Source organism: Pristiophorus japonicus, chromosome 6, assembly GCF_044704955.1.
Source record: "Pristiophorus japonicus isolate sPriJap1 chromosome 6, sPriJap1.hap1, whole genome shotgun sequence".
Classification (NCBI taxonomy): domain Eukaryota; kingdom Metazoa; phylum Chordata; class Chondrichthyes; family Pristiophoridae; genus Pristiophorus; species Pristiophorus japonicus.
In genome coordinates, this window is record NC_091982.1 from 75,987,601 (window position 1) to 76,131,779 (window position 144,179).

General features: G+C 43.9%; 1 protein-coding gene across 1 annotated transcript; it reads left to right on the top strand.

Moving 5' to 3' along the window:
* The first annotated feature begins 18,543 nt into the window (after positions 1-18,543).
* klf5l (Kruppel like factor 5 like) lies at positions 18,544-85,300 on the top strand. Its single transcript, XM_070882944.1, has 5 exons — positions 18,544-18,859; positions 32,657-32,755; positions 41,595-42,468; positions 44,094-44,153; positions 80,557-85,300. The coding sequence occupies exons 1-5, from the start codon at positions 18,692-18,694 to the stop codon at positions 80,733-80,735; spliced, it is 1,380 nt and encodes a 459-aa protein (XP_070739045.1). The 5' UTR covers positions 18,544-18,691; the 3' UTR covers positions 80,736-85,300.
* The last annotated feature ends 58,879 nt before the right edge of the window (positions 85,301-144,179 follow it).

The window sequence follows — 144,179 nt, forward strand, 5'->3', positions numbered from 1 at the left end:
TTCAGCACTGGTGAAGCACGGCCCATTGTCTCTGACAAGGAAATCAGGCAGGCCGTGTGTGGCGAACATGGTTCATAGGCTTTCGATGGTGGCAGTGGACGTGCTTACAGACATTATTACACACTCAATCCATTTTGAATAAGCATCCACAACAACCAAAAACATTTTGCCTAGAAACGGGCCTGCAAAGTCAACGTGGATCCTAGATGACGGTGTGGAGATCCATGACCACAAACTTAGCGGTGCCTCTCTGGGTGCATTGCAAGTGTTGCATTGGCACACGCATGACTCCAAATCTGAGTCGATGCCGGGCTACCACACATGGGATCTGGCTATGGCTTTCATCATTACTATGCCTGGGTGGGTATTGTGTAGGTCGAGTACGAACGTTTCCCTGCCTTTCTTAGGCAAAACCATGCGATTGCCACACAAAAGACAGTCCGCCTGTATGGGCATTTCGTCTTTGCACCGCTGGAATGGCTTGATCTCTTTATGCATCTTCGCTGGGACGCTGGACCAGCTCCCATGGAGGACACAGTTTTTTATAAAGGACAGTAAAGGATCCTGGCTGGTCCAGGTCCTGATCTGGTGGGCCATAACAGGTGACTTTTCGTTTTCAAATGCATCCACCACCAAGAGCAAGTCTGTAGGCTGTGCCATTTCCATCCCGGTGGTGGGCAATGGTAGCCGACTGAGAGCATCAGCAGAGTTCTTTGTGCCTGTTCTGTGATGGTCCATCTTTGGATGCGGGCAGAGGCATTGGTATTAATCCATTTGCTCTCTGAGAATAGCGATATGAGTGGCTTATGGTCAGTTTCTAACTCAAACTTGAGACCAAACAGATACTGGTGCATTTATTTCACCCCATAAAACACATGCCAGAGCTTCTTTTTCAATCATGCTGTAGGCCCTTTCGGCCTTGGACAAATTTCTGAAGGCATAGGCAACTGGTTGCAATGTTCCCGATTCATTTGCTTGTTGTAACACACACCTGACCCCATACAAAGACGCATCGCAAGCACTAAACGTTTACATGGGTTATACAGAACAAGCAATTTGTTGGAACATAACAGATTTCTGGCTTTCTCAAAAGCAGCCTCTTGTGATTTCCCCCATACCCAGTTATCTCCCCTTGCGTAGCAGCACATGTAGGGGTTCTAGTAAGGCGCTTAACCAGGGTAGGAAATTACCGAAATAGTTGAGGAGTCCCAGGAATGACCGCAGCTCCGTCACGTTCTGTGGTCTCGGCGCGTTCTTGATGGCCTCCGTCTTGGCGTCGGTGGGTCTGATGCCATCTGCCACGATTCTTCTCCCTAAGAACTCGACCTCTGGCACCAGAAAAACCCACGTGATCTAGCCGACTTAGAACCTCTTCCAGGTTCTTCAAGTGTTCGATGGTGTCCCGACCTGTGACCAGTATGTCATCCTGGAAAACCACGGTGCGCGGAACCGACTTTAGCAGGCTCTCCATGTTCCTTTGAAACATTGCTGTGGCCGTTCGAATCCCAAATGGGCATCTATTGTAGATGAACAGAACTTTGCGTGTGTTGGTGCAGGTGAGGTCTTTCGAAGATTCCTCCAGCTCCTGCGTCATGTCGGCCGAGGTCAGGTCCAACTTGGTGAACGTCTTTCCTCCAGCCAGGGTGGCAAATAGGTCGTCTGTCTTGGGTAGCAGGTACTGGTCCTGTAGCGAAAAACAGTTCATCGTTACTTTATAGTTCCCCAAATTCTGACCGTGCCATCGCATTTGAGAACCGGACTGGCCCACTCCACCGGCGCGATGATACCTTCTCGCTGCAGCCTGTCCAGCTCAATTTCCACTTTCTCGCATCATATATGGCACCGCCCGTGCCTTGTGGTGGATGGGTCGTGTACCGGGAACCAAGTGGATCTGCACCTTCGCCCCTGAGAAACTTCTGATTCCTGGCTCAAACAACGACAGGAACTTGCTCAGAACCTGGGCACATGAGGCGTCGTCGATGGACGAAAGCACTCGGATGTCGTCCCAGTTTAAGCAGATTTTTCCCAGTCAGCTTCTGCCGAACACTGTGGGGCCATCTCCTAGTACAATCCATAGTGGGAGTTCGTGCACTGCTCCATCATAGGAGACTTTTACTGCTGCGCTGCCAATAACTGGGATCAGCTCTTTAGTATAAGTTCTTAGCTTGGCATGAATGGGGCTAAGCTTGGGCCTGTGTGCCTTGTTGCACCACAGTCTGTCGAAGGCCTTTTTGCTCATGATAGACTGACTCGCACCCATGTCCAGTTCCATGGATACTGGATTTCCGTCCAATTCGACTTTTAGCATGATCGGTGGAAATTTCGTGGTGAAGGTATGTACCCCGTACACTTCTGCCTCCTCGGTTCAAGTCTCTAGTTCAGCCTGATCCACCATGGATCGATCCTCCTCTGCAACATGGTGGTTTGCAGGGTTTGCAGCTTGTCTGCACATTCACTGGAAGTGTCCCATTGTTCCACAGCCTTTGCATGCATAGTGTTTGAAGTGGCTTTGATGGGCTCGATGATCACCTCCACAGCGCCAACAAGGTGTTAACTGCCTCGCATTAATGTTTGATGGCAGAATCTGGGTCATCTGAGGTCATGCAGCTGCAGGCGTGTACGTTCTGCCATATGCATTCCTGCCTGAAAATGACATTACTTTGTGTACTGTACTTGCCGAAACCTTTTGTGCTGCAAAATTTGTTTGGTGTTATCGCTGGTGGACATAAATGCCTGGGCTATCATTATAGCTTTGCTCAGGTTCGGTGTTTCAAAAGTCAATAGTTTGCGAAGGATAACCTCATGGCCAATGCCAAGCACAAAGAAGTCTCTTAGCATTTGCTCAAGGAATCCATCGAATTCACAATGTCCTGCAAGGCGCCTGAGTTCAGCGAAGTAGCTCGCCACTTCCTGGCCTTCAGACCGCTGACACGTGTAGAATCAATACCTTCCCATCAAAACACTTTCCTTCGGATTTAGGTGCTCCCGGACCAGCGTACACAGTTCTTCAGATGATTTGGTTGTTGTTTTCACCGGAGCTAGAAGATTCTTCATGAGGCCATAGCTTGTTGCCCCACAGAGAGTAAGGAGGATCGCCCTTCGTTTGTCAGAGTTCTCGTCCCCTTCCAGCTCGTTGGCCATGAAGTATTGGTCGAGTTGCTCCATGAAGGCCTCCCAATCATCCCCTTCTGAGAATTTCTCCAGGATACCAACAGTTCTCTACATTTTCGCGTGATTGTTCGTTATCTTGTTGCCAGTTGTTAAGCTCACAATAAAGTAATGTAACTGAGTACTGTGGACACGAGTAAGTGTTACCTTAGCTCCTTTATTGAAACTCCAGAATGTTGGTACAGCATGGGAGGCCTGCTTACATGCAGTGCTCCCAAGGGATGCTGGGATCCCTTGGGACTCCAACAGGTATATCCTCTGGTGGCGGTATGATACAGGTTACCTAGAGTTGCATACATAACACTAAATACTCATGGTTTTGGGCCCTCTGCTGATGCTTACATTCAATCAACAGCATGGCTAGCGCTGGCTGCATACTGCAGTCATGGAAGTGAGCAGACAGCACAAAGTTGGTGTGCTGCCGGCATCACATTGAATAGGCGAGTGTTAATCACGTATTGTGATCCCCGTGCCCATTTTCAGGGGCTATCCAATTTAGCCCCTTTTGTATTTACTTTTCTGTCGCACAGCTTGTGGGAGAATGTTATTTTCCCATTGTTACATTGAGGCTGGGGCGTTGGTCTCCATAAGCTTGTTAGTCTCTATTTTTATCGGGAACCATCACTACAAGCAAATGCATAGAACCAGCCCCTATGTATATACATAGAAATACATAGAAGTTACAACACAGAATCAGGCCTTTCAACTCAACAATTCCATGTTGGCATTTAACTTCCACACAAGAAAATAGTTCTAATCACATTTACAAATCTTGTTCCCCTATCTCTTCCCTTCATCCACCTATCCAATCTAATCTTGAATGTTGACACAGTTTCAGCCTCAACCCCAAACTGTGGAAGTTAATTCCAAAGCCTCACAACTCTCTGTGTGAAGTGTTTTCTCCTGCCCACTGTTCTAAATCTCTTACATTTAATCTTGTATCGATGGTCTTGATAAATGTGAGGTTATCCACTTTGGTGGTAAAAACAGAGAGACAGACTATTATCTGAATGGTGACAGATTAGGAAAAGGGGAGGTGCAAAGAGACCTGGGTGTCATGGTACATCAGTCATTGAAGGTTGGCATGCAGGTGCAGCAGGCGGTTAAGAAAGCAAATGGCATGTTGGCCTTCATAGCAAGGGGATTTGAGTACAGGGGCAGGGAGGTGTTGCTACAGTTGTACAGGGCATTGGTGAGGCCACACCTGGAGTATTGTGTACAGTTTTGGTCTCCTAACCTGAGGAAGGACATTCTTGCTATTGAGGGAGTGCAGCGAAGGTTCACCAGACTGATTCCCGGGATGGCGGGACTGACCTATCAAGAAAGACTGGATCAACTGGGCTTGTATTCACTGGAGTTCAGAAGAATGAGAGGGGACCTCATAGAAACATTTAAAATTCTGACGGGGTTAGACAGGCTAGATGCAGGAAGAATGTTCCCAATGTTGGGGAAGTCCAGAACCAGAGGTCACAGTCTAAGGATAAGGGGTAAGCCATTTAGGACCGAGATGCGGAGGAACTTCTTCACCCAGAGAGTGGTGAACCTGTGGAATTCTCTACCACAGAAAGTTGTTGAGGCCAATTCACTAAATATATTCAAAAAGGAGTTAGATGAGGTCCTTACTACTAGGGGGATCAAGAGGTATGGCGAGAAAGCAGGAATGGGGTACTGAAGTTGAATGTTCAGCCATGAACTCATTGAATGGCGGTGCAGGCTAGAAGGGCCGAATGGCCTACTCCTGCACCTATTTTCTATGTTTCTATGTTTCTATGATCCCTTAACTATTGGAAACAGTCTGCTGCTATCTAGCCTATCTCATCCTGTCATCATTTTAAACACACCTCTTACATTGCCCCATAATCTGCATTGGCCTAATGAAAAAATGACCCAATTTTCAAGTCGTTCTTCATACTTGCATTTTCTCATACCAGACAGCATCTTAGTGAATCTGCATAAGATGATCTGTAAAGCCTCAATATCCTTCCTATAATATGGAACTCAATATGGCACACAGCACTCTAACTGAGGCTGATTAAGGTTTTATATCTTCTCCTTCTGAGGCAGTCCCTCGGAGTCGAGGATGACTTGCTTCCACACTAATAGGAGTTCTCAGGTGATTAAGAGGCCAATGTGGGATCTACAGTCTCTGTCACAGGTGGGGCAGATGGTGGTTGGAGGGACAGGTGAATGGGGTGCTTGGGTTGTTGTACGCTCCTTCCGCTGTTTGCGCTTGGCTTCCGCATGCTCCTGGCGAAGAGACTCGAGGTGTTCCGTGCCTTCCCAGATGTATCTCCTCCATTTTGAGCGGTTTTATATAGGCTCTTCGGAACCTCTTGGCTTTTATATTCTACACCTTTCGAGATAAAACCTAGAATTCTATTAGCTTTTTGTACATCCTTATCAACTTGAACTGAACCTTGAAGGATGCCACTGTCAACTTCTTACCACTAAAAAGCTGCCCCAAACTCCTACTCTCCAAATTTCTCCTTTCTAACCAATTTTTAATCGAGTTTGCTATCTTCCCACTATCCATACCCCTTAACCTTCGAGTAATCTCCCATGTGGTACCTTGTCAAAGGATTTTAAAGTCCACGTAAACTACTTTTACTGCATTTCCTTCATCTACCATACCTGTTGTCTCCTCAAAGAATTCGATGAGGTTTGTCAAGCATGATCGTCCCTTTTGAAATTTGTGCTGGCAACTTCTAACTATTTTCTTTTTATCTAGAAATGTGGAAATTTCATCCTTAACCAAAGACCCTAAAATTTTCCTTATCACAGATGTTTAACTAAATAGCATGTAATTACCCAGATTATCTTTGTTTCCCTCTTTAAACATGGATGCTACATTGGCCACTCTCCAGTCCTCCAGCATACAACCACACTCATAGAGCCTTGAAATATAGGCCCCAAGTTTCCACATGATATGATCCTGATTTTTAGGAGCAACTGGTGTAGAACGGAGTATCTTAGAAATCGGAATTCTCGTCATTTAGTTTGCTCCAGTTCTAGTCAGTTAGAACAGTTTCACTTTGGAACAGAAATTTTTTTTCAAAAGGGGGCGTGTCCGGCCACTTACGCCTGTTTTCAAAGTTTCGTCAGTGAAAACTTACTCCAAACTAACTTAGAATGGAGTAAGTGAAGATTTTTGTATGCTCGAAAAAACCTTGTCTACACTTTAGAAAATCAGGCGTAGGTTACAAATCAGGCGTAGGGAATGGTGGGGGGGGGGGTTTAAAGGGAAGTTTACAAACATTAAACACTTCAGTTTTACGAATAAAGACCTATCATCAATAATAAATAATAAATACATCAATAAATCAACCAATAAATCAATCAAAAAAAATTAATAAGAAATAATTTTTTTTTTTAATCAATAAATAAAACATTTTCTACTTACTGACTGCAGCACCAGGAATCCCCCAACAGCGTGCTGGGATGTCCCCCCCCCCCCCCCCCCAGTGTGTCTCTGTCAGTGTCTCTATCTCTCATTCTCTGTCTGTCAGTGTTTGTGTTTCTGACAGCGAGGGGAGGGGGAGGAGGGGGGTAGAGGGAGAGAGGGGGGGAGCAGAGGGAGGGAAGGGGGAGGGATGAGTGAGAAGGGGGAGTGATGGGGGAGAAGGGGAGGGGGGAGAAGGGGGAAGGGAGGAGAAGGGGATAAAGGGGAGAAGGGAGGGAAAGGAGATGGGGAAAGGAGATGGGGGGAAGGAGATGGGGGGGAAGGAGATGGGGGGGAAGGAGATGGGGGAAAGGAGATGGGGGAAGGAGATGGGGGGAAGGAGATGGGGGGAAGGAGATGGGGGGAAGAAGATGGGGGGGGGAAGGAGATGGGGGGGGAAGGAGATGAGGAGGGGAAGGAGATTGGGGGGGTGGGGGGGAAAGGAGAAGGGGGAGGGAGGCTGAACGGGCCGGGCCCGAGACTTCGGGCAGGGCCCGTCCCCAGCACCAGATTTACAGGTAGGTGGCGTTGGGTCGGGTTGGGGGGGTGGTGGGAGGGAGGTCGGTTTCGGTTCGGTTCGGGTCAGGGGGAGGGAGGGAGGGAGAGGGAGGTCAGGTCGGGGAGAGGGAGGTCAGGTCGGATCCAGTCCGGGGGCGGGGGGGAGCGGGAGTCGGGTCAGGTCCAGTCGGGGGAGGGGGGGAGCAGGAGCGGGAGTCGGGTCGGGTCGGGTCGAGTCTGGGGGGGAGGGGGAGTGGGAATCAGGTCGGGTCCAGTCGGGGGGAGGGGGGGGGCGGGAATCAGGTCGGGTCCAGTCGGGGGGGGGGGGGGGGCGGGAATCAGGTCGGGTCCAGTCGGGGGGGGGGGGGGAGTGGGAATCAGGTCGGGTCCAGTCGGGGGGGGGGGGGGGGGCGGGAATCGGGTCGGGTCCAGTCGGGGGGGGTGGGGGGGGGAGCGGGAGCGGGAGCGGGAGTCGGAGCGGGAGTCGGGTCGGGTCCAGTTGGGGGGGGCGTGTGGTGAGCGTGAGTCAGGTCGGTGTCGGGTCCGGTCCGGAGGCGGGAAGCAGGAGTCGAGTCGAGTCGGAAGGAAGCAGGAGCTGGGCGTGGGAGGAGCCTTATTCACGCAGCCCCTGTGAGGCCATTCGTCCAGGGCTAGGGGCTGCGTGCTTCGGCCCCTCCCACACAGTTTCGGGCGCCTGGAGCTACTGCACTTGTGCGCCCACTGTAGCGGCACTGTTTTCAGCGCAGGGACCTGGCTCCGCCCCCTACAGTTCCTGCTGCGCTGCGCCGAGGACCAGAGGACCTGCAGGAATGTGGAGAATATGGAGGTTTTTTTTAGGCGCACTTTGTGGCGCGAAAAACGGGCGTCCAGGTCGGGACTGCGCCGTTCTAGGCATGGCTCGAAACTTGGGCCCATAATACCTAGGGCCTATGCAACTTCCTACCTCATCTCCTTCAGGATCCTAGATTGCATCCTGTCTTCTCTTACCTTAACGAACTTATCTAAAATTTTTCTTTTGTCCATAATAATACTGTTCATCTTGCTCTCAACCACTTTAGTAGAATTATTCTCCTCTCCGATATCCTTCTCTTTAATAAAGAGTGATGCAAAGAACTTATTGAATACTTTTGCCATTTTTTGATCATTATCTACAAGTTGACAACTCTCTTCTCTCAGTCACACCCTGCTTTTTACTGATATATTTGTAAAATACCTTACTATTTCTTTTGAGTTTTTAAAAATTCCTGATATTCCCTCTGAGCTTTCCTTATCCCACTTTTAATGTATTTTCTTAAATCCTCCTTTAATTTTATCATTATTATTACACTGATAGTCCTCATAGGCCCTCTTATTCAATTTTAATTAGTTTCTAACCTCTTTATTTATCCATGACATCTGAAAAATAATTGTAGTTTCCATCTATTAAATGGTATATGTTTTTTTCTGAACATTTGTGATCTCTTTATAAAAATATCTATAGTCCTGTGTGTCAATTTCTCCTTGCTAGGTCACTCTTCATCTATCTACAATCTGTCCTAATCCAATCTGATGTTCGAGTTTTTGTATTAACATGTTACCTTCTTGTTGGATCATAAATCTCATCATATTGTGATCCCTACACCCAAAGTGCTCATCCACAATTAGCTTATCTACCTGATCAATTTCATTACTCATAACCAGATCAAGCAACGCCTTTTACCCTTGTAGGTCTGCTAACTACCAACATTGTTAAATCTGTTTCCATTATCCTTTATCCTTTATGAATGATAGTATCATGTGGCCACATGTTAATATGTCTGTGATGCCATCAGGATAAGGGAGTTGAAATTGTATGCTCTATGGCATGTAGCCAGGTCTCCCTCTGCCAGCAGCATTCCTATTGTGTAAAATTGCCACTTGCCTAAATTTACTACAATTTATTTTGATGTGAAACTGAAACTACTTTATATTTATGCAAAATGTGCAACATGACTGGTCTGAAAAGCAAATCATTCAAAAATGTGGTCTATAGCTTTATTACAAACTGTTACTAGCAGAAACATTTCTGGGACTTGAATAATAACTGAGTATATTTGAGCTTAACTGTAATCTTGATAACTCAAAAAAGCCCCAAGAGTTAGGTGATGATATTTCCAATATAATTCATATAGTATTAAATAAATAAATTAAACAGTGACCAGTATCTAGAGCAACAGATTTTTGAGTAATTTAGATCAATCATTCAAGTAAAACGCCTGAGGAAAAGAGGGTTTGAAGACCAGGCCCTCAAATCTGCCACCAGGCTCATGGTCTACAGGGCTGTAGTAATACCCGCCCTCCTGTATGGCTCAGAGAAATGGACCATGTACAGCAGACATCTCAAGTCGCTGGAGAAATACCACCAACGATGTCTCCGGAGGATCCTGCATATCCCCTGGGAGGACAAGTGCACCAACATTAGCGTCCTCGACCAGGCCAGCATCCCCAGCATTGAAGCACTGACCACACTTGATCAGCTCCGCTGGGCAGGCCACATCGTTCGCATGCCAAACACGAGATTCCCAAAGCAAGCGCTCTACTCGGAACTCCTTCACGGCAAATGAGCCAAAGATGGGCAGAGGAAACGTTACAGGGACACCCTCAAAGCCTCCCTGATAAAGTGCAACATCCCCGCTGACACCTGGGAGTCCCTGGCCAAAGACACCTGGGAGTCCCTGGCCGAAGTGGAGGAAGTGCATCTGGGAGGGCGCTGAGCACCACGAATCTCATCGCCGAGAGCATGCAGAAATCAAGTGCAGGCAGCGGAAAGAGCATGCAGCAAACCTGTCCCACCCACCCTTTCCCTCAACGACAAATGTCCCACCTGTGACAGGGACTGTGGTTCTCGTATTGGATTGTTCAGCCACCTAAGGACTCATTTTTAGAGTGGAAGCAAGTCTTCCTCGATTCCGAGGGACTGCCTATGATGATGATGATGATTTGGGGCTGAAATTACTCAGTGAACCCCTAGCAGCAAATAGTGGAGACCTGGTTGCATTAGGTGTCCAACATTTCCAGGAGTTTCCGACTTACCTCGCATGGGAAGGAAATTCCATTCACCCCTTACAAGGCAAATGTTGTCAGGGGATGAAGTCAGGGGCGGAGACACCCTACATGTCTCTGATTATTGCTGTAGCAACAGAACTATTAGCAATTAGATGGATGTGTAACAAATAAGGGTCCATTATCTCTAATGGTGTAATTTTCATTTAAACTTAGTAAATTAGCAATATAAAACTATAAAGAAAAATATTGGGTTTGCTAACTTGTACGTGAACATATTGTGAACATTTTAGGTTCCCACTCATCATCATCAGCAGCATTACTGCTTTGATGACTGTCTAGATTGTACCATAGAGGCAAAGCAGTCTTTGATTGCATAATATGGTAGCTTGGTTGAACTTTAAGTTCAAAAAGGAAAGGATTCATCTGAGCAAATTTCTCACATACCATTGATCTAAATGTACAGTAAGATTAATCTTTACTTGTACTAATTATAGCAAGCTGTTTTTATTTACATTTACAAATGAGCTAACCAAACATAAAAAGAGCAGAAAATGCTGGAACTGCAACTCAGTTAGTATCTGAAAGAGACACAAGTTAATGTATTGTATGAAACTATTTATTAAAACTGCCAGTCAAACTGGATACGGCTCTTTATTTAACCATCTAAAATAAAAAGAGAAGGGGAGAATAGCAAGTGGCAATTAAGAAGTTAGATATGCTAAATACCTGTTGCTCTCCCTTCCCCTCTAAGTTTTGTTCACGTTCTATAAAGAAAGAATGGATGTGTACTTATATAGCACCTGTCACATCACAGGGCATCCCAAAGCACTTCACAGCTAACAAATTCCTTTTGAAGTGCAGTCACTGTTGTTTTCTAGGTAAATGTGACAGCCAATTATACACAGGAAGGTTCTATAAACTGTAATGAGATAAATGATCAGTTAATCTGTTTTGATGATATTGCTTGAATGGTGAATGTTGGCTAGGAGACCAAAATAACTGCCACTCTCTCCCCAAAGAGTGATCCAAAACGCCTGACAAGAGATTTCAGACAGAGATGATAGGTCTCTGCAACAACCAGAGGACTTGGCTGCAAATGTGGAACACGGCAAACATGAGAAAAGAAGCCAACCCAGTACTTTCCTATAGCAAGTATCTGGCCAAGTATGCATGCTATGAAGTGTGTTCCCAGAACTGTAATGGTTTTTAATGCTTGCCCCTCTAAAATTTCAATCAAAAGAGGACTCTGAATGCCTTTCATGCAAGAGCACACAGCAGAATGGCTAAAATAAGGGCTGCAAGTTACAATGGAAGTTGTTCTGGCATTTAAATCTTCAGAATGTTCACACAGCAAATCCTTCCAACATGTCCCAGTTGCATAAGGCATATTAATTTACTGATACACAGGATAGGCTACATTGCCTTCTGCAGGGTGACTGTGATATCCGCAGAGAGCAATTTGTGGAGGAGGCCCTCGTGGCCGATTCCGATAACAAATAAGTCCCTTAGTGCTGCGTTAAGGTGGTCGCCAAAATCACATGGTGCAGCCAATCTTCTTAAATGTGCAGCACGCTTAGCAATCTCTTGGCCTTCGGGTTGCCGGTGAGTGTAGAACCGGTGCCTGGCTGTGTGGATGCTTTCTTTTGGTTTTAGTTGCTCTTGCATTAGTGTTCCTCATAGCTCTTACTGGTTGTATTCTCTGGGGCTAGCAAGTCCCTGACGGGATAATGGATAGTGGGCCCACAACTGCTAAGCAGGATGGCCCTGTGCTTGTTCGATAGTGTAGCCGGTGTGTCCCCATCCAGGTCGTTGGCTATGAAGACATGTTCCAATCTTTCCATGAAAGCATCCCAATTTTCCCCATTGGTGAATTGTTGAAAGTTGCTGAGATTCGACATGTTGTGCGTGTAGTTCGTGACCTCGTCGCCAGTTATTATATAAGTGGGCACCTTGTTAATGACTCCACGAGACAGCGGTATAGTACTTAAACTGTGAAAACTGTAGTCCTTTATTTGCAGCTCCTAGAGTGAGAACACCAAGAGGTGACTCCCTTTTATACTGGGTAATCTGCAGTGTGCAAGGTCTCCACAGCAGCACCCTCTGGTGTACAGGTAAGGTGTGTACAGGGTGAAGGTACATTTAGTGTGACAGACATCACAACAATACAAGCATGCATACATAACAATAACAACTTGCATTTATATAGTGCATTTAACGTAGTATAATGTCCCACGAAGCTTTACAGGGGCGTTATCAAACAAAATTTGACACTGAGTCACATAAGGAGATATTAGGGCAGATAACCAAAAGCTTGGTTAAAAGGTAGATTTTAAGAACATAAGAACATAAGAAATAAGAGTTGGAGTAGGCTATTTGGCCCTTTGAGTCTGCTCCGCCGTTCAACAAGATCATGGCTGATCTTGTACTTCAACTCCACCTTCCCGCTTTATCCCCATATCCCTTGATTCCCTTAGTTCCCAAAAAATTATCGACCTCTGTCTTGAATATAATCAACAACTGAGCATCCGCAGTTCTCTGGGATAGCGAATTCCAAAGATTCACAACCCTTTGAGTGAAGAAGTTTCTCCTCATCTCAGTTCTAAACGGCCGACCCCTTATTCTGAGACTGGGTGGCCCCATGTTCTAGATTTCCCAGCCAGAGGAAATATTTTCTCAGCATTAACCCTGTCAAGCCCTGTAAGAATTTGATATGTTTCAATTAGATCATCTCTCATTCTTCTAAATTCTAGGGAATATAAGCTACTCAACCTCTCCTCATAGGGCAATCCCCTCATCCCAGGAACCCGTCTAGTGAACCTTCGTTGCACTCCCTCTGAGGCAAGTAAGTCTTTCCTTAGGTAAGGGGATCAGAGTGTCTCCTTAGGAGGAGCATCTTAAAGGAGGAAAGAGAGGTGGAGAGGCATAGGGGTTTAGGGAGGGAATTCCAGAGTTTAGGGCCTTGGCAGCTGAAGGCACAGCTGCCAATGATGGAGCAATTAAAATCAGTGATGCTCAAGAAGCCAGAATTGGAGGAGTGCAATTATCTTGGAGTGTTTAGGGCTGAAAAAGATTACAGGGATAGGGAGGGGCAAGGCCATGGAGGGATTTGAAAACAAAGATGAGAATTTGAAAATCGAGGCGTTGATTAACCAGGAGCCAATGTAGGTCAGCGAGCAGAGGGGTGATGGTTGAATGGGACTTGATGCGAATTAGGACATGGGCAGCAGAGTTTTGGATGACCTCAAGTTTTCGGAGGGTCGAATGTGGGAAGCTGGCCAGGTTGGACAGATGCCTGTCACTGTATGTGTTCCCTCAAATTACATCTTAAGACAACTTCTCTGCTTGCGGGACAAGTTGGCACATAAAAAGAACTGGAGAAATATGCAGAAATTCAAGCATTTGTCTGTTTTTGAGGAGGCCGCTCTGCATATCCTTGCCTATAAAAGCATCACGAGGGTAGAAGAAGATGAAGTTAGAAAGCTCCCCCAAGCTTAGGGCTAGTTCCAACCTTTTCTTGTTGTGCCTTGTTCCCCTTTTCAGTCACTCACACACAGACATTGCACAACTACATCACATACAGTATATATTAATGAAGGTATCTTTGGTTTGACAGCATCTCTAGGAGGCAGCATTGTTATTGTAGGCTTGAAAAAGTAACACTGCCAGGGCCTTGAGCAGGCCGGTAGCTCACTGCACTCTGTTCCACTCTCACCTACATTTGGAAGCACCAGAGCACCTACACAGGCCCTGAAGGATTTAGGTAGTGAGCTTAAGGAGACTGCGCCAGGAAAGTCACGGCGCAAAGATGAGACGAAGCAAATGATGGTGCCAGAGGAGAAGCAAGAATCTGCTAATCAGATGGTCATATAGATGCCATCAATGATCCCCTGTACCTTAGGAAATCTAGCAGTATGGTCAAATTGGGCAGGTGGGTAATGCTCCTGTTACTTTTCAGTGAGCAAGGTGAAAATATAAGCCTTGCTCATTAATGTGTCAGTCATCGGTTTAATACACCTGTGGCTAGATACTGCATATCTTCCCTAACCTAGCCTGGAAGGAGGCAGAGACATAAAAGTTGAGGGCAGAGGTGACCTTGATTGTGACTGGCAGTGCACTCCCTATGTTGGAGGTTAGCTGCAGAACTCATTGCAGTAGATGGCAAATGCTTCCCTGCTGAACCAGAAACTGTGTAGGCAGTTCTCATCTATCATTGTCAGGTAGGTGTGCCTGGGTACATAGACATTATTTGTGGTAGAATGGTGGGTACAGGCAGTTTATCTCTGATGCTAACAATGCTCAGTGGCATGCCTTATTTGCCCTCTTGCATGAAATCCTGTGAGGGTGTATATCTTGCAATGGAATGGCGAAGAAAAGAATGAATGGATCTGTCCCCAACAGCTGATAACCTTGCAGGCTTAATGTTGGCTGGGATGAAGGCAAGAAACCAGGAAAATCAAGAGCTGTATCATTAATGCCCTCTTTTGGATAGTATTTCAGTCTGTGATGACCAGTGAGTTCATAAACTTACTACTTTCTGGCATCCATTGACACAGTTCCTACCAATAGGAATTTGTACTATCTGGTGAGGAAGAATAGCTACCATCTTAATTCAAACTTTTGTTTTAAATTGTATGAAAAAGAGACAGAAATCTCCCTATTGTCACAGAGACATTGACCAGTATTATAGATGTTTATAGGTTACTGCACGGTGTTATAAATCAAATTATTTATATCTAATTTATTCTAAGAATCCATGCTATGTTTGCTCTTTAATATAAAAAAGTAAATTCCTGAAATAAGCAATATTTTGCATTGCGGATTGAACTTGCGTAACAAGAGTTAACTGCATGTATGTTGTGATGCAGGGTGTGCTACCAAAGCAGTGATTCTTCTTCTATCCAGAGTTAGCTGCAGATAATCACTCAATCACACCAGTCAAACCTGTTTTGTAAGTGATATCACTTCTAAAATAAAATCAACAAAATTATTCGGATATTTTGTGACCAATTCGGAACCACCTATTCAGACTACATTATTCCAGGGACCTGATGATGTTATTTTACATGTAACACACTGACAAATTTATTTCTAGCACAAAACTGCCATTAACTTTACTGACAGCTAGTTTGCACTCCAAAAGTGCTGACTTTGTTACCTTTGCCATATCACCTTTTTAAGCGACCCTTCAGTTTCTCTGCCACTGCAGAGGCGGTGATCAATTTGAAAGAGATATGGCCGCTGCCAACTGAGGGGCGGAAGCGCTCCTGTTTGTCCCTTTAAATGGAGGGTTGTCACTGTTACCATTGGCAAGGGTTGAACAGGAGGCAGGATAACAACAACAACAACAACTTGCATTTATATAGCATCTTTAACGTAGAGAAATGTCCCAAGGCTCTAAGGGGTGAGGAGATCATAGCCTGAATTCTGAAATTTGCTTTGTTGGTGATGATGTAAATCCATTAAATTAATACGCTCTCCTCTGAATCAGAAGATAATGGAGGAGAAATTCGGGAGCAACCCATTTGGGGTGTTAACTATTAAAAGTTGAAAAAATTAGCGCCAGACGCTAATGATTTTCAACTTTTTAAATATTTGGTGTTTGCCATCAAGCACTCCACTTCTGTCCTGGAGCACTGCAGGATACAGGCGGGGTGGTAATTGTGCAGCTCTGCCGCCATCCGAGGCTCCTTCCCTCCCGGTGGACACTGTATTGGGACCAGTGAGCTGATCCCAACGGCAGCTGCGATCCGGCCTGATCAGCCCGATGCACTGCAGCAGAGTGCCGGGCTGATCGGTCGCGGCCGAAGAGGAATGTAAAAAAATGAGAAATACCATTTTTGAAATTTTTGTGCTTACCTCGGCCACCTCGCCTCTAACTTCCTCCCCACTGCCCCCGAAGCACCTGGCCTCCCGATCAGCGCTTCCTGCAGCTGTCGGTGCTTTCGCCCGACGATGCTGCAGGGGGCGGAACCGAAGTTTGGGTCCGGGACGCTACCGGGGCGATGTACATGGCAATGATGTCACGATCTCCGGGCGAAGGTGATCAGGGCGCAACGTCCTACCGCCGCTGCAAACCTCCTGCCGAAGTTAGCGGGAGTCATTCATCTCGCCACGTCTGGCCAGTAAATGGTTAGCCCCCCGTTATCGCCGCTTGGAGGCGATAACAGGAGGTGCTAGGGAGGCCAATTTCTAGGCCACTCCAAGACTTGAGCACATAACTGAGGCTGACAATTCAGTGCAATAATGAAGATGTCATTACTCAGATGATTAACCAAAACTCCATCTGGCTATTCAGGTGAAAGTAATAGATTACATGGCACTATTCAAAGGAAAGTAAAAAGTTCTCCTGGTGTCTTGGCCAATATTCATCCTTCAACCAACACCACCAAGAACAGATTAACTGATCACTTACCCTTGCTTTATGTGGCAACTTGCTGTCCAAATCGAAAAAGTAATCTTTGGCTGTGGAGAGTTTTGAGAATGTGAAAGGCACTATGTAAGTGCAAGTTCTTTCTTCCCTCTTATATGCTCTATTACTAATAACTTAGCCCACTGGGCAATGAATGTCGTCTCATAGTTTTCACTGCAAACCTTCTATTGTTTTCTTGATGTTTACTTCTATTCCTCCTACCATCGTCAAACCTCCAAATTGATAGTGGCAGCACCGATGAACAAGTAACATTTTATTAAAAAGTATAAGAAAAGATAAAGAAAGCCTGCTGTTTTCTTCTGACCTGCTGCTGAACATTTACATGCAGCTGCCTAATCTATAAGCTTCCTTCAGCAACAAAAATTAGCCACAAATTGACCTCAGGATTACCTAGTTACAGTAGACAATGTGAACTTAAAGGGTCAGGGCAGGTTATAACTCTGCTTTAGCAGCAGAATAGTACATAATGCTCTCTTGGGCGGCCTCCCATCTTCCACTCTCCATAAACTAAAACTCATCCAAAACTCTGCTGCCCATATCCTATCTCACACCAAGTCTCCTTCACCAACACCCCTGTGCTCGCTGACCTACATTGGCTCCCGCTGTATCAACGCCTCAATTTTAAAATTCTCATCCTAGTGTTCAAATCCTTCCATGCCTCGGCCTTACTTATCTCTGTAACCTCCTCCAGCTCTACAACCCTCCAAGTACTCTGCATTCTTCCAAGTCTGGCCTCTTGTGTATCCTGCACTTCCTTCGCCCATCATTGGTAGCCATGCCTTCAGCCATTTAGGCCCTAAGCTCTGGAATTCTCTCCCTAAACCTCGGCCTCTTCACCTCTCTTTCCTCCTTTAAAGACACTCCTTTGGTCACCTGTCCTAATGTTTCCTTCTTTGGATGGGTGTCAATTTTTGTCTGATTACCTTGTGACATTTTACTACATGGAAGGCGCCATGTAAATGCAAGTTATTATTAGAAACCACAGCACTGTAAAAGACTCAGCAGTCTTTTGACCAGACCCAAAAAACAAACTCTTCAATTGCCTACTCTCTTAGCTATGCAATTCTCTCAATTTTTTCACGCTATCCTCTCTCCACTGCTTTCCTGTATAGTTCACCAAATGAACCTAATCTGTGCAACTTCCATCTTCCAAGCTTGAGTTCAAGTTCCCTATTTTTTTCTGCGTTAGATGCTATAACATTCCTGTCATTATGAAGCAGCATACTCTTCAATTCACAGTAAGCAACGCCAAAGGAAATTTGCTAGCCTATATATATCTATATATATATAGATATATATAGGTACAGATCCAGGCATACATCAAACATATCATCATTGAGTGAAGTGCATAGGATAAAATCTTCAGACACTTCCAGTACAATAATTATTTGAAGTACCACTTCCCCTTTCATGAGTGCCTGTTTGTTTTTTGTTAAAACAGTCAATAAACAGATGAATAAACCTGTTGGCTCCAATGACAATTAGACACAATCACCTTTTTTCATGTTTTCGATCTCTTTAAGGAGTTGAGGAGCCTGACCCTACACTGGCACTTACATTTAGACAATTTCTCCAAATTGATTGCATTTTAAACTGATTTTGTGGCTGTGGTAATAAATTGTTGTTGAGGTTTCACAGTACGGTACTACGCGTGTTAGATTTATGTACAGAGTGATTTTTCTTGTCATTGTTTTACTATTTCCAGAAGAAAGCAACGCATGACTTACATTTATGCCGAAAAGAAAACTTCCTTAACAAAAAAAACTATTTCGCAATCGCCGGAATTGCTTAATGCGGGGGTGTCGCATTGAGGCAGATCACCTCGATCCTCCCGAACCAGCTCGGGCTCCGCCCCCTGACCGGACCCCGCCCACTCGCCCAGTCCGTGTGATTGACAGCCCGGCCCGAGCCGCTATTGGTCGCTGCGCTGTCAATCACACGACCTGTGTGCAGGTATAGTTCAGGTGAGTGACAGATGAGAACAGATCAGAGCCAGGCGAGCACCGCGCAGTGTGCGATTGCTGCGGGGAAATTTGGATTTCATTTGATTTAATTTGTCTTTCACTCATTCTTTTCATTTGTATACATATATTAGAAAAAGGTAAAAGTGCAGGAGATCAGAAAAGCAAGTGATGTCGAGCAGCGGGCTGGCGATCAGTGTCCCCAACACTGAAGAAAACGCTGTTTTTACTCAACTCAAACCAGTGACCATGGCTGACGGCGCTTCAGAGGAGCAGTCGGTGTTTGAAGACATCAAACCGGCTGTGAGGATGTTGGAGAATTTCAGCGAGTTGGCTCAGGTAAGTGCCAAAGGAGTTCCTCCTATTTTTATTATAACATTGTATAGCTTGGAGTCTGGTGTGTGATAAATAGTAACTGCGCCAAAGTCCAAAAATAATGTTTTCTCTGGTTGGGAAAAAAAAATTGCTGCACTTTTCGTCAGCTGCTGAGTTGGGATGTTTGGGGAAATTGAGGGAGTTGTCGACGCGTGTGAAGGGCCAGGGTGATAATCCAAGGGACTCAGGTTGTGGAAGCTTTTAATCTGCAGGAAAAACTGTTTAACATCGGACCAAATCGGGAGGCGGCCTTCCGCAGGTGGGATAGACCCAGAACATTTGAGACCATGACAGTGTTTCTGGCGCCAAGTGTGTGGCGAAGTAAAACCAATGGATTTTGATTTGTTTTAAATCGAAGTGTTGTACTCAGTGAATTCGTGCGATTTTTAAAATTCGTTTCCTTGGTAAAGTTGTGTAACTGTGTCTGTGTACCCATGAGAAGGAAACCGTGTTTTTATTGCAACTCTTCTGAAAAAATTCAATCGAGCAAATTCAGTCGGAAAGAGTTTTCTCACTTTTTCTGTTGAATGAGATTTGATACTTAGATCGTGTACTGTCAAAGGTAGGAAGCTACTGAAAGTAGGTCAGGGAGACATAAACAGATTATTGAAGGAGTCTGCTTATTCTGATGTGAATTATCAATGGATAATGCATCTTAATAATTTATTATCATTGCTTAAAGTTGAAATGCATCAACCCCAAATAGCACATATACAAATCCGTTACAAACCTCTCGGGAAGTCCTCCCTAAAAATAGTAGGAAATGGCCAAACTTGAACGGAATTTTATTCAATAAAAGAAAAACAAAACAAAGAACGACGTTTTGAGGAATGTACCCATACAGAAAGTTTAAGTCCCTGACTCTGTGTCTAGACTCCTTATCTCTGTGCTGCAGGCATTCAGGTGGGAAGCATTAATGACTTCAAAAGTTTGTGTCAACTCTTGAAGTCCGTTGAGCATTTCATGTAATTAGCATAGGATCGGGGAGGTTTGAGACTATGAAAGCCATTTTAATTAAAATGTGATCCTTATCCTCCTCTCTCTCTCCCCCACCCCATTGGTGTTCAGAATAGTAAATAGATATTTGTTTCAGTGGGGCAATATTTTCAGATTTTTAGACAAGCTGAGTATCAAATATTGGGCCGAATGTCGCTGGGAAAATAATGCCCACTGTTCTTGACTATTGTGGTAAATTGAATCAGGTACATCCTGTGACTTGTTCTGTCGCCTACTTATAGTCCATTTTAAATTTGTTAAAACCAATTCACAAAGGTTGTTGTTATATTCAAAAATTCAAATCTTGATGTAACATATCCGATTTTTAGTGTTAGCTCCTGCCTTCACAGGTTCGGATCTGAGTTCTTGCCACGATGTTAAATTCCTTTTACTTTTTAAATTGTAGGTGCTGTGCACAGAGACAGGTACTGTATCTGACTGGGGTAAAACATAAATTAACAAAGAGCTCTGTGACTCAAATTGCACAGCAGCCACAATAGAAGCCATAGAACCAGTTGTTGTAATTTATCATTTCAGGAACAAACATTGGCAGTGATCAGATCCATGATCATGACCAGGGACCAATCTTTCAATGTTCCATTTGGTCTCGCGCCTTTTATTGAATTTTTAATGATAGAATATAGATGTAAAGTAGTCTTAAATAAATGTTAAAACAAGAACCAAAATCATGTGTCTTTTATGGTCTTTGTTTAGCAAGAATAATTTTAGCACTCCTGCCACATTCACTAAGAGTTATGATATATGTTTGTTTTGTATTATTGTATCATTAGGGTACCAAGAATATCCAGGACCATTGCATTTTAATCTTTGTAGCTGTTGTATAGAAATGTAAGAGTTGTGCAAAGTAAATAATGTCAGGTCAAGATGAGAGCTATGGATTGTAAACTGAACAGGTCCTGTGTTGTGTGTGTTTACATATTTAGCAAATAATTTGCAAATATCTTAATTGAAACAATCATGTTTTGAAAAGGAATTGATTCCCTTAAGACAATATCAGGAGTATATTACAACTTACAATATATTTTTTATATAACATTTTTCATTATTATACTTTGAGATCTATGCGCACATGCACCTGTGTGTACATTATATGTGTGATATATACACATGCATTCTGTACATAAACACTGGTGTAAATTGAAGATAATAAACCAGTCACCTTGAAGTTATTCAAAATAACTGAAGTTTGATTAAATGAAGCTTTATATTAGGTAGGAAGTTAAATGATAGCTTAGAGTCTCTCTCTTAAGGGTGTGTTCTTTAACTTTTATCTTTGTTTATGCTCAGGTGCACTATTTATCTACTGTTAATGTTGCTGTGGTTTTAAAAAGTAGCTTTTATAAATAAATCTCAGTTAATTTAATAAGTTTTTAAAATTAGGTTAATGCTTTTGGGAGTTATATTTAACCTGTTGCCAAAATTGCCCTGTTTTGTGACTCCCGTTAGCGCCTCTAAGGGCGAGAAACTGTTTTCGGCAACGGGGGTAGGGGGCGCTACCGGCTCCCACGAGATTGCGTGAGTGTTAGCGGAGGCGCTACCATGGTAGCGCGGCATCCCGCCGGTAGCGCCCCAGACCATTGCGCATCCGGTGATGAACATCACTGTGTGCGGCAACACCTTAGTGCTGCCCTGTGGCAGAAATTGGCCAGTGCCCCACGAGGCTGCCACAAGCAGTGTCAGCTCCAGCCTTGCGGGTTGCAGGGTGGAAGTTAAAGGGGAGTGAGGAGTGCCCTGCGCTGCCATTTTGCAGGTTTGGTAGACTTACTGGTCGGCCCGACTTCATCCTCCCTTGTATAGTCTGGGCCACCATCGTGCACCCTGGCATTCCGATTGGGTGCCGGGCTGTGGCCCCAGCACCACGCTACCCTCGTGGCCCAGTGGAGGTCATCAGAGTGTGCAGCGGCAGCTCCCCTTTAACGGAAGGGGAGGGGCATTGAAACGCGTTAGCGCTACACGGGGCAGCCACGTAGCGCTATGAACGCGCCAGAATAGTGCCCTGGAACTCACCCCGACAGGAAGTGGAGCATGCGACTTTGTGCTTCACTTCCCGTGAGGGACGATAACCGCAATTTCATGGCCGGGGTGGAACTTCCACACCGGGCGCAGGAAGTCCCGCCCCGAGATGGTTACTGCCCCCAATCGGGGCGCTGGGGAATTTCGTCCCCCAAATGTATTAAATTCCAATAAATTGCACACAAACAATAATATTTATTTATACATGTCATCGACATGCTAGTGCTTATTCATATTGAAATAGTCAAGGCAAATATGCCAGTTATGATTTGAAATCAAAATTAATAATATAATTTTTGCTAAAATCTAGTTAAGCCTTCTTTTTACATTATGTAGAAAAGCATTGTCAACAATAAATGTTTAAACTGAATATTCAGTGGAAACACAGCTAGAAAAAGAATCCCAGGATGGAACATACCATAATTATGGTCTGTTATGGATTTTAACGAGGGCAATTCGGAACTATAGTTGTTTTGTATTATCAACACATGATGGAGCAGTTATTGTATGTGCTGACAGATTAGAATGTCCTGAGATGTTGAGGTATGGACTAACTTTTAAACTTTGTCCAGAACATTCTTTGAAATATATTTTGTTCATCAATGTAAACATTGGACTTCAGGCCTTTGGGATGGGAAAGGTTATGTTCTTAAATCTTTCTGATTGAATGTTTACAAGTTTGAAGTTTGATACATGAGAAACTCTGAACAAAAAATGGTGATATCTTCCAATACCCGTATTTCTAGAAATACCTCTTATTTTTAGGCTTGAATAGTAATGTGCTCACAAAAACAAGCTGCATTGAGAGGTCACAACTAGGTACGATTTATATCTTTTTGCTTCACTGTACAGTGCAGTGGTAAACTGCAATTTATTATTCACAGCAGTTTAAAAAAAATGTAAACATTGTAAATCAAAATATGTATTTTTAAACATGTTTTAACATGAATTTGTAGAATATGAATTTAGCACATTCAATTATTTAAAAAAAATCTTAATCTTAATTGAAGTTTATTTCTTGGGAGGGGTTTGGTTACATCTGTAAAAATATAATTTTTACACTTTCTGCATTATTTTGTGCTTTTAAGTCTTAAATGATGGAATTCACGTAGAACGTCATTCATTGTAAGTTATCAGGGAAATTTTTTATTTCTCCAGTTAAAAATTGTTCATAGGTTTTGAATGTAAATAACTGTGCTTCCTCCCTCCGTTGCACCCCCTCCCCCCCCCACGCCCCCACCCCCAAACCCGCTATACAGGTTACAATAATATTTCAGCCGATTCTCTCTCTGCTAGACATTTATTAGGCCTTTTATTCTGTTCCTGTTAATGTCCAGCAAATATTAACACTGCTGTGATTTTAAGAGATAACATTTGACAAAAAGTTTTAAGCTAATTGTTAATAAATAGTAATCAGATATAAAATATAGATTAAACAAAATTGGGGTTCAATTTCTTTGGACCAGTGTTAATATCCAACAAATGGTACCTGCACATAAAAAAATGTATTTTAAGAGAGAAATGCTGATGTTTTGCCCCATTTTCCTGTAAATTATTCATTTACAATCATGTGGCTTTTTTTGTAACTACCTGACATTCCTTAATTTAATTATTTTTATGATTTCTGGCTTCAGTTACTGTTGCTGCTAATGATGTTTTACACTGAAACTAGTTTTAATCAAAAAATTTGAACATTCAGATGAGAGTTTCAAATCATTGTAAATATGCACTGACCAGCGAAAGCTGGTAACGAGAAAGAGATGTCTGCCTCTGTAAATGTAACTAATTAGCATTGTCCACCAAAAACAACTTCAACAACAACAACGTATTTATATAGCACCTTTAATGTAGTAAAATATCCCGAGGTGCTTCACAGGAGTGTTATAAGACAAAAAGTAAAATTGAATAGCATCTGTTTCATGGTTTGAGATAAAAGATGTTTTGGTGCACGTACTTCAAAAGTTACTTCACTGACTTCATAAATGGAAAGCTTAACTGCATTTGCTTTTAAGTAAAATTAGCAACACTAGCAGAGACTATGCCCTGCACTTGAGTAATTAGTGGTCATTTTGTTCAAAGGAGGAGGCTAATTTACATTAAATAAACCATTCGATGTTGTGTGCACCTGAGTTCATATATAACTGCTTTGCCACTGGACCCGCTTTTATAACCAATCATAAATTTGCTGGGTTAAATCATAGTATACAATGTAACTCATCTTGAGCAAGTTAAACTTTGGCCACATGTAACCAACGTGCACGGTTATTGACCCAAGTGAAGCATTTTTAAAGGCTCTGAATGGCAACAAATAAACTCATGCATGTTAAAACTGATTATTTAATAGATTCATTTGTTATGGCATTTCTGTGCTGGAGTTAACTGAAAGTCTCAAAAGGCTTATTCCATACAAACTTATAAACGTTCTACATTTGAAAGAGGCAACATCATTCTTATCTAGTTACCTGACTTAATCTCTAGAGGTTGTCTGGTTTCTGCCATTGCAACACATTCTAATAGTTACTACTGTTTCTTAGCAAGATTGTAAATTTTACAGTACTGTTCATATTTTATTGTTAGCAGCCAATTCTATCTCTACACATTGATTGCTTTTAGCCTTTATATTTTGTTCATGAATTTACTCCCCGTCTCTCCAGGTGATGCTTGCTTGTGTCAGATGCCCTCTGGTATCTTGCCCAGATTATGCATGATACTAGACATTGAATATGAACAACATATTCAACCACTGGAACTGCCACAGCCAAGCCCAATCTTGTCTTCACCCAATGTCCACACATCTACTTTCCAGCAGTAGACTGTGGTCAGGAGCAAGAAGTCTGATGATTTTTCCCCCTTCATAAACATGAACAATTGGTTGCTGGTCCCAACTAAAAGATTGGCTAGCTCGGCACAATCTGAATGGTTCAGCATCAATTGCATCTACAAACGTAGCCATTGGGAGAGCTCTATGTGTTACATTTATGTTAAAATATTGTACATATATTGAAAGAATAGCTGTGTATCTTGAACACTGATTGATAGCTGTGTTAAAATATTAATAAAACATGTATTTAGGACGTAACAGCACAAAATCATTAAAATATTTTGTTTTAAAGTATCATCTTGGATCTTCCTGATGCTGATGCAAGTGCTGACTTTACTGGTTTTTGTCTGTTATTTAAGAAATAGTCCACTTATGTTGTTTTTAAAGTACTTAGTACCCAAATACTATAAATCATTTCTCCTGGAAAAAATAAAGTGATTTCATTGATTTTTGATTTGACTTTGAGACCAACCAGATGGACTGCACCAATCTCTTCTATTTGTGCATATACCTGTCTTTCTATGATTGTAAGTGCCTCTTGAACCTGGGAAGTGGTTTTTTAAAATGCTATTACCAGATCTTTAAACACAATTATTTTCTGAAATGGACATTGTTGCTTTTGAAGAGTTAAAAGTAATAAGGACTTTAAAGAATTTTTAGAAATGAAACCTACACAACCTTTTCTGTAGCAAGTTACATGCTTACACTAAATCCTGAGGACAGAATAAAACAAGTGAGATAAAATGGCCACCATCTTGTCCATTTTGTAATTCTATCCACAATAATGTTCAATTGAGACCCGAGGTGCATGAGCTGTGAGCAACCTGTATTAGCACAAGTAACCCCCAACATCCAAATACATGATACTACCCCATCAATAGCCTCTTTTATTCTTTGTGAAGCAACTCAGTCGGTGAGTTGCTTCTTATTAACACATACATCTTCTTATTGGCTCATTGTTGCCAGTTGCAGCAAGATACTGTAGATATAGCACGCATGTTACAAACAGTGCAGCTGTAACTATGGCTCGAGATGAATGTATCTTAGTGACTCTTCCCTCTATCTGAAGGAGAGACTGTTGTTCAAGACCTTTTTATCGAATCATGATTAAATTTAGTTCTGAATTATTTGAAGTCACTTTAAATGATATTCAGGGTTTCTTAATTCTTATTTTAATTCTTTTAGGTCTCTGAGTAAGGATCCTTACTCAATAATCTTTTAACAGAGATGAGAGTTGTAATAGAACAGTAATACACATTTAAGATTAATGTCTAATACATACCAAGCTTAAAGTTATTTAAATTTACCTTTGTATATGTTTCATTTTTGCATTACAGTTCCTTAAATTCTAGCAGTCATAATTTAAACTAATTTATGCTGAGCTTACCCTTTGCACAGGTGGTTAGAACTTACAGAACAGTGGAGGTGATAAAGATGGACTGTAGGTGGTAAAAGTCAGGGGTTGGAAAGAAAAAGTCACAAGATTTTCAGGATGGATATGTCCTGTAATCTGATCAGTAACTCTTATAAAGCTATTGTCTTTTTTTTGTCCCTCCAACTTTCTCCCTTCCCGTCACTGACTCATGCTGGGGTATGACTGGCACCATCTCTTCTTTGGTACCTCACCCAAGTGGTCATTCTTCTTGTGTTGGCAAGTTGCTGGTCTGTGGGGGCCATCACAACTAAGCCTGATCCTGTCTTCACCAGTCATGCATGTTGTAACATCAATATGCTCCTTCCTAGCCCAGGATCACTGAGGGCAGTTGTCGTGCCCATACTGCCACCTTGACTGAGATCAGCTAACTCAGCACAAATTGGAGACTGACCCTGGAATCTTCCTGCCCTGCACTGTTCAATTCCTCACAGGAATTAAAATGATTGTAAACTTGAACACCTTTGCCCTCTACTAATCAACTTCAGAGAGCATGGAGAGATAGAACAGCATCGCCTGACTTGGAGTTATTATTTGTTAACATTTTAGAGAGACGGTGAATGAAGATGGTGACTGATTTGTGGCAGCACACTGCTGTATTGTAGAGTTACTGTGTTGTATCAGGATGGAAATCAGTTATAAAGGCACAGCTGCACTTGGGACAGATACTAGAAAATAATCACTTGCCCAATTAAATTCTATCTGTTCCAGATGCCCGTTGAAATGATTAACAAAAAAACAATTTAACAGGAGGTTGAATTGTTGCTGTTTCAAATCACGATAGAGAAAATACAGTAGAAGTTTTTTATTATATGACCATATGTCAAATAACATTGGACTGACATAGTTGTGCCAAGAGGCAGTTAGCAGTGTATTTCTAATGGTCCCACTGTTTTCTCAGTTGGTAAAATGCAAGTGGGGGGTAGAGAGAGCAGTTATTTCCTGCTCTGTTAGGGAATAGAAGCAGAATCGAAATATGGGTAACCAAATTAAGGTCTACGAGACCTGTAGGTCCTGGACAACTAAACCCCTCCCCTCCACCTTCCACATACATCTTGGGTTTCCACCTGTCCAACGTTGGTTTTGATCATCTAGTTTTTCCAGTGAATTGTGTGGAAATTACAGAAATAGAAAACTGTGGCTTCTCATGATCTAGAAACAATAATTAAGAGTTTGAATTAATTTTCATTATTGGCAAAGCAAACAACAGAATTGAAGGAATGATTGTATCACACTTTTGCAACCACAACCTATCCCATGTCAAATTTTGGACTAGGCAAAGAGTGAAAACCTTGCACATATCACATTATATATAAAGGAGAGGTATAAGCGGGCTGGACCTTCCCTACCCCTCAATCCACTGAGCCTGAGAATTTGGTCCAACTCATGTTAGGATCTCTTAGTTCAGTATTGTGTAGATTTGATTTTCCTTTTTTAATGAAATCTATATTGGTCATTTAAAAACCAAATGCAGTTTTGTTAATAAAATTTGCAAAACAGAAATTTTCAAACACATGGTGGATTTATGTAATCCTAAAAGTGTCTTATCCTACGTTGGTGTAACAAACACACGGGTCAATCCTTACAATGATAGCAAGTGAAATAGGTGATCTGACCACATGAATTTGCACTTTAAGTACATGAGCGTTGCTGGGAACATTGCCACCAGCAGCGACTATTTACTGTCATAAAGCGATGAATTCTATAGAAAGTTGGTTCTAAGGACTAACAATTGCTTGAAACTGATTGCCACTACCCGCTGATCAAGATAATGTTGTTTTTATCAGTCATGAGTTTCAAAAACACACGTTGATATGAAAGACTGAATAGAAGGAAGTCGGATCTGATGGAGTAGCCTATATTATCTGTGAAATGGCAGTGCTGTATATCCCTCTATTTTCCATCAAACATTGGAGAATTATGAACATTGGTTTTGAATAATTTATGAATTATTTGCTAATATTTGCTTAAATACATCAATAAAAAGAAAATTATGTTTCTCTAATGTTGATGTTTGTCAAATTACTCGATAGGGGGTGCTATTTAGTACAGAATTAGTGCTGAACTCTTTAATATGCCCTATAGACATTTCCGGGAGTATAGCAAAGTGTTTTGTATCAGTTGTCTCATTTGTAACCAACTTGTGTTGCAGTAAAGCTTCAATAAAACAATTGGCACAAGTAAGTGAGAAAATAGGAAGAAAAAGTAGAAATAATGATTTATCAAATAAATATGACAATAGCTTATATGGTTTTTGTGCAAATATCCATTGATTAAAGTTTTTACAAGAGTTAAGAACAGTATAGCAGTTAGGGCATTTGGGTCATGACAGTGCCCTTCTCTCACTGGACGAAAGGCCTTTAACTCATACTATTTGTCCAGTTGCCAGACACAACCATGTTCACCATATTTGAATTGCCAATTCTCCCTCCTTTGTTTAAATTAAAGTATTTTGCCAACATGAGCAATATTTTAGATGGGTAAATGGTCCAGTAAGTGCCAAAAGCTTGAGTTATTGTAACATTTGCAGGGATTTTGAAACCTGCGTTAGGCTTCCAGTATCTTTGGGTTGTTACAACCCTTCACTTATTTTGTTTGATACAAAATATGCAAATAAATTAAATAATGAGAAGATATGTGTGCTAAGAAAGGTTGTTCTGAAAGAAGGAGATGAGTTAGAAGGTTTGATCCAGTCCACAATGCCTGAGTAAGCTTGTCCGCAGGCTATTTCCGAAAGCACTGTTGAAGCAGCCAGCTGAAGATGCATGAGAGCACCCCAAGTTATCGTACTCTGCTTCTCCCTCAGAGGAAGCACCTTGCTTCCATCTAGTGTCTCTCTTCCATCACTTCATGCAAAATCGATGAACTCATCGCATGCACATTCATAGGGGAAATACTTTCCCATCTTATAAATTTAGCCCTCAACATGCTCCTAAACCTGGTGTGAAGTCTTAGTTTCCAATTCTCTGGGATTATTTAGTAGTACACTTGTAGTGAAGCATATTCAGAAGAATTCAGAACTGCCGTATATTGGGCAAGTTGTTTCTATTCCTACATTTACACAAGGTTCCACAGTGAGACGTGGCTAGTGTTCGTAGCTGAGATTTTATGCTTTAGTGGAAACCTGACATGGAGTCAGAGCAGTCAGCCTCATTTGAATAATTTTGGCATGCTCCCGGTGGGATTCCCACCTGCACTGCGGAGCAGACCTTGGAAGAGGGAGGAACATCACCGGTGCAGGCTTCAGACACTGCGGACTGTGTATGAATGCTCCCAGGGCAGCTAAAGATATGTTTTTTTTAAATATATTTCCTGGGCAAAGGAATTGTAATCAATTGCACTACATTTATCACAGCAACACGATACAACACAATTCCGACTATCCAGTGTTGCCATGGTGTTAATGATAGGCAATACATTAAATGTAATTTTCCAATCACTAGCATGTAATCTGAATACAGCCACCCTCAATTAAGCAGAGATATTCAACACTCTATGAATTCTGGCAGAAAATCCCAGAAGTGCTGCCGCCCATCGAGACAACAGAATACCTACATTGGAAAATAAGCATAACTCCAGTGGGTAATCTCCCCCAGTGTGACACCATAGCTCCATTGGTAGCACACTCATATCTACATTAGAATGTTGTGGCTTCAAACTTTCCAACAAGTTTTGCATGCATAATCTAGGCACACACTAAAGTCCTGTCTCCCTCGTTAAGTGGTTATTAAATCTGCAATGAGAAGTAGATAGTTATGATCTTCTGGAAGAATGAAATCAAATGGATCTTCTTCATCCAAACCTCTGTTGTGAGATCTAGCACTAAACAATTGAAATGGCTTGCATGATGTCTACAGTAAATAAAGAACAAAAGGTGAGGGAAATTCAAATGTCCATCTTTCTAATAATCATTACTAACATGGTAAATTAAAAAAGTTGACCTCGATGCGAAGCCACTGAGTGCAGGATGGAGGCTTCCTTTCGCCATATGGAAGGAAGGAAAGGTCGAGGCTGGTCTCTTCTTGTAACTCTACTGTATCTCCTAGTGGCTGGCAACAGAGCAGTCTTTGTGGGGCCCTCCAAACAGGTCTATAGTCTGAGTTTGCTGGGAATGTGTGTTGTGCAAAGAAAGGATACAAGGCAAAATGGGATATGTTACTAAATGGACTAATGGACTTTCCTAGAAATTCAAAATATCCCATTTACCAGTGAAATGAATTAATGTTAAAGCTACAGAAGAGCAAGGATTAGAGCACTAACACTCAGAGCCATGGAGTGAAGGATAAATATAGATTGGAGTCCTGCCTAGCCTAGCTCCCAATCTTCCAATTGAAGGCTGTGGAATCTTCCCATGGGAGGAAGGGGGGTGAGTGCCATGCCCAAACCATCTCTATTGCCTCCTGCAAGTCAGGTACAGAGACAATTAATGGCAACCTGAGAGTAAGCCAAGCACCTCCACAGGGCCGGATTAAAGGCCTGATGGGCCTGGGGCAAACTGATCCAAATGGGTCTATAGTTATGTTTGTTCATGTTCATTACATTACCGATATGGTTTTGATTCTGAGTATGAAAACACAGGCTAGTATATTCAACAATGAAAGCATATATTCTGTATCAAGTAGGTATTTATTCTGGTTCTGCTAAACATTGCCATACTAAATTCCTATGCATAATTCCTCTCTTATTGTCTATTCTATTTTGGGAGGTCTTATATTGTTTCCTACATTTATTTGGTGGGCCTATGTTCTTTTATGGGCCTGAGGCTGCAGTCCCATCCACCCCTGCACCTGCATGTTTAGCAGCAGAGTTGATTAGGCCAGGAGGGTCAAAGACAAGGGATCATTTACAAAGAATGAAAATTAGAGAGAAAATATTAAAAACAAAGCTGCAGGAGTGTTCTGCTGCATATTAATAGTTGTGTAAATAATTTTGGATTTTATAAATTGGGCAAAGAGGTAATGATAAATGAGGCCACAGTTAGGAGCGGTGTGTTGAGTTTTGGGTACCCCATTTTAGAAAGGGCAATAAAGCCATAGATTCACCAAGAAAATAAACTATTGTTACGAGAAGCAAATTGAGATATGGGATTGTTACAAACCTTGGGTCTTTTGTAGATACTGTCACACATTCAGTGGCACTGCTCCCACCTATAAGCAGACCCCATGTCCCTTATACTCTGGCATTCACCTGCCCTGTCTAATATCTAGGTATATGATATCATAACCCGGGAACCGTAAACAATGCATTCCATACCTGCCTCCTTTCTGTAGCGATGTAGACATGATTGAGGCTTTTGATTCCTCATTCAGTGGGCATTCCAGGCACTGGCACAGTGGTGGCCTCTAACCTTGCAGCATTGCTTACAGGTGGGAAAAGGACATCAATTTGACACTTCTCCAGTGTCACTCTACTGGTCCACTCCAAAATAATCTTGACTCCTTCTTTGATTGAATGTTGGCCATAGAGCCACTAATTAATCATTCTACAACCCCTCTGCACCCACCCACAGCTGTGGGTACCTTACTGACTAACTCCCATTGTTTTCAGAATGATTGGTGCTAACCCAACACAATGAACCTGCATTGTTCCAGTTCATCAGTGATTGGCTCATCTGGCTTGAATACAGGTCTCCTTTTCTCTCCAGCTCAGCTGCAAACTGGATTTTACCACTTTGTGGGCTAAAGCAACCTTTCTTTATAAATCATACCCCAAAAAATCCATATCATGGAAAAATGGTCATCAATCCTGAAATCTAATAGGGACTACTACCATTGGGCAGAGAAAATAGGAGATTTTAATAGAGGTTTTTTAAATTATGAAGGATTTTGATTGGGTGAATAGGAAAATAATATTTAGTCAGGATGGGGTGAGTTGAGGCACAAACCATTGCCTATTTTAAGGAAAAAGTGGATACATATTTGAAGCAGAGTAAAATATAGAGCTAGGGCTAGGAGGAAGGGAGCAGACCAGTGGGATTAGCTTTGCATTGCTGGAGCCGAGAGCCAGCACAGGCGCAATGGGCCGATTGCCTCTTTCTGTGCTGTAAACGTCTATAGTTCTATAATTGGAACTGTCTAGGTTTCACAGCAGGATGTTGGAAGCATTGCATTACCTTTGTGGGTCAGATCATTGGCATGCATGGTGAGGGCCTCAGCACATTAGATGTTCTCCTTAATTCCTGGCCTGATGTATGCAGTACTGGGAGGGAAGTCAGGGGCTTGCAAAATCAGAGAGAAGAGAAGATGTCCTCACTGAACCTCAGTCCTGTGTCTCCTAGCCAGAGAGGATTGGTTATGGATCCGAAGTAGCCTGTTTCTAGCATGTGGCCCTGAGAGATCAATGATTGGATTGCAACAGCAAAACTCCTGAGCAATTGTGTCTTTCAATGGAGGATAAAACCCTCAGACATAAACTTGTAGTAATATTATCGAGGAAAAAAACTTATTTTTAAGTGTTCTTCACTTTCATTTCTGTCTAGGCCAACCTATTTCTAGGAGAAGATACCATTAAATCGTCAGGATTACTGAAATCACATTTATTGCAATTGCTACAAACAACTACATCTTCTCCAAGTCAAGTAAGTTCAAGCTTTTTATTTTATATACATTCTAATTACATTCATTTAGAAAATGCTTACAATGCAAAAAAGGTGGCTCAATTTAACAAACTGACATTCATTACCTTTATATAACGTATAATTCCACAGACTGTGACCTTGTGGTCCAACAATAATTCATAGACAATGGTATACAAGTGCGAGAGGGACCCAAATTGGAAATGATTACATTTGAGGAGGGGATAGAACCAAAGCCACAGTGTTCATTTGTGTTATTGTTGAAAAATACAGTTACCAAAAGAATGCAACTTCAGTGTTTAGTATATTTTAATAAAGAAAACATTCAGAAATTATAATTGATGTAACTCCAGTTCCGGAATTAAATACTGCAAGTTATGCTTGGATTTTTGTAGTTTATATTTGTTAAAAAGGAAATAACCTTTTAAATACTTAGAGATGAGAAATGTATATGTCAATAGTGATAAAGGCTTGTTGACTGTGTGCATATCTCTGCAGTTCCTGTGTTATTTTCCATTACATACCAACAGGAGCCATGTTCATGAACAGATGTCTGGTTGTTAAGCTGTGTCATTATGTACTTAATGCTTTTTGTGACATGTTCTTAAGTACAGTCAGTGATTGTTGACTGCAGAAAAACACAATTGCCCATTCATTATTCTTGCTCTGGGAGGACAGTAACAGACTGGTACTTACAGATAGTTTATAAATTCTCCATTTATTGCTTCCTTCATGAGTAGGTTAAAAGTAAAAGAAAAATAAATTATTTGATCAGATTTCTCCCTCGCCCTAACATCTCAGAAAATCTACCGGCATGAATGGGCACTTCACTATGACACACATTTAACATTTTGAATCTTGTGGGAACAGAGTCCAATAAATATGAGATATATTTTATGATGCTGTGCTAATCTACTGTGTCCTATACCAGTCATTGCAAGGCCAGTTCTCATTCAATCCTCCCAGAACAGGTTTTTGCTGAACACAATGCAGTTTTTTCCTCTCCATTTTTCCATGTGCATGATCATTGTGTCGAGTGAGTGAATCTGCTCCAATGCAGTTTTACTAAATAATACAGAAACAATGTTAAATGTCCCCGAAACACTTTGTCAGCCCGAGATCTAATTTGATTGATGCAAGTCTCTTATGTCTCGACATTGTAAATACTGGAAATATTAGGCAGTTAGAAAAGTGGTCCAGAACTAAGAAGATATATCAGAAGATTCACTATATTTTTCTGCAAAGCTCCAATCCATGACACATAGAAAGCTGTAATCTGGTCTATACTATGTAGAGGGTAATGCTCCCATCTATAATGCAGAGAGCTGTGATCTGATCCATGACAGAGGGCTGTGATCGGGTCTGTAATGCTCCATTGTATGATACACAGAGGTCTTTTATCCAGTCTATAAAGCAGAGTATGATCCAATCTATAACACAGAGGATGAATGGAGCAGGCCTTTGGCCTAATGGTACCTTTCCCATCTCTCGAGTCAGAAGGTGCAGGTTTGAAGTCCCAATCCAGACAGTCCTGGCGAGTGGAGACGAGAGCTCTAGATCTAAATTCTGGGTTGACATCTAGCACCCCCGCCTTATTGTATGACTGGTAGGAGCCCATAATGTCTCTTGCTGAACAGGACTAACCACCCTATTGGCTGGTATAAAGATGGAGAGAGCACTCACATCACAGCCTGCCAGACTGTTAATCAGCTTGAAAATCCTTCCACTGCTTCACACTATTCTCTCCAAGGGAAGTGTGTGAAGATACAAAAACAACAATCTTGATGGGCACAAAATTAGCACAACAAAGTTAAGAAAACAATGTGAACCTGGGAGTGAATTATAAGCCAGTAGAGCAAATCTTATATGCTTTATGAATATCATCCTAATCTTCTACCGAGATGGTATCACCGGCAGATATTTATTTGATAGTGACTGACAACTTTACTGCAGTTTTTTTTTGTAGAGTGGTGGAAGGGGTGAGTAAAGCTGTACAAGGGAGATCAGTGTGTGATTAAAACAGAAAATGCTGGAAATCCCAGCGGGTCAGGCAGCATCTGTGGAGAGAGAAACAGAGTTAATGTTTCAGGTCGATGATCCTTCGTCAGGGATTGTGATGAAGGGTCATCAACCTGAAACACTAACTCTGTTTCTCTCTCGACAGATGCTGCCTGACCCACTGAGATTTCCAGCATTTTCTGTTTTATTTCAGATTCCAGCATCCGTAGTGCAGGGAATATTGCTTTTACATGAGTGTGAAAGCTTGATTGTATTTATGTTCTGACAGTCGGTAGTAGAACAGAGCTTTTAAAAACAAAGATATTTATTGGAACCTCAAGGCTTTTAGCCATTTCTAAAGATAGTGTCAATATTTTTCTGGCAAAACAATGTTTAATAGCCAGTTATTGTCCATATTCGGAAACTTTAAAAATAAATAATTTGTATTTATATAGCACCTTTCATGACTTCAGGATGTTCGAAAGCATTTTCGAGCCAATGAAGTACTTTTGAAGTGTAGAAACATGACAGCTAATTTGGGCACAGACAGCAATGAGATAATGATCAGATAATCTGTTTTAATGATGCTATTTGAGGAATAAACATTGGCTAGGACACCAGGGAGAACTCCCTGCTCTTTTTTGAAATAATACCATGGGATCTTTTATATACGGACGAGAGGGCAGACAGGGCCCTCGGTTTAACGTCTCATCTGAAAGACGGCACCTCTGACAGTGCAGCACTCCCTCAGTTCTCACGCAGGTTGGGGCTTCCATGCTGCTCTTGGGCCACCACACCTCCGCTCCTTTTATGGCCCCGACCTGCCGCTGGTGTTCTCACGCAGGTCGGGGCTATAAAAGGAGTGGAGGTGCGGCAGCCCGGGAATAGTGTGGTGGTCACTTCAGGGAGCAGCGCGAGCTGGTGCAGGAGGGCGATGGCAGTGAAGAGTGACATCATCAAGGTCCAGGACGATGATTCAAGTGTGGGCAGATACAGCAGGAGCGGCGAGAGATTGTGGAGGGATGTGATCGGGGCCCAGGGAAGGCGTGAGTTCGGGGCCAGAGGCCCAGGGGCAGCACGGGCCAGCCCACACTGTGAAATTTGTGCGCACTAGGCTCATGCAGCAGAGCAGGTCTCCAGTTGTCTTGGATAACCCTTGCCACTGGAACAAGAGCTAGCTCTGTCAAGTCCGTGTGGTGGCTGGTGTGCAATGGCCACCACACGTAAAAAAAATCCACGTACAGGCATCTTCCACCCTTCAGCATGTAGTTCAAGACCTGGAATAGTAGGTCCTTCATTTAAACTCATCCTTTTTTGGTGTGGAAGCAAGTCATCCTTGATTCTAGGGACTGCCTTTGATGATGATGACTTCCTCAGTACTGCACTGGTGCTTCAGCCTAGATTTTGTGCTCACGTCTTTTTAGTGGCACTTGAACGCACAACCTTCTGACTTCAGTGTTGCCATTGAGCTACAGCTGATACCCAAGATCAGGCAGTGAAGGTCAGGGCTGTATGATACCAGTATAAGGATAGGACAAACATGAAATATTACTTTCACCAGGTTACTGTGAATAGCACACAATAGAAATTGAAAAATAATTGAAATACTACACACTTCACCCAATAACATTAAGCTGCGGAACTCAATTGAACAGCACTGAACCACGCAATAGTAATAAGACTGCTGCTAGTCTTTTATACTAGCTTTGCACTTCTTGAGTTCTTTGCCAATTTTATTGTGTGGCCCAGGCTGGAGTGTGAATGCAAACCACATTGGGAAGATTACTTAAAAAGGAGCAATTATTCCCTTCCCAGGAAAAGAAAGGAGCAAAGCCGAAGGAGTGTTAATGAGTGTTAAGAGATATGGACACAGTTTGTTGGAAAACGTACAGCTTTCAATTGCTTTTATTCAATAGAGTGAGCTCATTATTTACAGAGGTATTTGTGGTATGGCAGTGTAGCTGTGGACTCCTGGTACGACCACCAGATGACCTTAAACTCCCTTCCATGGGGTTGTTACTTAAGGCAGGAAAAACTGAATGAGTTCCAAGAAATATTACGCTGAAATCCTTGAATTACTCCCATTGTACAGAAGCTATTAAAAAAAGGCACAGAAGATCTAGTCTTGACAGCTATGCTTTTGAAATATGAGGTAGTTCTGATTAAGAGAATATCTAATATTTTCCTACTGGAACCACAATCTTGAATCAGTCAAGCAATACACAGACTAAAGTCAGTAAACACCCCCACAATAGGTTTTGGCTGCTCTAGTTAAAAGCAATCTATATATGAATAATACTGTCATAGTACATGTCAGTGTCCTTTAGACTGGGAAAGGGAGGAAGTTTTTTTAAATCTGGAAGTGGGGTTTTCACCAAAAATAAATAAATTAATGCATTGGAGTGACCACTTTAATGGTTGACTTTTGAATCATTAGGAAAATGCCTATTTTATGGAGTTTACCTACAGTGCCTCCCTGTTGTAGTGTAACTCCAGTGCACCAGTGGAATAATGCATTCTGTAAACTTGCAAATAATAACCCGCTCCTCTGACTAGGGGACCCTCAGTTGCCTAGCACTGCTTTAAATTGCCTTAAGAAAGTATGTATTTAAAATAGGGACGAGGTACTGGTGTGTGCAGGAAGTGTATCCACCTCCAGCTCCTGACGGTCCGCGTTGCGGAGTTGGAGCTGAGGGTGGATTCACTCTGGAGCATCCACGATGCTGAGAATGACGTGAGTATCACGTGTAGCGAGTTGGTCGTACCGCAGGGAAAGGGTCCACAGCCAGATAGGGAATGGAAGACCAACAGGAAGAGCAGTGCAAGGAAGGTAGTGCAGGAGTTCCCTGTGGTCATCCCCCTGCAAAACAGATACACTGCTTTGGGTACTGTTGAGGGGGATGACTCATCAGGGGAGGGCAGCAGCAGCCAAGTTCATGGCACTGTGGCTGGCTCTGCTGCACAGGAGGGCAGGAAAAAGAGTGGGAGAGCAATAGTGATTGGGAATTCAATGGTGAGGGGAATAGATAGGCGTTTCTGCGGCCGCAACCGAGACTCCAGGATGGTATGTTGCCTCCCTGGTGCAAGGGTGAAGGATGTCTCGGAGCGGGTTCAGGACATTCTAAAAAGGGAGGGAGATCAGCCAGTTGTCGTGGTGCACATTGGTACCAACGACATAGGTAAAAAAAGGGATGAGGTCCTACGAAACGAATTTAAGGAGCTAGGAGCTAAATTAAAATGTAGGACCTCAAAAGTAGTAATCTCGGGATTGCTACCAGTGCCACGTGCTGGTCAGAGTAGGAATCGCAGGATAGCGCAGATGAATACGTGGCTTGAGCAGTGGTGCAGCAGGGAGGGATTCAAATTCCTGGGGCATTGGAACCGGTTCTGGGGGAGGTGGGACCAGTACAAACCGGATGGTCTGCACCTGGGCAGGACCGGAACCAATGTCCTAGGGGGAGTGTTTGCTAGTGCTGTTGGGGAGAATTTAAACTAATATGGTAGGGGGATGGGAACCAATGCAGGGAGACAGAGGGAAACAAAAAGGAGGCAAAAGCAAAAGACAGAAAGGAGATGAGGAAAAGTGGAGGGCAGAGAAACCCAAGGCAAAGAACAAAAAGGGCCACTGTACAGCAAAATTCTAAAAGGACAAAGGATGTTAAAAAAACAAGCCTGAAGGCTTTGTGTCTTAATGCAAGGAGTATCCGTAATAAGGTGGATGAATTAACTGTGCAAATAGATGTTAACAAATATGATGTGATTGGGATTACGGAGACATGGCTCCAGGGTGATCAGGGCTGGGAACTCAACATCCAGGGGTATTCAACATTCAGGAAAGATAGAATAAAAGAAAAAGGAGGTGGGGTAGCATTGCTGGTTAAGGAGCAAATTAAAGCAATAGTTCGGAAGGACATTAGCTTGGATGATGTGGAATCTATATGGGTAGAGCTGCAGAATACCAAAGGGCAAAAAACGTTAGTGGGTGTTGTGTACAGACCTCCAAACAGTAGTAGTGATGTTGGGGAGGGCATCAAACATGAAATTAGGGGTGCGTGCAATAAAGGTGCAGCAGTTATAATGGGTGACTTTAATATGCCCATAGATTGGGTTAACCAAACTGGAAGCAATACGGTGGAGGAGGATTTCCTGGAGTGCATAAGGGATGGTTTTTTAGACCAATATGTCGAGGAATCAACTAGGGGGGAGGCCATCTTAGACTGGATGTTGTGTAATGAGAGAGGATTAATTAGCAATCTCGTTGTGCGAGGCCCCTTGGGGAAGAGTGACCATAATACGGTGGAATTCTGCATTAGGATGGAGAATGAAACAGTTAATTCAGAGACCATGATCCAGAACTTAAAGAAGGGTAACTTTGAAGGTATGAGGCGTGAATTGGCTAGGATAGATTGGCGAATGATACTGAAGGGGTTGACTGTGGATGGGCAATGGCAGACATTTAGAGACCGCATGGATGAACTACAACAATTGTACATTCCTGTCTGGCGTAAAAATAAAAAAGGGAAGGTGGCTCAACCGTGGCTATCAAGGGAAATCAGGGATAGTATTAAAGCCAAGGAAGTGGCATACAAATTGGCCAGAAATAGCAGTGAACCTGGGGACTGGGAGAAATTTAGAACTCAGCAGAGGAGGACAAAGGGTTTGATTAGGGCAGGGAAAATGGAGTACGAGAAGAAGCTTGCAGGGAACATTAAGACGGATTGCAAAAGTTTCTATCGATATGTAAAGAGAAAAAGGTTAGTAAAGACAAACGTAGGTCCCCTGCAGTCAGAATCAGGGGAAGTCATAACGGGGAACAAAGAAATAGCGGACCAATTGCACAAGTACTTTGGTTCGGTATTCACTGAGGAGGACACAAACAACCTTCCGGATGTAAAAGGGGTCGGAGGGTCTAGTAAGGAGGAGGAACTGAGGGAAATCCTTATTAGTCGGGAAATTGTGTTGGGGAAATTGATGGGATTGAAGGCCGATAAATCCCCAGGGCCTGATGGACTGCATCCCAGAGTATTTAAGGAGGTGGCCTTGGAAATAGTGGATGCATTGACAGTCATTTTCCAACATTCCATTGACTCTGGATCAGTTCCTATGGAGTGGAGGGTAGCCAATGTAACCCCACTTTTTAAAAAAGGAGGGAGAGAGAAAACAGGGAATTATAGACCGGTCAGCCTGATATTGGTAGTGGGTAAAATGATGGAATCAATTATTAAGGATGTCATAGCAGTGCATTTGGAAAGAGGTGATATGATAGGTCCAAGTCAGCATGGATTTGTGAAAGGGAAATCATATATGCTTGACAAATCTTCTGGAATTTTTTGAGGATGTTTCCAGTAGAGTGGACAAGGGAGAACCAGTTGATGTGGTATATTTGGACTTTCAGAAGGCTTTCGACAAGGTCCCACACAAGAGATTAATGTGCAAAGTTAAAGCACATGGGATTGGGGGTAGTGTGCTGACATGGATTGAGAACTGGTTGTCAGACAGGAAGCAAAGAGTAGGAGTAAATGGGGACTTTTCAGACAGTGACTAGTGGGGTACCGCAAGGTTCTGTGCTGGGGCCCCAGCTGTTTACACTGTGCATTAATGATTTAGACGAGGGGATTAAATGTAGTATCTGCAAATTTGCGGATGACACTAAGTTGGGTGGCAGTGTGAGCTGCGAGGAGGATGCTATGAGGCTGCAGAGCGACTTGGATAGGTTAGGTGAGTGGGCAAATGCATGGCAGATGAAGTATAATGTGGATAAATGTGAGGTTATCCACTTTGGTGGTAAAAACAGAGAGACAGACTATTATCTGAATGGTGACAGATTAGGAAAAGGGGAGGTGCAAAGAGACCTGGGTGTCATGGTACATCAGTCATTGAAGGTTGGCATGCAGGTATAGCAGGCGGTTAAGAAAGCAAATGGCATGTTGGCCTTCATAGCGAGGGGATTTGAGTACAGGGGCAGGGAGGTGTTGCTACAGTTGTACAGGGCATTGGTGAGGCCACACCTGGAGTATTGTGTACAGTTTTGGTCTCCTAACCTGAGGAAGGACATTCTTGCTATTGAGGGAGTGCAGCGAAGGTTCACGAGACTGATTCCCGGGATGGCGGGACTGACCTATCAAGAAAGACTGGATCAACTGGGCTTGTATTCACTGGAGTTCAGAAGAATGAGAGGGGACCTCATAGAAACATTTAAAATTCTGACGGGGTTAGACAGGTTAGATGCAGGAAGAATGTTCCCAATGTTGGGGAAGTCCAGAACCAGGGGTCACAGTCTAAGGATAAGGGGGAAGCCATTTAGGACCGAGATGAGGAGGGATTTCTTCACCCAGAGAGTGGTGAACCTGTGGAATTGTCTACCACAGAAAGTTGTTGAGGCCAATTCACTAAATATATTCAAAAAGGATTTAGATGAAGTCCTTACTACTAGGGGAATCAAGGGGTATGGTGAGAAAGCAGGAATGGGGTACTGAAGTTGCATGTTCAGCCATGAACTCATTGAATGGCGGTGCAGGCTAGAAGGGCCGAATGGCCTACTCCTGCACCTATTTTCTATGTTTCTATGTGTCTCTATGTTTCTAATCTATCAAAGGGAGACAATTTGGGTGCATTATTACAAAAGGGAATAAAGGAATGTTTTTCTCTTTTAGGCCAGCTTTTAACATCTTTAAAGCTCATCAGCATTAATGTCTGCTAAATAGCCAACTGAAAATCAAATACAAAAATACTTAACAGTTTGTTGCTATGCCATCATAGAATTAAAAACCTTAGCACAGTTGGCATCTTTAATTATTTGACAATGTGCTCAAAACAAATGCATGTATTCATTTTATTTTAAAAGGTAAGATCAGAAATGGACAAGTATCTGACCCCACTCATTCCGCCAGCTCCAACAATTCTGGACCAGAAGAAGTACCGAAGAGAGAGTGCCTCAGTGGTAGATGAGTTTTTTGAGGAGCAGATAACATCACCATACAGCTTGAATATCAATCTGATCCTGCCTGACATCACCCACTTGAGAACAGGCCTTTACAGACCAAAGCAAGCTCTCCCACAAGTCAAGACAGAGCCGGTCACTAACTTCACCCAGTCATGCACGTCCACCGCAACGCATGCCCTGCCTGAGTTCACCAGTGTGTTCAATGTGCCACAGTCAGTACCTGTGAATAATATCTTCATCAAGCAAGAAGCCCCTTCCCCTGAGCTACAACTGCCTGTCAGTTCGCATCAATCCCAGCTGTACCAGATGCCAATCAATACAAATGTTGTCAACATGCCTTTGAGCTCTGCCCAGTCACTTGGCAACACTACAGTCATTCATAGTCGTAACAGTGTTACCATGTCAACTGGCATGGCTGGAGCAACCAGCATGTCTACCCAGTCTGCAATTAAACAATTCCAGCCTGTTGTATCCACACCAAACGGTTTTGTTGTGCCAGCTCAGTTTTATCAGCAGCAGCAGACCTCATACCTGCCACCCTCGCCACCAAACTCCCAACCTGGTAGCCCAGAAAACCAGCCTGATCTTATCAATACACTCTCGCCACCTCCATCATATGCGGCATCAGTGGCATCAAAGATAGTTCATCAACCACAGATTCATAGTCTTCAGACCAGCTTGCAGTCCTGTCAACCGGGCTTCCAGTCAGTAAAATACAGCCGACGCAACAACCCCGAGTTGGAGAAGCGACGCATTCATCATTGTGATTTCCCAGGTATCAATGCTTATGATGTTAGAGCTTTTTAGTATATAATAAATACAAGGATGATTACTATGATTTTAAATTCAATGCCAAGTCTTTTTTCACATATCCCTGTGCCACTGCCTCCTCTTCCTCTACTAAAGCATTAATTCATACTGAGACACATTCTTCTGTACCTTGCCCAAGTGGCCATTCTTCACATGTAAACCAAAACAGTAAGCTTCAGAGGTTTATTCTACCATAGAATGCATCATAGCTTAGCCTAACCCAATGTCCAATTGCACTTTCAAGCAGGGGTCACAGAATAAGAGATAGAATCTGGTGTGATTTTTTTTTTTTCTGCTCCTTGGGCAGGGGCAGTGAAGTCAATTATAGCAGCCTTACTTCTACTGTAACTGTGATCAGGTAACTGTTCAGACTAGTGAATGAATCTGCAAACATCTTGGTCTGCGTAGCTCAGTTTAACATGACTTTTGTCATGAGCCGGCTTTAATGGCAATGGTTGAAATTTTACTAATGGCTAAGACACCAATCTGCTTTCCAATACATGTGGCCAGCATTTCTGCCTGCAGAACAATTTAACTAGCTGTCCTCATGTAGTCAGCTCACCTGTTCCTTCAGTCTTGTATATGCAAGTTTTGGGTAGTTAAATGACTATTAGATTCTTTCATAGAAACCAAAGTTGACTCATTGCAATAACATCATTTGTCTCCTCTGTAATGTTTTGAGTCTGAATTCGAAAAATAAAAAGCCAACTGTGTCATTTTATAATTACCTCAATGTTTGGAGGAAAAAAATCTAAACAATCTGCGGGCGAATCTCCAAATGGGGTTCACCCGCTCGTCCGCCATGACTTTGGCAGAAGAGCCACAGAAACTCCAGATAAACGACGTGAACAGCAGTTACGGGGCTTTTGTGGTTCTTTCATCAAAACTTGCGGTAGAATCCCAACGGAGATTCACCTCCTCTGTGTTTATCTTTGCAATAGATACAAATACAGACAAATATGCAGTGTTTGCACAACAGGGCTAAATAACCTGCTCCGACTTCTCACTTAAAATAATTTGTTAAAAGGAGATATAAAATGTGTAGTACCAAATCTCCTGTAGCATTGGTCAAAGGTGGTCTTGTGTCTGGAGCATGTTTGTGATGTTCAGCTGCTGGTCTGTCCCATTAAGTCTTTTGCTATAACACAGATAAAGCCAGATAACTGTAGTTATTTAAAAATTGCTGAGGTCATTTGGCAGTTGGAATTATTTATCAATTTAATGCTGCAGGTCAATGATTGGCTTTATTTCTCTTCTTTCTAAAGATTGTTTTATATCTGCAACCAAGTATGACATCTGGTGTATAAAGTGTATTTAAAGAGAGGGATTCTGATTGAAGCAGGAAATTACCATCACATAGATATTCAATGATCTGAAAATGATTGTACCCCTGGTACTTAAAAGTGACTGATTCTCAAAGCAGCTCAGCAATTTCATTTTGAGCGCAACTCCATAGCTTAAAGTTTATTGCTCGGGCTCAGAAATGACTAAATTTAGCAGATTTGTTTCAGCCAAGAGGGAGGATTTTAAATCCGAAATGACCGAAACCATGTTTAAAATGAGATATCATACTTATCTTTTCTTTTTCAGGCTGCGCCAAAGTTTACACCAAGAGTTCTCACTTGAAAGCGCATCAAAGGACCCACACAGGTATGCTGTTTTGCTTGGCTATCGTATATCAGTCCCCACATGTATTCTATTTTATGCCATCAAAGTGAGTGTGCAGCTCATGCCATACATCGCATTGAGCCACTCAAAGCACTGAAATGGATCAAGTCTCAGCACTTTACAGGACTAGGTCAGGTACTGCTTGCTACTTCTGCAGAAGTGAGCACCCACACTTTAATTGTTCATATACTTTGGCATTTCTTAACACTTGCATGTGCAATTAGTGGATACTAGCGAGAAGAATATTTATGATCTGTACCCAATGGAACACCCTCATAAACTGTATTCATTGTCAGATTAATGGTTTAAAAAATATATTTTTCCAAGTCTTCAACTCTCCTCAATTGCCTAATCACAAATGAGAAACTAGGCGACAGCGGACATTCCTGAAAGCCAATTCTTTCTCTTTCTTTCTTCCAATTTCCCCCCCACTTTCCTGAGAGCCCTTCTTGCTGGAGTACAATTCCATTGATTCTAGCCAGCTTCCAAGACTCCACCCAACAGCTGTTGTGTAAAAATAAATGGATCAAGTCTGCAATGAGTTTACACCAAACATGTTGAATCCAAACTCAGCAATAGAATCCCAAATAAATAAATATTTGAAGTGAACTCCCACCAGATTTAAAGCAAATTTTTACATCAAACTGCATAGATTTCTAAAAATGTTAATTCTTTCTATATAAGCTAGTAGAATTCTACTAAAGTTAGGTCTTTCAAAATCTCGTAGCATTTAAATGAAGAAGATCAAACGATACACTGGATGCTATTGAGGAATTGGGAAGGGGCATGAATTTGCTGATTAGCTGAGGATCGGTGTAAAGTATATAACAGAATTATGAAGTACTGCTGGAGGTTAATATTAAAAATTACATACATACTTAGCTTTTAGAGTGAGTACACAATGTAAACAAAACTATCACTGAGACAACAGTATATGATGTATACAGGACCATCATTGAGACAGCAATATATCAAAGCCCAGCATTACCTTGATCTAATTTATGCTGCAAACACCGTTATTTATGCCTGTGTATTTGCCGATTGCTATGACAGGAAGTTACACATAAGTTTCCTGCAGAGTTCATTTGCTTACACTGGAATATAAATACCAGTGTGGAACACATGTAATCAGTCGGGGCCATGGAAACTTGTGTACAGCACTATCTACCATTCATACATCATTCTTCAGCAAAAGGCTCGGAAGTAGGAGGTAAGTGTCAGATATTGCTTCTATTTCATTTTTAAACATTTCTATACTCAGTGTATTTTCAGTATTTCAACATCATTTTCAATCATCCTTTCACAGAAAGATAACCACCCCAGTGCTCTCTGGAAGAGGACATGAAACCTCTCTGATGAAGACCTGCAAACCTTCCTGGAGGAGATTGAAATGAGGAGAGACCAACTTCTGAACAGCTGATGGCCAAGCTGGCCAAGATCATGAGTCATGGTGCATAGAGGGAGGTGGCATTAGCACTGAATGCCAACTCTCTCACTCCCATGACTTCAGAACAGTGCAGGAAGATCAACAACTTGACTAGAGCTGGCAAGGCAAGACACTCAGCATGCTGTCTATTTCTTCCTTGTCCACCCTGGGCATCACCACGAAACTCACAAATAGTACTCACACAATGTACACCTCAAACTACAGTCAGCTTGAGCACCTCTATCAGCCTGTCCTGCAATATACATGCCTGCACAGCTTATTCTTGCCACGCTCCCTGGTGTGTACTGCAAGAACACCGCCTTCCCCCTCCGCCCCCCCATGGCTGCTTTAGGCATCTGAATAAGATCCTCTCCATCATCTGCCTGGTTGCCGCATGGGTTCAATGCAACACCCTGCTGTGGTCACACTGAATGGCATCATCAGCCATGGCATCAACAGGTAGACTTTCTCCCCAGGACATCTATCCATTCAGATCCCCTCCCTGAATAACACTGATGGCTGAACAATGCAGGATGTGACTGTTTCCCACATGCTGGGCATCGCAGACAATTTTCACAATTGGCAAGCGGAAGCTGTCATGTTTGTAATCTTCACATAACTGTAACCTTTATGTAACAACACTGGACACTGTATGCACCAGAGAAATGCACACCTTGACCACAGGGGTTGAACTTGTGGGAGACAATCCTCACCTGGTCATCCAGGTATATAAAGGGAGATCCCACGCAGGGTCAGCACTCTTTGGTCCTGGGAATAAAGGTTCAGGTCACGTAGTGACCTTGTCTGCAGTACATGCCTCGTATGATTCTATAGTAAGATGAAAGGACACTACGTTTGGCGACGAGAAATGGGAATCAACGACCCACGAGGATGGCCACCGGTAGCACAGAGGAACGGTGCTGTGTTGGTGAGGACTGGAACGATTTCGTTGAGGGGTTCCAGCAGAGCTTTGTCCCAAAGGACTGGCTTGGAGCGGCAGCGGCTGACAAGCGGAGGGCGCATCTACTGACCAGCTGTGGATCCAAGACGTATGCGCTGATGAAAGACCTGCTCGCACCCGAGAAGCCAGCGGACAAGTCCTTTGAAGAGCTCAGCACACTGATCAGTGAGCACCTCAAACCGGCGAACAGTATACACATGGCCCGGCACCGGTTCTATACATACCGGCGTCGGGAGGGACAAAGCATATCGGACTTTGTTGCGGACCTTCGGCATTTGGCCAGCCTCTGAAAGTTCACAGACGCCTGCAGGGGGGAGATGTTAAGGGATTTCTTCATTGAGGGCATTGGTCATGCCGAGATTTTCAGGAAGCTTATTGAGGACAAGGACTTGACTTTGGAAAGGGTAGCATTGATAGCTCAGACCTTCATGGCAGGGGAAGAGGAGACCAAGATAATTTACGCGCGCAGCCCTGGTTCCAACGTGGCGATGGACCAGGGAGTTAACATTGTAAACGAGACTCAGAACCCCGCAGGCAGGGCAAGAACAATTCGACACCGCCCAGGCAGCAACAGTCTCTAGGGTGGGCCAGCAACAGAGACAATGGCAGGGGGATCGGCAATTCACGCCATCACAAGGGACAATGCGTCCCGGGATGGGACCATTGACACTCACCAACAGAGTGCTCAGGAGTAATCAAAGAGACAATCAGAGAGGAATGCCTGTTAACAGTTTCTTTGTTCACAACAATCTCAGCTCATGCTGGAAGTGCGGTGGCAGACATGCTGCGAAAATCTGTAGGTTTCAATAATTTATCTGTAGAAACTGTAACTTCAGTGGACATCTGGACAGGATGTGCAGAAAGCCCGTAGTGAGGCTAGTCTACGAGGCAGAGGAACCACACGAGGGGTCTGCAAGGCAGGTTGATGCTTGGGGCAAAGCTATGGACGCTGAAGTCCAGTTGGTTCATGTGGCAGACATCCACAGCTCGTATATCAAAACGCCACCTATGATGATGAAAGTCCTATTAAATGGCATCCCGGTACACATGGAGCTGGACACAGGAGCCAGCCAGTCACTTATGAGTGCCCAACAATTTGAAAAACTATAGCCACTCAAAGCTAACAGGCCCAAACTGGAACGCATTGACATGCAGTTACGGACGTACACCAGAGAGATCATCCCAGTGCTAGGCGGTGCAAACTTGGTGGTCACACACAATGGGCCGGAGAACCGGCTGCCACTCTGGATTGTCCCGGGGAATGGTCCCGCGCTCTTGGGGAGGAGCTGGTTAGCTGAGATGAACTGGAAATGGGGGGATGTGCACGCCATTTCATCTGTGGAGCGAAGTTCATGCTCACAGGTCGTACAGAAATTCGAGTCACTTTTTCAACCAGGTGTCGGGACTTTTAAGGTCACCAAAGTAGTGATACGCATCACCCCGGACACCAGACCAGTGCACCACAAAGCCAGAGCCGTGCCGTATGTGATGTGTGAGAAAATTGAGAGTGAGTTGGACAAGGCATAATTTTGCCTGTTGAATTCAGTGACAGGGCAAGCCCCATCGTTCCTGTCCTTAAAGCAGATGGCTCGGTCAGGATTTGTGGCGACAATAAGGCCACCATCAACCGAGTGTCACTACAGGACCAATACCCGCTTCCTAGAGCGGAGGATCTTTTTGCCACGCTGGCAGGTGGCAAGCTGTTCACCAAGTTGAACCTCACTTCAGCCTACATGACTTAGGAACTGGCTGAAGAATCCAAGCTTATGATCACCATCATTACGCACAAGGGCTATTCGTTTACAACAGGTGTCCATTTGGCATTCGTTCAGCGGCCGCTATCTTCCAGAGGAACATGGAAAGCTTGCTTAAATCCATCCCTGGAACAATCGTATTCCAAGATGACATCCTAATCACGGATCGAGACACCGAGGAACACCTCCACAAGCTGGAGCGGGTAGGCCTGCGACTAAAGAAGTCCAAGTGTGTGTTTTTGGCCCCAGAGGTCGAGTTTTTAGGCAAGAGGGTTGCCGCAGACAGGATCCGGCCTACCGAATCCAAAACTGAGGCGATCCGTCTGGCGCCCAGGCCCAGCAACACATCAGAGTTGCGTTCATTTCTGGGACTATTGAACTATTTTGGGAACTTTCTGCCGAACTTAAGCACATTGTTGGAGCCGCTACACATGCTCCTGCATAAGGGTTGTGAATGGTTTTGGGGGGACTGTCAAGAACGGGCTTTCAATCAGGCGTGGAACCTGCTTTGTTCTAACAAGCTGTTGACCCTGTACGACTCCTGTAAGAAATTGGTTTTAACGTGTGATGAATCATCCTATGGGGTTAGGTACGTGTTACAGCAGGGCAGTGATGAGGGCCAACTACAACCTGCGGCTTATGCCTCCAGGTTGCTCTCCCAGGCAGAACGGGGATATGGGATGGTTGAAAAGGAAGCACTCGCATGTGTCTGCGGGGTGAAAAAGATGCACCAGTACCTCTTCGGCAGAAGGTTCGAGTTAGAAACGGACCACAAGCCATTAACATCCCTGTTGTCCGACAGCAAGGCTGTCAATGCTAATGTGTCAGCTCGCATACAGCGGTGGGCCCTCACGCTGGCTGCGTATGACTACACCATACGGCACCAGCCAGGCACCGAAAATTGCGCTGATGCGCTCAGCAGGCTCCCACTGGCAACCACTGAGGGGGCTTCGGAGCAAAGCACGGAGATGGTCATGGCCATTGAGGCTTTTGACACCGCAGGCTCCCCCATCACAGCCCACCAACAAAATCTGGACCAACAGAGATCCCCTCCTATCTCTGAAAAAGAAATGTGTTCTGAGTCACATGGAAATGTGTCACACGGAGTGTGCCCCATGGACGGATGGATGAGCTCTCCATCCAAGCCAACTGCCTACTATGGGGCAGCCGGGTAGTCATGCCCCAGAAGGGAAGGGAAGCATTCATCAGGGAACTCCACAGTGAGCACCCAGGCATCGTGCTAATGAAGGCCATTGCCCGGTCACATGGTATGGTGGCCGGGAATTGATTCAGACCTGGAACACTGTTCGCAGGTGCACGATGTGTGCTCAGCTGGGAAATGCTCCCAGGGAGGCCCCACTCAGCCCGTGGCCCTGGCCCACCAGGCCATGGTCACGTATTCACGTAGACTACGCGGGCCAGTTCATGGGAAAAATGTTCCTCATTGTTGTCGATGCATACTCAAAATGGATCGAGTGCATCATATTGAATTCGTGCACAACATCCACCACCGTGGAGAGTCTGCGTATGGTCTTTGCGACCCACGGCTTGCCGGACATCTTGGATAGCGACAATGGCCTGTGTTTCACTAGCTATGAATCCCAGGAGTTTATGTCGGGTAATGGCATCAAACATGTCAGGACAGCACCGTTCAAGCCGGCTTCCAATGGCCAGGCGGAATGTGCAGTTCAAATCATAAAACAGGGCATGCTCCGGATTCAAGGGCCCTCCCTTCAGTACCGCCTATCGCGCCCCTGCTGGCCTATAGGTCCCGCCTGCATTCGCTCACGGGAGTCCCGCCCGCGGAACTACTCATGAAACACATGCTTAAAACGCAGCTGTCCCTCATTCATCCAGCCCTGTCAGACATTGTTGAAGGCAAGCGCCAGTCCCAAATCGAGTACCATGATAGCAACTCAGTGGGGAGATGGATAGAAATCGATGACCTTGTATTCATTCTCAATCATGCTTTGGGATCCAAGTGGCTTGAGCGTACTGTAATTGGCAAAGAGGGGAATAGGGTCATAGTGGTCAGACTCAACAATGGGCAGATATGCCGCAAGCATCTGGACCAAGTAAAAAAAAGGTTCAGCATGGACACTGAGGAACCTGAGGAAAATGATGAGATGCTGCCCACACCACTGCCAGTGAACAAGCAACAAGAACCGTCAGCAGCATGCACAGTCCCTGAGGTCAGCCTGGACGAGCCGGAATCAACACAGGTGACAGAGACGCATGCCAAGGCTCAACAACCAGAGCCCCAACTGCGGCGCTCCACGAGAGAGCGTCGACCGCCTGAAAGACTCAATCTTTGACCCAAAGATGTTGGGGGGAGGTAATGTCATGTTTGTAACCTTCACATAACTGTAACCTTTATGTTACAACACTGTACATTGTATGCACCTGAGAAATGCACACCTTGACTACAGGGGGTGAACTTGTGGGAGACACTCCTCACCTGGTCATCGAGGTATATAAAGGGAGGTGCCACGCAGGGTCAGCACTCATTGGTCCTGGGAATAAAGGTTCAGGTCACGTAGTGACCTTGTCTGCAGTACATGCCTCGTGTGATTCTATAGTAAGGTGTGAGGACACTGCAGAAGCCTTCCTGTTGATGTATATCATTAGGTTCTGAGTTGGTGCCTTCAGAGCCACGTGGGTGCTGTTGATAGGCCCTTGCACCCTAAAGAAACCAGCAGTCCTATAGAATTGAATAGCTCTGTCCCTTTGCTCTGCATGGGTTATGTCATAGTTGGTGAAGTCAGGTGCCCTTCAGAATAGGGCATCTCTCTCCTAGTTAAAGCAGGCCCTAACAGCTCCCTGGCTGATATTACATAGATCCTCCATGGCTGACTGGAAGGATCTGGGGCCATAAAAATTCAGGGCCATGGTGGCCTTCAACTGTACAGATAATACTGTCCGGCAGTTGACTGAAACTTGAGGTCTTCTTCCAAAATGTCATAAAGGTGCTCTATGGCTTCCTTAGAGGAGTACGGTCTCCTGATACACAGCTCCTCAGAAATGCCTTGATATGACCTGTGCTGCCTCTGCACTGTCTGGGGGTGGGGGGTGATAGCTGCTCTTTTCTGCCATGGTGACCCAATCTCCTATCCGCTTGCCTCTACTGTTTCTCTTCCTCCTACATTATAAGAGAACAGAGGTATGTTCATTGGATAGCCCATACCTGCTGCTCAATCCTTTGAAATGCTAGGGTGTTCAAAATATCTTGGATGCTGTGAGACTGACTGTTGTAATGTATGAAGCAGACCTCACTGAGAAAAATTCCAAGAAAATCGCTCAGAAACCCGCAAGCAAAATGTAGAAATCCAGCAAAAATGTTTGGGAATTCTTCAGTCCTCAAACTCTTCAGATACATCAAAGTCAGGTGAACAGGCCTGTGCTGTGCTTCTTCTATCCAGACCCAAATCTATTAACAGCGCATTGGTGGTGCTGAAGCAGGAAACTTGAGTCATTGAATAGGGGCAGTGCTATGGAAATGAGAAATACAGGCTTTTGATGGACAGATGGCTGGCGCAGCAAAAAAGAGCAAGGGAACTGGTATGTATCGATTTTTCAGCACAAAAACAATGGAAATCACTTGCACTCTCAATTTTATTGCTAAAAATTCACAATACACCTAATACTGTACATATTTACAACAAAAAAATGAAGACATTTCATGCTGATATATGCAGGACCATCACTGAGACAACAGAACATGATGTATGCTATTCCATTTTAAATAGTACATATTCTGACTTCAACAACTCCCTCTGAAGTCTGAATTGCTTGATACCACCCTCGGACCTGAACAAGTTGGGACAGCAGATCATGAAATCACCCCTTGAGCTCCAGTCTGCTTGCTTGCTACCAAGCCAGCTCATGTTAATACACAATAAATTCACGGCTGTATCATTTTTCTTATTGGAAACTTTCTTTATGGCTACACTTATGTATCTAGTGTCTGCACAACAATGAAAATAAATGAGATCTGCCCAGGGAAAGACCAATGGGGGGATGAGGAGGGGAACTAGCAACCATCTTTTTCCAGCTTGCCAGCCTGAAAAAACAGAATAAATAAAACAGATGTCAAAAACCAGTGGAAGCTCCAATGTCAAACTTGAACGTGAATTCTGTAGGACCCAGTCCATTTAAATTCTAATGTGAAATAGAGTAATGGACAGTTAGAATTGCTTTCTAATTTGAAATAGTCCAAATGACCAGTTGAATATTAAAGCTTGGTCCCTGCATTCCAAAGTAAAAAAAGCATAAACCAACTAGTTAAAGTGAATTGATACTGTGCATCCCTATTTTAAGAGAACCCAGGCGCCGATAGATTTTGAAGGAATGTTGTTTGTATCTTGTGGGTTTTTTTCCTGTATGGCCCTATATAATGGTTATTGGGGGTTCCACCAATCTTCTGCCCAACTCTGGCAGGTGATCAGTAGATGCCCCAGGAAAATAGCAGAGGCCCAGTTGTGCTGGGGTCTCCAACATTTCACCTTTACCTTATCAGGAACGGGAGTTCTTCAGTGGCATACCGACCTCCACAAGGAGGTATGTGGAGTCCAGGCAGAAATGTGAAAAACTTGAGTCATTGAATAAGGGCAGAGCTATGGAAATGAGATATACAGGCTTTCGATGGACAGATGGATGGCGCAGCCAACAAAAAGAAGGGAATTAGTATGTATTGATTTTTCAGCGCAAAATGGAAATCACTTGCACACTAATTTTTAGCACTAGAAATCCACAGTACATCTAATACTGTACACCATATTTACGGCAAAATATATGAGGAACTTTCATGCCGATGTACGCAGGTATTAAAAAATCTATATATTTTGGCAGATCAGCCCCTTGCTCAGGGGATCAATAGGACCATTACTGGAGTTAGTGAGGCCTGAGCACCTCTCCCTCACACCATGGACCGGAGTTTGCAGGGTCAATGTGACAGGCAGGATCTTATTTGCAAAGATCAGGTGAACGCTTGTGTAGTTAATCATTTGAAGAACATGAGGCGAGAGAGGAGTTGTGGAATTTGTTTTGGCTTGCTCAAGCAAATTGCTGGCGCAAACACGATGGGCCGAATAGTACTGAGTAATTATTTTGCCTTCTCTGGCTGCCAGTTTACACTGGGTCTGAAATAAAGGTATATGGACCTCAAGTACCTCCATTTCTCTAGAACTGAAGGCCATGTTAGGTAAGTGTACCTTCTGTTTGAGCACAGGTTCAACCTCACAAAAAAGCATAAACCATACCAGAAAAAAACAACCATGCTTTGAGGGCAGACTTAAACAGAGTTTGGAATTGGAGCTGAATCCAGATCACCTGGCCGGCGGCTGTTCTGAGATAAAACCTACCCTCCCCACAAAAGAAGACTGGGGGGGAAATTCCTCTGTTCACTATTTGTAGTGGAGTAGTATAGCTGTTCTTTATACTCTTTAGGATTACAGTATAAAAATGAACAGAGGAAATCTTGCCCCATTGAGTCAAAATTAGTTCAGACCCAATGGCTAAGCTAAGACTCTGACTATTTTTCCTCTCTTTTGTTTCATGTGTTGCAACGGTAAATTGTCCAATAAGAAAATTAGCTGAGTATGTTCCATATGAATGCAGAGAAAGAATCCCCATGGAATTAACTCTGAATGATTTAATGTGTGTGGCATCTGTTTAAAATTACAGAATCACCAATATTAATTTTTTCTCAGCCTTCACGGAACAGGCTCGAGGGGTCAAATGGCCTACTTCCATTTCTTATGTTCACTTCTTCTGACAGTCCACCTCAGAATTGTTATTAAAACATAGCAGAGGCACCAAAATACATTCAAATTGAATATTCAAATGCTTATGTTTTATTCAAACATATCTCTAGTTGTTTTCATTCCTGGATTACAATTAGCAGCAGGTACTGTATATGAATTTAACAAATCAATTCTTTGGTTAGTAGATATTAATACTTACTATGATCCTGAAATCACATACAAACTTATGAATACGTAACATGTTTGTCTGAAATTGCTCACTCTGCTATTTCAACTAAGACATGAACCCATTAATTTTAATCTCGAATTAATTTCTTACGGATAACTGTAGTGCCTTATTGTAACAGTCATTTAGCGATACATGTTTTTAGAAACCAAATAGAACTGCCATTGAGTCAATAGATTTTCTAAAAGAAATGGCATTAGTATGGTGGATCCAGATATATTGTTATAGAGCAAATTGAATGAACTACTTAGCGATATAATTCTAACTTCTGAACATGTTCTCTTCTTCTAATCTCGAAATAAGTCATCCTTTGCATTCTTCCACTTTCTTGCATCCTTCCTGTGTAAACTCATCGTGTCTCTTGCGTTGACTCCTTTCCCAGGGTCTTAAAACTTTAACTCCTTACCTCCCTCAGTCTTTACTTCCTCCTCCAAGTCCAGCATCACCTCACCACTCCTTGATGTATCTAGTCTTTTGCTCTTTTCAACTTTGCTGGTGTCCAGGACTATGAGCCTTGTCCTTTTACCTAGATTTCTCAATTTTTAAAAAGTTCAGAGAATATGCAATGACCTGCCAAGAATATGGACGCTGTAAAATAAGCTTACACTGATGCTTTGCTTACCATTCATACCCCGATCAATATTACAGCAAACATAAGGATTTCTAATAGCTGCAGAATATAAAATGTCTCGCTATCTTTATTTAAAATTAGGTCAATAGTCTTTCAACAGTCAAGGCAATATAACATTCTTCTCATTGTCATAGAAGCCAAAAGCCTACTCCACTATGCCAAAAGATTATTCATAAAGCATATTTGTAACTTCACAGTTTGGTATTGGGGTGTTTTCATTTGCATTAAAGCACAGTACCTAATCCTTTGACTGCATCAGCCCTCAAAGTCTCCACATGTCTAAGCTTGCTCTTTCAGCATCCAGTACAATGCTAAATAAACAAGGCCACCCACGTATATACCAACGAGCATGATTGACACAGTAGATCCCAGAACAAGTTATTTAAATTTAGTTTCATTGCCAATAAATAAAATGCAAATATGTAAATACAATCAGGCTCCAAAGTGAACGTAATATCCATTGTACTTGTCTAGAAATCTGGTTGGGAACAACTAGTTTATGAAAACACCTCAAAGTTTTACAAGAGGGTTAGGGTTAGGAAATATTTACATAATGAACACCACTAAATACTGTAGGTTAGAATGATCAATTATGAAGTTTATGAACAAATGCTTAATACAGGTAAAAATTCAGTAACACTTGCATAAAGATAGTGCAGACAGAAATGTAGTAAGGGCACATTAAACATGTACGTGGACTTCACCAGTTGGAACTTCTATCCCTACGAGTGGCATTTCTAGCAAATGCGCCTTGCTGCACTTACAATATCCAGTCGCAAGCATTGTTGCAGCACTATAATCATACTCTATTGTTAACTATATGATTACCAATGCTCGTGAGGTGAGCAAATTTGCCATAATGCTAACACGTCAATGCAAGAGCATTACAATCATTCATTTATACAAACACATGTTATTAACAATAAAATTGCCGAGTCCCTGCCTCCTTTCTGATTGTTAACCATGTGTAGTACTGATCACATGATTAGTAGCAACCTATCAAATTGGAAAAGCAAAGCCAGAAATTATGCATAATATTTGCCTGTCAACTGCACATCTAATCAAGAAGCATTAAAAGGTTGGTACTTTAAAACAACTCACCTACCAGGTCAATGTGCATTCCCTGTATCTCTGGCATCTAATCCCACTTGCCACCATCATCCCTGTCTCTCAACTGCTCCATGTGTGCCTTAGGCCCAGCCTGCTTCTCACTTCAGTGTCCTCCACCCATTTTTCATTTTTTTATACTTTATTCATTCATGGGATGTGGGTGTCGCTGGCGAGGCCAGTATTTATTGCCTATCCCTAGTTGCCCTTGAGAAGGTGGTGGTGAACCGCCTTCTTGAACTGTTGCAGTCCATTTGGTGAAGGTATGCCCACTGTACTGTTAGAGAGGGAGTTCCAGGATTTTGACCCAGCGATGATGAAGAAGCAGCAATATATGTCCAAATCAGGATGGTGTGTGACTTGGAGGGGAACTTTAAGGTGGTGGTGTTCGCATGCTCCTGCTGCCCTTGTCCTTCTAGTTGATAGAGGTCACGGATTTTGGAGGTGCTGTTGAAAAAGCCTTGGTGAGTTGCTGCAGTGAATCTTGTAGATGGTACACACTGCAGCCACGGTGGTGAAGGAGCAATGCCATGAGAGTTTCAATGGTATTAATTCTTATACATTTTAACTATGTTTAATAGAAACTTTATGGCAGTAGTCATTATATTGTAAGCTGTTATGCATTTAAGAGAGCTGGGTCATTCACTGCAAGTTGTAAAGTAAATCAGTCATCAGCAATCACTCAGTATGGTGAAAGAAACAGTTTCTCACTCCAGTAGGTCATTCAATTGCCATCTTTACATTCCAATGCTGCTACCCCTACTTTGGTTGCAGACCTGTAATATAAATAGAGAGGTACTGGTGCCTCCCTAGTCAACAAAGTACAAGGAGTGTTGTCCTCTCTCCCCCGCCCCCCTCACCCGCCACTGCAACTATGGCAAAAAAAACTCAGCTGCAATTGGCAGCACTGAGCAATGCATGACACCATTATCTGTCTATGGAAGGATTGAGCACTCAATTGGCCTGTCTAAGCCTATGCTGTCCTGTATGGAAAACTCTTGCCAGACATCAGTGAATATTCCACAGCCAGAAAATGAAAGTTCTGCTGATTTTTAAATGACTTGGCTATGCACAGACCTTTTTGTTTTGTCGTGCTGTGCAGGGCTGTGAAATCTCTCCACAATGTAAAACAATGGATGAACTTGGGATGCTGTCAACCTCACCACATTGTTTCTCTACTCTGAGGAGACACAGTTCTGCAATATAAACGTGGCAGAGGTATTTACATAAGTGTAATATTTCAGTCAAGCTGACATCATTCTTGCAGCACTATACTTCAGTTCAAACTACAGGTACTGACTTATAGCATAAATTGTCTTGGCTCTGTATATGGCAGTGCAGGGAACTGCCTTGCTTTCACAGTATTGATAAAGTCGTTATATTTTTGTGTCAAACAGTTGTACTATTTAGAATGACCTGGAGCTGATTTAAATGAATGGCCAGCTTCAGGTTACAGTTTCTGTGCTGGAGTAATGGCTGAGTCCCTTTTAGTTCTGATGCCAGTATCTGATACTGTACAAAACAAGCTGACAGGCCTCACTGCAGAGGTACTAGCAGGTTTACATTAATTAAAACAGTAAATTCTGCCTGACAGTCTACCAGAGCTCACTTCTGTTGAAATTTCTTTGGGAAAACCTGCTAAACCAGATTTCTTTTTGCCTCATTCATGTTATTTCAGGCAATGCTGTAATGTCAGTGAACTGTTGACACTAAGGAAACAGGAGCTGTTGCGCTTTGTTGAAAGCCCCAATCACCTGGGAATAGGGGCCCTGATTACCTCACATTTTATTCAGTTCTTACCTGTCTCAGTGCGCTACATTGTTCTTGTTGTACAGACACAGTCAAAAAAAATTCTTGCTTGGAAAATTGATCCCAAGCAATTAGGCAAACCTAATGAACTGGTGGTGCATTGGGGTAGAAACTGCTTTCACAGTACCCAAGATTACTTGCTGGTACCTGTAATCCCTCCTCAATCAATAGGAAGTGGGAAACCTGCAGAGAGTGGCTACTGCGCAAACCTGGAAACACATTTCAAGTGTGCATGTGTGGGGAGGGGGTAGGAGTAGGGAAAGTAAATCCCTCTTTGGAAACTTTAGATGTACACAATTTGCATTGATTACGCAGTGTTCTGTTTGTTATAAAACATGGTGAAATGAGAGATTTTAATGGGGAGACGTTTCTGCACAGTTAACCCTGAATAAGAACTCTGAGAACAGGGGTTACAGAAATTAGTTTATACCTTTGGAATTAAGAATCCACTTCTCATATAACTCAACCCACAGAATTAAAATAAAACAAAAACAGAAAACTCTGTAAACTCACAACAGGTCAGTCAGTATCATAGAAACTTACAGCACCGAAGGAGGCCATTCGGCCTGTCATACCTGTGCTGGCTCTTTGAGTGTAATGATGTAACAGCTCATCATGGACAAAAGCATTAAGATATTAAAGAAACAAAGGGTGGAATGTTCCATTTTTACGGGGGTGCAAATGGACAGTATCGGATCGGCCGCATGTCATAGATCCCGCCCGATTTTCCTTTCCATTGATACACAAGTTCCATCAGCATCTGATTCACAATCAATTGTAGACGAGGGAATACATATAGTACATAAGCATTGGACAGGACAAGGGAAAATATATTTTCATCAGAACTTTTGAGGGAAGGTCTACATTCGGTGTGTTAACCTATCTTTACTCTTTTCAGATGCTCATAGAACTTGTGATTTCAGTTTAAAATGATATGAGGGTTATTTTGGTGAAAGGGTGAAAACAGGCACTAAGTGGGTGCTGTGCTAATAAGGCAAGCCTATTTGAAAGTCTAGCCCACAATTTTGGGGCTAATTTATGATTACCATGATTTAAACGTGCCCAGAGGCACTAAAACAGACACCTGCAGTTTTAGCACCCAAGGCTATAGAAGCAATTTTCATGGAGCGGTATGTAGCCATTGAAGGTGTGGAGTGAGCTGGCTGACACACAATGGAATGTTTCAGGACCAAGGGAGAGGGTGCACAGGTTCCTGGATGTGGCACTGGAGGTCCTGACGGAGGAGGTCCAGAGGAGGAGGGGTGTCCTGTACCCGCAAACCAAAGGGGACCCTAGCAAGATCCCCATGACTAAACAGTCCCTTTCTCCTGGTTACTCCTATAAGATCTCCAATAAGGTAGATTAGCACAGCATTCATTTCCTTTTGGTGAAGTCCTCAGAATTTTCAGGAAAAATGTTGAAGTCTTGACAAAGCAGCCCAGAAAGTTTCCCGATGTATCTCAAAAGTTCTCTTCAAATGTCTATATTTTCACCTGAAAAATGGGTGGCTAGTAAGTCAAAATCAGTGAGGCACCTCAGTCATCCCATTGATTCCCAAAGCCCACAAATGCAATTTTCAGATGGGCTTGTAAATTGGCGAGCAGGCTGAAGCAGGCAGAAAGCTGCTTAAAAGTGCAAATCAGGGTCCTATGCATTTTATAGAACCCTGATTGCAATTTTCAGGTACAAATGGGTAGACCTTGTGCCTATTTGTATTCGGTGTTAACCATTGGTCCTTCAAGGACCGCTGAAAAAACAACCCTGGAAACTTTCCATTTTTTATTGAGGAGCAGCAACCGTGCTTTTCCTGAGCCCCCAAGACACTTCAAATCACTGCCAGTCTACTCGAGGTCCGACCAGGATTGCCCTCTCCACCCGCCCAGACCCGAGCAAGCTGGCTCAGTGTCCAATTTCCCATCCTCCACAACCAGCGAGCTGCAGTGGGTCAATTACTTGGTGCCCTCAGTTTGATGCCAGGCCTCAAAATGGCTCAGGGCTCATGCCAGCATCAGTTTCAGATGGAAGTTGAATATCGCTCCCTTTACATATATATTGCTGCTTCTCATAACAGTACTTTTACACAAACAAGTTTGCTATATTTTCAGCAATGAATATTGACTGTTATATATTCTCTAATTACAAGATTAGTCACTGTAACACTACATAGACACACGTGCAGAGTGCAACACTAGTTCGATGCACGTGCAGATGCTGAAGAAAGTGTGTTACATGCATTAGGCTGAGAATATTACTTTAAGCCAAAACATGTTTGACACTTTAAAAGCTTTTTATAACCCATATTAATTTCAGATATAATGTCTATTGTTAATGAAATAGAAGCTGTGCATTATAACACAGAATATTATTTTGGTCTCTGGAGCTTGGCCTCCATTGACTTTCAGCTGTCATTACCGTTGGCCCATAGCCAGAAAATTCAAGTCGCAAATGTAGCTTTTTAACAACTATGCATGCACAAGCTTGGGAAGTTTAGCTATTGCCGTCTGTGCTCTGAATTCTGCTTCACAATATAAGCAGGATGAATTCAGAGCAAAAGGATATTGTCGCATTTCATTTTGAGAGAAAATAAAAGTGTGGCATTAACAGCATTCTGGGGCACAAGGATTATTGTTGCTACAAATAATGAATTAATTTACTGGCTACAGAACCAATAATTGTTCAGGTAATGATCAAATTCCAAATGTTTTCTTTTAGTTCTTTGTCTGGAGGGAGCACAGTCAGCATTATCTAGTGGCAAGTTATAGTCAACAGCTATGCAGAACTATCGAATGATACAAGAAGGCCTAATTAACCCAAGGAATTCCCAGGTGAATGGATGCACCTAATGAAGCTTTAATGAAACCTGCTGAAATCAGCGAACAGCTCTTAATCACATTCATAGAAACCTGACCCCAGGGACAATAACTGAATCCCTTTCTTTCTTGCAATACTTTCCCCCTTAGATTGGTCTTTGGAATTATCCCATTGTATTTCAGCCCTAAAGAATCAACATAGGCAAGAATGCAGAATTCAAACAGGTTCTGCTGCTATTACAAAATTGCTTAGCTATATAGTTACCTGGTGCTATAAAGCTGTCATACTGTTATTTACATCGAAGTATATCATTCTGTTAATGTTTGCTTCATAAGTACATGATTTGTCAGGTACAATATAAGGGCTGCCGTACAACTGTTTTAATGTAACTTTAATGTAATGGAATCTTGATTGACCTACTGATGGAAGGTTAGATTCCCAACTTCAACTAGAGATTCAAAATTAGGTTACTGTCATTGGGCAACTTTTGGCAGTTCTTGGGTAAAGCATAGAGGGCCAAAGGGGAGAGGAGAGGAGGAATAGGAGAGAGGAGAGAAATACTGTAGGACCAGTCCTACAGTCCATACAGAACATGCATCTCCTGCAAGACAATTACAAGGCTGAATTGCTGATAGCTTTGGACAGAAACCCCTCACCTAATGCTCAAGTTAAATACGAAATGACGGCAGTGGTGTATGTTAATAGTGCCAACCTATATGGGAAATCAAAATGCAGGTAATGTTTTGAGAAAAAACAGCTTATAATTTTTAAAATAATCTTTTGTTTTCTGCCAGTATGCCTATACAAGTTTCAAAAATTGCAAGCTATAACATAGGAACTACCCAAATTCAGATGCTGTGTGCTAAACAGACAGCAAAGAATCATAGGAACTCTATTCCTCATGATATTTAGTGCTCGCATGGGGAATTATTCCCAACACGTTCGATAGTGAACATCATTACATTAAAAAAGCTACCCAATTGTAACTTCAATAATAAAGCAGTTGTACCATCATTTCAACAACTTATGGACGTGCTTATTTGTACTTCCAAAATGGCCACCATCCTCCACCCTTTGTCTATGATTGGCCCCTTGGAGGATAAGCCCCACCCTGAAGTTTCACTGGAATGTGTAACTGGAACCACCCATCCTAAGGTCTCACTGACTTTGCAAATTGTAATTCAATCCACTTTGACTTCCTGAAGCGACAGAGGACAGAGCTCCCCAGAAGACAGCGAGGGCCAGCCAAAGTGCCTTACCCCAGTCCAAGTGCATGCCTCCCCCAGCTGAAGTGCCTTACCCCAGTCCAAGTGCATCCTTCCCCCAGCCAAAATACCTTACCCACCCCCACCCATCCTACCATAGATGGGGCATTGTGTACAGATTGTTAACAGGTTTATTGGGTATGAAGTGAATAGTGATAGTGTCGTGACTTCTGGATTTCATCCACTCCAACGATGTCCCTTGTAGAGGGTTGGAAGAACGTGATCCATCTTCCCTGTGTTCCCTCTCTTTTCCCCACGCCCCCCCCCCCGCCCCCACTCAGTGTCTCTCCCCCCCTCCAGTGTCTCTCTCCCCCAGGTCTCTTCCCCCCAGCCTCTCTCTCTCTCTCCCCAGTCTCTCTCCCCCAGTCTCTCTCTCCCTTTCTCCAAGTCTCTCTCTCTCTCCCCTCCCAGACTCTCTCTCCCGCTGCCTCTCACGGCCCCCTCCGTCACTCTCGGCCGCCCACCAAGATCAGGTCGGCAGTCTTTGGCCTCAGGTCCTGCTTCACGGCACCACGTGGAGGGGTGGGGCGGGGGGGGGGGGGGCAAAGCTTGACAAAAACCGCATGGGGTGGTGGAGCTTGACAGACGCATGCGCAAAAAAAGTGAAGTACAAATAATTACATCGACAACTTATATTGTTTTATACATCTCATCTGCACAATGATATCCCAAAAGCCCTTTTAATTGAGGATAAAACTGTAGCGGTTAAGCAAAAGGGAAAATGAGTTTGGATGGCATGGTAGGTCAAAGTTATAGTCAGAGAGAAGGGTTTTAAATGCAATGGCAGAGGGATGTTGGTGAGGGGTTCCAGGAGTGTAATCACTGAACAAACAGTTACCATTGGTGAGCAGAGGGGATAATGGGTATCTCAGTGTTAGAGGAATGGGGATTTGTACTACAACAACTTTCATTTATATAGCAGTTTTAACATAGTAAACAGGATGCCAGATTGGAGGGGAATATTAAAGTAAGGTCAACTCTCTGGGCTATGGAGACCCAGTGGAGCTTCAAGAGGACAGGGGTGATAGGAACATGTAAGCAAGGAAGCAGACTGTAACATTTTTAAGAAGTTGTAACATGTGAATTGTTGAGGCTAGATAGGAAAGCATTAGAAAAGTTAATCTTTGAGGGGATTAAATCATGGAGTAGGCTTGAGGCAGCAACAGTGAAAAGGTGAGGACAAAGGTTTCATGGAGCTGGAAGAAAGTGGTCTTGGTAACCGAGAAGATGTGGAGGAAACCGGGCTTCCTACTTTGGCTTGTTACAAGTCACTTACAATTGCAGTTTCAAATTTCCAGCTGTCCACCCTTTGGCCCTCCATTCACCATGGCATTTCTGCAGCTACCTGCTCAATCACACCGTCACCTCCACTTTTGATGCCCTTGTCCTCATTAAAACCATTACTCTCTGGTTGTTCTCCCTGGTTTGGCCCTCACCTCGACTCCCTTAAGTCCAAGGTATGCAGACTTAAATGTCTATGGTGGACAATTGGCTTAACCATTCATTGCCAGATCTTGCTGGACTATAAAGCACTACTGGATCCTCCTCTGCCAACACATGCAAAGATAACCCTGGCTTCTCTTCTCCACTACAAACCATCTTCTTAAACCCCTCTCCCTACCTCCTGCATCCTCACCTCCAACAACAAGTGCGAGGAGTTCATAGACTTCTTTGTCCCTCCTTAAAATCTATATCTTGGACCAGCCTTTTGCTCATCTATCCTGATATCTCCTTATGTGGCTAAGTGTCAAATTTTGTTCGGTACCGTTCCTGTGATCCACCTTGGGATGTTTTTCTATGTTAAAGGTGCTGTATAAATGCAAATTGTTGTTGTCGTAGAATTTGGGGGACGATTAGAAATACAGGTTAGAATTGGCACATTCACAAAAAAGTAGACTTTGTCAGGAGACATGTTTCACCTGCAGTCTCTCACCACTATTCCAAACTGATTTGTTAAAGCCCACAATACCAGTACACAGGGCTTCCAGAAAAAGCTGTTCACATTAAATTAAATGTTAGCCGTGCAGTATAACAAAAGCTATTTTTAAAAAGCCCCAATTTGTAAAAGTAAAACAATTTTGGCAGTTGAACGAAGGAATAAACTTCAAAGAGCCAAAGTCATGTTTAGCTTCTATAATGTTTAGAAATAAGCCAATAGATATTAAAAATGAAACTCGCCTGATTCTTTATAGCTGATAGTAAAATATATTACTGCCAGGAAGAGTCAGGTTGAAGGTTCAGTCCAGACCCGTGGTCTCCTATTATGAGTTTACACAGTGAGAATAGAGGCCATCCATAATTGCCATTGTTTGAACAAGAGCACTCAGTTGTGCAGGAGCGGAGGTTATTGCTTTGTATACAGCATTATATAAGCATTAAACTGATCAATTTTCACAATTTTTACAGCACTCTTTTGGATTTGGGACAGGAGTTGTAAACTAAAGAGTGTTCTTTGTACTCGTGACAAAGATGATAATTATTGATGGCCCCTAACACAGTGTGGCTTTGTTCTATCTTTATGTTAAAAGTATGGCAAGGTTGAACTGGTTAATCCAAAACAAGTCTGGATTAGTTTCATATTCATGGTTGAGTGTTCTTTTTTTTTTACGTAAATTTTACCCAGGCTGCACCAGGCTGTGCCCTTATGGAACTACTCTGTAGATGGCATACATAAAAACAGCTGGGAGCCTGGCGGAAATGAGCAGCTGTGGTTTACTAACTCAGACAAAACAATAGCGATTATGTGTAACTCTAACAAAATACGACTAAAGATTTTGTTGTCAGAGTGTACCTCTTAATTGAACTTCTCAAATTGTTTTATATAAAAACTGTGCTTTAAGATTTTAATTCAAAATGTGTCTCACATACTGTAGTGTAAAGCAGGCAAGATCTTATAATCCATCTCAATCTGAACGAGCAATACATGTTCTCCAGCAGTGCCTATAAATAATCCTAAATATTTAATATTTCTGGACATTTTTTTAAGTTTCTCATGTTTAGAAAATTTGGAGATACATATCTCTTACAAAGCCATATATGACAAAACTGTATCACATGCTCCATCTCTTCCAACTCCCAATGCAGGCAAACCTCCTGACTGCTTCAGAGAGGGCAGAGTAGCTGGGACAAGCACTTACAGGCCCACTAGACTTACTTTCGTTCCATGTAAAATAATGGAATTGATTATCAGGAGTAAACCTGTATAACACTAACCCAGTTAACAGTACTCCGAATGGATTCAGAAGGGGCAAATCCTGCCTGACCACCTTCATCAACAAATTTGGTAAAGTGACAACCAAAGTGGACTATGGCAGGCACTATGATATTTTAATAAGTTCCACATAAAAGGCTATTAATTAAACTCAAACCTGCGGGAATTCAGGGTAAACCTTCGATGCATAAGAAACTGGCAGCAGGGTAGGAAACAACAAGTACTCATTAAATGAGTTGTACAAGAGTGGGGGTGGGTACTGAGTGAAATACCTTAGGCTCATTACTGGGACCATTACTGTTTTTAATATACATCAATGACCTAGATTCAGAAACTTAACGTAGAGTGGTCAGATTTGCAAGTATCTCTGGATGAATGAATTAAGTTGGGCTGAATGGAAGTCTTCATCTGCAATTGTGATCTTGACGCTTTCAAGCACTGTGAGTTTGAAATTCCCCCGATAGTTTGGGAATCTTGTTTGAATCCCTCCAATCAGGTTTCCGCCCCTGCCAAAGTACCAACACGGCTCTTTATCAAAGTCACAAATGACATCCTATATGACTGTGACAAAGGTGTCTGCAGTCTTTGACATGGTTGACCACTTGATCCTTCTCCAATGTCTCTCCACTGTCGTCCAGTTGGATGGGACTGCACTCGCCTGGTTCCATTCTTATCTATCTAATCTGGTTCCATTCTTATCTATCTAATTGTAGCCACAGAATCACCTGCAATGGCTTCTCTTCCTGCTCCTGCATCGTTACCTCTGGTGTCCCCAAGGATCTATCTTTGGCCCCCTCCTATTTCTCATCTACATATTGCCCCTAGGTGACATCATCTGAAAATACAGCGTCAGTTTCCACATGTATGCAATGCCACCCAGCTCTACCTCACCACCACTTCACCCGACCCCTCCTCTGTCTCTAAATTGTCAGACTGCTTGTCCGCCATCCAGTTCTGGATGAGCAGAAATTTTCTCCAACTAAATATTGCGAACACCAAAGCCATTGTCTTGTGTCCCCGCCATAAACTCCGTTCTCTAGCCACTGACTCCATCCCTCTGCCTAGCAGCCATCTCAGGCTGATTCAGAGTGTCCGCAATCTTGGTGTCATATTTGACCCTGAAATGAGCTTCTAACCATATATCTGTGCCATAACTAAGACCACCTATTTCCATCTCCATAACATTGTCCGTCTATGACCCCCTCAGCTCACCTGCCGATGAAACACCCATTCCATGCCTCTGCTACCTCTAGATTTGACTATTCCAATGCACTCCTGGCTGACTCCAACGTTCTACCCTACATAAACTTGAGAACATCCAAAATTTTGCTGCCCGTGTCTTAACTCACACCAAGTCCCGTTCACCCATCACCCCTGTGATCGCTGACCTATATTTGCTCCCGATTAAGCAAAGCCTTGATTTTCAAATTCTCATCGTTGCTTTCAAATCCCTCCATGGCCTTGCCCCTCCCTATCTCTGTAATCTCCTCCAGCCCCAAGATATCTGCACTCCTCAAATTCTGGCCTCTTAAGCATCCCTGATTTTAATTGCTCAACCATTGGTGGACATGCCTTCAGCTGCCAAAGCCCTAAGCTCTGGAATTCTCTCCTTAAACCTCTCTACCTCTCTTTCCTCCTTTAAGACGCTTCTTAAAACCTTCCTTTGACCAAGCTTTTGGTCATGTGCCCTCATTTCTCCTTATGTGGCTCAGTGTCAAATTTTGTTTTATAACACTTCTGAGAAGTGGCTTGGGATGTTTTACTACATTAAAATCACTATAACAATGCAAGCAATTGTTGTTGTAGTAAAGTATTTTGCACACTATTCACTTCTGTACTCTGTAGGTTGCCTCCAGGAGAGAAATAAGCTATTTCAATAGCAATGCTGTAGGAACAAGAGAATTTATTTTCTAGTTTAATTCAGTGAATCCTGGCCTTCCAGTCCTTATAATTAAACAGTCACATCTCCTAAGCAGGCATCTTAGAGCCAGTAAGTTTTCATTGAATTTAAGAGGAGCTGCAACTCCTGCTAATGCAGCAAAGTCACTGGTTAGAAATGAAAGGAAGGGGAGCCTACAGCTTCTATAGGAGGGGTGGCCAAACTGGCCCCAAACCTTGACAATCAGCCTGACTCCAGGCAACTCGTCTCTGTTTGTACTTACATTTATTTGCTGGTTTGTCCTGTTTGAATTTCGTGAATCTGTAATTTTGGAAAGGCTTTTTCTAGCACCATTATCTTATTGATGAAAAAGTCCTAAATTAAATCACCAAGATCTATTAATAACTGAAATATGTATTAAATTAATGGAAACAATTGATTTAAACATTATATTTAGCTCTCAAGGCTCCATGGTACAGAAGTTTGAGCAAAAGTTTGAACACCCCACTCCATAAAATCCCATATAAATACTTTGGTGGGCAATGATCATTCAAATCTCAAATCTTATAATCCTACAAATCTTAACTGTTTCATTATTTACTATTCACATGACTACTGTAACTAAGAGGGCCCAAATCATCTTTAATTTTATGGCTAATATATCAACCTTGATTTGGGAAGGACTTTCACCAGCACAAATATATATATTTAGGCCATATTTTAAATACATTTATGTTTAACCTGTATGACTGCTCTACTACCATTCTGTGTTAAATAATATATTTTGACACTTATAAGTGGCAAGCATATAAATCAGATTGGACATAGCAGGAACTTTCTAACAAAATTATGAAATAATTGAGTGATTAATTGATAATAAAATGAAGGCAACTTCAGATAATTAATGCGTACGGTACCTTACAGTTCTGATGTCAGTGGTAGTGCCATGAGGTAAACAAAGTAACACTGATGTTTTTAGAGTGGCTCGCCCTTCACAAAAAGGTTGTTTTTACAGGAAGCTCTGGAAGCCCTGGTACTACCAGTGGCAAATGTAAGTACTGCCTTAGGCAACAACCGATACCGTTTTTTCTTGCCACTTGGGGGAAGAGCTCTGTGCCTACCCATACAGGCTAGAAATTTAATATTCACTGCCATTGGGGAAGCTTTAACAGCTAGAAAGTGAAAGTCATGAACTGTGACTTTCAACCAATTGCACAGTTCACTTAACAAATACTGGGTGGATTCCACAGCACCAGCAGCCGAGGGCATTTGGAAACCACCTGCTCTTAGTGCGGTTCTCTAATAATAAAGAGAGGATAAATTGTTCTTCGAGCTTCTGCTTCATGTAAAAATTCTGGACTGTTTGATGTATGTTAAGTGGATCAAACATATGCATAGCTGAAATTGAAATGCTGACATTCACCTTTGCTTGAAAACTGAGCATCGATCTGAAGTGCCCATATCTAGCACTCATACTAGTCTGACAAGCTGTGCAAATTGATTGTGAGCCTAACAAACAGAGAGAAAAACAAGTTTATTTTTCCCTCATTCAGTACTTACTTATCTAGTTCTGTTTGCTTTTTTCACTGATAAGGCTTAAGTGTTGGGCAACGGTGATCCATACAAACCTGTGTGTAGCCCTTGAGTCTTGTGAAGGGCTTATCTCTGTGATGGTTTAATAGGTGCCTTAGTCACGCTTTGATAGCATTTTGCTGAATTATTAAAGACTCATTTATACCTCAACGACAAATTCTGATTTACAGAAAAAATTTGAGTATAATTTGGGATTTGGAAGGCAGTTCATGCTAACCCCCACTGGCCACCACTCATACCAGATCTACTGCTGCAAGTTTATCCGATACCTACCAATACATAGATCAGTTTATCTCTAATTACCTTCCTCTCTTGAAAGCTCATACTGGAAGGCAGTTCCATAGCTATCAGTAGGCCTCCAATATGCCCTGGACAGTTATGTGTCAGCATAGCCAGTGAGGTTTTCAACTATGAGAATATCACAGCTTCGCATGATCCTATTGTTTACAGACATGCATTTTCCAGCAGGAAATCACTGGATAGCAACAAAGAACAGTAAATCCTGCCTGAGAATAATTGTACAGGCCCCAGCACCAACTAAATAGTGATCGACCGCTCAAATGATATCAGCGATTAAACATGGGACCTTTCTGGTCTGTATGGTTAACAGCACATAGTGCATTTATCACTAAGGTTTCAGGGGAGCCACAGGACAAATGAAAGGTGGCCGCATATTAATGTAAAGCGTTGACATACCAATGGACTGCATTACAGAATTTGTGTTCATGGAGGTGGAAGGCCAGGCACAGGCAGGAAGGAACCATTGGAGTTACCGTTCACATTAGATCACATTCACACCACGGATTAGTTAGGAATCAATATTACAAGAGGCCCTAAACCATCATTATTGGTCTAACAATGTTTTGAAATCTGATAAACAGTTATCATGTTGGGCCTCCTTTGCAATTCAGATGGATAGTAAAGATCACATGGCATAATTCAGATAAGATCCTGGCCAAACGTTCCTCCCACAACCAGCATCAACAACAATTTGTATTTATATAGCACCTTTAACATAGTAAAACATCCCAAGGCGCTTCACAGGAGTATTACTAGACAAAAATTTGACACTGAGCCACATAAGAAGAAATGAGTGTGGATGACCAAAAACTTAGTCAAAGAGATAGGTTTTAAGGAGTGACTTAAAGAAGGAAAGAGAGGTGGAGTTTAGGGACGGAGTTCCAGAGATTGGGGCCGAGGCAGCTGAAGGCAAGGCCACCAACGGTTGAGTGATTGTAATCAGGGATGCTCAAGAGGGAAGAATTTGAGGAGCACAGATATCTCGGAGGTGGGTGGGAGGTTGTGGGGTGAAAGTGATTACAGAGTAGGGAGGAGCGAGGTCATGGAGAGATTTGAAAACCAGAATGAGAATTTTGAAATTGAGGCATTGCTCAACCGTGAGCCAGTGTAGGTCAGCGACCACAGGGGTGATGGATGAACAGGACTTGGTGCAAGTTAGGACACGGGCAGAAGAGTTTTGGGTGACCCCAAGTTTATGGTAGAATGTGGGGTAGCAGCACCAAAAACAGATTAATCCATGGCAGTCTATGGGATATTATTTTGAACAAAATGGCTGCTGTTTGTCTAGATAAATAGACACTGCACAAGTAATTAATTTAATGTGAAATGCTTTGAAAGTTTTCAATCTGATTAGGTGCTACATAAATGGCAATACATGTTCCTTCTATTTTAATGTAATATGATATTGGTCCAATAACTGTTCTCTTGCTTAATCTTATGTGCAATGTTGTAGGTAAGGTTTCAACTTAAGTAGACAACAGTTTGAATTTTTTAAGTTCTAAAGAAATCAATTCTGTATCACACCCTTGAGCAGATGAATAACGAGCAACACAGCGGGTATTACGGCGGGAAATGATGTAACAGTATGAAAGTATTCTGTTTGGTTAGTTCTGAGAGTGACCTTGAGCTATTCACACACTTGCAAATCAAACTTCTATTTAAAAATATACCATGATATATACCAGCCAGTTAGAGTTCATATGTTTTGCTTCCTTGTCATCCTGAATTTGACCAAACTCACTATTTGGTTTAAATCATTATCTCAGTGCTGACTTGTTGAGATACTGCAGCTTTAGGTCTTTTTTGATGTACTGTATAACTATGAAGCAGAGCTAAGACTTTGTTTTGCTGGAGACCTACCTCAGAGGAGCTAGTAAAGGGATTCAAGGTCTAGGATTCCTCCAGGGAAGGTCATTAACTAATTAACTCCTTCTGGCAGTAGCCCAGAGCACAGAAGGCACTGTTCTCATCTTTTTTTAAATTAGTGATTTGATTAAATTTTTTCCAGTTTTAGAATCCTTGCCATACCACAGTCCCTTAGATCCAGATCCACACATCCATTTCAGGCTGGAAAAATAGACAAATGGATGGGAGACTGCTTCAGCGTTACTAACTGTGAGAATATCAGCTCCATCAATCATCACGATGGCCTGCTGATTGATAGGGTTGCCAACTCTGGTTGGACGCATCATGTTTGATCATGTGACATTTGATCACATGGCATTGAGTGCCATGTAATTTGAGTGTCTTTGCTTGCAGTTTAGCCCTAACAGTTGTCATGCGAGAGGTTTAGAGAACCGAGAGGCCACCCATGAGCAGGCGAAGGAAGTACGTGGTGCAAAGCTCTACCTTTCTACTAGATTGCTAGATTGCCTGGGAGATTCATCTACCATTCCTGGAGACTTCCGGACATCCGGGAGGGTTGGAAACCCTATTGCTACCACTAGCTCTCCCCAAAAGACAGTTATGTCTAGCATGGAAATCATTCCTATTCAAGGCTTATGGTTCAGCCTCATAAGCATCTGGTTCCCACTGTTACAGGTTGCAACAACAGCTTCTGCACAAGGAGGTCACATTTAAGTAAACTGAGAATGTTTTTTTGAAGAAGTTGCATCTAAATAATTCTGCTGGGGAAGAAAGTCCTGGTGTCGGAGCAAGGGGAACTTAATTTGTATGCAGCTTTGATCAGACCCCATAAGTTTTGGGCTTTAAGAGTTAAATTATGAGTACAAGTTGCATAAACTTGGCTTGTATTCCCTCAAGCTTAGATGGTTGAGGGGTGATCTAATTGATGTGTTTAAAATGTTAGCATAGATACAGAGAAGCTATTTCCGCTGGTGTGGGAGCCAAGAACAAGGAATAATCTTAAAATTAGAGCTAAAGTTCACTAGAGTTCAGGAGTGAAATCAGGAAACACTTTTTCATAAATAGGACATCCAGAATTCTGGAAAACCAAGAATTCTCTCTTCCAAAAGGTAGGTCAATTGAAACTTTAAATATTTGAGATGGATAGTTTCTGTTGGTAAAATATAATTGGGATATGGATCAATGGTGGGTCTAGAGAGCAGAGTATCGGGATATGGCTCAATGCTGGGTATAGAGAGCAGAGGTACAAATCATCCACAATCTAACTGAATGGTGGAAGGGGGCCGGGGGTGGGGGGTGTAATAGCTTACTCTTCCGATGTTCCTATGAAATACCACAATCCATTCAGAAATATCAATATACTCTATATTACTCCATCACTAGGGAAGTGTAGGGAGAAAGTATGGTTAATATTAAAAAGTTGCTAGATGCCAGAAACCTTTATTAAAAATATTGTAATCGGTGGAAATACAAACTTTCTATCCCTATTGCCATCTTCTGTAAAATGTGGAAACTGTAACTGTGGTCAAAACTAAACTAACTATGATGAACATTGCTGCAGATGAAACCCTATTCACAGCTTTGAGCGCAGCGCAAAACAATGGCTGTGATAATTATCCCCACAGCTTAAAGCTTCTTTACATATTGGGCGAAACAAGATGATGTGCTACAACTGTGCTGTGCATAAGCCCAATGGGGAGGGAGGGTCGGAGAGTTCTGTTGGGAGCACGGGTCGAAGTAGTGGGAAGGAAGTTTACAGATGCAAATCACATGCCAAGTTCAGATCAGCCATGATCTTATTGAATGGCGGAGCAGGCTCAAGGAGCCAAATGGCCTACTCCTGCTCCTACTTCTTATGTTCTTATGTTTACTTTTCTTCTGGATTTCTAGGATCAGTGCCTGGGAGATTCATCTTCCATTGCAGGAGATTCTTGGGAGAATTTGGAGGGTTGGTAACCTTAGAAAAGATGCAGTGAAGGGGTGGGAGCTGGGGTGTGGAGGGGGGCGAGGGGGGCGCGGGGAAAGGCAATTTTAATGAAGGACTGATTAAAATAGAAATTAAGTTACGACAAGTACTTAGTTAAACATAAGAGGAAGGGTGGGAGGAAACTCGTGTGGAGCATAAACACCGGCATGGACCAGTTGGACTGAATGGTCTGTTTTTATGCTGTACATTCTTTGTAAAATGGCTACAGCTGCTCCTAAAGCAGTAACAGCTATTATTTGGGAACCTTACTGCATGCTGCTCACCAGTGCAGCCTAATCTGCAAATGGAAACCTGCCCCATGGCTATTGGCTTGCAAGTGCACCTATCAAAGCTCCACCTGTTCTCATTGGAGCACTGGCCATCAACTCCATTTCACTATTTTCTCCCGGGTTGCTTACAAACCCAACAAAAATAAACCGGGATTGCATTAAAGGTACACAAACTCATTGGGAGAAGAAATTCAGAGTCAAGCTTTATTCTTTCTAAATGACCATATTATTAATGTCTTCACATTGAATCAGTTTTTGTTTTTCCACTGTTTCATTACAAAATTAACTTTTTGATCTTATTTGATTATTAAATATTCAGTTCTGGTTATGCTTTGAAATGTTATTCTATTTCAGTAATTGGCCCCACAGTATCACTTCCATTTAACTGTATAGGTTAACTTTTATTAAATCAAATCCCTGGGATTAAAGTTAATGAACCAAAAATTAACTCACCTGGGCCTGAATTCTTGATATATACTCGCAGCAGGCAAAGCTCTGTGCCAGGATTGTGAATTCATAACATTTATATATTATGTACCCACAGTAGCGTCTTGCTGGGTACCATTTAGTCTCCCAATGTTCTCCCTTTCTTACCTGAAGGCGCTTATTGTTACTCAGATACAGTTGTACAGGCAATGCTCACCCTCTAAACCTTGTCATTAGTTATGGGAGAGCCTGGACACTGACTGCCAGCTGGCTATTCCACTGTGAGGGGCTTTGAAGACAAACCTGATTTTGTCGTTACAATTTGCCTGCAGGTAGTCACTTGGTAACAATCAGGAACTAGGCCCCTATTTTCGCCATCATTGAACACCGATTTTTTTGGTGCCCAGCAATTTTTTTTTTTGGGCGTAGATGGTCAGTTTAAATTTTCACCAAAGTTTTGGCGCCGGCACCAACTATCAGCACCAGAGATTTTGGCGCCAGATATTTTGACGCTGGTCTACATAGAAAGCGATTCTCCGCCGTTTCTGGCCATTTAGGCCATTTTCCCCATCACCGATTTTTTTTTTAAACAGCGCACAGAGACCTTGGAGCCCGTTTTGAAAAAGCCTACCTTAAGTTAATGAAATCAGCGCTGGCTCGCTTCTATCCCTGGCCAAAGATCCTCCACGCCAGACTGAACAACAAACTCCAGGTAAAAATAAACCAGGCAAAAATAAACTTACCTTTTTCATCGAAGAACAAACTCCAGGCAAATTGCAAAACATACTTCCAGACGATCCTTTTCCATCGAAAAACAAACTCCAGGCACATTACAACATCCAGAAGAGCCTTTTCCATGCACCCGACTTGGCCCGCTGCAATCCCTGGCAGAAGGTCCTCCACACAAGACTGTACAACAAACTCCAGGCACGTTGGAAAGGCTCACAGTTTATAGCACCTGCCCCTGTTACATTTAAACTTATTTTTTTTAAACTACATATTTTATAATAAAGTTAACAGCATTCACTAGATTAACTGTTATATATTTTATTGCCTTTATTAAAAATATTTATATGTAGGTGTAACATTAGTGCTTGTAGTTTCAAGTTAATGAAATAGTTTTCCGACCTTTACCCAGTTTGATTGCAACACAGAAGGAGGCCATTTGGCTTGTCGAATCCGTGACATAATCTCGAAAGATTTTCTAGTGCTGGATTAAAAAAATAATGTACAGGATTCTGGTTAAATGTAAAAAAAAATGTTTATTAAACATTTGTACAGTACAGTTGTACTTAGCTTAACTTAACTTTTAACTTTAATAAATTTTGTATCAAACATTTCAATGAAGAAACAAACAAACAAACAAACAAACAAACAAACAAGCCACCTCTCCTCCCCCTTAGTACTGTGCACCACTCCTGCCCCCGTTGCTGCCTCTACCCCTACCCGTGTCCGTTTTTGCAGACTTCTGCTTCCTCGCCCCCCCCCCCCCCCCCCCACACCCACCGACCGCAAGGTTTTTTCTGTTTTCTTTCTGACAACACATTTGTTGTTGGTGGGTTGCGACAGGGAAAGAGCTAGCAGACGTCATGGTGGAAGGCCCGGGTTCCTGCGGAATCTTCTTCAGCCTGTGGATCAACCCCTGACTTTGGTCTAGGGGTTAGAATATTAGTGGCAGCAATGACAGCCTGGGTGTGTCCCTTATTGCTGCTACTACCTCTGACATCTCCTCTCTCATCTGTCCGGACAGTGTTGCCACCTGTAATGACAGTCCCGCAATTTCTCCCCTCACCTCACCCATTCCTCCAGCCAGTGTTGCTACTTCATGTGTCAGTCCCGCTAATTCTACCCTCACCCCACCGAAGGTTTCCAGGAGCGATCTCGTTAGTTGGATGCTGTCCCCACTCATCCCCACGAGATGTCCTATGTTCGCTGCATTCTGTGTTTCAGGTTCAGCTCTCCCTCCCACCCTCCTCTGCCATCTCTCAGGTGTGGCTTTCTGCGACACACTGGGACCCGCAGCCTCAAACGGTACACCTTGGAATGTCGCGTAGGTTGATTCGCTCAGGAAAGGGCTTGGAATCCTCAAGGGGTTCACCATCTCCAATTCCAGTGTAACCATCTCGGTATTGGAGTCTTCCTGCTCCCCTTCATTCTCCTGATGCAGAATATCTGGACTGACGGCTTGCTGATCATGCTCTTCTTCCACTTCTGGTGCATCTTCTGTCTCCTCCTGATGCACAACATCTGCAAATCATACAGGGATGCTTGGTTAGCAGCAGGTGAGGAAGCGGAAGTGTAGTCAGCACACGCAGTACGTAACATTTAACCAACCCAGACTGTGCAATTTGCAGAGCTTACCCTCTCTTGGTAAACTGGGCCCACTTCCACGGTGGTCTTTTCCTGTGAGATTTAATCAGATCAACTATCCTCTGTTCCACGGGCTGTTGCAGCCTACTTGCCGGACATCCTCCAGTTTTTGACCTTTCCTGGTTGATCTGTGACACCACCTTCTGCAAAGATGAAAATAGAAATTTTTCAGAGAGGGTCCGTCTGCTGTGGTGGCCACACACACACACACATTAGTCACATTTACAGATGTTATTGCAGTACATAAATATAAATATAAATTTAACTTCATTTAAATAAAAATATTACTGCTTGTCTGAGGTCCTGCCACTTTTTGAGCTGTGCCGCTTCGCGGGGTAATGGACAATGCATTAAACTCTACTGCAACTTGGTCCCAAACTTTTGCGAGTACAGGTGGTTTAAGTTTTTTTTGGCCCATTCTCCCTTTGTTTTCAAGCACATCCCATCTCCTCTCAATTATGTCTACCAGGGGCTCAATTTCTTCTGCGAGAAATCTCTTGGCCCTTACAGCTTCCCCTTTCCCTTCTCCGTCTCTCACCCTATCGCCTTCTCTGTACCCTTGCCTTGCATCCATCTTTTGTTTGAAGCTGTATTTTCTATCTGCAAATCCAGCTCTGCTACTAATGGGTGATCCAGACCAGGCAGATCCATCATTTGCAGAAAGTGACTTTTTTTTATTACAGCGCATGCGCAGTGAGTGTTTTTTGTCTAAAACGTATGCGCAGTGAATTTTCGGCGCACACTATAAACTCCATACCCCAAAGTGGACTTTGGTAACACGGCGCTAAAAATAACTTTTAGTTTGGGGAAAGTGCCGGTTTTTTTTTGGTGCTAACGGTGGGGAAAAAAAACGTACGTTAACGTACGCGGGCGCCAGAAACCTTTATTGTGAAAAATAGGGGCCAAAGTCTGTCCGATCCTCTCCTCCCCCCACCTACCCCCCCCCCCCGCCGCCCCCCCATCTCTTCTTAACCTGGGGCACTCTGGTGGTGAATCTGGGGCTTTCTTAGTGTTTGTGCCACAATGTATTTACTTAGTGAGCCGTTGAGAGCATTGAAAATATCATTTCATTCACGGTACTGCTGATTGTTGCTATGCTCTTGTGTTTCACCCGAGAACTCAGACTCTGCCCTGCAGCTATCATATCAAACTGAATGTTTATTTTTGATTGAAATTCCACAGTATTTATTGAAGAATGAGATATTCATTTAATAAAGGAAATAATCGAAGGGGCATTTTAAAAAAAAACTAATTAACCAACAAAAAAAGCAAATATTTGAGGTCAAAGTGTCTCTGAATTCCCTTCACTTAGCTTTATTATTCCTACTATCAGAAAACATATGCTAATATTTGGACCACACCCTGGTGCAAGAAGCCATTCAGCCTGGCAAATTCTCCTATTTATAAAGTATTTGTTAACGTGAGCAGAACCTATTCCAAAGACTCATTATCGGACCCTTGTGTGTTAGCCCCTCTAACCAGGAGGCAGAGAGGCCAGATAGATTTTCTTGCCATTGTTCTGTTGTCAGAAATTTCTACCTCACAGTGCTTAGTAGGAGGCACAAACAAATGTAATGAATGGGAAAAAATCTAATTATGTCAAGGGAGATGAATAGCTTTTCCAACCTGCAAATACAAGGGTTTATATGTGATATCCAAGAGAGAGCTTGATACAGCAAAGTGGCGGTGCATGAGGTAATGAGAAAGCATCACCCATTTTAAAACTCAAAGAATGCTGATTAAAATGACCATTCTTTTCTTTTTAGACTGCCTGTTTTATATATTTTATTTAAATAGTGAGTGACGATGATATTCTCAGGAGTCTTGGTATGAGGCTTTATCAAGCTTTTCCCCAGGAGTTAGAATTATTACTGATAAGTGTGGTGCACAAGGTTTCACTGTCTAGTGGCTAGGGTGTATACATTGATGAACCTGATAGCCCTTTCCCTCCCTTCTTTTCATATGTTAGTATGGTAGTATCTCTAGTAATAATGCAGTTCCCCCGTACTTTCATACAGACATTTGTTTTTCAAAATAGTACCATGGGATCTTTTATGTCCACCAGAGAGGGCAGAGAGGGGCTCAGTTTAATGTCTCATCCGAAAGATGGCACCTCCGACATTGCAGCAATGCCTCAGTACTGCACTGGAGTGTCAGCTTAGATTTTGTCCTAGATTGTGAGTTGAACCCACAACCTTCTAATTCAGACAAGAGTGCTACAACTGAGCCACAACTGACACCTAGTGACACTCAGTGAGGTATGGTTCCATGGGCAGCTACACAGACTAAGAATTGAACTGGAGACCTTCTACTCTGTATGGCAGAGTGCTTTTATCCAGTAGGTCACTGATGAGTCCAACCTCTTGCTTTCTAGTCTAATGATTTTCTGTAACGTTTCACCACACAGGACAGTGAGTGAACTAAATTACCTTGATCGTTAATCCATCTCCTGTTCCAACACAGAACAGAACTGTGTATACATTATAGTCTTATCAGTACACGGAATCTCAAAAGCCCTATAATTTTCATCCACATAATTAAATACACTTTCAGTTATAATTTTCTTGTCAGGAAGCATACCTGGCAACACTGAGCAAGCATTGTTGTATTATCAGAAATGTAAACGAGCTCTGGACATACACAGTTTCATACACTCTCATCTGACGTCAGTGAACTGGCACTAGGCCATAGCACACTGGTGAGATTTGCTTGCTTTTAAATGCCTGACACACCTGCGTGAGTTGTGCCTGCCAACTCAAGAAATGGAATAGCTAGACCATGTTTTGTATATAGGGCAAACAAAACTAGAATTCAAATCCCGCCTCCATGTTATTCCAAAATATATTTTTTTAAGTAGCCCCAAGGCTTTGAAGAAATGTCTCTGTTCCTTGCCAACCCTGGTTTGTGCTAAGTTAACTGATCTCAGCCCAGGTAGTGTTAGAGCCTCTTCAGTTGTTGGCAATATCCTTTAGTTAGGAAAGGAAACTGGCTAGGGAATCTTCCATCTGATCACTTACACAATAACTCCTACTAGAAGTGTATTCTTGATGATAATGGTGAAAGACAAGATCAGGCTCCGCTGTACATGGTCAGATAGCCTGCCAGTGGGTACCTTGTTTTTTTTCAGTGATTTGTTTCTCCTCTTGAACAAGTATGGTAGTAAAACACTGATGCAGCTCCAGAGCAGTATATTTCAGGCAATCTTGCCAGTGGAATAGGTTAATATCCGAATGTAAATTTAGAACTACTGTATACCAATTATTGTGCCATAAATTGGGTGTCTGGTAGCAGTACTCTCCCACTTTGCTCCATGGCATAGTTTCTAGGCATGGGGGGGGGGGAGGGAGGGGGGTGGAAGAAGAGTAAGAAGACCATTGGAGGTTTGCTAGGCAGATCAGGCTGCATGAGAGGTGCTATGACCAGCTGCAGGACTTCACATTCACATCTGCAGACAGAAGTTGCCAGATGTTTAATACATGCTCAGGTCCCTCTTCCTGAAGGAAGCGGGGACAGAGATACAATGGCACCAGTAAATACATCACTACCTGACTAACAATGTTGGAAGCAATTCAATCTCAGTATATTGTGCTTTTAGTGGTACTGCTTCAGAGGAAGCATGGCAAGTTGATTAATGGGCGTCATACTCTTGCCAGCAACCATATCTGCAACCCTGGCACACCGTCGTGGCAAGGACTGAGGGGAAACTATGGGGTGAAATTGGTGTTTATCTGTAGCACAAAACAGGTGATAACGAATCAACAGTCCGTTTTGTATCCAGCCCGAAAATCGCGCAGGTTGTAAAACGCACTGCTGATTCGCTGTTGTCTGTACTGCAGTACCGTTTAAAACCAATTTCACCCCGTCCCCATATCTTCGCAGGGTCAGGGCCAGCAGACAGCTGGGTACAGAATTGTGCCATCTACTTCAAGGACATCTGCAGTTCCTATGTAGTAAAAGGCTGGCACATCCATTGGCAGTAATGGTGAGCTGATCATTGGCTCCATCTCTCTGTGGCACATGCAATGCTGATCTTTGAGGAGTAGTATCGGCCTTTTGGATCTAAAGTGCCCCAAATCATAAAATCTAGGTTTCTATTTCTAAACAGAACCATTTTTATCATGCAATCAATTTTAATTCCCTCCGCCCATTGGGAATGGGATCGTAGCACCTCAAAAATTGCAGAAATAAAATTACTGCCCCATTCTTGCCCTTTGCCATTTTCCCAAAGGCCTATTCATGGGTGACCTAGGCAACCGCCTGTTTCAGACAGGAGCCTAAATTCTAGTATAGCAATTAGGGTCCTATGGCACAATAGGGTGTTGACACAATTTTGAGGTACCAACAAGCCATGCAGGTTCTGCCCATTGGCACCAGGCATTGAACAACTTAACCAGTGGTCCACAAAGGCTAGTCAAAAAAAAATAATTAAAAATGACATTTTCTGAACAGATTTTTGTGGAGCCAGGAGGAGCATGAACACTGCTCTCTGTTCATCAGCAATATTGAAATGAGGTCCAGGCCTCAAAATAGTTTATGCCGATCAGCAGGCTCTTCAGCTTTTGTCTATATTTGGGTAATTCGAAATAGCTCTCAAACACTGGTTTGAGTGCAAGTGCCATGAGCAATTCACTTAATAATCATCTTTAAAATTTAGGTATATGGTCCTTTTCTTGAGATCATCATGGGTATTTTAAGGAGCCACTTTATTCACATCCATCTGTTTCAATTACAGGCGAGAAGCCGTACAAATGTACATGGGACGGTTGTGATTGGCGTTTCGCCCGTTCAGATGAACTCACAAGACACTACAGAAAGCACACGGGAGCAAAACCCTTCAAGTGTATTGCCTGCGGTCGCTGCTTTTCACGTTCAGATCACTTGGCTCTCCACATGAAGAGACACCAGAACTAGGCCAATGCCCATTGCCCAGACAACAAGTGTGACTGATTTCTAAAATGTATAGATGAACAAAGTACTGCCATTACACACACACATATATACAGGAGAAAATAGTTTCATATTTTTGAGAGGATATATTGTTAGAAAAAGTTGTTTAACTGGAAACAAATTATGCAAAACATTTAATTCACCTAAAAAAATAGAATTTTGTATTATTTATTTTTTATTTTCTGAAAACAAGCCTGCTGTCCTATGCCTGAAATATTGTTTTAGAAAACATGAGAACGATAAGGAAATAAATCACTGATCAGCAATAAATTGATATTTAACATATAATAATATTGCAATTTAATTAACTGACGGCCATGCTTAAATGACCATATAATTAAGGGACAGGACAGCACATACTGCAACACTATAGCCTGGGAATGACTGAAAGCACAGTTATCATACAAACAATTAAAACAATTGGATCTTATTCGCCTTTATATTATAGAATGTTTAACTTGTTTATTTAAAATAAGTTAGCATCTAGTGAAGAGAGGAATTTAATATAAATATATTAAGGAGTTTAATCAGCCATTCTGCTATCCCTGTGGGAACAGGCTTACTTGATGGGAGCACAATTTGGTGAATCAGCACTACGGAGTTGTAGCCGTATCTGTGGCCTGTGCTGTCAATACTGGGAGGACAGGATTGCTGAATTTACCCTTAAGGGTTAATGAATTTAGTATGAATGCATTAAACATTCATACTGTAATATCATTCACAGTCATTTCTTAGCTTATGTTGGAAAAACAATGTTTTAAGGCCACATGGGAAAGTAGGTAAAATCAAATACCACTAATCATCATCATTATAGGCAGTCCTTCGAATCGAGGATGACTTGCTTCCACGTGAAAAAGTTCACAGGTTTTTCAATGGTGGACCTAAAATTCTAGGTCCGAACTAAATCTTGAAGGGTGAAAGATGCCTGTGCTTGGATTTTTTAACGTGTGGTAACTGTTGCACACCAACCACCGCACGGGCTTGTTGGAGCTAGGTCTTGGTCCAGTGGCAAGGATTAACCAAGACGACTGGAGACCTGCTCTGCTGCACGGACCTAGTGCGCACACATATCACAGTGTGGGCTGGCCCGTGCTGCCCCTGGGCCCTCACCTCTTCTGGGCCCCGAACTCACGTCCCTCTACAATCTCTCGCCACTCCTTTGCCCCAACCTCGCCGCTCCTTCAGTACCTGCCCATGCTCCAATCACCGACCTGGACCTTGATGACATCCATTTTCACTGCCGTTGCTCTCCTGCTCCAGCACGTGCTGCTCCCTGGAGTGGTACGCAGCCACGCTGCTCCTTCCGCTCCCCGGCCTGCTCCGATGGTGCTCGCAGGCCGGGGTCCGCGCAGACTGCTGGGCTAGGCCGCCACACTGCTCCTACCGCTCATACCACTAATAAACTCAAAAGAAAGGCACTTCATGTTGTAGCACTAGTAATACCCAATGGGCATGGTAAAACCTGCAACAACTGCAGCGCAAGATGATTCAGGAATGCTTCCCTTTCCAACTGTGCATTCAGTCAAGAGATTTGAACAACAGTATACATCATCCAGGCTTTACAGCACATCCTAAGCTCTTAATTTTAGGAAAATAAAATAAATTGGGTTCTCCTTCAATGATCAACTATTGTGAGCAGTTATGCTAAAAATTGAGAAAAATATCTTAATTTGCAATTTTAACCCCTGGATTAAAGCACACTGAATGTTACCTCTGTATTTTGTGCCAAGAATTCCTGCTTAAAGTATGCTGTTACTCTTTTTATTATCTTGGTGTACATGAACTGCTAAATATTGACTGCATCGACGAGGGGCATTTGAATGTAGACAATTTGCCTTAAATACAAGTGTCGGGTACTGAACATTGTGAGGAAGACAATTTTTAGAAAGTGTTGGATATAACACATGGTGGAAAAAATGTTGTAACTACTAATGGTCATTGGCTATCCTAACTCGTGAACAAAAGCATCATGTGGATGTTGTATCCAACCGTTGACTGAGCTGGCTATTCTTAATATGTTAGCTATTTTAAATCATTTTGATAGCCTGATTTTGGTTAAGGTTGATTTGACCATTGTTTTTTTAAATTTCCCCACTATGTTTAAACCCCAATCAGCTGGTTTCATTAGCATTGGTGTATGTGAAGTTTTATCATGGAACTGAACTGACCATCATCCTGATGAAGAAATTTAGTAACCAACAAAGTTAAATGCATGTCCCTCAGGTAATCTCAGCATTACTTAAATCAGAGATAATGGATATTCTTGCATACATCGTTTCTATCCTTGCAAACATATATCCTTATATGTCTCAACACTTCATGTAAGGAAAATTTTGCAAGGTTAACAGAAAAAAATCGAAATTGATATGTTCCAACAATTTGCAAAAATAGTGAATGGCATCAAGGAGGTAAATTGAAACATGAACGAATGATGTGCTCCTATCACAGTGCGTGAAGAGGATACACACCGTTAATTGCGGTTATAAGTCTAAATGAATGAACATACTGCAGTCATTAAAGTCTATCTGAAAGTGCAAAAAATTGTTATGAGGCTTCAGAGGAACTATGTTAATCAGATTCAAATTGGAGGGGCTTGGCAGCTATAGTGATGAAGCACTAGGAACTTGGTTAGAATCTTTGGTCCTGAGATTCTTGGGGCTGAATGTGGACAGACCAGTTTTGCTCGCTTCCCTCCTCTTCCCCTCCTGCCCCCCATTCCCCACCCCCTCCAAGGGGCTCATAATTGTGGGTGGAACACTTTTATACTGGGAATCTGCCTTTTACATAGAAACAGGAGTAGGAATATCCATTCGGCTCCTCAAGCCTGTTCTACCATTCAATTAGATCATGGCTGATCTGTATCTTAACTCCATTTACCCGCGTTGGTGCCATATCCCTTATTAAATTCTCATACAGGAGCCATGGATGGATCTGCTGCCACCTCCCGCCTCCCCTCCCCTGCCCCTACCCCCCCGCCCCCTGACTGTTGAGGGATCCGGGAGTGTGGTGGGAGGAGATCCCGGGCAACTGCAGAAATTCTGTTATTTTTATTCTTGAAAGGGCTCAGCAGAACTCATGCCATTCTTGAGGCCTTTTGAACGACCTCTAACCTTACTCACCTTCAAACTAAGATGAATTGCCTTGTCTGAAGGCAAAATGGCTCCCTTTGGAGCTGAAAACTGTATTTTTTTTTTTCTTCTGTGCCATTGAGCCTAGTGGAATATCAGGCAGACTGGCTGTGGGACACTTCCCCTTATAAGGCTGGATTAGGGCACATGCTGTTGTAATGCCTTTACAGGTGCCAGCAACCCACCTTAGCCATGCAAATGACCCAATCCCTGAGATTTGGCTGGGGTCTTAAACGTGATGCGAGGGTAGGAAGGGGTTTCTGTCCGCCATACCTGCACTGCTGGAATGGAACCCCAGAAATTTCAGGGCCTCAGCCATAATTCCCCAATCGCTTAGTAGGTGAAAATAGATGCAGCACAGGAAGGTCTCAGGTTTGATGGTGAGTTAGCGGATCTCGGTCAGGGTGGCAGTGAAGTTACTACAATTGATCTCAGCATCTCTCAGTTATGGAAGGGAAAAATACATCAGCCAGGTTCTAATTGCTATCCAGTGACTTCTTCTGGAAAGTCCATGTTTGGGTAATGGCACACATGGCTGTGATACTCCCCTCCTTCAGCTTTTATTATACGTGAAAAATGGCCACTTGGATGAGGTCTCTAGTGGCTACTACCAGGTGAGGAACTATAATCACTTTCAGAAGAGGAAAGGAGTGAACCGGGAAAGAAAAAGAAAATCAATCCCAACTAACAATGATATTCACTAATCCTCTGGGAGAGAATTTTACCAATTTAGATGACTCAACTTGGAGAGAGAGTGATTCAGTACAGATGGCAGGTCAAGCAGTTAACAACGTTGATAATTGAAATGTCCGCATGTTGGACTACCATCATTGTCAATTAAGGAGAGTAGTATGGTTAAGATGGTTTAACACTGTGAACAGTAGGAGGAAGAAAATCCCCTAAACCACCCAAAACATTGCAAAGGATGAATTTTGGGTACAGTTAATCGAACATAATCAGCCAACTAAATCCACATTCATTCGGATGTTACACAAGGAGCATGCAGATGCAAACTACTGTGTGGGGTTTATGCACTATTGGATGGAAAGTTTACACTAAACTTGTGGATCATAGCGTTTTTAATTATGCGTTAGTCTTTTATCAACCACCCAAAGAAACAATGGTATGTAAATACTGGGATAACAAGTGATGTATATAATTTTTCAAACTTGTTAAAGTAATGTTTATATTCAGAACAAAGGGAAAGAAAATGGTGGTAGTTTTGCTTCGGTTTGTTTTAAATGTATCACTTATTTTTATAATGTAGTGTTTCACAAATTTGAAGAAAAAAATCAAAAGTATGAATGTTTTAAAACACAAATCTTCCAATATTTAGTGATTTTGGATTTTGTTGAAAGCTGTACTGTATAAAAAGAAAAGGAACAAAATAAAAAAACTGTTTATAGAGTAAACATTGCTCTGTCATTTTCTTGGACTTCTAATTTATTCCAAGTGCTTATTTTGGTGTATAGATTAATAAAACTAATAAATGCAAATGGCCCATAGCATAGCACTCAAGATATTCATAAGAATATAAGAAAAAAACGTAAGAATTAGGAGCAGGGATAGGCCCGTCAAGCCTACTCCGCCATTCAAGAAGATCATGGCTGATCTTCGACCTCAACTCCACTTTCTTGGCTGATCTCTATATTCCTCGATTTTCCGAGAGTCAATAGGGGCAAAATTTGATACCACCCTGGTAACCGTTATGAGGCGGGACTTCCTGTGCCCGGCGCTGAAGTCCCACCCCGGCAGCGAAATTGGTTACCGCCCCCAAGAGGAAGTGGAGCGCAATGTTGCTCGCTCCACTTACTCTCCGGGGCGGGACTCCAGGCGGGAGCATAGGGCTCTCATCTTCCGTTAAAGGGGAGGGGCACGCTGCCGTCTCTGCATCGGGGAGAAGGGGCCACCACTGGGGAGCGGTGGGCCGTGGCAGCAGACCAGCAAAGAAGCGGAGTGCCGGGCTGCAACATCACAGCACGGACCCCACGAAGTGGAAAAGGCAAGACCTTGACCGGTAAGTCGGCCATTTTTTTTTTTTAAGTGCACGCCGCACCACCCCTTTAATTTACGCCCCACAAGCAGAGTGAGGCCCAGCTTGTATCCTGCGAAGCTGGCGTTGGCATTGCCCGTGGTGGTCTCACGGGGCGCTACTGAATCTTCGCTCCGTGGTGAAAATGGGCCGCTGTGCATAGTGATGACGTCCACGCACTACCGGCAGGAGCAGAGCACTACCGGTTTGCACCTATGCTAACTCCTGTAGAACTTCACAAGAGGTAGTAGTGGCTCCGGGCAAGAAGTCGTTTGTGCCCCGTTAGCGCCCCCCCCCCCCCCAATTCCTCCCCCCAAATGTTTATCTATCTCAGCCTTGAATACACAACGATTCAGCATCCACGACCCTTTGGGATAGAGAATGCCAAAGATTCACAACCCTCTGAGTGAAGAAATTCTTCCTCATCTCAATCTTAAATGGCCGACCCCTTACCTTGAGACTATGCCCCCAAGTTCTAGACTCTCCAGCCAGGGGAAACATCCTCTCAGCATCTACCCTGTCAATCCCCCTCAGAATCTTATATGTTTCAATGAGATCATCTCTCATCTTCTAAACTCCAGATAGTATAGACCTAACCTACTCAATCTCTCCTCATAGGACAGCCCTCTCATCCCAGGAATCAATCTAGTGAACCTTTGTTGCACCGTCTCTAAGACAAGTATATTCTTCCTCAGATAAGGAGACCAAAACTACACAGTACACCAGGTTTGGTCTCACCAAAGCCCTGTATATTTGTAGCAAGACTTCCTTACTCTTGCACTCCAACTCCCTTGCAATAAAGGCCAACATGCCATTTTCCTTCCTAATTGCTTGCTGTACCTACATACCAACTGTGTTTCCTGTACGAGGGCACCTAAATCTCTCTGAACTCCAACATTTAATAGTTTTTCACCATTTAAAAATATTCTTTCTCTATTTTTCCCACCAAAGTGAGTGAATAACTTCACATTTCCCCACATTAAACTCCATCTGCCACCTTATTGCCCACTCATCTAACCTGTCTATATCCCTTTGCAGGCTCTTTGTGTCCTCCTCACAGCTTACTTACCCATATAGCGTTGTATCGCCAGCAAATTTGGATACATTGCACTCGATCCCTTCATCGAAGTTATTAACATAGATGGTAAATTTCAAGCACTGATCCTTGCGGCATCCCTAGTTACAGTCTGCCAACCTGGAAATGGCCCGTTTATCCCTACTCTATTTTCTGCCTGTTAACCAATCATCTATTCATGCTAATATATTACCCTAAACTCCCGAACCCTTACCTTGTGGAACAATCTTTTATGTGGCACCTTATCAAATGCCTTTTGGAAATCCAAATAAACTACATCCACTGGTTCCTCTTTATCTATCCAGCTTGTTCCATGCTCAAACATCTCTAATAAATTTGTTAAACACTATGGGCTAGAACTTCTCCCCCGATCGCCGATGTAATGCCCAGTTACCGCCCGTTTCGTGAAGTAGCACCCTGTACCGCCCATTTCACTTCACGATTTTCGCCGCTGGTAATTTTGACCTACCATTTCGACCTACCACTGCTGCAAAGCACCTGCCCATATTGGACCCCCAGAATCGCGGAAAATTCCTTATCAGCGCTAATTTCAATTAAAACATTGTTTTAAGGCCCATTACCGCCCGTTATCGCTGCAATCAGAACCGCCTATTTCTGAAGTATTTACTTGACTTGGGCCCAGCATTATGCCTTGCTCCATTTTCTTTTCATCTTTACAGTGGGCCAGAAGATCGATGTTAATGAAGAAAACCTTTCTTGGGGTATGGTACAACAGGCACCAAATGCCCACTGGTACATCACCCCAATGGCTATTTTTATTTGGTGTTCTTGATATGCAAATTAGTCGCATTGCAATTTGTAAAAAAGTTTTTAGGTTTTCCAGCAAATCTTCTCTTTGAGTGCTCGGATGCTGATACATTTGGGCCAGTACTTCAGTGTGTGAGTCCAGTTAATATAAGCAGGCTTTTCAATTGGAATGACATCCTGGCCATGCTTGATCCTATAGTTGCTCAACAAAGTCAGGAGTCAGAACCTTGGTTTATTGCACCTTACCCCTACCCCCCCCTACACCTCACCTCCCCAGCCCAGCCAAGGAGCGCTAAGGCCATTGTAGAGTCCACACTGGCACCGGAGTCAGGAGTCAGAACCTTGGCTGATTTATTGCACCTTACCCCGCCCCCCTCCACCCACCCCAACACCACCTCCCCTCCCTCGCCATGTCTTGATAGCTGCCGTGAATTCAGAGACGCACTGAACTCAGATGCTCCCAATCGAAACATTATTTAAAAAATAAAACCAATTGGATTGAAGATGTTTTGCATCTGTTTGAATGGAGTAAATGACCAGTAACATGCCGAGGAGCTGATTTTGTGCGTGGTAGGTAATGTATTTTGTAAAATATATAACACCACTCCGGAAGAAGCCATTGGAGTCATGCCCACTGAGCTATTCATTGCTAAACATGAATTATTTCCAGGAAGTTTTCTCCCCCCCCGACCTCCCCTTTACTGATGCTGGCTGTAGCGGGGCCACGGAAGGCGGAGTGGTTGTGTCCATGTAATAGGGTCTCATCCAAGTCACTGTCTGTGTAGAATGACCTGAGGGGGGTGGGAGGAGAAGGGAATCAGTCACTGGTGTTTAGAGCAACCTGAGAGGGGGAGAAGAAGGGTGTAAGTCACTGTGTGTATAAGGAGACCTGAGGAGGGGGTGGAAAAAAGGGTGTCAGTCGTAGGGGCTAGACTTTCCATTTTGCTGGCTATCGCCCAAAAAATGGGCGATGTTCCAGCCTTAGTGATGTGTCAGCCTTCATGATCGCTGGAACATCGACCACTTTTTGGACCGCGACTTTCGGCTCAGCGATAACCCCGCGATGCGAAAAGGGCCCAGCGATAGCCCAGCGATGTGGAAGGCAAAGCTTACTGAGTAACGGCCTTCTGCACATGCGATTTTTTGGGGGTAAACAGGTTTTCCCACGTTTCAGGAGGTCAGGAGTCATCCACACATGTGCAGAAGGGAAAGGGAGGGGGAGGAGAGAGAGAGAGAGGAGATAGAGAGGAGAGGAAAGAGGAAAGAGAAAAAGAAAGAGAGAGAGAGAGAGAAAGAAATTATAAGCCCCTTGTTTAAGCAACCTCCTCTCTTCCTCCGACGTTCAAAATGGCATCCATAGGGCCAAGTTCTGTGAAGAAGGCCAGGAGAAAGCAGATTTTCTCCAGCGATGTCCTCGGCGAGCGATCAGCCCGGTGATGTGTGGGCAATGTGCCAAAAGTTGCGCTGGGCGATGTGTGGGTGATCATCTCAGCGATCATCTCGGCGATGTGAGCCGAAAGTTGGGCGATCAATTTTCCAGTGATATTCCGACCCAACTTTGCACTTTTGAAGCAAAATGGGCGATAGCCTGCCTTTTTGTGCGATATATGGGCACTAGCCCAGCGATGTGAGATGGAAAGTCTAGTTCCTAGGTATACATCCAAGTAACCATTCTTCACGTGGCTTGACAGTGTGGTCATGGGGCTATTCAACTGTAGCAGGTGTGACAACTGTAATGTATACACCTGTGAGAATGCTCACAGGTTGGTAGAGCTGTTCCATTGTGAGTGGCTTACACAGTTATGTAATGTTCACAAACTCAAGAAAACCCCAGTCAGTTGGGTCCAGGTCATTCAAGATGAGGTATGAGTTTACAAGGGACACCGTCAATCACACATTTAAAGTTGTGTTTCCTAAACATTGTCAAATGGGATATATTTTCACCTTCCCAGAAGTGAGTGAGGCACAGCAGAAGAATGGTTTAGTTGAATAAAATTTTATATAAAACTTGTAATTTGTATTAAACTTGAACAATGTAATAAAATAACATTCTTTATGAATACAAATTTTGGCAACAAAAAACATTATGAACAACAAACAGCAACAACAACAACAACAACATCAACAACAGTATAAACACCACTGAAAATGCCGTGCACCCTCCCACAATTCTACCTGCGGCCACCTTTTCCAATACCATTTCTCCCCAATCCCCCCCCCCACGACCTTTGGCCCTGACCCCCTCCTCTTCCTCCCGCTAACAATACCCCTGGCCCTGCGCATGTCGGGACCAGTACGTCGTGCACCAGCAGAGCACCTCAAGCGTGACTGCTGAGCGGGGGGTCGGGAGGGTGTGAGAAAGGCAGCGCTATGTTTGGGGGTTCTGGAGAAGATAGAGGTGCTAAGGACCCATCTTCAAAGTCGGAAGAAACTAGTTCCTCCCAACAATCGGGTGCTGTCACCATTGGTACCTAGGGGTGCAGTGCCATATCCCACGACCATCGATTGCCGCATTGCATTGGCATTGACAGTCCGGGTGTTCTCCCTCACCGAGACAATCAGCTCCGCCATGTCCTCCGATTGACAGACTGCTAAAGCCACGATGTTTTCGGACAACCCAGCAATGGCCTGGACGAGCTCTTGAATCAAGTCGATGCTCATCCTGGACAGTACCACCATGTCCAGACTAGCATCTACCTGTCGCGCAGCATTCCCACTTTGGCGGATCAGCTGCCACGGATTCACCACGAGGGTCGGTGTGTGCTTTTGCAGTCCGCTTGGTCCCGCTTCCTCGGACCGGAATCCAGGAAAGTTGGATTCCGACGAGGAACAGGTGGCCGCAGGTAGAAAGGACCCTTGAAGTCCCGCCACCCCTCCCTCCTCATGCCCCACCACCGTTACAACGCTTTGAGGAATGTTCTCCTCCAGCTCCTCCAGCACCATCTCTCCGTCTCCTCCACCACCATCTCTTCATTTATTCTTCCCTGTAACGAGTCCTCTCTGGGAGGGGCAGGAGGCTCCACCTGTGCAACTGTAAAAATGTAACATTAATGGTTGGTGACAGGGGAGGGGAGGGGTCAGAGGTAACACCAGATCAATTCACGTTGCGTAGGCTTATGTGGAGAACAAACATTTTTTACCTAGCATCATTACATGAAAGTATCGTAAGCAAAGTATAGAGAAAGTACATGACATAACAAAATTTGAGTCCAAACAGTGGCAGAGTGTGATCAACCAATAAATCATGTCATAACTAACAACATTTCTTGCTCCCAGCATTACATTATATTCTACATTACATTGCCATAAGATTGAATTACATGACCACAGTATAGTCCAGGGATTATGCAGACTTACCCTCCGGGTGAACTGGTTCAGCACCAACACACGTGGTGGTGGTGCGATCATTCGCCCTCAGGGCTGCAACATGTTCCTCGAGGTCCGTGAGAGGAATAGTGTTGGGCGGACCACCGGCCGTTTTGCGGAGCTCCGCCCTATTGCTGGCTAGTTTTTTCTACAAAGGTGACAAAAAATGTGTGAACTAATTTGACAGCTACTAATATGAAACACACATATAAATACATACACATACACATATATATATTGGGGTTGTGTACCTATATATATTTAGGTACACATATATATGTATATATGTTGAACACATGTAAATGTTGCATGATGAACACATGCAAATACAGAAGACTAACGCAACGAGATCGATGATTTGAAATAAAAATGACACCAAGCTTTACAACAAAATAAAACATGGCACTACTTAAGAATTAATCGTCAATGCATGATAAAAGTTAGTACATACTCTTGCAGACCCAACGGTGTCATTCCACCGTTTGCGGCACTGGTTTGGCCCTGCATCATGGGCGCGACGGAGGACACCGCCTCAGCGATCTCTCGCCATAACCGCTGATACACGAACGGTGATGGTTTGCCTCGCCCACCTCGTGTTAACTGATTCCAACGGGCCTCCATGTCACCCACCAATGACTCCTGGGCTTCCTCCAAAAAACGAGTGTCCCTTTTCCTCCCACCTAACGTGCTCTCCACTTCCATGGCTTGATTTTCCATTTTGTTGATATTTATTTTTATATATATATATATATTTGAATTTAATGAATTAATTATTATTATTCTTTAAGATTTTAAGATCTATTATTGTTATAATTATCACTAGTTATATTATTAATGATATTATTTTATATTATGATATTAATTGTAAATATACTGAATATAATCAATGTACTCCTCAAAACACCTCACAAATTCTCTCACAGCTCCTCTCTCACTGACCTCAACCAACATCTGCAGCTTCAAGATGTCCAATGCTGTCCTACTCTTCTCTCTGCATGTGCAGGGTGACCCTTGACCCCGAAATCGTGGGAGAATGACCGTGCATGCGCAGAGAAGGTTTTCCGGCCATTTTCTGCAGTGGTTCTGCTTCCTCTACTAAAGGTAAAGAGATCGCCGACTTATCTCCCGTTTTCGCCGCCCGTTCCAGTCCACCATTGCTAGGCTTCGCCCCCGCCATCGAGGACCCAAAAACCGTGGGAGCGCGCACCAGCGGCATTCCGGCGGTTAAAAAGACGCAACCACTAGAATACCGCTAAGGATCAGGCGTCAGCTATTGGAGGGGAAATTCTAGCCCCATTTCCCTTTCATAAAGCCATGTTGACTCTGCCTAATAATATTAAGATTCTCTAAATGCTCTGTTACCACTTCCTTAATAATGGATTCCAACATTTTTCCGACAACTGATGTCAGGCTAACTGGCCAGTCATACCCCATTTTCTCTCCCCCTCCTTTCTTTAAAAGCAGGGTTACATTTGCTGCCTTCCAATCTGCTGGAACCATTCTAGAAACTAGTGAATTTTGGAAGATCACAACCAATGCATCCACTATTTCTGCAGCCACCTCTTTTAGAACCCTAGGATGTAGGCCATCAGGTCCAGGGGATTTGTCGGCTTTTAGTCCCATTAGTTTTGCAAATACTCTTTCTCTATTGATATTAATTACTTCAAGTTCCTCACTCTTATTAGCCCCTTGTTTCCTCACTATTTTTGGTTGCTTTTTGTGTCTTCTATTGTGAAGGCATATACAAAAGATTGTTTAAAGTCTCTGCAATTTCCTTATTCCCCATTATGATTTTCCTGTCTCAGCCTCTAAGGGACCAATGTTTACTTTTGCTACTCTATTCATTTGTCCATATTTGTAGAAGCTCTTACAATCTGTTTTATATTTCTTGCAAGTTTACTCTTATTCTATTTTCTCCCTTTTAATCAATTTTTTGGTCATCCTTTGCTGGTTTCTAAACTTCTCTCAATCCTCAGACTTACTAATATTCTTTGCAACATTATAAACCTCTTCCTTTAAATAATGCAATCATTAACTTCCATAGTTAGCCATGGATGTATCACTTTTCCCATGGAGTTTTTATTTATCAATGGAATGTATGTTCATTGAGAATTTTGGAACATTTCTTTAACTGTTTGCCACTGCTAATCTACCCTCATACCTTTTAATCTAATTTCCTAATCTACCTTAGCCAACTCGCCTCTCATACTTATGTAGTTAGCTTTATTTAAGTTTAAGACTCTCATTTCGGATTTAAGTATTTCACTCTCAAACCTAATGTGAAATATTATCATCTCTTCCCCAGTGGATCATTTAGTATGAGATTGCTAATTAACCCTGTCTCATTACACAATGCAAGATCTAAAATAGCCTGTTCCCTCATTGGTTCCACGACACTGTCTCAAATGCATTCCATAAACTCGTCCTCCAGACTACCTTTGTCAATTTGATTTTCCCAGTCGATATGAAGATTAAAATCACCCACAATTATTGCATTTCCTTTGTTACAAGCTCTTATTATTTGTTGATTAATATTCTGTGCGATGGGATAGCTACTGTTAGGGGGGCGATAAACTACTCCCACCAGTGTTTTCTGCCACTTGTTATTTCTTATCTCCACCCATACTGATTCTACTTCCTGATCTTCCAATCCACGATCCTTTCTCACTACTGTCCTTTTGTCAACCTTTATTATCAGAGCTACCCCTTCTCCCCACCCTTTTCCATTCTGCCTGCCTTTTCAAAACATCAAGTACCCTGGAATAATTAGTTCCCAACCTTGTAATCACGTCTATGTAATGGCTATTAGATCAAACACCTTTATCTTTAATTGTGCTACTAATTCATCGATCTTGTTATGAATGTTTTATGCATTCAGATGAAGAGTTTTTAATTTAAACTTTTTACCTGCTTTCACCTTATTCGCTGATGTACTATTACCATTAAACTCTCTGTCCTTTCCTGTCACACTCTGCTTATCTTTACCCAAATCGCTGCACTGCTCCATTGCCTTGACTTTTTTCTTTAGACTTCTAAATTTCCCCTCCCCCCGCCCCCACTCCGTCTTTTCAGTTGAATCACTAAAGTTTACAGCCCTAGTTATTCGATTCACCAGGACATAGCTCCCAGCCTGGTTTAAGTGGAACCCATCCCAACGGAACAACTCACTCTTTTCCCCAGTACTGGTGTCAGTGCCCCACGAACCAACACCCCTTCCTCCCACACCACTCTTTGAGCCACGCATTTAACCTTCTAATCTGCTTGTTCCTATGCCAATTTGCATGTGGCTCAGGCAACAATCCAGAGATTATTACCTTTGAAGTTGTGTGTTTTAATTTGGACCCTAGCTCCTCAAACTCCCATTCTTGTGGTTTTCTGGCTCAGGACTCAGAATACAGTGACTGCTAGTGGCACATTTGTTTTTAGTAATCTCAGTTTATCCATCGGAAGGAGAAAGACCCTTAGGGAATGAAGCTACTCATCTCGATGGAAAAAAGCACAATGATAAGATTGGCCTAAAGTGAGTAATTTTCACCACGTCTGCACCCATGGATCTTGATATCTTGAAAGTCAGTTGAATTCATCAAGCTCTCTTATTCTTTAGAATGTTCTAAAATTATTGAGATAACATGGTACAGACTGAGGGATGCAAAACACTCATCATCATCATCATAGGCAGTCCCTCGGAATCGAGGAGGACTTGCTTCCACTCCCTAAGTGAGTTCTTTGATGGCTGAACAGTCCGATACAGGAGCCACAGACCCTGTGGTGGAAGGGGTCGGTGGGGCTGGTTTACCATGTGCTCCTTCCGCTGCCTGCGCCTGGCCTCTTCATGCTCCTTGCGTCGAGACTCAAAGAGCTCAACGCCCTCCCGGATAGACTTTCTCCACCTCGGGCAGTCTGCGGCCAGGGTCTCCCAGGTGTCAGTAGTGATGTCGCACTTTACCAGGGAGGCTTTGAGGGTGTCCTTATAACGTTTCCGCTGTCCTCCTTTGGCTCGTTTACCATGAAGGAGTGCCGTATAAAGCATTTGCTTAGGGAGTCTCGTATCTGGCATGAGTACTATGTGGCCTGCCCAGCGAAGCAGATCAAGTGTGGTCAGTGCTTCAATACTGGGGGTGTTAGCCTGGTCGAGGACACTGATGTTGGTGCACCTGTCCTCCAAGGGATTTGCAGGATCTTGCGGAGACATCGTTGGTGATATATCCCCAATAATGCTCATCTCCAATGATGATAAAAGACTACAGAAATAACATTTTACCACACAAACGGAAGTCCCCTCTCTCTCACCTCCAAGTCTTCTGATTTTCTGTGGGAATATGCTGGTGTCTGCTGACCCATAACTTTTATGTCACCAATTTTCTGATCACAATAGCATTAGTGTCAAAGACACGGACAGGTCTGTAAATCAATCACCGTCACTTTCCATTTTCATCCAAAGGGCCATGGGAGGAGTCAAAAGCACATTAAGAAGAATAAAGTTACAATATAATAATGAACAATTCTAGCTAGAAATCAAAGTTATTACAGATTTCAATGGTTACAATCGCCAGGCCAATATTAATCTTTACGTGACTTAGGTTTGAACACGAGCGATGTTTAGACATAGCGGAAGTCATGCTTTCTTTAATAGAAACATGGAATGGAGCTCAACTGTTATTTTACTATTGATGAAGAAACTATTAGTATTAGTACCTTGGACCCATCTTCAAGCTTGCCAAGTTTAAATCTGAGGGTTCCAAGTTGTTCAGCAACCTCCTTTCTCCTCTGGTTCACAACAATACATTTCAAGTAAGCGCAAGACTTCGTAGTGGAGTATACAGAACAGATTTTATTGATACACAGAAAGGTGATCTGTCTTACCTGCATACAAATATTCTGCTTTTGTATATTGCAAATACACTCTGACAAACGCTTGAAAACCATGATCCTTTATACACCATATTTTGACTACTTCAAAAGGAAAATGTTAAAATGATGTATCCATTTCCCAAATGTTCTGAAAACAGACTATGTAAACAGTTTGCAATTGTTTACCTCAGGACCATTTCCCTTAAACAAAACTTGCTGACGTGATATTTTCTAGCATCCTTGACCAATTGTTATCGGTATATAATTAATACTAACTTCCCATGTTTATTATCCTAAAACTAAACATTAAGGGGGAGAAATTAATGGGGCACTAACTTTTGAAATTTTGAAATTCAGACCAGGCGCTAATGATTCTGAACTTCTACTAAATTGGGTCTTAGCACCCCAGGAAGCAAGTGGAATGCTAAATCAAGTGCTAATGACCCAGTAGGGCACTACCAGTGGAGCGATAATGAGTTTCAGGTGCAATGAATTCTGCAATGATTCTTCACATTGGCCCGGAGGAGGCGGGGGTCCCCGATGGAGAGCACTCTATGCGGGAGTCCTCCCACTATTCATCGGGGACTTGGCCTGGAGGGTGGTGCACGGAGCAGTGCCGTGCAATAAATTTTTAAGCCGGTTCACGGACTCCCAGGCCGCCTGCAATTTCTGCGGTCTGGAGGAGTCCGTGTTCCATGTTTTTATTGAATGCACAAGGTTGCAGCCCCTGTTCCACTATTTGAAGGGGCTGCTCCTGAAATTCTGGCTGCACTTCAGTCCCACTCTCCTGATCTTTGGGCACCCTGTGCGGAGGGGAGCGGGTAGGTCCGAAGGCCTCCTCGTAGGACTGCTCCTGGGCACGGCCAAGGGTGCCATCAGCCGGTCCAGGCAGCGGGCGGTCGAGGGGGTCGTTCAACCTGACTGCCTGCCTCTCTTCCGCTCTTACATCCGGTCCAGGGTGTCCTTGGAGATGGAGCACGCGGTGTCCACCGGTACGCTCGCGGCCTTCCGCGAGAGGTGGGCACCGGAGGGACTGGAGTGCATCATCACGCCCGGCAACCAAATTTTAATTTGATTTTACGTTTTAAAGTTAATTTGTTTTAATTGCCGGTGCTTTTAGTGTCCCCTTCCCTTTTATAGGGGGCACTGGGGAAAAATTGTGATTTTAGTGCCCAAAAAAAAACAAAAAAAAAAAAAGAAAAAACACAAAAAAAACAAAAAAGGGGGGAAAAAAAGGGCCTTGTAAATGTCTGGAGTGTCACCCAGGTCGGGTGGCACCGTTTAATGTCTTTATGTTTTGCAGGTAAACTCAAAAGAGTTTCTTCACATTGGCCCGGAGGAGGCGGGGGTCCCCGATGGAGAGCACTCTATGCGGGAGTCCTCCCACTATTCATCGGGGACTTGACCTGGAGGGTGGTGCACGGAGCAGTGCCGTGCAACAAATTTTTAAGCCGGTTCACGGACTCCCAGGCCGCCTGCAATTTCTGCGGTCTGGAAGAGTCCGTGTTCCATGTTTTTATGGAATGCACGAGGTTGCAGCCCCTGTTTTATTATTTGAAGGGGCTGCTCCTGAAATTCTGGCTGCACTTCAGTCCCACTCTCCTGATCTTTGGGCACCCTGTGCAGAGGGGAGCGGGTAAGTCCGAAGGCCTCCTCGTAGGACTGCTCCTGGGCACGGCCAAGGGTGCCATCAGCCGGTCCAGGCAGCGGGCGGTCGAGGGGGTCGTTCAACCTGACTGCCTGCCTCTCTTCCGCTCTTACATCCGGTCCAGGGTGTCCTTGGAGATGGAGCACGCGGTGTCCACCGGTACGCTCGCGGCCTTCCGCGAGAGGTGGGCACCGGAGGGACTGGAGTGCATCATCACGCCCGGCAACCAAATTTTAATTTGATTTTACGTTTTAAAGTTTAATTTGTTTTAATTGCCGGTGCTTTTAATGTCCCCCTCCCCTTTTATAGGGGCACTGGAAAAAATGTGATTTTAGCGCCCCCAAAAAAAAACCAAAAAAAAGAAAAAAAAAGGGGCCTTGTAAATGTCTGCTGAGTCATCCAGGGCGGGTGGCACAGTTTAATGTTTTTTGTTTTGCAGATAAACTCCAAAAAGAGTTTCTTCACATTGGCTCATTCCAGCTCTTAAAGGGGAAGTTGTATCATTGTGCAGTTCCTCATTTTCAGCATTGCTGGCTCTGAAGATGACTTGCGAGCAATTGAATCCCCTAATGGCAATGGCTGGTTCCACTCCCAGAGCGAGAACTTGTCAATTCACAGATGTACAGTCTATAGCCGGGCCTTCCAGGTCCAAAGCTAGTCAGGGGCATCCTGCAAGGCCATCTGTATTCTCTAGCACAGACACTCAGCAGCCTTCACCAGTGCAGCTGCAGCCACTGAGGAGACACTATGTAGTAGCAGTAGGGTAGGAAAATGTACTGTAAAGAGGGGAGGTAAGGGTTTGCACAAGGGTAATTAGTCAATATTGCTGTTGTGTATATATGTGGTTAATGTTTTTTGACAAATTAATTACTGGAATGTTGCACATTTGGTGCTGTCTCTCATTTCAGTTTTGGGGTGTGTTACGGAATGGTACATTAATGCAATGATGGAGACATGTTGAGCAACCGGTAAGTGGCCTGGACTTCATTTGAACTGAAGTCTGATGAGGCGATCACAGACCGCTTTTCCACAAGGCCGATTGAGTACCTGCCTCCTCTGTCGCTGCTGTTCCTGCTCCAGTTCCTCCTCCTCCTCCTTCTCCTCCTCATCCTCTTCCTGAGGCCTGGTGGCAATGGCTTCTCCCTCATGATGGCAAGTTGTGCAGCATGCAGCAGATGATGATAAAAAGGGACACCTGATCAGCTGAGTACTGGAGGGCTCCTCCTGAGCAATGAAGACAACGGAACTATTGCTTGAGCATTCCAATGGTCTGCTCAGTGATGTTCCTGATGGCAGCATGGCTCTGATTATAATTGTTATGTATGAGAAAGAGTCAGACTGAACACTGTGAGCTCAAAGTAAAGTGTGACCTTAATCTTTTATTGCAGGTCTCCAGAGTGCCTCTCCAACCTGTGAGGCCTCCTTAAATACCTGTGCTCCCAAGGGATTATGGGATCCCTTGGGACTCATGGGGATGAGCCCTCTGGTGGCTGTACAGAGTAAATACAAGTTTACATATATAACAACACTTCCCCCCCCCCCTCAAGTCAATAGTGTAACTATTTACATTATGAGTCGATCTGGGGCCCTTCTTGCCCTAGTTGATTGTCTCGGTGTGAAAACTGGTATTGTTGAATCATTTGTTGGACCCTCGCTGGGCTGCTGTGCAGCTGGACTTGCTGGGCTGCCTGGTGTGTTGGGTCCTGCTGGGCTGCTGTGGATGATGGGTTCTGCTTCGTGGTCAACCGTGGTGCCGGTTGCCACTGGTGTGTATGTTGGGGAATCTAAAAAGGTAGGGTCCAAGGTGGGTTGCTCAGGATAGTCCGGAAATCTGAGTTTGATTTGGTCCAAGTGTTTCCGGTGAATGGGTCCATTTGAAAGTTTGACCCGAAACACCCTGCTCCCCTCTTTGGCCAAGACAGTGCCGGGAAGCCACTTGGGACCTTGTCCATAATTCAATACAAATACAGGATCATTGATTTCAATCTTGCGTGACACATTTGTGCTATCATAGTATGCACTTTGTTGAAGCCATCTGCTCTCTACCTGTTCATGTAGATCAGGGTGAACTAATGAGAGCCTTGTCTTAAGTGCTCTTTTCATGAGCAGTTCAGCAGATGAGATCCCAGTGAGTGAGTGGGGTCTCGTGCGGTAGCTAAGCAGGACTCGGGATAGGCGAGTCTGCAGTGAGCCTTCAGTTACCCTCTTCAAGCCTTGCTTGATGGTTTGCACTGCTCTCTCTGCCTGGCCATTGGATGCTGGTTTAAACGGGGCAGCTGTGACATGTTTGATCCCATTGCGGGTCTTGAACTCTTTGAACTCAGCGCTGGTAAAACATGGCCTGCTTTTGCTCACCAGGTCATTGGGTAAGCCGTGAGTGGCAAACATGGCCCGCAGGCTTTCAGTAGTGGCAGCGGACGTGCTAGCCGACATTATCTCACCTTCAATCCACTTGGAATATGCGTCTACAACCAAAAGGAACATTTTGCCCAAGAACAGGCCTGTATAGTCGATGTGTACCCTAGACCAAGGTTTGGAGGGCCAAGACCATAAACTTAGCGGCGCCTCCCTGGGTACATTGCTTAGCTGCGAGCATGTATTACATCTGTGAATACAGGACTCTAAGTCCGCATCAATACCGGGCCGCCACACGTGGGATCTGGCTATTGCTTTCATCATCACGATGCCTGGGTGGGTACTGTGGAGGTCATTGATGAAGGTGTCTGTGCCCTTCTTGGGGACCACTACTCGATTGCCCCACAGAAGGCAGTCTGCTTGTATAGACATTTCACCTTTGTGCCGCTGGAACGGCTTTATCTCTTCCTGCATTTCCACTGGGACACTGGACCAGCTCCCGTGAAGCACAGTGCTTTTGACTAGAGATAATAAGGGGTCCTGATTCGTCCAGGTTTTGATCTGCCAGGCAGTGACGGGTGATTGCACACTCTCAAATGTTTCCATAACCATGGCTAGATCTGCAGGCTGCGCCATTTCCACCCCCGTGGTGGACAATGGCAGCCTACTGAGAGCATCGACGCAGTTTTCTGTGCCTGGCCTTTGGTGGATGGCGTAGTTGTATGCGGACAATGTGAGCGCCCATCTCTGGATGCGGGCCGACGCGTTGGTATTTATCCCTTTACTCTTGGAAAACAGGGATATTAGTGGCTTATAGTCGGTTTCCAATTCGAATTTTAGCCCAGACAGGTATTAATGCATTTTCTTTACCCCATAGACACACGCTAACGCTTCTTTTTCAATCATGCTGTAGTCTCTCTCAGCCTTAGACAGACTGCTGGATGCATAAGCAACCGGTTGCAGTTTCCCAAAATCATTAGCTTGTTGCAATACACACCCGACGCCATATGATGACACATCACATGCTAGTACCAAATGTTTACATGGATCATACAACACAAGCAATTTGTTTGAGCATAACAATTTTCTCGCTTTTACAAAGGCATTTTCTTGGCTTTTGCCCCAAACCCATTTGTCCCCTTTCAGTAGTAAGACACGCCGTGGTTCTAACAGTGTGCTAAGACCCGGTAAGACGTTACCAAAGTAGTTCATGAGTCCCAGAAATGACCGCAGCTCCGTCACGTTCTGTGGTCTCAGTGCGTCCTCCATCTTTGCATTGGTGGGCCTGATGCTGTCCGCCGCAATCCTCCTTCCCAAGAACTCCACGTCAGGTGCCAGGAAAACGCACTTGAGCCCCACGTGGTTGACTCAACGAAGAACCTCCTCCAGGTGCTGCAGATGCTCGACTGTGTTCCGACCTGTGACCAAGATGTCGTCCTGGAAGACCACGGTGTGCTGGACCGACTTCAGTAAGCTTTCCATTTTCTCTGGAATATCGCCGCCACTGATCGGATTTCAAACGGGCATCTGTTATAAACAAAAAGACCTTTGTGCGTGTTGATGCAGGTGAGGGCCTTCGCTGATTCCTCCCGTTCCTGTGTCGTGTAGGCTGAAGTCAGATCCAGCTTCGTGAACGTCTTTCCTCCCGCCAGCATTGCGAAGAGGTCGTCGGCCTTTGGTAGTGGGTATTGGTCCTGCAGGGAGAAATGATTGATAGTTACTTTGTAATCGCCAAAGATTTTGATGGTGCCGTCTCCCTTGAGGACTGGGACGAAAGGACTGGCCCACTTGTTGAACTCGATCGGTGAAATGATGCCCTCTCTTTGCAGCCGGTCTAGCTCGATCTCTACCCTTTCTCTCATCATGTACGGTACTGCTCTCGCCTTGCGATGGACAGGTCGCGCCCCCGGAATTAGGTGGATTTGCACTTTTGCTCCTTGGAATTTCCCGATGCCTGGTTCGAACAGTGAAGGAAATTTGTTTAAGACCTGGGCACACGAAGTGTCGTTAGCGGGCGATAGTACTCGGACGTCGTCCCAGTTCCAGCATATCTTTCCCAGCCAGCTCCTGCCGAGCAGTGTGGGACCATCGCCCAGTACCACCTAGAGTGGTAGCTTGTGCACCGTTCCATCGTAGGAGCCTTTTACGGTAGCACTGCCGATTACAGGAATCAGTTATTTTTTGTAAGTTCTTAGTTTCGTGCCTACTGGAGTTAAGACTGGCCTTGAGGTCTTGTTACACCACAACCTTTCGAAAGTCTTTTTGCCCTTGATGGACTGGCTCGCACCCATGTCCAGCTCCAGGAGTCCATTTAGTTCAACATTCAGCATTATCGGGGGACAATTCGTGGTGAATGTGTGCACCCCATGTACCTCTGCCTCCTCGGTCTGAGGCTCTGGATCGTCGTGATCCTCCGTGGATCTGTCCTCCTCTGCAACATGGTGGTTTGCAGGTTTAGCAGGATTTTCAGCTCACCTGCGCACTCATTGGAGGTGTCTCATTGTTCCACAGCCCTTGCAAACGTACCCTTTGAATCGGCATGAATGGAAACGATGATCACCCCTGCAGCGCCAACAAGGTGTTAATGGCCTTGCATTCATCACCTTTGATGGTGGACTCTGAGACATCTGCAGATGTGCAGCTGCAGGTATATGTGACCTACCCTGTACATTACGATTCGAAAACAACATCACTTTGTTCACAGTACTTGTAGCAGTACTTGTGTGCTGAGAGATTTGCTTCGTATTGTCACTGGTGGCAATGGACACCTGGGCTATCGCTATAGCCTTACTCAAGGTTGGGGTCTCTACAGTCAAAAGTTTGCGATGTATGGTTTCGTGGCCAATGCCAAGTATGAACAAGTCTCTGAGCATATGCTCAAAATGTCCTTCAAATTCGCAATATCCTGCAAGGCGTCTTAGCTCGGCGACATAACCCGCCACTTCCTGGCCTTCAGATCTTTTGTAGGTGTAGAACCGGTACCTCGCCATCAGATCGCTTTCCTTCGGGTTCAAATGCTCTCGGCCCAGTGTGCACAAATTGTCGTACGATTTCTCCATGGGTTTCGCTGGAGAGAGCAGATTCTTCATGATACCATATGTGGTGCCCCACAGACAGTGAGGAGGAGTGCCCTTCGTTTGGCAGCATTCTCTTCCCCATCTAGCTCGTTGGCTACGAAGTATTGGTCAAGTCGCTCCACTATTGTAATTTCAAATCTCCCTCCAATGAAAGTTATGAAACTTTGAGCCAGAACACTCGTTAAACTCCAAAATGCTCAAATCAGTCAAGAGGCCTGTTTGCCTATGTGAAAGTAACAAGGCAGCGTTGTTGGCTGACTAAAATTAAACTGGATGTTGACGCCTTCAACTAGTGTTCCTCCAGCTGACAGCCGACTTAAAGCTGCCTCTTCTACCTGTTGTTAATGGCAGGCACACAAGCAGGGGCGAGAGGGAATTTAAAATCCGGGTTGCTTCCAGGGCGCCAAATTTAGCAGGAGTTGCTGATCTCGTCCCGTCTGGTCACAAACCTATTTACGCCCTGTTATCGCACCCCCCCCCCTTCCCGGAGGCGCTAACAGGAGGTGCAAAGGAGCCCAATTTCAGCCCCTAACTGTTCATGGGTGATGTCATTACTAACACGCATTCCCTTACACAAGCACTTTACATTTCACAAAACAACCAATGCCTTCTCCTCATGACACGTCAAAGTCGTCTTGTTTATATCGGAAAGCCTGAAAATGTATTCCTTTTATGACACTTCAATGTTATCCTGTTTAACAAAAAGGTTCAGTATTGAACTTTTAACTTCCAAGATGTCCAACATACATCTCTCCAGGATGTCTAACATATCCACCACTTTTTATTTCTTCTTCTTCTTCTAATGCATGCTCATATGAGATAGACTGTTTCTGCAGCATAATTTTAGTCCATAATTGCTGAACTATGTTTTAAACTTTTACCCACCATTCATGATTTCCAAAGGTAAATGTCCCCTTTTCAGTGTCAGCATTACATCATATCATATAGGCTATCAGTCATTTAATGTTCGGGTTTTAAACTACAGAGATCTTGTCTATGTGCAACTTGGATAATATTACACATCATGAAACGTACAAAGTAAAACATATTACATTGTGCAGAATAAGTTTATCGTGTGATCCAGTACTCATGGATTTCTCCAGCTCTCCTTTTATAATTATGCATCTTGTGGATATTCTCACTAAGTATCATTTCCCACTAGCTTTCAGTTATTCCAAATTAATTGTCATCTCAAAGGAATTCAACCCTGAATTTTAGAAATCCAAATCCTATCAGGGGCTATTGGGAGGAGGGAACTTAAAACAATCACTATCACTATCACGAGCAAAAAACGACTAGGCAAACTAATGGGACGAAAGGTGGACAAGGCCCCTGATAGCCTGCGTCCTCGGGTCTTAAAAGAAATGACTGCAGAGATAGTGGATGCATTGGTTGTAATCTACCAAAATTCCCTGGACTCTGGAGAGGTCCCAGCGGATTGGAAAACCGCAAATGTAACACCCCTATTTAAGAAAGGAAGGAGACAGAAAGCAGGAAACTATAGACCAGTTAGCCTAACATCTGTCATTGGGAAAATGCTGGAGTCCATTATTAAGGAAGTAATAAGAAAATCATAATACAGTCAAGCAGAGTTAGCATGGTTTTATGAAAAGGAAATCATGTTTGACAAATTTGTTGGAGTTCTTTGAGGATGTAACGAGCAAGGTGGATAAAGGGGAAAAAGAAAAAGAAAAAAAAGAAAAAAAGGTCATCCACCTTGGGAAAAAAAACAGTAAAAGCGAATATTATTTGAATGGGGAGAAATTACAACATGCTGAGATGCAGAGGGACCTGGGGGTCCTTGTGCATGAATCCCAAAAAGTTAGTTTGCAGATGCAGCAAGTAATCAGGAAGGCGAATGGAATGTTGACCTTCATTGCGAGAGGGATGGAGTACAAAAGCAGGGAGGTCCTGCTGCAACTGTATAGGGTATTGGTAAAACCGCACCTGGAGTACTGCGTGCAGTTTTGGTCACCTTACTTAAGGAAGGATATACTGGCTTTGGAGGGGGTACAGAGACGATTCACTAGGCTGATTCCGGAGATGAGGGGGTTACCTTATGATGATAGATTGAGTAGACTGGGTCTTTACTCGTTGGAGTTCAGAAGGGTGAGGGGTGATCTTATAGAAACATTTAAAATAATGAAAGGGATAGACAAGATAGAGGCAGAGAGGTTGTTTCCACTGGTCGGGGAGACTAGAACTAGGGGGCACAGCCTCAAAATACGGGGGAGCCAATTTAAAACCGAGTTGAGAAGGAATTTCTTCTCCTAGAGGGTTGTGAATCTGTGGAATTCTCTGCCCAAGGAAGCAGTTGAGACTAGCTCATTGAATGTATTGAAGTCACAGATAGATAGATTTTTAAGCAATAAGGGAATTAAGGGTTATGGGGAGCGGGTGGGTAAGTGGAGCTGAGTCCACGGCCAGATCAGCCATGATCTTATTGAATGGCAGAGCAGGCTCGAGGGGCTAGATGGCCTACTCCTGTTCCTAATTCTTATGTTCTTATGTTCTTATGTGTATTTGGATTTCCAGAAGGCATTCGATAAGGTGCCACATAAAAGGTTACTGCATAAGATAAGAGCTCACGGAGTTGGGGGTAATATATTAGAATGGATAGTGGCTTGGCTAACTAACAGAAAACAGGGAGTTGTGATAAATGGGTCACTTTCGAGTTGACGACAAACTGTAACTAATGGCGTGTCACAGAGATCAGTGCTGGGGCCTCAACTATTTACAATCTATATTAATGACTTGGATGAAGTGACCGAGTATAATGTAGCCAGATTTGCTAATGATACAAAGATAGGTGGGAAAGCAAGTTGTGAGGAGGATGCAAAGAATCTGCAAAGGGATATAGATAGACTAAGCGCGTGGGCAAAAATTTGGCAGATGGTGTATAATTTGAGAAAATGTGAGGTTATCCACTTTGGTAGGAAAAATAAAAAAGCAAATTATTATTTAAATGGGGAGAGATTGCAAAATGCTGAGGTACAGAGGGATCTTGGGGTCCTTGTACATGAAACACAAAAAGTTAGCATGCAGGTACAGCAAGTAATTAGGAAGGCAAATGGAATGTTGGTCTTTATTGCAAAGCGCGGGAGTATAAAAGTAGGGAAGTTCTGCTACAACTGTACAGGGTGTTGTTGAGACCACACCTGGACCAACTTGGCTAATTTTTTGTGTTTCATGTACAAGGACCCCCAGATCCCTCTGTACCTCAGCATTTTGTAATCTCTCCCCATTTAAATAATAATTTGCTTTTTTATTTTTCCCACCAAAGTGGATAACCTCACATTTTCTCAAATTATACACCATCTGCCAAATTTTTGCCCACTCACTTACAGTTTTGGCCTCCTTATTTGAGGAAGGATATATTTGCATTGGAGGCAGTTCAGAGAAGGTTCACTGGTTGATTCCTGAGAAGAAGGGCTTATCTTATGAAGAAAGGTTGAGCAGGTTGGGCCTATATTCATTGGAGTTTAGAAGAATGAGAGGTGATCTTATTGAAACATATAAGATTCTGAGGGGTTTTGACTGGGTAGATGCAGAGGGGATGTTTCCCCTCATGGGGGAATCTAGCACTATGGGTCATAGGTTCAGAATAAGGGGTCGCCCATTTAAGATGGAAATGAGGAGGAATTTCTTCTTTCGCTGGGTCGTGAATCTTTGGAATTCTCTATCCCAGAGAGTGGTGGAGGCTGGGCCATTTAATATATTTAAGGTCTAGATGGACAGATTTTTGAATGTAGAGGGAGTCAAGGGTTATGGGGAGCGGGCAGGGAAGTGGAGTTCAGGCCAAGATCAGATCAGCCATGATCTTATTGAATGGCAGAGCAGGCTCGAGGGGCCAAATGGCCTGCTCCTGCTCCTATTTCTTATGTTCTTATGTTCTATGCCTCTCTTGAATTTTATTTCAGTCCCTCTGATTGGTAGCAGTGCATTTAACTCTATTATTTCATTTAAAAAGTCAGTTTCATTATGGTGTATGTATGTCAGTGCCATGAATAACATTTGTCTCACTCTCCTGAGCCACATTAACCATTTCATGTTGTGTTGTTGTCAAATAACTGAGCATGTCTGAGACCCGTTCTTCAGTGAACCTTTATCATGCATTTCTGTATGCTAGTTGCAGCATGCGCAATATATCACATTTGCACACACACACACATCAGTATCTCAATATCATACCACATCCAATACAAGCCATTCTTAGGCTTTGAAGTTATCTTATCAAAATATCTTTTCCCATCTCTCCTTGCATGGTTCCAATATTTAGGGTGGTGGCCAGGCTATCATACACATTTTTCTCATTGTTCAATATAGGCAAAGACACAAACATCTCCAAGAGAAACTGATCAATTAATGATTCTCACCTACACTTTCCTGACTTTTAATAGAATTTATATTGATATCAAATTGAGAATCTTTTCATGAATCATGTTACTCGGGGATGCACTCATACATTTTCTCCAAACCCTTGTTTGAGTTCCTTAATTCACTCATAATCACTTAGGAAAATGATTGTAGAAAAATTCCCATTATACTACTATTTCATCTCCTTCAGGAGCCCTGGAGAAACTTCAATGTCCAATAAATTATGATCATTACCATTTAACAAAAGTTTTCAAATCAATCCAAATTATCAACACATTTTTGTTCATTCTGCTTAAACTCTTATTGAACTTTTTATTCCCTAAAATATGCCAGAAAGCAATTCAGTTAGCAAGATGAGGGATGTTAGGTACCTTTAACACAACAATCTGTCCCCAAAAACATCTTTCTTAGCACACAGTTTGAACTGAACCTTTTCAAAAATAAAATTTGATTATCCCCTTAAATTTCAGATAAATTTCCCATCCCAAATGCTTGAACAGCAACCTGTATCAATTTATCGTATCAATTTTAATTTCAGAAACAAAGTTATGTCCTGGCTCGTGATTTTACAAAAGAAAAACAAAAGTAACAATTGTGTTTGGATGCAAGTCATGTATCTTCCTCCTTGAGCAATGTGTCTTCGAAGATAACCATTGGGAAGGCAAAGTCTTAAGTTCAATTTTTTGTCACAACACTGCAACATTTAAAATCCATCGATATATGCAGATAAGAACTTAAACTCTGAACATTATTGGACTGCACTTTTTCAGCAAAGTTCAAGATCTGTAATACCTTGAAGTCATTTTATATCAAAGAACCCCTTTGGTAATCTTGCACCATCAACATTCATCTAGTCCTTTGCTTAAAAGAAAAAACAGAAAATCCATTGTGGATTTCCTGCCAGCCCAATGGGTTAATTTGTCAGAAATATATGTTGGACATCTTGGGGAGTTAACAGTTTAACACACGTCAAATAAAAAGATACCACTGGCTACCATGCAGCATAGAGCTTGCACTTGTGCAGGGATGGTAACCATTAGCTGAAAGGTAGCCTCTGGTGTCCTTGCAGCAGAAGGCAGAGCTTGGCCCCGTCCCCTCCACCACCACTCCCCCTTAGCTGATCCATTTACATCTCACTGTGATACCAGCAGATTTATGCTGGTGTACCCGTCATAGGGAACTGTAGCCTCCATCACCAATGTCTGCCAAAATGAGGTTTGCTACCTCTCTCTTTGCAGAATTTGGAGTGCAGGTAAGAGTACAGAGCAGTTCTCAGGTGGCCTGACCCTTTTTCCTCTGGGCATATCAGTGCGAAGGAGTCCTGGTGGCAATGCTCTGGTGCCAATATAGGGAGCTTGGGGGTGAAACAAACAAACAAGAAACTGGCACAAAGGCTCTTGAAAGTAAAATGACTACTGGCAAATAAACTAAAGAAAGGGCCTTTAAAAGCCTAATGCACTTACTTTTTAAAGACCCTCCCAACTGCAGTTATGTCCATGGATTGGTTTCACTGGGTGTGCTACAGACGTGACATATCATGCCGGAAAATGGTACACAATGTCCTTTCCCACATCCTTCTGCATTCAGTAATGAAGCTCCCACCTGTAGATAGTACATACTGCAACCACAGTGCTCAAGTGGTGCAGGGGATGGATTTTAAATCCAGTGGCAGGGGCATTGATCAAGCAGACTGCTCTGTTCTTGATGATCGAGTTTCTTGAGAGTTGTCTGGATGGGTGAAGCCACCACCAAGTGGCAAGTATTTTATTACACTCCTGACTTTGGTCTTGTAGATGGTGGACAAGCATTGAGGGGTCAGGACATGAGCCACTCATTGCATAGATCCCAGCCTATGCCACTCTGTAGCAGCCAGAGTGCTAATATGCCTGGTCCAGTTAAGCTTCTGATTAATGGTGACCTCCAGGATGTTGATGATGGGGTGGGTGAAGGAGCTCTGTGATTTCGGTGTCATTGAAGATATGGGGAAATGATTGGGCCTTTACTTGTTGGAGATAATCATTACTTGGCACTAATGTGACTCAAATGTTACCAGTTACTTGTCACTTCAAGTTTAGATGTTGTCTAGAGCCAGTTGTAGGCTTTCATGGGCTCTCCATTATCAGGGGAGTTGTGAGTGGAGCTGAACATTGTAGAATCATCAGCAAACAGTTCAATGCTGACTTTAAGGCAGAGGCACAACTTATTGATGTAGGAGTTGAAGATGATTGGACTAAGGGCATTGTCCTGAGGAAATCTGGCAGCAATGACCTGGTGCTACAATGCTTTAGCTCTGCTAAACACATCACCTTGCTGTGACTCCAGCTACTGTATGTATGGTGCCCTACTCGGTCAAGTGCTGCTTCGATGTTGTGGGAGGCTGCTGTCACCGCTCCTCTGAAGTCATTTCTTCCGTCCATAACTGGATTAAAGCCTTGATGATATCACAAGCCATCGGAACCTGAATGGAGCATCGGCAAGCAGGTTATTAATGAGTACTGTCACTTGGTAGTATTAAATGATTATTTCTTCCATCACGTTGGTGATGATTAGGAGGCTGATAGGGCAGTAATTGGTAGATTTGTCTTGCTTTTTGTGGATACTTATTACTGAGAAATCTTCCACATGGTCAGGCAGATGCCAGCATTGTAGCTACACTGGCAGAGCTTGGCTACAGGGCCAGCTAATTTGGGGCACAGGTCTTCAGTATTACAGCTTGGGTGTTATCAGGGCCTGTAGGCTTTGCTGCATCCTGTGTACCAAACAGTTTCTTACCCTGGGAATATCCTTGCAGCTTCTTCTGCTCCATCACCATAACTTTAGCAAAAATTTCAGTGTAATATCTGTGGGTAGAACAAATGAAGGACAGAGTCACGATGAGTTCCTAGTCCATGTGCTTGCTTTACTATTAGGCCATAGAGAACTGAGCATGCTCATACTAAACCATTTGATAAACCATCTGATAATACATTACACAGCTTTACCCCTTAAACAAATGTATGTACTCCCCCTCTGCCTTTCCCAGCATTACTTGTGCCACATAACAAAAACCCCATGTTTTTTTCTTTTAAATGAACTACAAATCCAGTTTAATAACAGGTTTACAGAGCCGTCCTGATCTCCGTCCAGAAGGTTTTGGTGTTGAACCAATTTTCGAGCTGTTTTGTTTTGGTTTCGATCTCAAAGATGATCCTGTTTCTATCTCAGAATTGTTTGAACCTAGTATTTCAGTTACTGAAGTCTGAACGGAGTCAAACTCATGTATGTGTTCATGATCAGGTGGTTCCAGATCGCTGTCTAATCCGGCCAGTAAACAAAGCTTCTTGCAATCGATTTCACACTGATGATCCCTGGATGTTCAGTATGACGTTCAGCCAGAACTCTGTCTCTCAAAGAAGTAGGTACCATCATTCTATTTCCCCACTAAATACAACCTTGCTCACAAGACAATTCAGTACGACGGTTATGGAATGATTTTAATTCTGTGTCCATACACTGATCAGTCCGTCCATTCAAGGTGTTTTCATGCACTCTTTTCAGTACAGAGTCCTGTTGACTCTCATCTGCAATCTCAGTTGCATTCACGGGAAAGTCTTTGTCAACTGCACCTAGCGTGAAAATCGCATCTTCACTCCCAACATGAGTCCTCATGTGGAACCTGCACAAGGCTGTGATTGTATTTTGCTTTGAGGTGCGATATTCAGTCGTGAAGTCATATTGTGACAACCATACTGCCCAACGCTGCATTCCTTGATACGGCCATTGCAGGATGGCAGATTTAGGCCCCAATATTGCTAAGAGCGGTTTATGATTGGTTATCAGGGTGAACTTTCTGCTGATCAGGAACTGTTTGTGACCAATGATCACTTGAAAGATTGGTTCAACAAAGTCAAAGAATGGTTTAGTGCTCAGAAGCATGGATTGTCATATTATGCTAAGTTGCCATGTGCGAGTGGAAAAAAACAATACGAATGATTCGGACCCAGAACATGGATTATTACTTGTAGTCCTATGGCTACCAAGATTAAATGCGAAAGATAAGTGGGAAATGTTTAAGGTTGAGGATATTGGATTAATAGAAGATCAATAAATAATGAGAAGCATCCACAATCCATAATCAAACAAAATATGACGTGGAAAGCGCCTAATCTGGATTGTGTACACAAAATAAAGGGTCCTGAATATGTAGATGTGATCCAGGAACACCAACTTGTGTGTCATCCGACTGCAAAACTGGCATTCGGACCATACTGAAAGCAGATATCTGGGTCACGTTCGGACATCCCATACCGCTCCTGTCCCTCAGCCTGCAGTCCATTCTGCACAGGACTAGTACATCCCAGAAACACCTGGTGAGGATGCAGCAGGATAATGCCGCTGTGGAAAGGGTTGTATCCAGATTGGGAGAACACAGATGGTGGGAAATAGTGTACAATATGAGCCAACATCCCTGGATGAGGACACTATCTATGACCATGGTGTGCGCCCAGGGGCTGTTATTGCTCATCTTGATAATCTCGGTATTCTATCTACGCTGCTTGCTGAAATGATTGAATAAAAGGGCACACAAATTGGAGCTGGCTACATTACTTAAGAAATAATTAAGGATATAATTGTGAGGAGTCGGAAAGGATTCCTCCGCCTCAAGGTGGGGACTGTAAGATCTAGATGAGAAAATTAGTGCAAGGCTGGTCCAGAAGGAACAAAGGGTTAATAAGCTTTTTGCAGGATTAAGCCATTCTATTTTGTTCAACTGGCATTTATTGAAAATCTAAGCTTTAAGGCACAGCTGCGTTCTATGTTGCAAAGATATTAGTTGCGAGATGATTGTCTCGCGAAGAAGATAGGGAGCTAGCTTGCAATGGAAGAATAGCATGTGTTAATTTTGCAGCAATGTCTGTATCAAAAATGACTAATGTAAGCTGATAACTGCTGTAAGCTGACAATCATGCTAAAACTGTTTAACTGAGAGACAATTACAAATAAACCCTTGACCAACTGTTGAACTGACCCTTGACCACTGAAACTGCAAATGGTCTGAAAGGGCAGAAAAACAGGAAAACCCTACAGTGTGCCAGAAGAGAGTCAGAGAACCGTTAAAGTGTACGTGTAGAAGGATTGATTGGTCCAATTGGGACATGTGATCGAGAGAAAGGGTATAACTGAGGAAGTGTTATCATTTATCGTCGCAGTCGCATTTGGAGGGACCCGGTGTGCATATTCGACCAAGGAGGAAGGAAGGAACATGAAAACACCACAAGCTGCACATCTACTATGCTGACTGGCACCCGGTAATGTAGGACCTGTTCAGGGCTGTATGTCTCTAAATGTGTGTACTCATTGTATAATCATAATAAAGATCCACCATTACTAATTGATATCAGGTTTGAGTCCTTAGTATTTTTACATGTTGGAATTTCTTGATTCAAAACATGATGCAGAGTGTTTCCTTTTCAATTTTTGCACTTTGTGAGGGCACATAATGCGATTGGTTTCTCTTGACCGTCATCCATTACAAGGCTTATAACAGCTCCCACACCGTAGCTGGAAGTATCACTCACTGACTTAAACTCATGCTCTGTATCATAGTGCACAAGTAGAGCATCACTCGAGAGACTTCTTTTACAAGTATCGTAAGCTTCCTGTTGGGCTTTCGGTCACTTCCACTGGACATCTTTCTTGAGGAGCTCGTGCAATAGAGCTAACATGGTCGCTAACTCGTGCGTAGTACTGGACCATTCCAAGGAAAGATCTTAACTCAGATACATTCTGTGACTTTGGAGCAATTGATGACAGCATCAACCTTTTCCTTCACTAGTTGCAAGCCATTTGCATCAGCTTTCGGACCAAGGTACACAACCTTGGGCTGCATAAAAGCACATTTGCTCCTTTTCAATTTGACATTGTAGGAATTCAACCTTTGACGCACTTCGAGATTTTCTTCCTCGCTGCTTGTTGCAATCAGCACATCGTTTTGATTGCATAAGCAGTTTGCAATTCCTTTCAAATCTTATCCATCATAGTGTGGAAGATTTTGGGGGAGGACTTTTCACCATATGGCAGCTTGGTGCATGAGTACCGTCCCTTGTGTGTGTTGATGGTGAGATACTGCTGGCTCTGTTTGTCAACATTCAGCTGAGCGTAAGCATGCGACAGGTCAAGTTTGGAGAAAATTTTTGACCCCAAGAGTGCTGCATACAAATCTTGTGATAGAGCCAACGGGTACCGCTCATCGTTAACTGCTTGGTTGATGGTAACTTTGTAGTTACCGCACAAGCATAGTTTTGTCTGCTTTGGGCACTATCGGGATAGCCTATTCACTGTTATCAGTTTTTACTAGTACTCTGCTCTCTCTGAACTTCGCTAGCTCTTCCTTCACCTGACTTTTCAACGCATAGGGGACCGGCCTGAGAGCATGCAGAAACCAAGCGCAGACAACGGAAGGAGCATGCGGCAAACCAGGCTCCCATCCACCCTTTCCTTCAACCACTGTCTGTCCCACCTGTTAGAGACTGTAATTCCTGCATTGGACTGTTCAATCACCTGAGAACTCACTTTTAGAGTGGAAGCAAGTCTTCCTCGACTTCGAGGGACTGCCTATGATGATGATGATGATGACAATAGATAGGCTTCATGTTGGACTGGATGCCGATATGCGCATCATACCCAGTGATGCCTCATAACTGTCTGAAAATGCTTTTGTACTTGTTCAGTATTGTGTCAAGTCACTTCTTTGAAGCATCTACACTGAAGACATTGTTTCAGTCTAGTTTTAACTTTCGCAGCCAATCTTTGTTCATGAGGGTTGGCCTGTTGTAGCTCGCTACAATAATAGGCAGCTTTACTGACTGGTTATTGTGTTGAACTGCACATTCCATTTGTCCACAAGTCTCTAGGATTTCTCCAGAGCAGGTTTTTATCTCTATGGTATTTTTTGTAATTGGTACTTGGTTAAACTTACTCTCATATGCAGTTCACCGCCGTGTCGTTACACATATCTACATTGCTCATGATCAAAAGTTTTGTACGGGAATCATTCTCATGACTGCGAGCGTTGTCGCTAGTGAAATAGAAACTGTATGTCATGTATGTAACCTTTATGTAACAATACTGCAATACTGTATATACTTGAGAAATGCACACATTGACCACAGGGGGTGAACTTGTGGGAGACACTCCTCACCTGGTCATCCAGGTATATAAAGGGAGGTCCCACGCAGGGTCATCACTTCTTGGTCCTGTGAATAAAGGTTCAGGTCATGGAGTGACCTTGTCCATAGAATGTGCCTTGTGTGGATTTGTGGCATTGTGTATGGACTTCACAGTGGCGACGAGAAACGGGAACCAACGACCCACGATAATGGCCACCGGTAGCACAGAGGAACGGTACTGTGTTGGTGAGCACTGGGACGATTTCATTGAGAGGCTTCAGCAGAGTTTTGTCACGAAGGACTGACTGGGAGATGCAGCGGCCGACAAGCGAAGGGCTCATCTACTGACCAGCTGTGGATCTAAGACTTACGCGCTCGTGAAAGACCTGCTAGCACCCGAGAAGCCAGCGGACAAAACCTTTGAAGAGCTCAGCAAGCTAATCAGTGAGCACCTCAAACCGGCGAGCAGCATACACATGGCCCGACACAGATTTTATACCCACCGACGTCGGGAAGGACAGAGCATACCGGACTTCGTTGCGGAACTCTGGCGCTCGGCCAGCCTCTAAGTTCACAGACGTCCGCAGGGGGGAGATGCTAAGGGATTTCTTTATTGAGGGCATTGGTCATGCCGGGATTTTCAGAAAGTTAATCGAGACCAAGGACTTGACCTTGGAAGCGGCAGCGTTGCTCGCTCAGACTTTTATGGCGGAGGAGGAGGAAACCAATATACTATATGCGCACAATTCTGCCTCCAGGGGGTCAATATCATAAATGTGACTCAGAGCCCAGCAGGCAGGCAAGGGCAGTTCGACACACCTCAGGCAGCAATAGACCACAGAACAGGTTTTCAACACAGACAATGGCAGGCTGAACGGACATTTATGCCATCCCAGTGGACAATGCGTTCTGGGGTGGAGCCATTGACACCCACTAACAGGGTACTCAAGAGCAGTCAAAGGGACAATCAGCAAGGAATGCCTGGAAACAGCTCTTTTGTTCACAACAATGGGAATCTCAGTTCATGCTGGAGGTGTGGGGGCAGACATACTGCTAGGACCTGCAGGTTCCAACAGTTCACCTGGAGAAATTGTAACCTCACTGGCCATTTAGCCAGAATGTGCAGGAAGCCTGCGACCAGGCTAATTTACGAGGTGGATGGACCAGAAGAGGGGTCTGCGAGGCAGGATGACGGGTGGGGAAAATCATTGGACGCTGAAGTTCAGCGGGTTCATGTGGCAAACATTCACAGCTCATATACCAAAACGGCAGCTATGATGATGAAGGTCCTATTAAACGGCATCCCGGTACACATGGAGCTGGACACGGGGGCCAGCCAGTCACTCATGAGCGTTCAACAATTCGAAAAGTTATGGCCACTCAAAGCCAGCAGACCCAAACTAGAACGCATTGAGACTCAATCACGGACGTACACCAAAGAAATTATTCCAGTGTTAGACAGTGCAATGTTGGCTGTCACACACAATGGATCAGTGAACCGGCTGCCGCTCTGGATTGTCCCGGGCAATGGTCCTGCACTGTTGGGGAGGAGCTGGCTAGCTGAGATGAACTGGAAATGGGGGGATGTGCATGCAGTGTCATCTGTGGAGCGAAGTTCATGCTCACAGGTCCTACAGCAATTTGAGTCGCTATTTCAATCTGGTGTCGGGACGTTCAAAGGTACCAAAGAAGTGATTCGCATCACCCCGGACGCCAGACCAGTGCACCACAAAGCCAGAGCTGTTCCATATGTGATGCGGGTGAAAATTGAAAGCGAATTGGACCGTTTGCTGAGAGAGGGCATCATCTTGCCCGTTGAATTCAGCGAGCCCCATTGTTCCTGTCCTAAAAGCGGATGGCTCGGTCAGGATCTGTGGCGAGTACAAGGCCACTATCAACCGGGTGTCACTACAAGACCAATACCCGCTTCCGAGAGCGGAGGATCTTTTTGCCACGCTGGCAGGCGGCAAGCTGTTCACCAAGTTGGACCTCACTTCAGCCTACATGACCCAAGAACTGGCCGACGAATCCAAACTACTGATTACAATCACCACGCACAAGGAGCTGTTTGTTTACAACAGGTGTCCGTTTGGCATTCGATCAGCGGCCACGATCTTTCAAAGAAACATGGAAAGCCTGCTCAAATCCATTCCTGGAACGATTGTATTCCAGGACTATATCCTCATCACGGATCGGGACACCGAGGAACACCTCCACAACCTGGGAGAGGTGCTACGCCGACTGGACCGGGTAGGCCTGCGACTCAAGAAGCCTAAGTGTGTGCTTTTGGCTCCCGAAGTCGAGTTTCTGGGCAGGAGGGTTGCTGCAGGTGGGATTCGGCCTACCAAATCCAAAACAGAGGCGATTCGACGAGCGCCCAAGCCCAGCAACACATTGGAGTTGCGTTCATTTCTGGGACTCTTGAACTATTTCGGGAACTTTCTGCCGAACTTAAGCACATTGTTGGAGCCGCTACACGTGCTCCTGCATAAGGGTTGTGATTGGTTTTGGGGGGACTGTCAAGAATGGGCTTTCAATCGGACGCGTAACCTACTCTGTTCAAATAAGTTGTTGACCCTGTACGACCGCTGTAAGAAATTGGTTTTGACACGTGATGCATCGTCCTATGGGGTTGGGTGCGTGTTGCAGCAGTGCAATGCTGAGGGGCATCTCCAACCTGTGGCTTATGCCTCCAGGTTGCTCTCTCAAGCAGAACGTGGATATGGGATGGTTGAGAAGGAAGCACTCGCATGTGTCTATGGCGTGAAAAAGATGCACCAGTACCTTTTTGGCTGGAGGTTCGAATTAGAAACGGACCACAAGCTGTTAACATCCCTGTTGTCAGACAGCAAGGCTGTCAATGCCAATGCGTCAGCTCGCATACAGCGATGGGCTCTCACGCTGGCTGCTTATGACTACTCCATCCGGCACCGGCCCGGCACTGAAAATTGCGCTGACTCGCTCAGCAGACTTCCACTGGCCACCACTGAGGGGGCAGCGGAGCAAAGTGCTGAGATGGTCATGGCCATTGATGCCTTTGACAGCGCAGGCTCCCCCATCACAGCCGGCCAGATCAAAATCTGGACCAACAGCGATCCCCTCCTATCTTTGATTAAGAAATGTGTCCTGACTGGGGATTGGTCAGACCGTTTCACAGGCAGATGGATGAGCTCTCCATCCAAGCTGACTGCCTACTATGGGGCAGCTGGGTAGTCATGCTCCAGAGGGGCAGGAAAGCTTTCATCAAGGAACTCCACAGCGAGCACCCAGGCATCGTGCTGATGAAGGCCATTGCCCGATCACACGTTTGGTGGCCGGGAATTGATTCAGACCTGGAACACTGTGTTCGCAGGTGCACAACGTCTGCTCAGCTAGGAAATGCCCCCAGGGAGGCCCCGCTTAGCCCGTGGCCCTGGCACACCAGCCCATGGTCACGCATTCACATCGACTACGCGGGCCCATTGATGGGGAAAATATTTCTCATTGTGGTTGATGCGTACTCAAAATGGATCGAGTGCATCATTTTGAATTCGTGCACGACATCCACCACTGTGGAGAGTCTACGTGCGGTCTTTGTGACCCACAGTTTGCCGGACATCCTTGTTAGCGATAATGGCCCATGTTTCACAAGCTGCGAATTCCAGGAATTCATGTCGGGTAATGGCATTAACCATGTCAGGACAGCACCATTCAAACTGGCCTCCAATGGCCAGGCGGAACGTGCAGTCCAAATCATAAAAGGCATGCTCAGGATTCAAGGTCCCTCCCTTCAATGCCTCCTATTGCGCCTCCTGCTGGCCGAAAGGTCCCGACCGCACTCGCTCACGGCGGTCTCACCCGCGGAGCTCCTTATGAAATGTACACTCAAAACTCGGCTGTCCTCATGCTTGTCTTGTCCAACATTGTTGAAGGCAAGCGCCAGTCCCAAAATGAGTACCATGACCGTAATTCAAGGGGGAGATGTATAGAAATTGGTGACCCCGTATTTGTTCTCAATCACGCTTTGGGGCCCAAATTGCTTGAAGGTACTGTAATAGACAAAGAGGGGAACAGGATCATCGTAGTTAAACTTAACAATGGGCAGATATGCCGCAAGCATCTGGACCAAGTAAAAAAAAAAGGTTCAGCATGGACTCTGAGGGACCTGAGGAAGATCATGAGATGGTATTCACACCACCGCCAGTGAACGAGCAACAATAACAATCAGCAGCATGCACAGTCCCTGCGGTCATCCCGGACAAGCCAAAATCACCACAGGGGACAGACATGCAGGCCAGGGCTCAATAGCCAGAGCCAACTGCGGCGCTCCACAAGGGAGCGCAGACCACCCGAAAGACTTGGCCCATAATCCCAATAAGACGTTGGGGGGGGGAAGTGATGTCATGTGTGTAACCTTCATGTAACAACACTGCAATACTGTATATACTTGAGAAATGCACACCTTGACCATAGGGGGTGAACTTGTGGGAGACACTCCTCACCTGGTCATCCAGGTATATAAAGGGAGGTCCCACACAGGGTCATCATTTCTTGGTCCTGTGAATAAAGGTGCAGATCATAGAGTGACCTTGTGCATAGAATGTGCCTCGTGCGGATTTGTGGTATTGTGTAAGGACTTTACACTGTAGGTGCCCAGTTCTTCAACATCAGGTGTGCTCACTTCAAGATTGTGAACTCCTCCCTTTTTGTTGTCACTGCTTTGCTTTGCCACTGGAATGGTTCTTACTTCCTTCTCTGCAAGCTGTTGAAATATGGCCTTGCTTCCAGCAGTGAAAACACTTTACATTTCTGTTTCGGCAGGACTGTGGTGAGTGATTTCCATTGCAGCAATAACAATTCACTGAACTGCTCTCACCGACATGCTTTTGACTTGTCTCACAGGTTTGGCGGTGGCTTTGTGACTGTAGACCTCGCTGCACTAGTCACTTGAGTCAGACAGAGCTCCCTAGCCATGTCCATAGATAGGACAATTTTGCATGTGATGTCAAGCGTTAGGTTCGGAGTGTTGAATAACTTGGACTGTGTGCACTCATCCATGAGTCCACACACAAACTTATCTTGCAACGCACAATCCAAAAATGTGCCGAAGTTACAATGCAAAGACAGATTCTTAAAAGCTATAATGTACTCTGATGGCTTCACATTGTTTTTGGTTTCTGGTACCAAACATAGCTCCTTGCTATTTCTAATGGCTTTGGGTCAAAATCGTCCCTGAGTTTCTTGACAATGTCGTCAAACGATGCATCCTTTGCTTTACCTGATGTGAGTAGGTTTGTCAATGTTCCGTAGACATCAGGCCCAATCTCCGTTAGAAAAATTGCTTCTTTCCATTCATTAATTACTTTATTTTGAACTTGAACTTTTGGTCTCAATGATGTTGTTGGCCTTAAAAAAAACAGTGCCATCTGCTCAATGTAAGAACTGAATGGTTGGTGAGCTCGGTCATACATGCTGAGGCTTCTGATGAATCCCGTAGGCATGGCCATGATTGTCCCGATCCCGTCGAACAGTGACTCAGCATGCTACCTGTGTACCTGTGAGAGTCAACGCCGCTGTTACTGTGTATACATTCACGCGAAGGCGAAGCACTGATTATTCTGCATGAGCATTAACAGTAAAACATTGCAAAAATTCAGTTTAGGTGTCACAAATTCACCTTAAACTTGTCCACTTGAATGTTGAACGCTATGTCCTTCCATGATCGCTAAAAATGGCTTTGGGGTCCTATCCTCACCGCCAAGCTGTAATATATGTGGGTAGAACAACTGAAGGACAGAGACACGATGAGTTGCTAGTCCATGTGCTTGCTTTATTAGACCAGATTGAACTGAGCATGCTCGTACTAAACCATGTGATAAACCATGTTCACACCATGTGATCATTTGTTACACCCAGATATCTTTGTCCTTATGATTCTTGACTACCCTCTCCCCTACGATCTACCTCATCAGGGATCCTGTTTCATTCCTACACCCAACTGTCTAGTTTAAATGATTTTATATTGCTATCTCATGTTCCTTGCATGTCTCTGCCCCTATTTGGTTTAAGTGTAGCTGGTCTCTCCTGTACCCGTCCTCTTTTTATTCTGGAAGGATTCCCAGTTATTTATGAAGGTTGTATTGTTGTTCTCACACCGTGCTGCCAGCCATTTGTTTATCTCCACTAACCGCCTCTCCCAAATACCGGAAAAGCTCTAACCACAAAAAAGAGTTATGCCTGGAAAAAACACTGAACTCATAATAAAATCTTCCTCAAGATGTCCCAAGTGCTTCATGACCAATCGATTACTTTTGAAGTGCAGTAATTTGTCATGTAGCAAATGTGGCAGTCAATTTGTGAACAGCAAAGTCTCAAAGAGCAATGAGATGAAAGAAAGAGAAAATGACTTGCATTTATAGAATGCCTTTTACGATCTCAGGATTGTCCTAAAGCACTTTATAACCAATGAAGTACTTTTTGAAGTGCAGTTACTGTTGTAATGAAGGAAGCAGGTCATCGAATTTGCACACAGCCAGGTCCCAAAATAGCAATGAGATAAATGACCAGATAATCTGTTTTCTTTTATTGCTGTTGGTTGAGAGATAAATACTGGCCAGGCCAGACCAGTTTATCTGTTTTAGTGATGCTGGTTGAAGGATGAATATGGACCAAAAATATTAGGAGAACTCCCTGCTCTTTGAAAAAGTGCCAGATATGAGATAATGCAGGCAGAAAGTACATTTGCAAACTCCATTGAGTTTGCCTTGAGCAGCTTGCAGCAGCTGTTAGAATATACAGGGTGCACCCCTGATATCACTGCAGTGCTGCAGGAGAGACTTATCACGATGTAAAAGACCATAGAGTGAGTAACATCTTTGTGGTCCTCTGCAGGAACCCAAAATTACTGAGAGCAGCCTGCAGCAGGTGATACAGCGGTCACTGAAGCAGCTGTGCAAAGACAGGTTTCCTCTGACTGCATTAGTTTTGACTGGTGTCACCTCAGGATTCAATATCCAACACCAAAGCAAGAATACTCTCTGGACACTGTGCAAATGTAGTGGCACCAAATTCTACCCCCGCCCCCCCCCCCCCCACAACCCCCACCCCCACTCCCCACCGAGACGCCCTGGAGTTTGAGCTGGCTCTTGACATTGTGTATTTGGTTCCATTACTGACTCTAGGAGCCAACTCAACAGTGATGTTACAGTTTTCAAAATGAGGGATAGAATCCTGCACCCCCTCGGCACTGCAGTTGCATGTTACAACCAATTGTAAAGCAAATAAGCTGAAAGCCAAAGAGGTTATTAAATTACTATTATTGAAAATAAGTTATTGTAATTTTGAACCTTCAGGGTTAATTCCACATCTGGAGATAAGTTGGTCAGCAGCTATATATTTACAAAATGTCACAACACAAAAGCAAGTTATTAATAAATGGAAATGGAAACGTTATCCATAAGAAAATTATATTTTTATCAAGTTACACGCAATTAATACAATGATAAATTTGATACTTGTGTTGTTAACAAAAGTTTCTTAGATTAATCTTTAGCTGCATAAGGTTGACTCTTCTCATTTAGATGTAGTAGTTAATTTTTGAACAGTATTCTCCACATAATACAAGTAAGATAAGTACTACACCTGGAAAATCTGTGGGATATTTTACCCGCTAAGAGTCTTTTTGCCTGGAACCCAAATGGCTTACATTACAGCATCATATAAAACTATTTTCATTCAGCATCATCAGAAGGCATCATATTTTAAGATTCAATGATTAGGTTGCAAGAAGTCATTGCTATTTTCAAATCAGCAATTTTAGCTGTTTCGTAACCTCAATATTTTCTGACATAATTAACCACTCGCAGCAAGTTAAATCAAAGGTCAATTGATTAGAATTATACAGAGTTACCATGTGAAGGTCTGGCAATCAACTATTTTGACTTTGCATGTGAACCTGCTTTATAACCCACACCTTTATAGAAAGTGGTGACTATAGCTGAAGTCAGGAGAAAGGCATAAATCAGAAGGTTATGGTTCAAGCTTTACTGCGGGACTGAAGCCCATAATCTCAGCTGGCACCTCAGTGTAGTACAGAGGGAGTGCTGCACTGTTGAAGCTGCCTTCTTTCAGATGAGATGTTAAACTGCCTGCTCTCTCAGGTGAACATAAAAGATGCCATGGAACTATTTTGAAGAGCAGGGGAGTTGTCCTGGCGTCCCGGCCAAGATGTAACCCCTCAACCAACATCACTAAAAGAGTTTAACTGGTCATTTATCTCATTGTTGTTTGTGGGACCTTGTGTTTTTTTCCTGAGAAACTATGGGCTCAATTTTGCCCAAAGCTGTTTTTTGGTGTATTGCCAGAGTTACGCCTGTTTTTCTAGGCCACAACTGCTTCAATAATAAATGTGCCAAGTTTCCCCACTCTATTTTAAAAAATTGGCACTGCGCAGCCTATCCTGTAGCCTCGGCGGTGGAGCCTAATTTCTGCACCGAAAAAATGATGCTGCCCCTACTGCGCATGCATGAAAAAAAAAGGATGTTTTTGACGTGATTCCAATGGCCGCCCATGCCCAGTACAGCTCCTGATCTGCAATCAGCCATTTTTAAAGAGCCAGTAGTGTGTGTGAGAACTTTGAGTGCTACGTGAGAACTTTAATTATCATTGGAAAAATCGGAACTGCAATCCAAGATGCAATGCGGCGCAAGCACCAAGAAATTCTTACAAGATGAAGTGGACTAGTTACTGTGATTAAGAACAGATGGCAGGAGCTGGACACCAGCAGAGGTCACATAAAAGTTCTACCCAAAGAAATGAAGAAATACTGGAACCAACTTGCAGAAGATTACTTTGCAATGGTGACCATCCTGAGGTCTGGAGGCCAGTGTAAAAAGAAGTGGCAGGACCTTGGTCAAGTAGTTAGTGTAAGTAATATTTTCATTTTTCAATGGAATTGCAATTGTAATTGTGACCATCTGTATATCTGCCACCCTGCAGAAAGACATCCTCTCTAAAAAGTTATATTTTCATCTTTGCAGAGGAAAGTGGCACACAACAAAAGGGAAAGAACTCAAACAGGAGAAGGCCCAGCAAATCTGCAGCCACAGGCACCCTTGGAAAAGAGGGTTGTTGCTTTGAGGTGTCCTGCCTGGAGAAAAGCAACCACCACTGCACAAGCTGGGCCCACACTCGAGGGAGAGGGTAAGTCCTGCAAATTCCACAGTCTGGCTTTGCGAAATGTTAAGTACTGAGTAGGCTAGCCATGCTTCGGTTCATGGGGATGTCTCCATCAGCTACGCTTTGGTTGATGCAATGTACTATCATTCATCGTGGTCCTTCAACTCAGCCTGCTGCCTGCACTGTGTGAGCCTACTCATGCCACCCACCCTGCCCCCTCCTCTGCTGCTAAACATTTGTCTGTTCTGTTACATTTTGCAGAACTTGAGGCCAACCCTGACGATGCAGAAGATGATTCAAATGAGGACGAGCCTGAAGAGGAGAACATCTTCCAATCCCACCTTCCAGACCAAGAACATGGGAGTGAGGGGAAGGGAAAGAGGATGAATGAAGTCACCACTGTTACACTCACTTTGGAGGAGTTGCAGATGCTACCCATTGAAGTGCCAGCCCCTTCCCTGAGTAGTGGTTGGTGGGACATTATAATGCAAAAAAAAACCTAAAAAAATCGTAACTAACTGAGTTACGCTTAGTGGCGCACACTCCTTGGGGAAACTTTAATTTTTTTAACTTAGGCCAAAAAAAGTGGCACGCACCAAAAAAAACAGCGCAGATCACTGGGGAAAATTGAGCCCTACATCTTAGCTGCCAAAAAAATTGGGAATTTGTGAATGCACAAAGCAAACATATTTCTAAAGATCCTGCTTTCTACCAGTGGGATTTGGAGGAGGCAACGTCTGAATGATAAGACTCAGAAACCAGAAACCCTTAGCTGAGAAATCCTGTATGAATCGGTCACTTAAAAGGTGTCATAACTATAAAATTAGGGAATTTTCCAGGTTGCTTAACTGCTGATACAGTATGGAAGACTGCTGCTCCATCAAGATAGCTGTTAATCGGCTGACAATTCCATTAAAAGCTCCTCATTGCTTCACCTCTAACCGCTGCCATCCTTTGCCCTTTCTCTCCCAAATCTCACTTCCACTGTTCAAGTTCCCCTGCCTCTATTAGTCGATGCATTTTATCCTTAACTACAAGTTAACTGCTATTTTAAACTGCCATTTCCCATCTCCCACCCCTCTCTCTGCTTCTCACTGAACTGCTGAATTCTATTCTCAAATTTGGATTCCGAATTCCTGGACATCAAGACTACGCTTCTGCACTGGACTACACCATAAAACATGCGTGTCTCTGATTCTGCTGCTGAAAAAAAATTAAGTAATCATTTGTTCATCTTTCCCCACTGGGTGACTCATCTTTCTGCACCACAACCGATTTTCATTCCCACAGCAATAACCTCCATCCTCCATTTCTCTATCCTTCAAATAGCTCTGGATTTGACTCATCCGCTACACCCATCTCCGCACTTGGACAACAGTTCGTCGATGCTCCACGCCGACTCCATCCTACCTGCATCAACTTTACCCTCCACGGGATCTCTGACTTTAATTCTGACTCCAACTGTTGTCTTCAACTTATTCCCTGTTACTACCAGGAAATCTGTACCCCAATAATTGGTACATAACCAGGCTTCTGTAACTTGAGTTTTTCCGTGTCTGTTTGATTGCGCATGTTGGCTGCCGCTCCAGACCCGAGCCGATCACTTCTATTCCCACTTTTTTCTCCCCCTTTTTTCTTTTCTCTCTATCCCTCCCTGACTGCTCTCTCCTCTGGTCGTGCCTACTTTCATCTCTCCTCTCACGGGTACTCTGCCCTCCTTAATCCCGACACTAACCCTTCATTATTCTTTAGAACTTTCTACTCTCCAGGCTTTACTCCCTCTTTAGATAAGCCTACAGCTTCCCTCTGCCTCTCTCGGCATCCAAAGGGCCCACCATGGCATTTGTCGCTGCCTCTTTACGAGCAGCAACCCCAACTGTCCCATCCTACTCTCTCGCCAACCTTCTTGCCCAATGCGTCCGTTGGGGACTAATCTTGCCAATTTCCTCCCCCTTCCCAGTACTGACACTGTGGACACTGGCAGTGGATTAGCCATCATCGACCCTCTCCGCATCTCCCTCCAGAATGTCCGTCCACTTGCGAGCAAGGCTCTTTCTCGTGATGAGCTTATCATGGATGATTGCGTAGACATCATGGTCCTAACAGAAACTTGGCTGGGGGTGATGACACCTTACTCCTAAATGAAGTCTCCCCGCCTGGCTATACTGTCCAACACTTGCCCCGTTCAGACCGCCATGATAGTGATCTGGCTCACATCACCAAATCACGCCTAGTTCTGTCCCCCTACTCCACTGGCAATTTCTTCTCCTTTAAGCATCTCACCTTGTTCCACCCCTCTCCATTCTCAATTCAAATTCTCATTCTCTACCGCCCACCCAAGTGCCATAAAAATGTTATCACCGAGATATCTTCACTGCTTCCCTCCCTCAGCCTCTGCTTCAAGCAACTTCTCAACCTCAGTGATTTCAATATCCATCTCAATTCATCATGCTTTTAACATTGTTGTTGCCAATTTAAGTGTATCTAAGGGTTAAGTCATGGCAGGACAGCTCGGACATGTGTTATGCTCCTCCTGTACTATGTGGGAAGTCAGGGACGCTTCCGGTGTCCCTGATGACTACGTGTGCAGGAAGTGCATCCGCCTCCAGCTCCTGATGGACCGCATTGCGGCGGATGAACTCTGGAGCATCCACGATGCTGAAAATGACGTGAATAGCACGTTTAGTGAGTTGGTCACACCGCAGGTAAAGGGTACACAACCAGATAGTAAAGGAGTGACGAACAGGAAGGGCAGTGGAAGGAAGGTAGTGCAGGGATCCCCTGCGGTCATCCGCCTGCAAAACAGATACACCGCTTTGGGTACTGTTGAGGGGGATGACTCATCAGGGGAGGGCAGCAGCCACGTTCATGGCACCATGGCTGGCTCTGCTGCACAGAAGGGCAGGAAAAAGAGTGGGAGAGCGATAGTGATAGGGGATTCAATTGTAAGGGGAATAGATAGGCGTTTCTGCGGCCGCAACCGAGACTCCAGGATGGTATGTTGCCTCCCTAGTGCAAGGGTCAAGGATATCTCGGAGCAGGTGCAGGACATTCTGAAAAGGGAGGGTGGACAGCCAGTTGTCATGGTGCATATAGGTACCAATGACATAGGTAAAAAACGGGAGGAGGTCCTATGAGACGAATTTAGGGAGCTAGGAGTTAAATTAAAAAGTAGGACCTCAAAAGTAGTAATCTCAGGATTGCTACCAGTGCCACATGCTAGTCAGAGTAGGAATCACAAGATAGCTCAGATGAATACGTGGCTTGAGGAGTGGTGCAGAAGGGAGGGATTCAAATTCCTGGGATATTGGAACCGGTTCTGGGGGAGGTGGGACCAGTACAAAGCGAACTGTCTGCACCTGGGCAGGACCGGAATCAATGTACTGGGGGAGTGTTTGCTAGTGCTGTTGGGGAGGAGTTAAACTAATATGGCAGAGGGATGGGAATCTATGCAGGGAGACAGAGGGAAACAAAATGGAGTCAGAAGCAAAATATAGAAAGGAGAATAGTAAAAGTGAAGGGCAGAGAAACCCAAGGCAAAAAACAAAAAGGGTCACATTACAGCAAAATTCTAAAGGGGCAAAGTGTGTTAAAAAAACAAGCCTGAAGGCTCTGTGCCTCAATGCGAGGAGTATTCGGAATAAGGTGGATGAATTAACTGCGCAGATAGCAGTTAACGGATACAATGTGATTGGCATCACGGAGACATGGCTCCAGGGTGACCAAGGCTGGAAACTCAACATCCAAGGTTATTCAGCATTTAGGAAGGATAGACAGAAAGGAAAAGGAGGCGGGGTGGCATTGCTGGTTAAAGAAGAAATCATGCAATTGTAAGGAAGGACATTAGCCTGGATGATGTGGAATCGGTATGGGTGGAACTGCAGAATTTCAAAGGGCAGAAAACGCTAGTGGGAGGTGTGTATAGACCACCAAATAGTAGTAGTGAGGTTGGGGACAGCATCAAACAAGAAATAAGGGATGCGTGCAATAAAGGTACAGCAGTAATCATGGGCGACTTTAATCTACATATAGATTGGGCTCACCAAACTGGTAGCAATGCGGTGGAGGAGGATTTCCTGGAGTGTATTAGGGATGGTTTTCTAGACCAATATGTTGAGGAACCAACCAGGGAGCTGGCCATCCTAGACTGGGTGATGTGTAACGATAAGGGACTAATTAGCAATCTTGTTGTGCGAGGCCCCTTGGGGAAAAGTAACCATAATATGGTAGAATTCCTTATTAAGATGGAAGTGACAAAGTTAATTCGGAAACTAGGGTCCTGAACTTAAGGAAAGGTAACTTCGACGGTATGAGGCGTGAATTGGCTTGAATAAATAGACTGGCAAAGGATACTCAAAGGGTTGACGGTGGATAAGCAGTGGCAAACATTTAAAGATCACATGGATGAACTTCAGCAATTGTTCATCCCTGTCTGGAATAAAAATAAAACTGGGAAGGTGGCTCAACCATGGCTAACAAAGGAAATTAAGGATAGTGTTAAAGCCAAGGAAGAGGCATAAAAATTGGCTAGAAAAAGCAACAAACCTAAGGACTGGGAGAAATTTAGAATTCGACAGAGGAGGACTAAGGGTTTAATTAGGAGGGGGAAAATAGAGTATGAGAGGAAGCTTGCAGGGAAAATAAAATCTGACTGCAAAAGCTTCCATAAATATGTGAAGAGAAAAAGATTAGTAAAGACAAACGTAGGTCCCTTGCAGTCAGATTCAGGTGAATTTATAATGGTAAACAAAGAAATGGCAGACCAATTGAACCAATACTTCGGTTCTGTCTTCACGAAGGAAGATACAAATAACCTTCTGAAGGTACTAGGGGACAGTGGTTCTAGTGAGAAGGAGGAACTGAAGGAAATCCTTATTAGTGGGAAATTGTGTTAGGGAAATTGATGGGATTGAAGTCTGATAAATCCCTGGGGCCTGATAGTCTGCATCCCAGAGTACTCAAGGAAGTGGCCCTAGAAATAGTGGATGCATTGGTGATCATTTTCCAACAGTCTATCGACTCTGGATCAGTATCTATGGACTGGAGGGTAGCTAATGTTACACCACTTTTTAAAGAAGGAGGGAGAGAGAAAATGGGTAATTGGAGACCGGTTACCCTGATAGCAGTAGTGGAGAAAATATTGGAATCAATCATTAAGGATGAAATAGCAGCGCATTTGGAAAGCAGTGACAGGATCGGACCAAGTCAGCATGGATTTATGAAAGGGAAATCATGCTTGACGAATCTTCTGGAATTTTTTGAGGATGTAACTAGCAGAGTGGACAAGGGAGAACCAGTAGATGTGGTGTAGTTGGACTTTCAAAAGGCTTTTGACAAGGTCCCGCATAAGAGATTGGTGTGCAAAATCAAAGCACATGGTATTGTGGGTAATATACTGACGTGGATAGGGAACTGGTTGGCAGACAGGAAGAAGAGAGTCGGGATAAACGGGTCCTTTTCAGAATGGCAGGCAGTGACTAGTGGAGTGCCACAGGGCTCAGTGCTGGGACCCCAGCTCTTCATAATGTATATTAACGATTTAGATGAAGGAATAGAGTGTAATATCTCCAAGTTTGCGGATGACACTAAACTGGGTGGCAGTATGAGCTGTAAGGAGGACGCTAAGAGGCTGAAGGGTGACTTGGACAGGTTAGGTGAGTGGGCAAATACATGGCAGATTCAGTATAATGTGGATAAATGTGAGGTTATTCATTTTGGGGGCAAAAACACGAAGGCAGAATATTATCTGAATGGCGGCAGACTAGGAAAAAGGGAGGTGCAACGAGTCCTGGGTGTCATGGTTCATCAGTCACTGAAAGTGGGCACGTAGGTGCAGCAGGCGGTAAAGAAGGCAAATGGTATGTTGGCCTTCATAGCTAGGGGTTTTGAATATAGAAGCAGGGAGGTCTTAATGTCGCTGTACAGGGCCTTAGTGAGGCCTCACCTGGAATATTGTGTTCAGTTTTGGTCTCCTAGTCTGAAGAAGGACGTTCTTGTTATTGAGGGAGTGCAGCAAAGGTTCACCAGACTGATTCCAGGGATGGCTGGGCTGTCATATGAGGAGAGACTGGATCAACTGGGCCTTTATTCACTGGAGTTTAGAAGGATGAGAGGGGATCTCATAGAAATGTATAAGATTCTGACAGGACTGGACAGGTTAGATGCAGGAAGAATGTTCCCGATGTTGGGGAAGTCCAGAGCCAGGGGATATAGTCTTAGGATAAGGGGTAGGCCATTTAGGACTGAGATGAGGAGAAACTTCTTCACTCAGAGAGTTGTTAACCTGTGGAATTCCCTGCCGCAGAGTGTTGTTGATGCCAGTTCACTGGATATATTTAAGAGGGAGTTAGATATGGCCCTTACGGTTAAGGGGATCAAGGGGTATGGAGAGAAAGCAGGAAAGGGGTACTGAAGGAATGATCAGCCATGATCTTATTGAATGGCGGTGCAGACTCGAAGGGCCAAATGGCCTACTCCTGCATCTATTTTCTATGTTTTCTATGTTTTCTTTCTCTCCTCTGAGTTCACTTGCCTCCTATCCTCCCTTAATCTCTCCCTCCATGTAAACTCCCTAACCCATATTCACGGGCACCTACTCGATCTTGCCCCCATCTCTCGGGGCCGCGCCACTCCCATTGTGTCAATCGTAGATAAAGCCATCTCTGACCACTTCCTTGTATTACTCTCAACCCACATCCCCCTTTCCCGGCCCTCCCCCCCCACCCCCACAACCCTACTTCCTTCAGTGTCCACCGCTGACAAAAAAACTCTCTCCCAACTCTCCTACAACTACACTTACGAAACCCTAACTGTCCAGCCTTTGGCCTTCCATTCACCACAACATTTCAGCAGCTACTGATCTGCTCAACCATACCCTCAACACCAACGTCGATGTCCTAGTCCCTATTAAAACCATTACTCTCTCTAACTCTGGCCATTCCCCCTGGTACGGCCCTCATCTTTGCTTACTTAAGTCAAAGGGATGCAGACTTGAACGAATATGGCGGACAACTGGTTTAGCCATTCACCACCAGAACTGCTTGGACCACATAAAGCATTATTGGGTCCTACTCTTGTCTGACAAAATGGCTCACTATTCCAGGCTCTTTCTGGAATGCAAAGATAACCCCCGGCTTCTATTCTCAGCTCCTAACCGTCTTCTTAAACCCCTCGCCCCTGTCTCCTACACCCTCACCTCATACAACAAGTGTGAGAAGCTCACGGACTTCTTTGTCTCTAAGATTAAGACCATCCGATCAGCTACCTCTGCCACTTCCTTTCCTTCCCCTAGCCCACCAGGCCAAACTTCCTTTAAGGTTTCCCCCTGCCTTAGGCCTGAACTCTCATCTCTCTCCAATTTCTCGCTAATCTCCACTCATGACCTCTCTGCGCTCACCTTGTCCACGAGACCTACTTCCTGCTCCCTTGACCCTATTCCCACTAAACTGCTGACCATCCAACTTCCTTTTCTGGCTCCCATGTCAGCTGACATTGTTAAGGGTTCTTTCTCCTCAGGTACTGTCCCACTCTACTTCAAATCTGTCGTCATCACCCCTATACTCAAAAAATCAACTCTTGGTCCCTCCATCCTTGCAAACTACCACACCAGCTCCAACCTCCCTTTCTTCTCCAAAGTCCTTGAATGTACAATCGCCTTCCTACCAAAGTGAATAACTTCACCTTTATCCATGTTATACTGCATCTACCATGTGTTTGCCCACTCACTCAACCCATCTAAATCGCCTTGCAGCGTCTTTGCATCTTCCTCACAACTCACAATCCCATTTAGTTTTGTGTCATCAGCAAAATTGGAAATATTACATTTGGTTCCCTCATCTAAATCATTTATATATATATTGTGAATAGCTGGGGTGCAAGCACTGATCCCTGTGGTACCCCACTAGTCACTGCCCGCCACCCCAAAAAAGACCCATTTATTCCTACTCTCTGTTTCCTGTCAGTTAACCAATTTTCCATCCATGCCAATACATTATCCCCAATCCTTTGTGCTTTAATTTTGCACACTAACCTCTTGGGCCCAATTTTACCCAACCCTTTTTTTCGGCGCACTTACCTTAAATGCGCCAACTTTGCGTGCTGGAAATGGCGCCGAAAAAAAAGGGCCCCATCCTGCCCACTCTGCCGAGTCTCCGGCATCCCAGCGTGGCATAGCTAATGAAGTGGGGGGCGGAGCAACAGGCCAGCACAGAAAGCACGCATACTCCTGCTCTCCCAACGTGTCCTGCGGGCTGTGAGCAGGACCTGATGCTCGCAGCCCCTATCCCCGGCCGAAGGGATGCCCCGATGTTCGCCGCACCCTATCCCCGGCCGAGTGGCCTCCCACACCGGCCGGCCGGCCTGCTGACTGCCCAGGCTGAGTTAGGACTTCAGTTTTATTTTTTATTTATTGATGGTTGTGCTTGAGAGTTTTGATTGGGGTGGGGGGTGGGTGGGGGAGGAGGAGAGTTTTGGGGAGTGGGGGGGGTGGTGAGAAAGAATGTTTTGATGGGGGGGGGGGAGCTTTAAAAAAAAAATGTGATTTTGGCATAAAGGTAGGACTTCTATTTTTTATTTGTTATTGATTGATTGCTTATTACTTTTTATGGTTTGTTTAGTGCTTTGTAAGACTTGGTGCAGGTCCTCTCAGCTTCCTTGTATTTTTTATTTGTTATTCAATGCTTATTTTTGTGCTTTGTTTAGTGCTTTGTAAGTCTTGGTGCTTTAAATGTACTAACCTGCATCGAATTCTTAACTGCCCGCAATGTTTTTCAGAGCTGGCCACCTACGCTGACCAGAGTCGATTTGGAGTAAGTTTTAGCTGGCCAAAGTGTCATAAATGGCCAAAACTGGAGTGTCTGGGAACGCCCCGTTTTGAGAAAAAAACGGAACTAAAAAAAAATCGTACCTAACTGACTTACTCTGGAGCAAATTTTGGAGGGAAAATGGCATTTTTTAACCTATGCCAGAAAAAACAACTTACTCCAAAAAAATTGATGCAAGCCATGGCCAAAATTGGGCCCCTTATGTGAGACTTTATCAAAGGCCTTCTGAAAATCCAAATACACTACATCCACTGGTTCTCCCTTATCTATTCTATCAGTTACATCCTCAAAAAACTCCAGTAGGTTTGTCAAACATGATTTTCCTTTCATAAATTCATGGTGACTTTGTTTAATCCTGTTGATAATATTTGTGTCCTGTTATCACATCCTTTATAATAGACTCTAGCATTTTCCCACTACTGATGTTAGGCTAGTAGTTCCCTCTTTTCTCTCTCCCTCCTTTTTTAAACAGTGTTATTACATTTGCCACCCTCCAATCTGCAGGAACTGTTCTATAATCTATAGAATTTTGGAAGATGACAACCAATGCATCTATTATTTCCATGGCTACCTCTTTTAGTACTTTGGGATGCAGATTATCAGGCCATAGGGATTTATCGGCCTTCAGATCCATTAGTTTCTCCAACACTATTTTTTTTTACTAATAATCATTTCCTTTAATGCCTCTTGCTCACTAGACCCTTGGTTCCCTAGCATTTCTGGGATGTTATTTCTGGCCTCTTCCGTGAAGACAGAACCAAAGTATTTATTTAATTGTTCTGCCGTTTCCTTGTTCCCCATTACAAATTCTCCCATTTCTGTCTGTAAAGTGTCATGTATGTAACCACAATGTAACAGCACTGTATTATTGTATACACTCAATCTAGATGTCCACAAGGGGTGAACTTGTGAGAGACACTCCTTACCTGATCACACAGGTATAAAAAGGGAGGTCCCACGCAGGGTCATCATCTTTGGAGTTCTGTGAATAAAGAGTTAAGGTCACAGAGTGACCTTGTCCCCAGAATGTGCCTCGTGTGGTTTCATACTGTAGAGTAAGGACTTTACATTGGCAACGAGAAACGGGAATTCACGACCCACGAGTAGGTCAGAGGAACGGTACTGTGTTGGGGAAGACTGGGATGATTTTGTCGAGAGGCTTCAGCAAAGCTTCGTTACGAAAGAATGGCTGGGGGATGCAGTGGCCGACAAGCGAAGGGCTCATCTTTTGACCAGCTGCGGACCAAAGATTTACGCGCTCATGAATGACTTACTAGCACCCAAAAAGCCGGTGGACAAAACCTTTGAAGAACTTAGCAAATTGATCGGGGAGCACCTCAAACCGGTGAGTAGCAAACATATGGCCCAACATGGATTCTACACCCATCGACGTCGTGAAGGACAGAGCATACCAGACTTCGTAGCGGACCTCCAGCGTTTGACCAGCCTCCGTAAGTTCACAGATGCCTGCAGGGCTAGATGCTAAGGGACTTCTTTATCGAGGGCATCAGTCATGCGGGAATTTTCCACAAATTAATTGAGACCAAGGATTTGACCTTGGAAGCGGCGGCATTGATAGTTCAAACTTTCATGGCGGGGGAGGAAGAAACGAAAATAATATACGCGCGCAATTCTGCCTCTAACGCGGCGATGGATCAGGGAGTCAACATCATCAATGCAACTCAGAGCCCCGCAGGCAGGCAGGGGCAGTCCGACAGTCCCCAGGCAGCAATAGACCCCAGAGTAGGACTTCAACAAAGACAATGGCAGGCTGAGCGGATATTCACGCCATCACAGTGGACAATGCAGCCCGGGATGGGGCCACTGACATCCACTAATAGGGAACTTAAGAGCAGTCAAAGGGACAGTCAGCCCGGAATGTCTGGCCATAGTCCCTTTGTTCCCAACAATGGAAACTTTAACTCATGCTGGAGGTGTGGGGGAAAACACTCAGCTAGATCTTGCAGATTTCAACAGTTTGTCTGCAGGAACTGCAATCTCAGTGGCCACTTAGCTTGAATGTGCAGGAAGTCTGCAACCAGACTAAAATATGAGACGGATGGACCAGAAGAGGGTTCTTTGAGGCAGAATGACTTTTGGGGCAAACCGATGGACGCCGAGGTTCAGCGGGTCCATGTGGCGAATATTCACAGTTCATACACCAAAACGCCACCAATGATGATGAGGATTTTATTAAACGGTATCCCTGTACACATGGACCTGGACACTGGGGCCAGTCAGTCACTCATGGGCGTTCAGCAATTTGAGAAGCTATGGCCACTTAAAGCCAGTAGACCCAAATTAGCACGTATTGAGACACAATTACGGACTTAAACTAAAGAAATCATTCCGGTGCTAGGCAGTGCAATGTTGGCTGTCACACACAACGGGTTAGGGAATAGGCTGCCACTCTGGATTGTCCCGGGTAATGGTCCCGCACTGTTGGGGAGGAACTGGTTAGCCGAGATGAACTGGAAATGGGGGAATGTTCATGCAATGTCATCTGTGGAGCGAAGTTCGTGCTCACAAGTCCAATAACAATTCGATTCACTATTCCAACCTGGCGTCGGGACTTTCAAAGGCACTAAAGTAGTGATATACATCACCCCAGATGCCAGGCCAGTGCACCACAAAGCCAGAGCGGTGCCGTATCTGATGCGGGAGAAGATCGAGAGCGAATTGGACCGGCTGTTGAGAGAGGGCATCATCTCGCCTGTTGAATTCAGTGACTGGGCAAGCCCCATCGTTCCCGTCCTAAAAGCGGATGGCTCTGTCAGGATCTGTGGCGACTACAAAGCCACCATCAATCGGGTGTCCCTACAAGATCAATACCCGCACCCGAGAGCGGAGGACCTCTTCGGCACGCTGACAGGCGGCAAGCTGTTCACCAAGTTGGACCTCACTTCAGCCTATATGACCCAGGAACTGGCCAATGAATCTAAACAACTGACCACCATCACCACGCACAAGGGATTGTTCGTTTATAACAGGTGCCCTTTTGGCATTCGATCTGCGGCCGCGGTTTTTCAACGAAACATGGAAAGCCTGCTTAAATCCATTCCTGGAACAATCGTATTCCAGGACGACATCCTCATCACGGGTTGAGACATCGAGGAACACCTCCACATCCTGGAGTAGGTGCTACGCCGACTGGACCGGGTAGGCCTGCGACTCAAGAAGTCTAAATGTGTGTTCTTAGCTCCTGAGGTTGAGTTTCTGGGCAGGAGAGTTGCTGCAGATGGGATTCGGCCCACCGAATCCAAAACAGAGGCGATTCAACGAGCACCCAGGCCCTGCAACACATCGGAGTTGCTTTCATTCCTGGGACTGTTGAACTATTTCGGGAACTTTCTGAGCACGTTGTTGGAGCCGCTACACATGCTCCTGCGTAAGGGTTGCGTTTGGATTTGGGGGGGACTGTCGGGAACGGGCTTTTGATCGGGCGCGAAACCTACTTTGTTCAAACAAGTTGTTGACCCTGTATGACCCCTGTAAAAAATTGGTTCTGACATGTGATGCATCGTCCTATGGGTTTGGGTGCGTGTTGCAGCAGGGCAATGCTGAGGGTCAACTACAACCTGTGGCTTATGCCTCCAGGTTTCTCTCTCAAGTAGAATGGGGATATGGGATGGTTGAGAAGGAAGCGCTTGCATGTGTCCATGGTGTAAAAAAAATGCATCAGTACCTCTTTGGTAGGAAGTTTGAATTAGAGACGGACCATAAGCCATTAATATCCCTGTTGTCAGACAGCAAGGCTATCAATGCCAATGCATCAGTTCGCATACAGCGATGGGCTCTCACGCAGGCTCCTTATGACTACTCCATTCGGCACCGGCCCGGCACTGAAAATTGCGCTGATGCGCTCAGCAGGCTTCCACTGTCCACCACTGAGGGGGCAGCGGAGCAAAGCGCCGAGATGGTCATGGCTGTCGATGTCTTTGACAGTGCAGGCTCCCCCATCACAGCCCGCCAGATCAAAATCTGGACAACCAGAGATCCCCTCCTATCCCTGATTAAGAAATGTGCCCTGACTGGGGCTTGGGCGCCCGCACACGGAGTATGCCCTGAGGAGGTCAGACCGTTCCACAGATGAACGGATGAACTCTCCATCCAAGCCGACTGCCTACTATGGGGCAGCCGGGTAGTTATGCCCCAGAAGGGCAGGGAAGCATTCATCAGGGAACTCCACAGTGAGCACCCAGGCATTGTGCTGATGAAGGCCATTGCCCGGTCACACGTTTGATGGCCTGGAATTGATTCACACCTGGAACACTATGTTCGCAGGTGCACGACGTGTGCCCAGCTGGGTAATGACCCAAGGAAGGCCCCGCTCAGCCCGTGGCTCTGGCCCACCAGGCCATGGTCACGTATTCATGTTGACTATGCGGGCCGTTCATGGGTAAGATGTTCCTTATTGTGGTAGATGCGTACTCGAAATGGATCGAGTGCACCATTCTGAATTCATGCACATCATCCACCACCGTGGAAAGCCTACATGCGATCTTTGCAACCCATGGCTTGCCGGACATCCTGGTTAGTGATAATGGCCCATGTTTCACAAGCTACGAATTCCGAGAGTTTATGTCGGGCAATGGCATTAACCCCATCAGGACTACGCCGTTCAAGCCGGCCTCCAATGGCCAGGCGGAACATGCAGTCCAAATCATTAAGCAAGGTATGCTCAGGATTCAAGGACCCTCCCTACAATGCCGCCTATCGCGTCTCCTGCTGGCCTATAGATCCCGACCGCACTCGCTCACGGGGGTCCCGCCCACAGAGCTACTAATGAAACGGACACTCAAAACTCAATTGTCCCTCATTCACCCAGTCCTGACCAACATAGTTGAGGGCAAGCGCAAGTCACAAAACAAGTACCATGACCTTAATTCGAGGGGGAGATGTATAGAAATAAATGATCCTGTATTCGTCCTCAATCACGCCATGGGGCCCAAATGGCTTGAGGGCACTGTAATTGACAAATAGGGTCATCATGGTAAAACTGAACAATGGTCAGATATGCCGTAAGCACCTGGACCAAGTAAAAAAAAGGTTCAGCATCGACACGGAGGAACCTGAAGAAGACCATGAGATGGAGCTCACAACACTGCCAGTGAATGAGCAACAAGAGCAATCAGAAGAATGCACAGTCCCTGTGGTCAGCCCGGACAGGCCGGAATCACCACAGGTGACAGACACTCACGTCAGTGTCCAACAACCAGAGCCCCAACTGCGGCGCTCCACGAGGGAGCGTAGACCACCTGAAAGACTAAATCTATGATCCCAATAAGACTTTGGGTGGGGGGGGGGAGGTGATGTCATGTATGTAACCACAATGTACCACCACTGTATTACTGTATACACTCAACTTAGATGCACACCTTGACCACAAGGGGTGAACTTGTGGGAGACACTCCTTGCCTGATCACACAGGTATAAAAAGGGAGGTCCCACGTAAGGTCATCGTCCTTGGAGTCCTGTGAATAGAGTTAAGGTCACAGAGTGACCTTGTCTCCAGAATGTGCCTTGTGTGGTTTCATACTGTAGAGTAAGGACTTTACATAAAGAAGCTACATTTGTCTTCACTAATCTTTTTCTTTCTACATACTTGTAGAAACTTTTGCAGTCAGTTTTTATGTTCCCTGCAAGTTTACTCTCATACTCTATTTTTCATACTCTAGCATTGCTGTCATATTTGACCCTGAAATGAGCTTCCGACCATATATCTTCCTGTTACCATCCCTCTCTCAGCTCATCTGCTGCTGAAACCCTCATCCATGCTTTTGTTACCTCTAGACTTGACTATTCCAATACACTCCTGGCCAGCCTCCCACATTCTATCCTACGTAAACTTGAGATCATCCTAAACTCGGCTGTCCATGTCCTAACTCGCACCAAGTCCCACTCACCCATCACCCCTCTGCTCGCTGACCTACATTGGCTCCCGGTTAAGCAAAATTCTAAACCTGGTTTCCATATCCCTCCATGGTCTCACCCCTCCTCATCTCTAATCCCCTCCAGCCCCACAACCCACCCTATCTCACCAGAGATTTCTGCACTCCTCTAATTCCACCCTCTTGAGCATCCGTGATTTTAATTGCTTCACAATTGGTGGCCATGCCTTCAGCTGCTGAGGCCCTAAACGCTGAAATTCCCCCCCTAAGCCTCTCTTTCCTCCTTTATGATGATCCTTAAGACCTACCTCTTTGACCAATTTCTCCTTATGTGGCTCAGTTTCAAATGTTTGTCTTATAACACTCCTGTGAAATACCATGGGACGTTTTAAGTTAAGGTGCTATATAAATACAAGTTGTTGTTGTTGTTTTTAAATCTACATCTTTGCAGCCAATAAAATTGGGAATTTGTGAATACACAAAGCAAACACATTTCTAAAGATTCTGATTTCCAGCAGTGGGATTTGAAGGAGGCCACGTGTGAATGACAAGACTCAAACCACAAACAGAAACCCTGCATGAATCTGTCATATCAAAAGATGTCATAACCATAAAATCATGGAATTCTCCAGATTGCTCAATTGCTGATACAGCAAGGAAGACTGCTGCACTCCCACGGCAACCTCAATATCAGGCAATGTTATCCATCACATAACAATATTTTGAATATTTTTCAGTTTTATCTTGGTTTTTATTAAAACGATAATACAACTAATAATTCTGTGTTATCGGTCGTGGTCACTATTCAAATCCTTAAGCACGCTATACAAATGAAATGTCTTATAAAAAATAGCACAATGGCAACACCTTCCAAAATGCAAAGCTGTTGGAGAGGTTTTAAACTAGGTTGGCAGAGGGACAGGAACCTGAGCGTAGATTCAGAAGGGAGAGAAGCAAAGCTGGAAATGGAAGGCAGAAAATTAGTAAACGTGTTTGGAAGGCAGAGGAAACAAAGGCTAGAAAATAGACAAGGGAGTTGGCAGTGCTTAATGATATTTACTTAAATGCAATGTGTCTAATGAATAACGCAGATGAGCTCAGAACACAGATAGACATGCTGAAGTATGATATCATAGCTATTACTATGATAGCTCAAAGAGGGGTAGGAATGACAGCTCAACATTCCTGGATACAGGGTTTTCAGACGAGATAGCGAGAAGGATAAAACAAGGGGGGGGGGGTCGCAACATTGGTTAAAGAAACAATTACAGCTGTCAGGAGGGATGATATGCTAGAAGGATCATCAAATAAAGGTTGAACTGAAAAACAAAAAAGGGGCAAATCACACTGCTGGGAGTGTACTATAGACCTCAAAACAATCAGAGGGAGATAAAAGAGCAAATATGCAGGCAAAAGTAGGGGATTTCAACTACCTTAATATTAACTGGGAAAAATATCAGTGTGAAAGGAATGGAGGACACAGAATTCTTAAAATGCATTCAGGAGAACTTTTTTTTAGCCAGTACGTAGCAACCCCAACAAGAGAGGGGACAGTTCTGGATTTAGTTTTAGGGAATGAAGCTGAGCAGATAGAAGGGGCACCAGTGGGAGAGCATTTTGGTGGTAGTGATCATAATTCAGTTAGGTTTAGCATATTTATGGAAAATGACAAAGATAGACCAGGAGTAAAAGTTCTCAATTGGGGAAAGGCCATTTTTATGAAGCAGAGATGTAATATAGTGAAAGTGGATTAGAAACAGCTACTTGAAGATAAATCAGTGACAGAGCATTGGGAAGCAATCAAGGAGGAGATAGTGAAGGTTCAGTGTAACTATATTCCCACAAAGAAAAAGGGTGAGACTTCCAAATCTAGAGCCCCCTGGATATCAAGGAGCATACAGGGTAGGATAAGGCAGAAAAAAAAGAGACTATGTTCAGATACAGAGACCTCAAAACTGCAGTAGAAAGTGCAGGGGTGAAATTAAAAAAAGGAAATTAGGAAAGCAAAGACAGGGCATGAAATAATATTGGCAAGTAAAATTAAGGAAAACCCAAAGATGTTTTATAAATACATAAAGAGCAAGAAAGAGTACCGCCTATGCAAGACCTAAAAGGTAACCTGTTTGTGCAGGGGGAAGACATGGGTATGGTTCTTAATGAATACTTTACGTCTTCATAAAAGAGGAGAACGATGCAGACATTGTAGTTAAGGAGGAGAAGTGTGAAATATTAGATATGATAAACCTAGTGAGTGAGGAACTATTAAGGGGTTTAGCATCTTTGAAAGTAGATAAAATTGTCAGGCCAGGATGAAATTTATCCCGGCTGTTAAAAGAAGCAAGGGAGGAGATAGCAGAGGCTCTGACCATCATTTTCCAATCTTCTCTGGCTCCTGTTGTGGGGCCAGGGGACTGGAGGACTGCTAACATTGTACCGTGGTTTACAAAGGGAGTAAGGGATAGACCGAGTAATTACAGGCAGTCAGCCTAACCTTGGTGGTGGGCAAATTATTGGAAAGAATTCTGAGGGCCAGTATTATCAGCATTTAGAAAGGCACAGATTAATCAAGGACAGTCAGCATGTATTTGTGAAGGGAAGGTCGTGTCTGAATTCTTTGAGGAGGCAAAAAGCAAGCCATATAAGGAGACATTAGGGCAGATGACTAAATGCTTGGTCAAAAAAGTAGGTTTTAAAGAGCATCTAAAAGGAAGAAAAAGGAGTGGAGAAGCAAAGAGATTTAGGGATGGAATTCCAGAGTTTAGGGCCAAGGGAATTGGGGATGTTCAAAAGACCAAAATAGGCGGAGCGCAGAGGATTTGGGGGATTATAGGGCTGGAGGAGATTACAGAGGGGCAAAGCCATGGAGGGATTTGAAAACAAGGATGAGAATTTTAAAATCAAAGCGTTGCTTAACTGGGAGTCAATGTAGGACAGCAAGCACAGGGGACACGGGTGAGCGGGACTTGGTGTGAGTTAACACATGGGCAACAGAGTTTTAGATGAGCTCAAGTTTATGGAGGGTAGAACAAGGGAGGCCGGCCAGGAGTGCATTAGAATAGTCAAGTCTCGTGGTGATAAAGGCATGGATGAGGGTTTCAGCAGTAGATAAGTTGAGGCGATATTACGAAGGTGGAAATGGGCAGTCTTCGGTGATAGAACGGATATGAGGTAGAAAGTTCAATTCGTGATCAAATACGTCACCAAGGTTGTGAACAGACTTTGTAAGCCTTAAGAGAGTTGCCAGGGAGAGAGGTTGAATCAGTGGAAAAGGAACAGAGTTTGTGGCGTGAGCCGAAGACAATGGCTTCGGTCATCAAGATATTTAATTGGAGGAAATTTCTACTCATCCAGTGCTGGATGTCAGACAAGCAGTCGGATAGTATAGAGACAGTGAAGGGTTCAAGAGAGGTGGAGGAGAGGTAAAACTGGGTATCATCAGCGTACATGTGAAAACTCATGATACGTTGCAGGATGATGTCACCGAGGGGTGGCATGTAGATGAGAAATAGGAGGGGGCCTAGGATAGATCCTTGGGGGACATGATGGTGTGGGTTCAGCTAGAGATGTCATAAGAACATAAGAACATAAGAATTAGGAACAAGAGTCGGCCATCGAGCCCCTCGAGCCTGTTCCGCCACTCAACAAGATCATGGCTGATCTGGCCGTGGACTCAGCTCCACTTACCCGCCCGCTCCCCGTAACCCTTAATTCCCTTATTGGTTAAAAATCTATCTATCTGTGATTTGAATACATTCAATGAGCTAGCCTCAACTGCTTCCCTGGGCAGAGAATTCCATAGATTCACAACCCTCTGGGAGAAGAAATTTCTTCTCAACTCGGTTTTAAATTGGCTCCCCCGTATTTTGAGGCTGTGCCCCCTAGTTCCAGTCTCCCCGACCAGTGGGAACAACCGCTCTGCCTCTATCTTGTCTATCCCTTTCATTATTTTAAATGTTTCTATAAGATCACCCCTCATCCTTCTGAACTCCAACGAGTAAAGACCCAGTCTACTCAATCTATCATCATAAGGTAACCCCCTCATCTCCGGAATCAGCCTAGTGAATCGTCTCTGTACCCCCTCCAAAGCTAGTATATCCTTCCTTAAGTAAGGTGACCAAAACTACACGCAATACTCCAGGTGCAGCCTCACCAATACCCTATACAATTGCAGCAGGACCTCCCTGCTTTTGTACTCCATCCCTCTCGCAATGAAGGACAACATTCCATTCGCCTTCCTGATTACCTGCTGCACCTGCAAACTAACTTTTTGGGAATCATGCACAAGGACCCCCAAGTCCCTCTGCACTGCAGCATGTTGTAATTTCTCCCCATTCAAATAATATTCCCTTTTACTGTTTTTTTTTCCAAGGTGGATGACCTCACATTTTCCGACATTGTATTCCATCTGCCAAACCTTAGCCCATTCGCTTAACCTATCTAAATCTCTTTGCAGCCTCTCTGTGTCCTCTACACAACCCGCTTTCCCACTAATCTTTGTGTCATCTGCAAATTTTGTTACACTAGACTCTGTCCCCTCTTCCAGATCATCTCTGTATCTTGTAAACAGTTGTGGTCCCAGCACCGATCCCTGTGGCACACCACTAACCACCAATTTCCAACCCGAAAAGGACCCATTTATCCCGACTCTCTGCTTTCTGTTAGCCAGCCAATTCTCTATCCATGCTAATACATTTCCTCTGACTCCGCGTACCTTTATCTTCTGCAGTAACCTTTTGTGTGGCACCTTATCGAATGCCTTTTGGAAATCTAAATACACCACATCCATCGGTACACCTCTATCCATCATGCTCGTGATATCCTCAAAGAATTTCAGTAAATTAGTTAAACATGATTTCCCCTTCATGAATCCATGTTGCGTCTGCTTGATTGCACTATTCCTATCTAGATGTCCCGCCATTTCTTCCTTAATGATAGCTTCAAGCATTTTCCCCACTACAGATGTTAAACTAACCAGCCTATAGTTACCTGCCTTTTGTCTGCCCCCTTTTTTAAACAGAGGTCATTTCAGGTGATTCTATGGCTATGGCTGGAAAGGTAGGAATGGACCCAGGCGAGTGCAGTCCCATCCAGCTGGACAACGGTGGTGGTGTGTTGGAGCAGAATTTTGTGGTCAACCATATCAAAGGTTGATGACAGGTCAAGAAGGGATAGTTTACCTTTGTCGCAGTTAATTCCATGGACCACAAAACAATTCTATCCAAATGTAACCAATGCCAAGAATATTAATCAGAACCAAGGACTCAGCTGGGTTTTAAATCGACTTCAGATTTCTTGCAAAAGTTGCACTAGATGTTGTTCAATAAGAAATAAGGGCATGGAACCATTTCTCATCTGTAGAGTTGGTGTTTTAAGTTACATTCGAGTTCAGTGCTCAACACAGATCAAATTGATTAAGTACAGTCCAGAGATGGGTGGCCAGAGCATCCGTCTGTTTCAGGAAGGAGGTCACATACAATAATGCAATAATGCCTTGACATACATTGGACCACAATTGCAATTTTGATCTACCAATGGGCAGTGAGCTTTCTGTACGCTCTGCCCATTCCTTCCAGGCATTGAAGGGGCTAGTCAGTGGTACTTAAAGAATGCTTCTCCCGAGCCCACAAAAAACTCCAGCCCACTGCTGGCCTGTCTGAGATGGCCTCCAGGACTGCATTTGCGTACTTTGTTTTTTTTTCCTCCCTATAATATAA

What these genes read in the sequence shown, in the direction of transcription:
- klf5l (XM_070882944.1), top strand. Translation starts at nt 18,692, where the DNA reads ATGTCGAGCAGCGGGCTGGCGATCAGTGTCCCCAACACTGAAGAAAAC. An exon ending in TCATCATTGTGATTTCCCAG is followed by an intron (nt 42,469 to 44,093) that starts GTATCAATGCTT and finishes TTTCTTTTTCAG; the next exon opens with GCTGCGCCAAAGTTTACACC. An exon ending in GCATCAAAGGACCCACACAG is followed by an intron (nt 44,154 to 80,556) that starts GTATGCTGTTTT and finishes TTTCAATTACAG; the next exon opens with GCGAGAAGCCGTACAAATGT.